The 132,768-nt window shown below is 34.2% G+C and overlaps 3 protein-coding genes across 8 annotated transcripts; all 3 read left to right on the top strand.

Annotated features, from left to right (window-relative positions):
• The first annotated feature begins 7,409 nt into the window (after positions 1 to 7,409).
• On the top strand, positions 7,410 to 30,052 carry LOC141549456 (serpin B10-like). Of its 2 annotated transcripts, none has more exons than XM_074279008.1 (8): positions 7,410 to 7,709; positions 14,763 to 14,939; positions 16,561 to 16,656; positions 17,205 to 17,342; positions 18,574 to 18,691; positions 21,991 to 22,133; positions 24,484 to 24,639; positions 28,493 to 30,052. In XM_074279008.1, exons 2-8 carry the CDS (start codon positions 14,772 to 14,774, stop codon positions 28,895 to 28,897), a joined length of 1,224 nt encoding a protein of 407 aa, XP_074135109.1. In that variant the 5' UTR covers positions 7,410 to 7,709; positions 14,763 to 14,771; the 3' UTR covers positions 28,898 to 30,052. The 2 variants fall into 2 exon arrangements, with proteins under 2 accessions (XP_074135109.1, XP_074135110.1); XM_074279009.1 differs by having other exon boundaries at positions 7,414 to 7,709; positions 16,561 to 16,629.
• Positions 30,053 to 60,150: 30,098 nt separating this feature from the next.
• LOC141549455 (serpin B6-like) lies at positions 60,151 to 83,903 on the top strand. 3 transcript variants are annotated; one of them, XM_074279006.1, is made up of 7 exons: positions 60,151 to 60,331; positions 73,012 to 73,189; positions 73,797 to 73,934; positions 74,943 to 75,060; positions 79,437 to 79,579; positions 81,766 to 81,921; positions 83,359 to 83,903. In XM_074279006.1, the coding sequence occupies exons 2-7, from the start codon at positions 73,019 to 73,021 to the stop codon at positions 83,761 to 83,763; spliced, it is 1,131 nt and encodes a 376-aa protein (XP_074135107.1). In that variant the 5' UTR covers positions 60,151 to 60,331; positions 73,012 to 73,018; the 3' UTR covers positions 83,764 to 83,903. The 3 variants fall into 3 exon arrangements, with proteins under 3 accessions (XP_074135107.1, XP_074135106.1, XP_074135108.1); XM_074279005.1 differs by lacking the exon at positions 60,151 to 60,331 and adding an exon at positions 60,607 to 61,066; XM_074279007.1 differs by lacking the exon at positions 60,151 to 60,331 and adding an exon at positions 60,640 to 60,979.
• An 8,108-nt stretch (positions 83,904 to 92,011) lies between these two features.
• LOC141549454 (serpin B6-like) lies at positions 92,012 to 132,375 on the top strand. 3 transcript variants are annotated; one of them, XM_074279002.1, is made up of 7 exons: positions 92,012 to 92,130; positions 94,138 to 94,315; positions 94,897 to 95,034; positions 95,774 to 95,891; positions 99,087 to 99,229; positions 129,259 to 129,414; positions 131,844 to 132,375. In XM_074279002.1, the coding sequence occupies exons 2-7, from the start codon at positions 94,145 to 94,147 to the stop codon at positions 132,246 to 132,248; spliced, it is 1,131 nt and encodes a 376-aa protein (XP_074135103.1). In that variant the 5' UTR covers positions 92,012 to 92,130; positions 94,138 to 94,144; the 3' UTR covers positions 132,249 to 132,375. The 3 variants fall into 3 exon arrangements, with proteins under 3 accessions (XP_074135103.1, XP_074135105.1, XP_074135104.1); XM_074279003.1 differs by lacking the exons at positions 92,012 to 92,130; positions 94,138 to 94,315; positions 94,897 to 95,034; positions 95,774 to 95,891; positions 99,087 to 99,229 and adding exons at positions 119,011 to 119,120; positions 121,131 to 121,308; positions 121,892 to 122,029; positions 122,736 to 122,853; positions 126,133 to 126,275; XM_074279004.1 differs by lacking the exons at positions 92,012 to 92,130; positions 94,138 to 94,315; positions 129,259 to 129,414; positions 131,844 to 132,375 and adding exons at positions 105,874 to 106,030; positions 108,557 to 109,086.
• Positions 132,376 to 132,768: the final 393 nt, after the last annotated feature.

Raw genomic sequence — 132,768 nt, 5'->3', positions numbered from 1 at the left:
TTACAGGATATGAAACCCCTAAAAATCATCAGCATTTCAATTTATTACCAACAAAACCCACCAGGAATAGATAGAAAAAGAAATTCCACTTAAATTTATAGCAAATAATATAAAAGGTTTAAGAGTCTACTTGCCAAGACACAAACAGGATTTATAACAGCATAATTATAAAAACACTTTACAAACACATACATACACAAAAACAACTGATCTAAACTATTAGAGAAATATTCATAATTTTTGAAAAGGCTGAACCAATACCATAAAAATGACTAAACTATCTAAATTAATTTACTAATTATGTATCATAGAAATCAAACTATCAAAATGTGACTTTGGAGTGCTAAAAATAAATCATCATATGGAGGAATAAAAGATCAAATCTATCAAGGAAATCAATGGGGGAGAGAGGGGAGAAATAAAGTAAGTCTAGCATTATCATAACAAACTATAATTACAAAGTGATAATCATTTCCTATTTGTTAAGAAATAGGCTTAATCAATGGAATTAAGTTCACAATTTATTATTAATGTTCAGTAGTGTCTAAATCTTCATGACTTTTTTTTTTTTTTTTTTTTGGGCAAATATACTAGAATGATTTTCCATTTCCTTCTCTGGCTCATTTCAAAGATAAGGAACTCTGACTAAAAGGGTTAAGTCACTTCCTCAGAGTTACACAGCTAAATATCTGAGGCTGTATTTGAACAGAGAAAGGTAAGCTTTCCTGACTGAAAGTCTGTCACCTTATCTACTGCTCTACTTAGCTACTTTGTATAAAATATAGAATATTATGAAAATAGTTTTGACCTCTAAATATATCATTATATTATTTTACAATTAGCATTTCTAGTGATATGAGGTAACCTTGTTTCAGCTCTGATTTCATTGAAAAGCTTCTAGCTTACCCCCATTATAGATAATACTTGCTCGTGGTTTTAGATAGATTAGTATGTATAATTTTAAGGAAAGCTACATTTATTCCTATCCTTTCTACTATTTTAATAGCAATAGGTGGTATATTTTTTCTAAAGCTTTTTCTGTATTTATTGAAGTAATAATTTATGTAGTTTTGTTAATTTTCCTAATATTGAATCAGCCATGCATTCCTGATATAAATCCCACATAGTTCATAGTGTGATATATTGCTATATTCTCCTTGATAATATTTCATTTCAAATTTTTGCATTAATATTCATTAGAAAATTGGTCTATAATTTTCTTTATCTTTTTCCACTCTTCCTGGGTTAGGCGATCAGCATCATATTTGTGCTATAAAAGGAATTTGTAAGACTCCTCCACTTATTTTTTCCAATAGTTTCTAAAATATTAGAAGTAATTGATCTTTAAATATTTGGTAGAAATCACTTGTAAATCCATTTGGCCCTGGAGTTTTTTTCCCCCCTTAGGGGATGCATTGTTTATTCAATTTCTTTTTCTAAGGTAAGGTTATTTAAATACTCTACTTCCACTTCTGTTAATCTGAGCAATCTAAATTTTTTTGTAAATATACATCCATTCGCTTAGATTACCAGATTTATTGGCATGTAGTTCGGCAAAATTGTTCCTATTTATTACTTTCATTTCCTCTTCACTGATAATGAATTCATTCTTTTCATTTTTAATACTGGCAATTTGGTTTTCTTCTTCCTTTTTAAATCAAATTAACCAAAAGTTTATTTATTTTAAAAACAACTTATAGTTTTATTTATTAATTCAATTTATTAAATTAATCTCTCCTTTGATTTTCAGGATTTCCAATTTGGTGTTTAATTGGGAATTTTTAGTTTGTTGTTTCTATAGCTTTTTAAATTGCATGTGCAATTCACTGATCTGTTCTTTCTTTATTTTATTGAGGTAAACTATTTAGAGATATACATTTTTTCCTAAGTATCACTTTGGCTACATCCCATAAATTTTCCTTATCATTGCTTTTTGATGAAATTATTGATTGTTTCTATGATTTGTTCTTTGACCCACTCATTTTTTGGGATTAGATTATTTAGTTCCCAAATAACTTTCAATCTATATTTCTATGGCTCTTTATTGGGTATAAATTTACTGTATTATTTTCTAAAAAGGATGCATTTTATATAGTTAGGTTTTGTATAAGTACCAGGTACCATGTACCACATACCTTTTGGATCTATTTATTTCTATCCCCATTCAATTTTTTTTCCAGAGACATATTAAATCTAACTTTACTAAAATTCTATTCATCTCCTTAATTTCTTTTTTGATTATTTTGTGATTAGATTTTTCTTATTCTGAGAGAGGACAGCTGAATTCCTTTTCTTGTATAGCTTTACTAATTTTTGGTAACCCATTTAGTCTCCTTTAAAAATCTGGATGCTATACCATTTGATGCAAATATGTTTAGTGTTGATATTATTTCATTGTCTACAGCACCTTTTAGCAAGATGCAGTTTCCTTTATTGTCTCTTTTAATTAGTTATATTTTTGCTTTTGCTTTGTCTGGGATTATGATTGCTACTCCTGATATATATATATATATATATATATATATATATATATATATATATATATATATATATATATATATATATATATATTTACTTTAGCTGAAGTATAATATATTCTGCTCCAGTGTTTTACTTTTATTCTGTGTGTATATCTCTGTTTCAGATGTGGGGGGTTTGGGGTTTTTTGGTTTGTTTGTTTGTTTGTTTGTTTGTTGTTGTTTTTTTGTTGAGGTAATTGGGATTATGTGACTTGCCCAGAGTCACAGCTAAGAAGTGTTATGTGTCTGAGACTAAATGTGAACTCAGGTCCTCCTGACTTCAGGGCTGGTGCTCTATCCACTGCACCATCTAGCTGCCCCTACAGATGTATGTGTTTCTTATAAACAACATATTGTAGAATTCTTATTTTTAATCTACTTTACAATTTGTTTTTGATTTATGGGAGAGTTCATCCCATTCACATTCATAGTTATGATTACTATGTATTTCCTTCTACCCTGTTTTCTCTGTTTATGCTTTTTTTTCCCTCTTTCCTTTTACTCCATCTCTCCTCACCAGTGTTTTGCTTCTGACCATCTCTCCCAATCTATCCTCCATTCTATCAGGCCCCCACCCTTTTCTTTTCCCCACCAACTCTTACTTCCCTATAGGATAAGATAGATTTCTATACCCAAATGATTGCGTGTGCTATTTCTTTTTTGAGCCAAATTCAATGAAAGTAAGGTTCAAACTGTGTTCAACCCTTTTATTTTTTCCCTCTACTGCAATAGGTCTTTCATGCCTCTTCATGTGATATAATTTACCCATACTACCTCCTTCTTCCCTCTCCTACCAGTACAACTCTTTTTTAAATCCTTATTTTTTTTTAATATCATCACATTAAAGTCAATTTATATCCACACCTCTGCTATGCTATGTTTTTTTCCCTTTTACTATTTACCTTTTTATGGTTCCATTGAGTTTTGTACAGCTCTGGTATTCTCATCAGGAAAATTTGAAAGTCCTCTTGTAATGTGCTCTCTTGGCAGTTACAATTACTAGTCTGTCCTAGACCCACCAGAATACCTTTGACCACTGTCCTTTGCAGTGTGAACTCTACCCGGCTCACCTCCTCTGAGGCCTTCAAAGGTCTCTGGCCACAACCTCTTGAATTATAGCTTAATAACCGGTAGTGCACTCAAGAACAGCCACGTGTAATCTTAAAAGCCTTTATTATACCTACTCACATAATGCCCTGACTGATGCCCTGACTTGTTGGTTCCCGAGTGAACACCTGGTCAGAAGACCCACGTGTTCACTACCAAAATCCTTACCTCTTTTGGCTATCCATCTTGGCTTGGCCACCCAGGCTAGGGAGCCAGGGTGAAGAGCTCCAGGTTAAAGAGAGCGCCTGCTGCCTGCAGTGGGCTTACATAGGGCCTGTGAGGTCACACAGCCAATCAGCGAGAGAGTCACCCATTACGAAGCTATCTCAAAGTGGACAGGATCCCACCTACAAGGCAGTCCTAATATCCACAGAAATTACTTCCGGGCCTCAATGATGCGCTGTGGTGCAGCCCATTTAAAGGGCCCTTACATCCTCTTTTCATAGAACATCCATTTTCTGAAAGATTATGCTCATTTAGCTTAGTAGTTGATTTTTGGTTGTAATCCAAATTCTTTTGCCTTCCATAATATCATATTGTAAGCAGTAGAAACTATTAAGTCATGTGTAATCCTGACTGTGGCTCCTTGATAGTTGAATTGTTTGTTTCTGGCTGCTTGCATTATTTTCTACTTGACCTGACAATTCTGGAATTTTGCTGTAATATTTCTTGGAATTTTCATTTTAGGAATTTTTTCAGGAGATGATTGGTGGATTATTTCAATTACTGTTTTACCCTCTGGTTCTAGTATATCAGAGCAGTAGTCCTTAGTGATTTCTTGAAAGATGCTATTCAGGTTTTTTTTTAATCATAGTTTTCAGATAGTGCAATAATTCTTAAATTATCTCTCCTGATTCTATTTTCCACATTAGCTATTTTTCCAGTGAAGTATTTTACTTCTACTTTTTATTTTGTTTCACTCATTCTGGATGTCTCAAAGAGTCATTAACTTCCACATTCCCAATTCTATTTTTAAGGAATTGTATTCTTCAGTTAGCTTTTGTACTTCCTTTTCCATTTGGCCAATTTTATTTTTGGAATGAGATAGACATTTTCTGAAGTCTTTCTAAGTTATATTAGGCTGAAAATTGTTTCACATAGTCTTTTTGTATGTTCTGTTGCTCCAGAATTCACTGAAAGGCTTGATTTAAAATAATGAATTAAACTGTAGTAGTCAGGTAACTTCCTGGCTTTTCTCTACCATCTTGGTTCTGCCTCACTTCCATGACTTTCTTGTTTTATTGTATTTTAAGCATAGTTAATGTGAAAATATGTTTTGTAAGACTTCATATGTATAATGATTATCTTATTTCCTGTCTTTTCAATAGCTGAGGAAGGAGTTGGAGAAATGGAGGGAATTTGAAACTGAAAATAAAAATAAAATTAAAAATCCAAATCATACAAAATAGAATGGAGTGAAAATGAAACAAATAAATTATTTTTAAAACTCTATAAATGCTAGCTGTTATTATTATCATCATCATAACTATTGTTAGGGACCAAGGCAACCATTAATTTTTTAATGTCCCAGGCACCTGATTAAAATCATAAATTGTAAATAAATTGCTGTTCTATCCTAGGTTAAAGAGCGTTTTCATGCTAGGGAGCTCTTTGTGCTGATAAAATTAAAAATTTAGGGGAAAATAATTTTTTTCCTACTTCTTTTTTAGGGAGTTGTTGAAAATATTTGGAACTGAAAAATCAAAAATATAGGTTTATAATTATCTATCAATTTATTTATATTATAGAAAGAAAATATCCATACATATATCTTTTCAATATTTATTTTTATTTCTAAAATATATAAATAGATAATTTTCAACATTCACCCTTACAAAATCTTGTCTTCCAAATTTTTTTCTCCATCTCTTTCCTCCCACCCCCTTCCCTAGATGGCAAATAATCCAATATATATTAAACACATGCAATTCTTCTATGTATATTTCTGCAATTATTATGCTACACAAGAAAAATCAGATAAAAAAGAAAAAAGTGAGAAAGAAAGCAAAATGCAAGCAAATAACAACAAAACAAGTGAAAACACTCAGCCCCACAGTCTTCTCTGGGTGCAGATGGCTCTCTTTATCACAAAACTATTGGGACCGTTCTGGATCACCTCGCTGTTGAAAAGAATCTCATCCATCAGAATTGATCATTATATAATCTTGCTGTGGTTATACAATGTTCTCCCAACTCTACTCACTTCTCTCAGTACCACATTGTGTTAGTGTTAAAAAAAAAAACAGAACAATAATTTACAACCTGTTAAAGTAGAAGTTATTTTTATCTAAGACAGAGCTGTGACCAGAGCATAGTTACAGGGACTTTGCTGAAGGTTGCTAAATTTAGTTGGACATCAATTTTAGAAGGTGACCAAAATTACTTGCAATCCTTCAGCAGTGTAGAAACATAGCATATCATCTAGTTGACAATTAATTTGTTAAAATAGAAAGTTATCACATCATGATTTTCTGTGAACTATCTGATCTGAAATTATTCCTCCCTTCCCCTTTCTCACTATTCCTAAATGAGTACCAGCCTTGCAATGATATCTCAGGGCCTGCCTTCCCCTTCATTTTCCACCAATTTATCCTAGATGTAGTTTGTGATATTTGCTTTAATCACACAAAAAAATTCTTCTTAAAGTTTTGATCCATGAAATCTTACCAATAAAAAAGCATGAGAGTTATTTACCAGGATTCTACCAGAAATATCCTAGGGACAGAAAAGAGCAGAAGTTTATAAAATGGAGAAGGCAAGGAATATGCGAATATGATAATGAATCAAAAAGGAAAATGTAGAAGTGTATGCAATAACTTGTATAATTCAGCCTCATCCCACCCCAAAAGGCAAAGCCTAGTAATAAAAACTAATCCATTTTATTAAATAAGTGTCTCAATTACCTTCTATGATTTCTGAGTTTAGATACAGGTAGCCCAAATGAGTTATCCTCTTATATAGTACTTTTAATGGGAATGAATTACCTTTCTTTATACTGTTACTATATAATTTTTATAGCTGATAATATATAGTTCAGGAAGAATTATATGTTAAAAATATTTGCTAATAGAAATTAGAAGCCACTTTCTGGGGTGGTTTCCCGAAAAGAATTATAGGTATCTGTTGAGAGAAAAATCAGAGACAACAATGAATGAATAAATGGATGAATGAAAAACTATGTATGTGTACACTCTGAAAAAGAATATAATCCCACTTTAAAGTAGTTCATATTCTAGAATTAAGAAGTCTTATAGAAGATTTTTAAACCTCAACCTTCTCCTTATATCCCTATTTTCTTTTCATTTTCTTTTATCTTTTTAAATAATATCTCCTCTTGGGTGGATGGATTGCAAAGGATGCAATCATCAAGAGCTGTGTCTATGAATTGTGGAATTGACTCTCCACTTCCTATGTTCTGGACTTCTGTAGTGAATATCTGTTTCCAAACACCTGATAGCACAATTTAAGTATTAACTATTAGTTCTTTTGAATCCTAGAGAAAACATCCCAGTTTGAGGAGAGTGAAAACATAGGCTATGGTTGCAATCTGAAACAGACCTGACTGATTTTATTTCTTCATGCCAGAAAGCAGTCAGTAGAAGGACATCACTATGCAGTCTCTGCTTACAGGGATCAGTTTCTACTCTCATGTGTTGCAATCAGAGATGCCTAAATAGAGCAACAACTTGGAGACTTTCCATAATAGCACTTTTACAAGCCTGCTCAGAAATAAATTATGACAAATACCCTCCCTTGGCAAATGAGCCAGAAAACCAGGGGCTACCATCAGGCAGAGCTCAGGTCTGCACACGCACCATGAAATGGAAAATCTTGATCATTGCTAAGTCAAGCAAAACCCACAGGTCTCCAGCTCATGGTGTCTTTTTATCTTCCCTTCTTACCACAATGAGCCTGAAAAGAGGAATGAAACTGTGCAAGAATGAATGAAGAGGGCGTAGCCAAAGAGGAAGAGGAGGTCCAAACTGGTGCCTTTTGGCAGTTGCAGGTTACCTAAGGCTACATAGCCACAAGCTCTTACTAAAGAGTGAAACTGCCAATTCTTCTCCATCAAAGAAAAATAAGGTAATGTTGATATTTCTTAAATATTTTAAAGTTTAATATTTTCTTTATTATTAAATCATGCAATTCTAGCAGATTATCAAGGGGAACACTTTTTTGCTGTATGTGGTTTCTTTGCAATCAGAAGCTTTAAACATCATCAAAATGATTACCTTAGTTATTTTAACTTTTCAAATTATCCGCAAGTTAAATAGATTAGAAAGCAGAAAAAAATGAATGGTTGCTATGAAAAAGTGATTAAGAAAGGTAGTTTTTTTTCCTTTCTGAAGATTTAATGACTTGCTTTCAGGACAGAAGGAAAGCGCTATTGAAGCTTTAAGTTGGCTTCTCTTTTTGCTTTCCTTAGCTCAATCAGCATAGGCAAGGTAAAATAGGAAACTGGGACAATTATCAGGATTATCATTGTTTTTTATTGAAATGAAGTGGATCAGATCTGTGATTATATTGGAATAATGAACTACTGGTAAGAAAAGACAAATAATAATTGTAGTTGGCATGTTTACTGCACTTTTAGGTTTGCAAAGTGCTTTAAATATATTATCTCATGGGATCCTCACAACAACTCTTGGAAATAGATATTATTTTCCTCATTTTATATATAAGGAAATTGAGGCATGTAATTGATTTATTGATTTATCCAGGATCACATGGATAGTAAGTATTTCAGGCTGGTTTAAAACACAGGTTCTCCTCTATCAATATATAGCAGCACTTTCTTTATAACTTATGGTCCCAACTTGTTCAGGGATACACAGTGACTTTATGGGGTCAGTTAATTGAGTTCTTTCTATCTTAAGACCACTATTCCATTAGGCTACTTCTCAGGCTAATTCATACAAAAAGAAAATCTCACCAAATTTGTCAGTGAAGAAAAAGATATATATATGCAATTTGAATTCTTAGATTAGTTGATGAAAATATGGTTTTATAAGCTATACTTGATCCTAGTTAGAGCTTGTATGCAACTTCATTTTTTTTAACCCAGGTCATTCTATTTCAAATCATATATTATGAATCATAGAACAAGCAGGAGAGTGTAGAAAATTCAGCCTTAATCCACTGCCACTCTTTCTGCTACTCCAGGGATATAGTTATTAACTTAACACCTCTCCTCCTGGCAATCACAGGAGCTTTAATGAGACAGAAATATCAATTTCAATCCATGAACATGAATTAACTGAGAATGAAAGGGTAGGTCCACTTTCTGATTTCTTTCAACCTATATCAGCCTATATCTGTTTTGATGGAACTGACTCCAGTCTAATCTCCCAATTTAATTTCCCATTTAATTAATTAAGCATCCAAGATTATGTTAATTAATAACTGGTTTCCATTTATACACTGAACATTAGGTGTCCTATGATAGTTTCTACCATATCTAAATTCCTTTTCCCCAAAGACCAAACTTAATTCCATAACAAAATAATATATTATTCTTTTTTTAAAGTTACTTTTGATTTGGACTTAGTGCATAGAAGGAACTTTTGTGGAATTATCCTATGTAATGATAACTCCTAATAAGATATTCTTTCTTTTTCTATTACTATGTGACTTCTTATGGAATAAATGAACCTATAATAGCATTATTTAACTAACTAGTTTCACACATTCCTCTATGACATTTAAATGACAACTTTGACACTAAGATCATGATTTAGTACATCTTTGTAATAGGCACAAAAAATGGAGCTAAAAAATATTCTCTTGTATCATGTGGCCTGGAATCAGAAAAAAGAATGCTTATCTCTCTTCCCCCACAGTATTTTTTTTCTTTACTGACCAGCAGATTGTTGGCAGTTGTTTCTTGGTTGACTTTAACCCTTTCTAACAAAAGTTTCCTACTCTGACTTATACCCATTTATCAACTTCTATATTTAGTTAGCCTTTAGCTTCTATAAGTCATTATATTTTAGTACAGATGAGATTACAACAGACCTTGAAAAAAACTGAACCTTAAGTCCAAAGAATCTTTGTCTGAAAATACTTCTGCACATTGAAGTTCTCTTCCCTCTGAAGAATCCTTTACCTCAAATAATTTTATTACATGAGGTTGTTATCCTATCAGTTTAAAAATTGGGAATGCAAGCTCCTAAAAATCAGGAACAGACTTTTGTTTGTATGGTTTGTGCAGTACTGGATACTAAATAAATGAACAAATGACTTTTTGTAAATTAAGTGGGTGGTGAGGAGTTTTCCACATCCCTGTGGAAGGAGGTCCAAATGGCAGTTAGACCAGCAGATGGTATAGTAGAGAAAACACTGAGCCTGAAGTCAGGAAGACATTAAATTCAGATTAAGACACACTTGTGTAACTTTGGGATAGGCACTTAACTTCTGTCTCATTTTTCCCAAATATTAAAAAAAATGGGGACAATTCTAGCATTTACCCTCTGTTCCCCTGCCTTGGGTGTTGTGAGGATCAAACGAAATAACATTTGTAAAGTACTTAGCACAGTGCCTGAACTGTAATAGGTACTAAATAAATGCTTATTCCTTCCCCTTTCCTTCTTCCCTACTCCCTAGTAATCTTCCTTCACTGATTTATGTAGGCAAATCATCTTATTTATAGTGTAAAATTGTTCCTTGGAACACTGAGGTATGATGTTAACTGCAAATGATTATATAGCTGCTACAGCAGTATTAGAGGTTCCAAGATCTGAAATTCAATATACCTGTACTCTGCCAACTAATTAGTGATTAGTTATATTTATAGTAATAAAGTTGAAGATAAATCATACTGATTTTCATTTTTTAAAAGTAAGTTATAGCAGAGAATCCTTTCTTTCAATAATTTAAGAACAAACATAGAACTTTTTTTACATTATTATTCTTTTTTTTTCTTTTTATTTACAAGATATATGCTTGGGTAATTTTTCAGCATTGGCAATTGCAAAACCTTTTGTTCCAATTTTTCCCCTCCTTCCCCCCACCTCCTCCCCCAGATGGCAGGTTGACCAATACATGTCAAATATGTTAAAGTATAAATTAAATACAATATATGTATACATGTCTATACAGTTATTTTGCTTTACAAAAAGAATCAGACTTTGAAATAGTGTACAATTAACCTGTGAAGGAAATAAAAAATGTAGGCGGACAAAAATAGATGGATTAGGAATTCTATATAGTGGTTCATAGTCATCTCCCAGAGTTCTTTCCTGGGTGTAACTGGTTCAGTTCATTACTGTTCTATTGGAACTGATTTAGTTCATCTCATTGTTGAAGATGGCCACGTCCATCAGAATTGATCATCATATAGTATTGTTGTTGAAGTATATAATGATATCTTGGTCCTGCTCATTTCACTCAGCATCAGTTCATGTAAGTCACTCCAGGTCTTTCTGAAATCATCCTGTTGGTCATTTCTTACAAAACAATAATATTCCATAATATTCATATACAACAATTTATTCAGCCAATATCCAACTGATGGGCATCCACTCAGTTTCCAGTTTCTGGTCAGTACAAAGAGGGCTGCCACAAACATTCTTGCACATACAGGTCCCTTTCCCTTCTTTAAGATCTCTTTGGGATATAAGTCCAGTAGTAACACTGCTGGATCAAAGGGTATGCACAGTTTGATAACTTTTTGAGCATAGTTCCAAATCATTCTCCAGAATGGCTGGATGTATTCACAATTCCACCACTAATGTATCAGTGTCCCTGTTTTCCCACATCCCCTCCAACATTCTGCCAAACATAGAATTTTAAAGCAAACTAGTAGATAGAATTCCAGTGTATCCACTACTGACACGCTGCTAAAGCCACTTCTCTGTGGTCTGTGGGTGGTTTGGCCACAAAATCAGCTTCTGTTTCAAAGAAGCTCAAGGTCTAATGTAAGAGACAAGAATTTATGCCTCATATGCAAGTTAACTAGATAAATAAACCATAAAAGATGGTAGTAAAAACCATTAAAAGTATAAATAATAATAATAAATTATAATCAATATGAATTAGTAATAATGATAGATATAAATAATTTAAAATTAGCCATAAAAGTTGATAGCAAAAAACACAAAAAATGATTGGATGTGATCTTTAAGCAAGACAGAGAAGAGTACAGTGCTTTGATGATAATAAAGAAGCCACCCTCATACAAAGACTATTTTTTTTTCTCACAAAGGGTATATGTCAATAGCTTTGAGTCGATAAGGAGAAGTTGATTAGGTAGGGAAAAAAGTTATCCAGGAAATTCATAAATTTCTTCAGTAAGATAAAACCTCAATCAAGATGTAACTTGCCCACTGAGAGCTGTGTTGCTAATTAAGAATTCTGAAGCAGAAGGAGTTTGGTTTTGTTGTACTTATTCATTTCTAAAAGAAATTTAATTGTACAAATAAAATTATATCAGGAAAGTGCTAGAGGTTTAATTATTTGATTATAAAGGACTCAAGTTCTGTCAAATGATTGGTAGCATGAATGTATGCTATGAGTCCTAATATAAAGCTCACAAAAAAGCCTCTGTTCAGTCCATCATCCAGGGAGAAATCCTCACTAGGTACCCCGGGGATGGGAAGAGGTGGGAGAAGGATAAGTGGCTAGCATAAAATAGTTCATTTAATGGATACCAAAGAATATATAGATACAGATGAGGAACTCATGGCCCTTCAGACTATATACACCCAAAAAACTCCAAGAGTAGCCAGACCAAATGAAATTTTATTGGGAAATATTTACAAAATACATAAAAATAAAATTAAAATATTAAATTTGTGGTTTTCTAACCTCAGAGTCTGTTTCTATTTGATTTTGATAGCACTGCTAAAGGAATTGTCATCATATCTATGAATTTGCTTTTTTCCACTGAATTAATCAAATTAATCAACTATTGTAGCCTCTGGTGGACACAAGCTAAGTTTGTTTGTATGCAAGGCAGCTAGACTCTTATATAAGATCCATTTATAAATGGATTTGGCTATTGCATATCTTATTATTATAAATGCCAATGTTACAAGGACCCATGATTCAATATGATGAACAAAGTTTTAGAAAAACAAAAATGAAAATCCAAATTCTTTGATTATTCAAGAGAGTTATCTCTTGGTGTCTCTTTTCTTTCTAAAGAGTAACAGCATTAGAGTAGAAAGAACCTTGGAGCAAGAATGAGCCCTACAACTTGCTAACTCTGATCTATAATCAGTCAGTTATCCTTTATAGAGGATCTTCACTTTTCACATTTAGAAAAGAAGGCAAATCTTACTTGTACTATCTTCTCCACAGTGTTGTGTAAACTCTGACACTGGAAGACTCATCTTCCTGAATTCAAATGTCTCTGATACTTATATGCTGTGTGACCCTGGGCAAGTCACCTAATCCTGCTTGCTTCAGTTTCCTCATCTGTAAAATGAGTTGTAGAAGGAAATGACAAACCACTCTAATATCTTTGCCAAGAAAACTACAGATGAACTCATAAAGAATTAGACAGCAACAAAGTTTTAAATAAATATGAGTGAAATATCAAGCTCCTTGTAGGCAGGGTTTGCCTTTACCTCTGAATCTTCAGAGCTTAGCCCAGTTACTTGTCATCTACCAGGTGCTTAATAAACATTTATTGATTGATTGATATTTGCTCTCCTATTATTTCTATATGAGATATTTTTATACTCATATATGCTGTAATTCACATTAAAATCAAGAAAGAGACACCATCTAAACCTCTAAGTTAAAAACACAAATTTATTGAATATACTGTTCCTGTGATGAGATATAATAGATGCAGAATGTAAGAAATGGTTCCTGTCTTCTGGGATCTTAATTAGCTAATAAATACTCAAAGGAAACAACATATGATATGTCAGACTAATAACACTGACATATTAGAGGGCTATAAGAACTCAAAAGTGGGAAGACATTCAACTAGATTAGATGGGGGAGAGAAAGAGAAAGAGAGAGGGGGGGGTGACAAGGACAGAGACAGTCCAGTCACAGAGAGACAGAGAGGGAATTTGAGTTGAGTCTTCAAGGAAGTAGTAGGATGTAATTCAAAAGGAGAGGTCATCTTGGGTGGAAGAAAAGTCATAAGCAAAAGCCTAGGGGCAGTAAAGAATATTGAACAAGTCAGAATTCTGAATATTAATGGTTCAGAAGAAAGGAAAGATTTAAGGATCAGAGACCATATCATCTATTTTTCATATATGGTATTAAACTAATAAAATATAGCTGGAATATGAAAGGACTGAAAGTTGAGATCCTAATTTTAGATTTAGTTCCACAATGAACTAGTATGTGATTTAATATGTCTGAGTTCTGGATTTTAATTGTCTAGATGATTTCTATATAGGTCAGCTTGATTTTACAAGTATATAAATTTTTTTAGTCTTTTTGAGTGTTTTTAGTAGATATTTTCATCTCTTGCACATAGGATAAAGGTTTTTATGAAAAGCTTATGTAGAAATATAAAATGAAAAATTGGTCTTTATTTAGGCAAGAGTAATGAGCAATTTGTCCCAGGTGTGTTTTCTCCTCCAGTGATCTTCTAGGTCAAAATTTCTTAAGCTTTTTGTTGAAACTCTATATGGGGTCTTATTACTGAATATGGTGGCCAAGAAATTATGAGTTATTATCAGTAAGTGTTTGATTTGTATGTATATGTATGTGTGTATATTTGTACTATATAACCAGAGTCATGTAAAATGTATTGGGCAAAAAAGGGGTTGCAAATAGAAAAAGTTTCAGAAGGCTTGCTCTAGTTTGCCATTTCCACATTTCATGATCCTCCACTGACTTCACATTGACACTTTCCAAGGGTCTTCTTGCCCTTTTTTTGGAGCTTGTATTTCCCTAATTTCATGTCCTCTACCTGCCACTTCCCCTAACTTTTCCTTCTCCTAAGGATTCAGAGATGAAATATGTTGATTACTATGTAACATACCAGATTTACTATGTCAAATGCCATATTTTCTAGGTAACAACCAAACCATCCCTTCTCATAGTATAATTCTATTTTTGCCCCAGAAAACAGAATTATGGTTTTGGCATGGAGTGAGAAGAAAAACTGGCTAAATATGTGGGGAGGAATATTTACAAATTATTTCATTTATGTGTTATTTTTCTTAGGTTTTCCCAATGGATTCTCTAACAGCATCAAACAATAAATTTGCTCTTGAGTTTAGCAAAAAACTAGCTGAGTCAGTTGGGGATAAAAACATCTTTTTTTCTCCCTGGAGTATTTCTACTGCTTTGGCCATGGTCTATTTGGGTGCCAAAGGTAACACTGCAATTCAAATGGAACAAGTAAGTTGTGACATTCCCTGATGGCTTTCAAAAAATCAAGGATGTAATTTGCTTTGAAGACGAGACGTCTCATAAAATATAAGCTTCTTGAGAGTAGGAATTGTTTTGCTTTTGTCTTTGCTATCCCTTGTGTTATGCACATAGTAAATGCCCTATTATGTTGAATTTTAGGGAAAAAAGAATAACAAAAAATTTCAATAATGCCCCTTAAAGAAAAGATAAACTAGTGCTAACCAGGTATGTGTAACAAAAGGTAAATTGGAAAAACTTCTTTAACTACCCCTATATCAGTAGTGGTACATTGAAGAACTTTGGGACTTGAGAAAATAAAATCTATGACCAGAAAAGTACAATAGAGTCTATGACCAGAAAAGTACTCAATTTAAATGGACATCTAGAATATACCTACTACATTAACATTTACATCTTGGTAACTTATTCACAGTGCTATCATTCAAGTTTATCTTTATGACATTTAAGCTTTATCTGTATACTGAATGTGATTGTCACTAACTCATTATCAATAAGTGAAAACACAAAGGAAAATGGTCAGCTACTGCCTAAAGAAATCAAAATATGATAACAATCTGTGCAATAGATGCAGATTTAGCTGGGAGTGTGATTCTGGCCCACTTGACATAAGGATACAGTAGAAAATTGCACTGATGTTCTATTAAAAGTTTCCATTGTGAATCCTAGCAGGTTCAGCTTGCAAATTGTGTTTTCCCATCATGAATAATGATTTTCCCCCACTGAAAAATACTTTTTAGCCTTTATGTTTTAGGAATGAATATCATTGTTTCTTTTTACATTGGCCTTGGCCCAGGTTATGGAGACAGTGGAGGGGGAATAAATTAACTTCAGTCTTAGAATGGACATTGGTTCCTTTGTATCATTTCCTTTTAGCTCACTTGCATGAGGTCTGGGAACCCTCATCTCATCCACATCCTTCCTGCTGACTTGTAAAGGAAACACAAAGATAGGGACAGAAGACACTAAGGCAATATCAACTAAGCCACATGGAGATGCTGAACTGAGACAATCATGAGAACAAAAAAGAAAAAAAAAACAGCAATTTATCATTAAAATATACATGAGGCAGAGACATTTCCTTTGTATATGTAGACAGAACTTATAGCCAAGACTTAGGTTCATTTTAAAATAGCCATAAGTGAAAGTGAATGATGAAGAATAAAATAACTCCATTTATAAGTAATTTCTACTTAATTCTATTAATCAATGAACAAGGTAGCAGATTGAAATGGTAATTCTTTTGAAAATGGAATCATCTCTTTTCTGACTGATATAAAGCAATAAAAATGATTGAAATCAGGAAAAAATAAATCCAATTAAACACTGATTTTATATATATATATACCTTTTGTATACTTTTATATATATATACTTTTTGTATTCTTATGACTATCATAAAGAATTCTTGACTAAAAAGTCATACTATCTACCTAATATTTCATTTGGATGACATAGCAATCATTTTAACTAATTAATTTTAGGTAATGTCTAGAATTATATGTATTATATAATTCTTTTAAAAGATTTTTTAAAAATACTTATTCTTTTAAAATGTCCCCTCATTTTATTTCTGCAACTGTAATTACAGGTGCTTCAACTTAACAAAATCACAGGAGCTGAAATAACGAGTCCTCACTTTGAGAAGAAGAGGAAGACGGTATTTCCGATTTCCCCCACTGGAATAGTATTATTATCATTATCATTATCATTATTATTATTATTATTATTATTATTATTATTATTATTATTATTATTATTATTATATAGATTTTAGTCAGTTCCTTAAGCAGGTATGCAAAATAGACCAAAAAAAAAAAAAAAGAAAAGAAAAGAAAAGAAAAAAATCACAAACTTGTAGAAGTATGTGTTTCAGAATCTTTTAAAAGTCTGGTTTCCTCATTCTTGTTTCTTTGCCTTTTGTCCTACTCTCCATCAACTTCTCTTTACCTTAAATTCATTTTCATCTAGTTATAAATACTTAAGGGCATTTGTAAATAATCATTCAATGACTTCTAAATTTTTTCCCAAGCTAGCTAGAGGTCATAAGGAAATTCTTGCTCTTTTAGTCAAATATTTTCAGTGTCATTTCTTCTAATAACATTATCAGAAGTATGATAAGCAGAGCTGAAAACACCAAAGGATATCTTAACCCTTGTAGATATGGGATATAAAAATCCCATATTCTAATAGTTTTCATTTAAGAGTTTTTAACATACTCCTTATCTTCTGAAGGAACTTAGCCCAAACAAGGCAGAAGGCATACATTGTGGCTTCCAGGCACTCATTTCAGAAATCAACAAGCCTAGCAATTCCTACTTGCTGAAGACCGCCAACAGATTATATGGGGAAAAAACCTACCCCTTTCATCATGTAAGTATATCAGTTTATTGAGTCTGTGATTTCAGCTATATATAGATTCAAATCCCACCCAGAATTCATAGTCATAGAGGTTTACCTAAGAATCAGATCAGAGAGACTGTGTCCTAGTCTTCCAGCTTGTAAACATCCAAAGCAGCCCATATCCTTCTAACTTCAAATCCAGTGTCCTATATATTTTCCATGGACTAAGTACAATACTCTTATTGAATGGAAGTGAAACAGGTCAATAATAGGAATCAGCAACAAGCTGTAGATATTAAGATCAGTCTCTCAGGGATAGCTGCTTCTGAGATGAATTCCAAGTGGAGGTAAGGTCACTAAGTGAGACTCAATGTTTTGTTTTCAGTGAATTTCTCCTACCTTTCTTCTACTATGTTGTATTTCTGAGAGTACCTGGATAGTGATAACTCCTAATGGCTGGTAATATAGACAAAGAATAGAGTGTTTGGTCTAGAGTCAGGAAAACCTGAGTTCAAATTTGACCTAAGATATGAACTAGCTGTGTGACACTGGACCAGTCACTTAACCTCTGTCCTTCCTAATTTCTTCAATTGTAAAATGGAAATAATAACAGCATCTACTGGCCAGTGTTCTCTTGAGGGTCAGATAAAATAATATTTGTAATGAGCTTATCACAATGCCTAGTAGATAGTAGAATCCTAACAAAATCATGTTCCCTTCCCACTGGCAATGCTCTAGAAGAGCTATCTCTATCTAGGGAACATATGAGAGAATCCCATATTTCAAACTATATCCTAGGATCCAGGCATCAAGAAGTCCCTGGGTACTTGTTGATGCTACAAAATGGAATTTGCAGAGAATCCCAGTTCTCACCTTGGTTTCTATGATAGTTATAAGAACCAAAGGAAAATCTCCTACTTTGTTCTCTTGCATAGGGGGCAACCCAGAAAAATGTTTCCCCTTTTAAATCTATGCATAGTTATTGTCCTAAATAAAAGAGAAAATGACAGTGAAATAGAGGATAGAAACAATGAATAAATTGTCTTCCCTCCTTCCTGCTTAACTGATTACGTGACTTTCTAGACCTGGAGAGGACAATAAAACCCATTGGGGTCAAAAGGTAGAATGTTAATTAATTAATCAAATTTTTGATGATTTGAATATAATGTATAGTCTGACAAAAGACGTTTCTTAATGATGAATTGCCTTAATGAATAAATGATTATAGATGCTGAAAACTAGCTTCATCTCTATTTCCCAGGAATATTTGGAAAACATGAAAAAATATTTTGATGGAGAGCCACAATCAGTTAACTTTTTGGAAACTGCAGACCAAATCAGGACAAAAATCAATTCTTGGGTTGAAAACCAGACTGAAGGTTAGTTGAAAAACTTGATTCACTCACCTTTCACTAAACAATTATTAATTGAACTTTTATTTATTTATCATTTCAAATAGAATGAAAAATTTGGCTTAACATTTGTCTTATTTTAGGTCTTTTATCCAAGGTTCAAACTAACTAAGATCAGAAAGGATCATAATCAGAAAGTTGGGCACCAGATGATACATATTTGGGCCATGGCAACCCAGGAACAGCCTCCTAAGGTGTAGAGATGCTTTCATTTGTTATACATTGGAAACATGTACTCAGAAAAAGTCAAAGGTCATTGAAAATGAAGTATCTCATCTGTACATTCCTGTGTTTCTTTAATTTGTTCCATGGAGACATGATAGAAGCTCACAACCTTTCTCATTCTACCTATGTGCAGATTATAAAAATCAGAAGTCTTCATTAATTTGAAGCTTTAATCCATTAAAAAATTTTAATTTAAATTAACTGCCATTCCACAGAAAAGTATTTAACCTACTTTTCTTTTATTAAAATCAGATTTTAAACATGTAACTAATTTATAATTTATGAATGAATAAGCATCAATTAAATAATTACCATGTGCATAAGAGCTGTCTGAAGGTCTAAGCAGTTAAGTAACTTGTTAGTGATGACCTCTGGTGGCAATTGCGAGCAATAGTATTTGAATCAAGCCTTTTTTGTTCCAGGGCATTTAGATGGCACAATGGACAGAATGTGGGGTGTGTGTGTATGTGTGTGTGTGGGGAGGAGAATCAAGAATATTCATCTTCCAGAGTTCAAACCTAGCCTCACATACTTACTAGCTATGTGATCCTGGACAAGTCACTTTACCCTGTTTGCTTCAGGTTCCTCATCTGTAAAATGAGCTGGAGAAAAAAATGGCAAATCACTCCATTATCTTTGTCCAAAAAAACCCAAATGTAGCCACAAAAAGTCAGTCACCAGTGAAAATGATTAAACAACAAAAAAACAACATTCCTTTCTCCAGGGGTAATGATCTAGTTAGCAATTTCACTATTCTTTCTTTCACAGCAGCTTTATGAAATCCACTTTTTTTTTTAATAACAAATGCATCAGAGAAGGGATGAAAGAAAAATAAATTGGTAGTACAGATAAGAAACAACTTCCTATTTGCAAACAAAAACCTTTCATATTTGTTTTTCAACCTGCAAGTTTCCATTTAAGAGAACAAAGAAATATAGGAAGTATGACTGTTAAAGACCAATTCAGTTGTGGTCTTTTGTTTCACATCTTAGTAAGTTGACCAATTGCTGTTCTGACTTTACAATGCTTCTTCTTGAAGGAGCTGGTATCCCTTACCAATTGGTATAAAGATCTCTTGTTGCCAAGCTAGTTAATTAAAGCCTCATCTTTTAAAAAAGAATGATAGCAATGATGGATACGTTGAGTTAGAAGAATGAAGTGGGTATAAGAACCCACTGAGGGGTTCTTGTGGCTTTTATCCAAGAGCTTCTAGTGATTATTTGGACCCTTCTCACTTACTTAGGAAGGTTGAGAAATATTACCTTTGGAAATTACCTGAGTTACTTGACACTGGGGATTTTCCGAGTTGATTCTATTAGCAGTGGACCTCTGGGAACTCAGAAAAAAGCTAACTTTTGTGCTCATGTATATTAGAAATATGCTGAAAGATAAAAAGGACTCAGGAGTGTATGTTTATTTGTAGTTATTTATGATTCTTGCAAAAAATGGAAGACCCACACAAGGACTGTCCCTGGGCTGATCTACACTTAAAGATGTGGGAATGAGCCTTTTATTTCCTTGTCACTACAATTGGCTGGGGATAAAGAAGTTGACAGGTGTTCTTGTCATCCCATTGAATACTCCTCCTTGACATGTTCCTCCTCCCTCATCACATGACCCATATTAAAAAATGGGGGAAAACTCCTTTAGGAAGTAGTTAATATTAATTAATTCATTAAGATGCACACTCACTGCTTGCAGTAACCTTTCATCTACTTCTTGTTTGGGGGTAATTTTTTTTTATCAGTTTATCAGTTCAGGGGCTCAATATCTTTTTTTCTGAGGCAGTTGGAGTTAAATGGCTTGTCCAAGGTCACACAGCTAGTAAGTGTTAAGTGTCTGAAGCTAGATTTGATCCTCTTGACTTCAGGGCCAGTGTATTGTCCACTGTGCCATCTAGCTGCCTCCAATATCTTTTTTTTTTCTACAATAACATTCAAAGCACCACATTAAGTCCCAAGAAAACAAAGAAGGTAAAAGGCATTCTTCAACTTTGAGGAACTTTGAATCCAGTGATCAAGACAACATTTAAACAACAGCGAACAAAATATATAGGAAATAATGAAAAAAAGGAAGGAATTAGAATTAAGAGGGATTGGAAAAGATTTCTTATAAAAGGCAAGATTTTATCCAGGATTTGAAAGAATCCAGGGAAGCTCAGGAGCTAGAGATGAAGAGGGAGAGATGGAGTATCTTGCTACAGGAATAATAAGGAAATGGAAGAGGGGGTTTCAGGTATAAGATGACTAGAAATATTAGGAGAAGACAAGGTTAGTAAGAGCTTTGGATCACAAAAATAGAATTTTTGGATCCTGGCAGTGATAGGGAACCACTAGTTTCCGAGTAGGGAGGTGAAATGGTGAAACATGCTTAAGGCAGATCATTTTGATAGCTAAGGGATGACCTGAAGTAAGAAGAAACATGTGACTTCTCTCCCTATACTATACTATTTCAAAATACAAATAACTCCTCATTTTCTGCTGCCTTGATGAATCCTCCTCTAATTTCACATGCATTTAGATTCTGTGGTCTAGCATCACTTTCCCTAAATCAAGATCACCCATGGAAGTTTGTTGTCTGATAGAAAATTAGAGGTAACTGGTTGGCAAGCTTCTTCTTTTGGAAGTCAAGTCATCCATTCATGATAATTTTGTTAGAATCCCCAGAACACTAAGGAACTCAGGGTGCTCATGGCATGATCACTTATTATCTGGCTAAGGGGACCATGAGGAAGCCACATGCTAGAAACTTCAGCATGGAGTTTCTAGCACCTTCTGCATGAGCTGTGGTACCCAAGTACTTCCCAAGTACTCTAAGGGTAAGAGTTTATTCCCCTTCCAGTCAAAATGAGAATCAAGAACTGAATCTATTATTTTTTTCAAGAATTTTTTTTCTAGAATTTTTTTAAAGACTAAAAGGCAAAAAAGCAGGATAACCCTAGCCTTACTTTCTCTTCCCTCTAAAAAGCACAGATTACTTTGAATGTAGATAGATTCATGGGTTTTTTTTCAGTCAACAAATCAACTTTCTTACTTTTCCAGGAAAAATTGTGAACCTTCTACCAGATGATTCTATTGATTCCATGACCAGATTAGTTCTAGTGAATGCCATCTATTTCAAAGGAAAATGGAAAGAGCAATTCAAGCCTAAAGATACTGTAGAAAAACCTTTCAGAGTAAACCAGGTGGGTACCTCAGTTTGTTTGTTAATGATCAATAATCCTTATAGAACATGGTGAATGTGATTCAATTTGATATTGAAATCCTTTCCACACTTTATACCTCTGTTTTTCACTTAATGGAGGCATAGGATTACACATTTTCCACACCAATATCCAGTGATACTGTGAATTTTAGAACTTCCTTATGCCACAACAATGTTCACATCTTCCCTCACATCAACGCCAGTCTTGGGAAAACACAGAAATAGACCAGTCTCCAGAACTGTGCTCTCAACAATTAGCCTGGGTATACCTGGCCTCTCCCAGAATGATATAATATTTAGGGATAGGGGATTCAAGACAGGGAACTCCCAAATGAATGAGATTACAGATCCCTTTAAGAGAAGACAAGAGCTAGCTGCTAGAAACCTAGTTTAGAGCTTGGGCTGATGAGAGGTACTCAGTGAGAGTATGTATATATGAATATGTGTGTATACATAATATACATATATGAAAATATACATATAAACACAAATCTATAAATATACACTATTCATATCTTATAAAATAAATAAGTATATTTGCATTCATGTATGTAATTCTATATTATATCATGAATTTTATATTTTCATGTAAAATATTTTTACATGTAAAATTTTAAAGTAAAAATTACCTAAATAAATATATGTTTCCTTACTTTGGAGAGTTATATTGAGGACAGATTAGATTTATTTTGCTTAGTTTAAAAGGTGAAAAATTAGAGAAAGATGTAGAATTTGCAGAAAGGAAAAATACTATACAACATTCTGTGATATTATTTTATTTATTTACAAATTTTATATTTTAAATTTAAAAGTTAACATATATTTGACTCAAGAAATCTCATGAAAATTTATAATTTCTTTCAAAAGTATGGTACAAATAAACAGTTAAGTGAAATGCTGAACACTTGCTGAAATGGGAGATTGCATTTGATTAAATTAATAAAAGGATTTTGACTTTGGAATTAATAATGTGAGCTTGAAATGAAAAATTTTTAAATTCATTCAAAATTTGTTTAAAATTTTAAAAAGTAAAAAAAAAAAAACAAAACATTTTTAGTTCTTTTCTCACTTTATGCCTAGTTCCATAATAAAGTTGGCACTTACATAGTACTTTGTTTGCAATGTGCTTTACATGTGTTATCTTATTTGATGCTCCCAATAACTTTTTGAATAATTTTACATAATATGCAATATTTTACTGAATACATGATATATCATTTTACAGAAGAGGAAACTAAGGCAGAGAGGAGAGATTTGAACTCAGATCTCCCTAAATCGATTCAAGTCCTAGTCCTTTCCTGCACAGGACATGCCTGTCTACAATACTTCCTTCTGCTAAGACTTTGGAGTTTCTTTTTATTAGTCAAAGAGTACTGAAAATCTATCTTTGTGAAGCTTTCCCTGTCTAACTTTAAAAAAGAATTGCCTCTTACTTATTTTGACTTGCAATATGCATGAATATTAAAACTATTTGTACCAACAGGGATTATGAATGAATCAATAATTTCATAAATATAGAGAATTTCTGAAAGGAAATCCCCCTCCCCAACAATGTGGATTGGAATCTCCTATGCCATTTACAATCTTAGAATGTGTCCTATTGAAAGGTCCCAGAACACTGACTTGCTCAGGTTCACAAGTCAGTATTAATAACAAGTAGAACTTGGACATAGACGTAAATAGATCTGAGAACAACTGTCACTTCACTACACTTTCCTGCCCTTGTAAGATAGAAATGATTTCAATTTATTTGTAGGAAAAGCTAAGTGGCATTGTAAATGAAGAGAGCTCCGAGCTTGGAGTTGGAAATTCTCATTGGCCTGAGTTCATATTTAGCCTCAGATACTTACTAATTGTGTGACCCTGCACAAGTCACTTAACCTTGTTTGCCCCCGTTTCCTCATCTGTAAAATGAACTGGAGAAGAAAATGGCAAATCACTCTAATATTTTTTGCCAAGAAAACTCCAAAAGGGATCATGAAGAGAAAAGCATGACAGAAATAACTGAGCAACCAAAATTTATAGCTTGTGTTCAAGATTATGGGCTCTTGATCTTGTAAACGTTTTCAGGAATCTAAATCACAGTGCCACAGGTTGAAGCTGCCATATAGAGCTTGGCAATTACACATTTTTTCCCTATGCTTTTAGCATTTTAAAGCATGAGCTCCAAGAAAAAGTTATGTCTAATTCATTTCTACGCAGCAGATGGCATAGTGAGAAATTGAGAAACAAAAATGATGAAGGATTAAAGAATTTGGGAAAAACCATTTCAATGATCTTAGCATCTGTTTTTAATAGGAGTAAAATTGTTGCATGTGTCTTTTTAACAGACAACAACGAAGCAAGTGAAAATGATGTCAATGAAATGCAATCTTAAAATATTTCACATAGAAAAGCCGGAAGCCAAAGGCATTCAGCTTTATTATGGCAATGGTGACATTAGCATGTTTGTTGTGCTACCAGATGATATCAATGGCCTAAAAGAGGTATGTATTATTCATAATGACACAGTAAAGCAGAAGTCAATATTTCATTTGAACAGAAAAACTGTGACATTTCTGGTCATCTATTCAACTAGTCAGAGATCCCATCTTCAATTGTAGAGTCTCTGGAATGGTATGAGAAACAATCAGGCTGAATCCATGCATATAATGACAGTAAGTTCCAATCTGCCTTGTGACTCATGAAGAAGTTAGCATAAGCAATAGAGATTTGGTCCTTAATGCCATTCTCAGGGCTGTAAAGACCCCACACAACTTTGTCAGTTCAAAGTGCTATGTGACATTTTCTCATTCGATATTTAGAGCAATATTTAGATATTTAGGTGCTCTTATTATCCCCATGTTACACATGAAGTATCTGAGGCACTTAATAGGCTACTAAAATGATCACTTGGTGTCTAAATTTTTTTTTTTTACAAAAACTGTGAACTAAAATTATGTAATTTGCTTTTTAAGATATATATTAAATTTGTTAATACAGCCCAAAGTATAAATTCTCATATATCTTTTTTCTTAACATTCTTCTACTTTTTTCCTCTATATTTTAAATATTTCATGACATTTATAATATTTACATAAATATAAAATATTTAAATATTTCATAACACATGAAGTATCTGAAGTACCTAATAGGCTACTAAATGATCACTTGCTGTCTAATTTCTTTCTTTTTTTTTTTTTTTTACAAAAACTATGCACTGAAATTATGTAATTTGCTTTTAAAGATATATATATATATATTGAATTTAAATTAATATAGCCCAAATTATGAATTCTTTTATATCTTTTTTCTTAACATTCTTCTATTTTTTCCTCTATATTTTAAATATTTCACTGGCACATTTTCTTTTCATTATTATCACTATCCACCCAATTCTCTTTAAAATGTTTATATTTTTCCAATTACATGTAAAAACTATTTTTAACTTTTTTAAAGTGTTGAGCTCCAAATTATTACCTTTTCTTCCCTCTTTCAAGCAATTTGATATAGGTTATACACATGCAGTCATACAAATTATATTTCTATCTTAACCATATTGTGAACTAAAACACAAACAAAAAGAAAAAAAAAATTAAAAGTATGTTTTGACTTGTATTCAGATTCTATCATTTCTTTTTCTGGAAGTGAACAACATTTTTCATCTATAAGTCATTCAGAATTTAGGTAAAACTGTCATTGTGTGTGTGTGTGTGTGTGTGTGTGTGTGTGTGTGTTGTGTTTTGTGTGGTGGTGATGGTGTGTTTGTGTGTGTATGTGTGTGTGTTTCACTTAGCCTATTATGGCCAATGAAAATTTTCCAAATATATAGATCTGATTTTATTTGTGTGAAAAGTGTTTTGTAATTGTGTTCATACAGTTCATGGGTTTGTTTTGGCAGGTAGTATTGAATCATAGTAGTGATAATGGGTATCCTTGCTTTACTCCTGATTTTATTGGGAAGATTTTAGGTTATTCCCCTTCACTTTGCACATTTATCATTCACAATTCTCTATCAGGCAAAATAAGAGGCTGAATATCCACTGTCATCCCTAATCTTTTATATTGTCTAGTTGTTTTAAACGCAATTTATTTTTTTCTTTTGCTGCTAGACTTTGTTAGCAATTTATAGAAATACTGGGATTTATGTAGGTTTATTTTTATCCTGCAAATTTGCGGAAGATATTATTACAACTAGGTTTTATTTTAAGTTTATTCTCTATTCTAAGTATACCATTATATCATCTGCAAAGGGGTAGTGCTGTTTCCCCATTTCTTACTTTTGTTCTTCCAATTTCTTTTTTCTTGTTTTATTAGTATAGTTGGCATTTCTAACACAATATTGAATCATAGTAGTGATAATGGGTATCCTTGCTTTACTCCTGATTTTATTGGGAAGATTTTAGGTTATTCCCCTTCACTTTGCACACTTATCATTCACAATTCTCTATCAGGCAAAATAAGAGGCTGAATATCCAATGTCATCCCTAATACAAGACCAATTTCAAAGGCCAATGGAATCAGAGGATCTAAAAATGTATTTTAGATTTTATTACTTTATTTTAGACTTTATTATCATACTGTTGTCAATTGTATTCCAAAAAAGGAAGGGGAGAAATCATCTTAGTATTAAAAAGAAAAACTGATTTTTAAAAGCATTATGTTCAGGGCAGCTAGATAACACAGTGGACAGAGCCCTGGCTGTAAAGTCAAGAGGACCTGAATTCAGATACACATTTAATACTTACTAGATGTGTGACCTTGGGCAAGTCATTTAACACAACTGCCTCAACAAAAAAGTTGCATTCTATTTATTTGTTTTTTTAGATGATAATAATTTCTAAGGTAAAGAAATGCTTCCCAATCCTCAGACTGAACTCTTCTTTATAACAAAAGCAAACAGTTAAGATAAAGATAAAAAAATAAATAAACTGAAGCACCTGAGACTACAAGACATATTATGCACACTATTATGTTATAATACTCTCTACAATCCTGGGTTTTTCTATTATGAGAAAAAAAAATTTAATATCAGTGCAGGGAGGCTACATTTCATCATTTGTTTCCTGAACCTTCCCTGGATTTTCAATTACTCAGAGCTGAACTCCATTTGAAGGATTTTTGTTTTTACACGGATAGAGTTCTGTACAGTGTTCTGGTACTGCTTGTTTCATTCTGCTTCAGTTTGATCCATTTCTCCATGTTTCTCTTCATTCTTCTTCTTCTGTCTTCACAAAAAAATGTTACTTTATGTTCATATACCAAAGTTTTCAGACATTCCCTAGCTAATGTAAACCCATTTTGTTTCTCCTTCTTTGAAACCTTTTGGTAACAAACTGGATATTTTGGGTCATAAAATGCCTTTCTGTTTTCTACTTTGCTGAGGCTTATGCACAGAAAAATTATTAGAGTGTGGTACAGTCATTTTTCTTGCACAATTTCAAATTCATCTCCAGAAGTATTGAACCAGTGTAGAATTCCATCAACAGGGAATGTCTTTCCACAGTCTCTCCATTAGTGGCTGTTCTTATTTTTAGTCATCACTGTCAATTTACATGGTGTGAAATGAAACCTCAGAGTTGTTTAAATTTGACTTTTCTACTGTGATTGTTTTCAAATAGGCATTCCTTGTTTTCAATTTTGGAAATTGTTTTTATTAGCCACTTGTTATCTATTATGGGAGTGATACTGTTACATATTCCTGTCATTTCTAATATCTTCAATAGTATATTTTTATCAGTGATATATATATGCAAATGTTTTTTCTCACTTAAAATCCCTATTTATTCTATCTTCATTAATTTTAATGAATTTTTAAATTTTAAATTTCTAAATAGTTATATGCTCATTAATTGTGAGAGTTCATAGATTAAATATATTCATTTCTTCTTAAATTTGCAAACATTGATTCTTCTCTCTCTCCTTTCACACTTAATTCCCAAAAATCCCCCCCAAAAAAATAAACCAAAATCCTTGTAACAAATATGCATAGTCATGAAAAAATACAATTCTATATTTGCCATGTCTAAAAGTGTATCTCATTTTATTATAAGTCCATTGCTTCTCTGTTGAGGGGTGGGTATCATACTTTAACATTAGTCCTCTAAAATCACAGTAAATCAAATGTGTCTATCAGAGCTCTAAAGTCTTTCCAACTTGCTAATTGTTACAATATTATTGCTAATAGTATGAATTGTTTTCCATGTTCTGCTCCTTTTTCTTTACATCAGTCCATAAAAGCTTTCTCAGGTATCTCTGCAATTGTCTTTTTAGTCTTTTTTCTTTTTAATATTACTGAGCACATTTTTTCTTTTCCTTCTAAAATTTTGTATGATCTATTATTTTGTTCCATTTCTTTAGCTAGAAAAGACAATCACTTATGGGAAATTGAATGAATGGACTCATGAAGACATGATGGAGAAGTATGATGTGCAGCTCTATCTCCCCAAATTCAAGCTGGAAGAAAGCTATGACCTCAAATCGACCTTGAGCAGCATGGGGATGAGTGATGCTTTCAGCACAAACCATGCTGACTTTTCAGGCATGGCTGAAAGAAAAAATCTATTCTTGTCAGAAGTTTTCCACAAGTCTTTTGTAGAAGTCAATGAGGAAGGTACTGAGGCAGCAGCTAGCACTGCAGATGAGCTTTCATTTAGGATGAAACTCCCCTCCATAACATTTAATGTGGATCATCCTTTCCTATTCTTCATTAAGCACAATAAAACAAATAGTATTCTCTTCTATGGAAGAGTCTACTCCCCTTAAATATTGACTTTCACTCACATAATAAAATTAACTTCCAGCTCTAGAAATGCACCAAAAGATGAGAATATTCCTTTGACCTGGAAAACTCCTTACCCACTTGACTCTCCTTTATGTATCTTAGTTAATAAGGAAATCATGATATAAATAATTTTGAAATGTGGCATGTTGTAAAAGTTGCCACCTTTGAGCACAGTTAATCCTTGCAACTATAATTTTAAATTTTATAATTCTGGTTTTTCTTTCTATACTATTATGGCAAACTGCATTGTCAGACATTATCTTCTTTTAATATTTTGTTTTATGCCATTTGGGTAACTTAGGCATTCTTGATCTATATATCTGACGTCATGGCAATTATTTACTGCATCATTTATCTCTGTTCTGCCTGTTTAAAAACTATTCATCCGTTATTTGGCCAAAGAATTAAGAAAAAAGCAATCACCAAGTCTTTATCTGGTGACACAGCCTCAGGTATATCAATTTATTAAGCAATTCCTCAGAGCTATGCCCCCCAAAAGCAAGATTCTCAAAAATGTAAGTTGATTTTTCATTATATGTTACAGACAAATCTCTTCCCCCCTTTTTTTAGAGATGTAAGCCTTTAAGATAATGTATTGAATAAAATGTATGTTCTGACATGTGATTAATATCAGCCAATTAAGCAAGCATTTGTTGAATGTCTATTATATGTCAGACACTGGCCCCAGATGATGAATCATTTACTCAGAGCACTCCCTGAAGCACATTGCTTAAAGTGTGGAGGTGGTGGAAACTCTGTAATTGCTATCATTAGCAAGATGAACAAAATCACTAACATCTTGAAATACTGATATATAAGTATTATTATTCATATTCTTGATTAGTATTATCCAAATTCTTCTTGGTTTTATGAAAAAATTCTAATTCACAAATGTTTACTAATGGTTTTATCAGGTAATATTCTATTTCTGGAGGCCTACTGAGGTCTACTAAATTGTCTTTTTCCCCCAATTAATTTTAGAAATTTAAAATTGTTAAATATCTTTTATTTGTAAAATGTAAATATTAGTCAAATGTCTACTCTACCATTTGAATATGTGGGCAGCTGTAACAGGAAAATGACTCCTGAAGACAACATGGTGCTGTATTTTAAAATGAAATTTTATTACTATAGTGTCACAGATACAATTTTATGGAGTTTTAAACATGCTTTATTTGTACACCTAGTATGTTCTATTAATGACAGGTACATTTTGGTACAGGAGTAGAGATCGATAATGCAATGACTGCAAGGAAAAGACAATCAGACAACAGTAAAGAGAATATCTAGGAAAAAAGTCATTTAAATGGACTCAACTTCAGAAAAGACCAAGTCTATTTTAAAAGAGGAAAACAAATTCAATTGTGCCTTTATCAAAAATCATATCTTATCTTAGGAAATGACTCCTTTCTAATATAGCTCTACTGTTTACAAGTCTTTTTTAAACCAATCATTTCAGGGAGGGAGTACAAAAATATTATTATCCCCATTTTATAATTGAGGAAACAGGTTGAGAAATGTTAAGGATCATACAAGAAATTACCAGAGTTGAGATTTGAATTTAATTATTTAACTTCAAATCTCAAACTAGGTGATCTATTAAATAGAGTGAAGAACTTAAAGCCTGGAATACTCAAGTTAAAGCCCCACCTCAGATATTTACTTAATTGTAAATTAAACTGGACAATTTATTTAACTTCTCTGAGCCTCAGTTTCCTTATTTTTACAGTAGTACTAATAACAGAACCTAATTCATAAGGTTGTTGTGAGGACCAAATGAGATAATATATATATAAAGAACTTTGTAAAACTCTATAAGTGCTAAACAAATACTTATTTAAGTTTTCCCCATTACAGCCCATTGCCTTTTAAATATTGAATCACTGTTGTATTCTAGAAAGAGTATTGAAGTTGGAATCACATAACCACAGTATTATTTTTTGGAAATCACTTAACTTTATTAGCTTATTGCTCCACTATCAATAAAAGGTTAAATTAGACTATCTATAAGGTCTCTGTGAATTCTAAATCTATGAATATTGAAAATATTTTTATAAAGCATCACAAAATGTAATTGTTAACACTTTAGAAAGTAGAATATGACCTACCTAGCGAAACTCAAAATAAAATTTCAAAAAGGGAAAAGGAAATTTAATGAAATAGATGACTTTCAAGCATTCATGATGAAGACACCTGAAACTTAATAAAAAATTTCATTTTCAAATATAGGACTTAAGAAAAGCATTAAAAGGAAAAATATCAAAGAAAAATCATGAAAGACTCAATATAAACTGTTTCTTTCTGGGCAGATGATACATAGAAACTTCTATGAACTTTATTTTTATTATTATTATTATTATTATTATTATTATTATTATTATTATGGCAGTTAGGATTCTGCATAGAGAAAAGCCACATGAGCAATTTGATTATGTAAAAACAACAACAAACAGATGGGCAAGAAAGAAGGACACACTAAGAGAAAGAGAAAGGGAGAGAAAGAATGAGAAAATACATCGCCCATAAAAGGCATTCTATAGTGGAAAAGAAATAGTTGGTTGAAGGAACATGAAACACTTGAACTTTATTCTCTTGTAAGTATATGTATATTGTGTGTGTTTAGAAATGTATCTTACCCAACAAGGAAATAGGAGGGTAAAAGGATAAAAGAAAAAGGACAGTTCTTTTTTTATCATAGCTTTTTATTTACAAGATATATGCATAGGTAATTTTACAGCATTGACAACTGCAAAACCTTTTGTTCCAACTTTTCCCCTCCTTCCCCCCACCTCTTCCCCCAGATGGCAGGTTGACCAATACATGTTAAATATGTTAAAGTATAAATTAAATACAATATATGTATACATGAAGGACAGTTCTTAAAGGAAAGCTAGATAAAGGAAAGAAGTGGTCAGAAGCAAAACAGATTTTAGAGGAGAGAAAGGAAAAAGAGAAAAAAAGATAAACAAAAAAAATTAAGATGGAAGTAAATGCAGTTAACAATCATAACTATGAATGTTAATGTGATGAACTCACCAAGAAAATGGAAGCAGACAAGTAGAATAAACTAGAACCCAGAATTCAACAATGTATTGTTTATAAGGAAGACACTTGAATCAAAGAGACACATATCAACTAAAAATAAGGGGCTTGGGGAAAAAAAAAAAGACCTAAATAATCTAAAGAATGAGTAGGTCAAAGAAAAATATAAAAATAATCAGTAATTTCATCAAAGAGAATGACAACAATAAGGGAGCATGAAGTACAATCAAAGCAAAGTACTGAGGGGAAATTTTATGTCACTAAATGTATAAATCAATAAAAGAAAGAGTAGATCAAAGAATTGAGAATGTAACAAATTAAAAAATTAAAAATCCTTAATTAAACTCCAAAATAGGAATCCTAAAACTCAGAAGAAAGATAATAAAAGTGAAAATAAAAGAACCACTGAACTAATAAATAAAACTAGAATATGATTATATGAAAAACAATAAAATAGACAAATAATTGATTAATTTCATTTTCAAAAGAAGAAAAACAATTTCATTGAAAATGAAAAAAGTGAATACACAACCATGAAAATGAAATTAAATCAATTATTAAGAATTATTATGTCCAATTATATGCCAGTCAAACTAGATAATCTAAATAAAAAGATGAATATCTATGAAAATATAAATTAGAATCTATAAAAACATAATATAAACAACAAAACAATAAAAATTATATTAATATATTGATAGATACAGAAAGGGCTTTTGATAAAATACAACCAGTCCTATTAAAAAAAACCTAGAAAGTATAAGAATTAATGGAATATTTCTTAAATTAACAAGTAATATATATCTAAAATGAAGAGCAATCATTATTTGGAGAGAGAATAAACTTAAAGCCTTCCCAATAAAATTAGGAGTGAACAATATTGTCCATCATCACCAGTATCATTAGTGTTGTACTAGAGATGTTAATCATAGTAATAAACCTAGAAAAAAAAATTGGAGAAACATATAATAAATAAATACATATATCATTAGCATTTTTTCTGTTACCAACAAACTTCAGAAAAAGAAATAAAAAGAGAAATTCATTTTTAATAACTTTAGGCAATATAGACGAGTTTGCCATGGCAAACCCAGGGACTATGTAAAAAAGAATTATAAAAAAAATTTTATACAAATAAATTCAGTTCTTAAACTGGAAAAACTATTAATTAATCATAGGTAGACTGAGTCAATATAACAAAAAATGATTATTCTACCTAAGTTAATTTACTTATCCAGTGCCATAGCTACCAAATTACCAAAGAATTCATTCATAGAATTTTCTATTTTATAGAACAATTCTATTTATAGAATTCTGCTTATAGAATAGAATTATATCTATAGAATTATAAAAAAATTAATAATGAAATTGATCTATAAGAACAAAAAGTTAAGAATATCAAAGAAATGGGAAAATGTGAAGGAATGGGGCCTAACAGTACCTTATTGCAAAATAGTAATTGTGAAAACAATCTTGTACTGACTAAGAAATACAATGGTAGGTCAGTATACAATATACAGTAGTAAATGACCATAGTTATCTATTGCTTGATGAATCCAAACATCCACCTTCTAGAGAAACATCATTTGACAAAAAATTTTGGGAAAACTGGAAAGCAGTGTGGAAGAAACTAGGCATAGACCAATGTCTTATATCATGTATCAAGAAAAAGTCAAATTGGATAAATGATTTAGGCCCAAGGAATATTATAAGTAAAGTAGGAGATCAAAAAAAAAAAAAAAAAAAAAACTGTCACTTCTATGGATAATGGAAGTGTTTATAACGAAGTAAGAGATAGAGAGGATCACAGGAAGCAAAATGAATGAGTTTGAGTATATGAAACTAATAATATTTTGCACAACTAAAACTAAGGCAATTAAATTGGAAGGAAAACAGCAAACTGGTTTTACAAATTTCTCTGATCAAGGTTATATTTCTCAAATATAAATGGAACTGAGCCAAATTTATAAAAATTTAAGCCACTCCCCAATTGATAAATGGTCAAATGATATGAATTTTCAGTTTTCAGAAGAAGAAATCAAAGCTATAGTCACATTAAAATGTTTTAAATCACTATTGATTAGAGAAATGCAAATTAATACACTCCCAACAATCAGATAGCTGTTGACTGAAGAGGAAAATGACAAATGCAGGAGGGAATGTGGAAAAACTGGGACACTAATTAAAGCATTTCTGGTGGAGTTGTAAACTAGTTATTCCATTCTGGAGAACAATTTGGAACTATGCCCAAAGAGCCATAATGCTGTAAATACTTTTTGAATTTTCAGCACCACTACTGGATCTTTATCCCAAAGAGATTTAAAAAAAAAAGGGGGGGAAGAACCTCTTTATGCAAAAATATTTATATCTTCTCTTTTATGGCAGCAAAGAATTGAAAATTAAGGGATGTCCTTCGATTGGCTAAACAAGTTGTGATATATTATTGAGATGGAATATTATTGTGCTGTAAGAAATGGCAGACTTCAAATGGGAAAATTTATATGAACTGATACAAAGTGAAGTGAGAAGAACCAGGAAACAATTGCAGATAGTAACAGCAATATTGTAAAGATGATCAGCTGAGAAAGACTTTGATCATGATAATGGTCTGAGGAAACGGAGCCAAGATGGCAGACAAAAGGCAGGAACTTGCCCAACCTCTTCCTAAACTGCTCTAAATTACTTTAAATAAAGACTCTAAACAAAATTTAGAGCATCAGAATACCCAAAAAGATGGAGTATGGGAAGGCAACTTGGCTCACCAGAAAAGGTCTGTAACAACAGGATGGGAGTGCCAGTGAAGTGCTGTGAATCAGCAACAGTCCTGGTGGCTTCCAAACCTCTCAACCAAAAGACATCAAGGAAAACCTAAAAGATCAACAGAAAGGATCTGTGGAACCAGAGTGGGACCCTAGTGCAGGCCCAGCTCAGCCCCAGCTCTGTTCCAGACGCATTAGCAAGTGGGGGAACCTCTGAAGCAGTAGCAATACAAGAAGCTTCTGGTCCTCTCAGCCTAGGGACACCAGAGAAGATTCAGAAGGTTAGTGGAAAGGGTCTGTGGTAACAAGGTGAGAGTCTGGTGTGCAGTCCTAGTGCAACTTTGTCAGATAAGACCCACCTCTGGATAGCACACTAGATCTTACAAGCTACAGTGGGGCAGGGACACACCAATAGCTCCAGGGCAGAAAAGAGTATCTGTGGTCAGATTCCTAGAAGGATTTCTGAAAACAGCTGCACAAAATCCCTAAAGCTTGGGACAATGCACTCTCCACCCTGGAAAAGGAGCCCTACTTTCACAAAGAGTTAAAAGCTGTATAATAGATTAGGAAAACGAAAAGAAAACAAAAAAAGTGTCTGACCATTGAATGTTATTATGGTGACAAGAAAGATCAAAACATACTCAAAGGATGATAACAAAGTCAAAGCTCCTACATCCAAAGCCTCTAAGAAAAATAAGAATTGGACTCAGGCCATGGTAGAGCTCAAAAGGGACTGTGAAAATCAAGTTAGAGAGATAGAGGAAAAATTAGAGAAATAATTGAGAAAGATGCAAAAGAAAATGCAAAAAACTAATGAAGAGAAGAATTCCTTAAAAAAGCAAAATTGGCCAATTGGGAAAGGAGATACAAAAGATCACTAAGGAAAATAATTTCTTAAAAAAAATGATAATTATTTGATACAATTCTACATACATCTCCAGAGACAGAATTTATGAATGTTGAGTGCATATTAAATATATATTTTCAAGCTTTATTTTTGTGTATGTATGTGTCTTAGTTTACAACTTGTCGATATGGAGCCAAGATGGCAGAGAGGACACACGTTTCTTTCTGACCTTCTCCTACAACCCTCAGACTAATTAGAAAATCCAGCCTCTGAATTAGTTCTGGACTGGCAGAATCCATGAATATTGGGAGTGCAATAAATTACCAGCAGAAGATAATTCTGAAGATTGCCAGAAAGGGTCTGTTTCAATCACAAAGAGGAGGGAGGCAGTTAAGAACAAACAGCTGAGCAGACACCAGCACAAACAGCCCAGAGTCCTGGGGTGGTGCAGACTCCATGTGGCAGAGAATCTACTGGGAGGAAACAAACCAGAAAAGGTTAGTTTCAATTGGAAACAGTAGGGAGGCAACCAAGCACAAGCAGCTGAGCACAGACGCTAGTGCAGACAGTGCAAAGTCCCGGAGTGGCCTGGACTCCATGGAGTTATACAGATTCTGAGTGGTGGAGAATCTACAGGAAGTAATCTACAGCATTGTTGGTTCCTCTGCCCTGGTTGTAAGCCAATAGATCAGCAGAGAAGTTATAAAACATCCAATACAAACACAAAAGGTAAATAGTGCACCTTGAAGCGCCAGAATCTTACAAGACCTGGCCATGCCCACCCAGCACTAGGAGTAAGTCAGCACTGACCCAATGCAGCCATGGCCACTTATAGAGTTAGCTGCTGCTTGTAGAGGAAGCTTGGAAAATCTCCCCTGCCCTAAAAGCAAACCTTAAATTTTTTTTTAATAAAATATGAGTAAAAAAGTAAAGAGAACTCTGACCATAGACTGTTTTTATGGTAAAAGATAACAGATTTCAAGCCCTGAGGAGACTAAAAGCAGATCATCTCCAGATGAAACCCCAACCTGGTCCCCATCAAACAAGGCTCTCCTAGAAGAAATTAAAAAGGATCTTTAAAGAGAACTAGAAGAAAAATGGAGAAAGGAAATTAAAATTTTGCAAGTTTTGGAAAAGGCATATAACTCATTAAAAGATAGATTTGATAAAATGGGAAAAGAAAAAATAACTCCCAGAAAAACAGAATTTGTGAAACAAAAAAGAAAATTACTCCTTGAAAAACAGAATTTATGAGGTGAAAAAAGAAAATAACTCCTTAAAAAACAGAATTTGTGAAATGGAGAAAAAAAATAATGACAAAATAACTCATTTAAAAATTCAAGTGGACAAATACAAAAAGAAGTAACAAAAATAAATGAAGAAAATAATTCACTAAAATGCAGAACTGAACAAATGGAAATGAATGACTCAATGAGACAACAAAAATCAGTCAAGCAAAACCAAAAAAATAAAAAAATAGAAAAAAAATTAAAATACCTAATTGGGAAACTGACCTGGAAAATAAATCTAGGAGAGACAATATAAGGATTATTGGACTCCCTAAAAACCATGATGAATAAAAGAGCCTAAACACTATTTTTCAGGAAATCATCAAAGAGAAATGTCCAGATGTCATAGAATCAGAAGGTAAAATAACCATTGAAAGAATTCACCAAATTCTCCTGCAAGAGACCCCAAAATTGAAACTCCAAGGAATAGTGTGACTAAATTTCAGAACTATCAGACCAAGGCAAAAATATTATAAGCAGCCAGAAAGAAACAATTCAAATACCAAGGAGCTACAGTAAGGATTATTCAGGATCTAGGAGCTTCCACTTTAAAGAATCAAAGGGAATCGATCTTCCCTAAAGGTGAAAGGTCTTAGAATGTAGCCAAGAATAAATTATCCTGCTATACTGAGCATTTTCTTTCAGGGAGGAAGACAGACATTAAATTAAACTAGTGAATTCCATTTATTTCTGATGAAAAGACCAGAGCTAAACAAAAATTTTGATGTACAAATATAGAATTCGAGAGAAGCATAAAAAGGTAAAAAGAAAAAAAAAAAACTCTTGAGAACTATATGTATGGGTATACATAGAGAGTGCATGCATAATATGATTTTACTATTACAATATAAAAAAAGAAACTAGAGGTGGAAAAGGAATTATAATAGAAAAAAGGGGAAAGTGAAGGTAAAATGAGGGAAATTACATCTCAGGAAGAGGCAAAGTAAACCTATTATAATTGAAGGAAAGAAGGGAGGGTAGTGAACATTGTGTAGATCTTAATCTCATAAGATTTGGCTCAAAGAAAGAATATTAGATATATTTGGTTTCACCGAGAAATTTCTGTTATCTTATAAAAAAAAGTGGGAGAGGAAAGGGGAAAAGGAAAGGGGTAAGCTAAATAGAAGAAAAAACAGAAATAATAGGAGAAAAGTAAAAGAAAGGGGGAGGGTCTCTAAAGGGGGAGGGCTGTTTGAGGCAAGTAGTGCTCAAAAGTAAAACATTGGGGAGGGGAGAAAGGGGAAAAGGAAAGAGAAAAGTATACTTTAGGAATAATAAGGTGGCAGGAAATACAGAATTAGTAATTTTAACCATAAATGTGAATGGGGTAAACTCCCCCATAAAGCAGAGGTGTATAGCAGACTGGATTAAAAGTCAGAATCCTAAAATATGTTGTTTACAGGAAATATACTTGAAGCAGGACAATATATACAGAGTAAAGGTAAAAGGCTGGAGCAGAATCTACTATGCTTCAGGTGAAAAAAACAGGGGTAGCCATCCTTATCTCAGATCAAGCAAAAGCAAAAATTGATCTAATTAAAAGATATAAGGAAGGAAACTATATCTTGCTAAAGGGTACCATAGATAATGAAGCAATATCAATATTAAACATATATGCATCAAGTAGTGTAGCATCTAAATTCCTAAAGGATAAGTTAAGAGAGTTGCAAGAAGAAACATACAACAAAACTATAATAGTAGAAGATCTCAACCTTGCTCTCTCAGAACTAGTTAAATAAAACCACAAAATAAATAAGAAAAAGTTAGATATGATAGATCTTGGGAGAAAATTGAATGGAGACAGAAAGGAGTACACTTTCTTCTTGGCAGTTCATGGAACTTATACAAAAATTGACCATATATTAGGACATAAAAACCTCAAAATCAAATGCAGAAAGCAGAACTAGTAAATGCATTCGTTCCAGATCAAGATGCAATAAAAATGACATTCAATAAAAAGCCAGGGGAAAATTGACCAAAAAATAAATTGTAAACTAAATTATCTCATCCTAAAGAATGAATGGGTGATCGGCAAATTATAAACATAATCAATAATTTCACCCAAGAGAATGATAATAATGAGACAACATAACAAAATTTGTGGGATAAAGCCAAAACACTAATAAGGGGAAATTTTATATTTCTAGATGATTACTTTTATAAAATAGAGAAAGAAGATATCAATGAATTCTTGCAACTAAAAAAAAAAAAAAAAAACTAAAAAAAAAGATAGAAAAGGAACAAATTAAAAACTTCTAATCAAATACCAAACTTGAAATTCTAAAAATAAAAGGAGAGATCAATAAAATTGAAAGTAAAAAAAATTGAAGTAATAAATAAAACTGAGGTAGTTTTATTAAAAAAAAAAAGATAAACTTTTAGTTAATTTGATTAGAAAAAGGAAAGAGGAAAATCAAATTGTTAGTCTCAAAAATGAAAAGGGAGAACTTTCCATCAATGAAGAGGAAATTAGAGCAATAATTAGGAGTTACTTTGCCCAACTTTATGCCAATTAATTTGACAACCTAAATGAAATGGAGAAATACCTACAAAACTATAGATTGCCCAGATTAACAGAAGAAGAAATAAATTACTTATATAGTCCCATTTTTAGAAAAAGAAATAGAAAAACCTATTAATCAACTCCTTAAGAAAAAATCCCCAGAACCAGATAGATTTACATGTGAATTCTACCAAACATTTAAACAACAATTAACTCCAATGCTATATAAACTATTTGAAAAAATAGGGAATGAAGGACTCCTACCAAATTCTTTTTATCACACAGACATGGTACTGATAACTAAACCAGGTAGGACGAAAACAGAAAACAGAAAATTATACACCATCTCCCTAATAAATACTGATGCAAAAATCTTAAATAAAATATTAGCAAAGAGATTACAGAAAATCATCCCCAGGATAATACACCATGACTAAGTAGGATTTATACCAAGAATGCAGGGCTGGTTCAATATTAGGAAAACTATTAGCATAATTGACTATATCAATAACCAAATTAAGAAAAACCATATGATTATCTCAATAGAGGAGAAAAGGCATTTGATAAAACCCAATACCCATTTCTATTAAAAACAATAAAGAGTATAGGAATAAATGGACTTTTACTTAAAACAATCAGTAGTATCTATTTAAAACCATCAGCAAGCATCATATGTAATGGGGATAAACTGAAATCATTCCTGATCTTATGATCAGGGGTGAAAAAAGGTTGCCTACTATCACCATTACTATTCAATATTATATTAGAAATGCTAGCTTTGGCAATAAGAAAGGAAAAAGAGATTAAAGGAATTAGAGTAGGTAATGAGGAAACCAAATTATCACTCTTTGCAAATGATATGATGGTATAGGTAGAGAACCCCAAAGAATCTACTAAAACTATTAAAATTAATACACAACTTTAGCAAAGTTGCAGGATACAAACTAAATCCACATAAATCATCAATATTATTATAGATCACTAACAAAATCCAACAGCAAGAGATACAAAGAGAAATTCCATTTAAAATAATTGTTGATGGTATGAAATATTTGGGAATCTATTTGCCAAGGGAGGGTCAGGAACTATATGAGCAAAACTACAAAACACTTTCCACCCAAATTAAGTCACATCTAAACAACTGGAAAAATATCAAGTGCTCTTGGATAGGTCAAGAAACTATAATAAAGATGACAATACTATCTAAAAGTAATTTATTTATTTTAGTGTTATACCAATTAGACTCCCAAGAAACTATTTTACTGACTTAGAAAAAATAACAACAAAATTCATCTGGAAAAACAAAAGGAACTAATAAAAAGCAAAGCAAATGAAGGTGGCCTAGCTGTACCAGAGTTCTCTGTTGTTATTTGCTTGCATTTTGTTTTCTTTCTCAGTTTTTCCTTTTCTTCCTTCTTGATCTGATTTTTCTTGTGCAACAAGATAACTGTATAAATATGTGTACATACATTGGATTTAACACGTATTTTAACATATTTAATATGTATTGGACTACCTGCCAGTTAGGGGAGGGGATGGGAGTAAGGAGGGAAAAATTTGGAAGAAAAGGTTTTACAAGGGTCAATGTTGAAAAATTACCCATGCATATGTTTTGTAAATAAAAAGCTTTAATAATAATTTTAAAATGTCAATATGGAAATGTTTTACATAACTTAATATATATAATTGATATCATCTGACTTGCCTTCTCAAGGAGTAGATAGGACAGAATTTAGAACTGAAATTTTTTTAAGATTAATTCTTTAAAATTGCATGTAATTGGAAAATATTCAACTAAATATGGTAGAATTAATTATATTACACATGATTCCATAGAGTGTAAGCCTTATTTGGACAAAAGGTTTTATTCCAATTAGAACAACAGACCTACTAGAGAGAAAAACCAATGAATATTTTGACTTTACCACTTTTTTTTTTGGATTCTATCCCTTATAACACGTTCTTTCATTAATGAACTAGAAAAATATAGTATAGGAACTTATCTTTGGAGTTCTCAAATGCCAGTTTCTCTCTCACCTAGTTCAATTAATAGCTGAAATAGATTAATCAGTGACAGAAAAACATAAATCAATGATTTCTACTCTGCATATGTTGTTCAATACTAAAATGACTCCATCATCTCTTTTAGGATCACCTTCCAATGATGCAGAATGCCATACATCCATACCTTTACAGCCTTTATGATTCTTTTCGATTTCCTCTCATTGAATCTACTTAGTAGATCTAACCAATAAACTTCAGGACTCCCACTACACTTCACCCTTCCTCATTAACCAGTGCAGCTCTCAAAGATTGTCAAAGAACCTCATTAATTCATTTACATGAGTTTTTCTCCTTTTCCAATTTTATAATTCCTGCAGGATGTTATCTTATATTCTTTTAGAATCTTTAGAGAGGTTTCATAAACACTGAAATTTGATGAAACATCATTTAAAAACAAGAGACCAAACTATAATACTATTGAGGGTATGAATGATGGAAACATAAACCTGATTTTATGATTTTAATGGTAGAGCACTCTCTACCTGAATGAGAAAAGTACTCTACCAATGCAGTAGGTACCCACTTTGCAACTTATGGTCTTAGTTATCAGAAGGTACAAAGTGCTTAAGTGATTTGCCCAGGGTCATACAGCTAATAAGTGGAAAAGAGAAGACTCTAACTTAGTCTTTCTGTGACTCTAGGACCTGATCTTGATCCATTATGCCAAGTTGCCTCTCACAATGTTAAGAATGGTTTAATATATGGTGTGCTTTCGTATTCCTTATTTCATTTGAGCCTTACAACAGCCTAATGAAGTAATGAATCATTCTTGCCTTTTCACAAGTATGGATGGAAAACCTCTCAAAAATTTTTACTTAATTGAATACATAATGCATTCCATCTATTGATATGTGCAAAAACATGTTAACATTTGCAAATTTTCCATTCATTTTGAGGGTGGTTTATGGAAGCATGTGCTAAAATTGTACCTTGTTGGCTCCTCTGACTAGCTCCTTTATATTTAATATAGTAATTTTATGAATAGCCAGTGCAAAAGGAAATTTTATTGCAAAAGATAAACTAGAAGTCACTTACAGGTTGTCAGATAGATCAAGAATATAACTTGCCAAATATATATTACTAATTAACTAAAAAGCATGGGCAACAACATGATAAATATGGAAATATGTTTGCAAAGATTGCACATATTTCACTGATAGTCTATTGCTTGCTATCTTGAGGAGGGAGGAGGTAAGGAAAAAAGGTAGAAAAATTTGGAACACAAAGTCTTTTAAAAATGAATGTTGAAAACATTAAATGAGGGACTCTTTGCTCTTATATTATTCAATCTATTCCCTGTGTTGCCTTCCTTACTCCACCACAGATATTCTTACTCCCCACCTGCCTCTGCTGCATCCACTCCTGTGCCATTTGTTTCTTTGTTTTCCATGTCTTTTGTCCTTGTCCCCTCTATGCCTCTGTTGTAACAGTTGAAATAGTAGATGAACATCCTTTTAAATCCAAATCTGTAACCCCAAGTATAAAACACTAATGATTTGGAAGAACAAAGCATTGCCAAGTACTTGGGCAAAATATAATTCCCTCTTGTTTACCATGGCTATATCGTTAAGCCTCAATTTTTATGTTTAGTTGGAAGAATTTGGTAAGATTGATGATGTGCCAATGACTTTCTAGGAAAAAGATGGTAGCAATGAGAAAAGAAGGATGGACTGCATAGGGATGACCCTAAAGGAATTAATGAATATAATATATTGAATATAATGAATATAAAGAATAAATGTAAAATCTTATATTTTGCCTTGAAAAAAATAACTGTATTATGACATACAGAGTTATGATAAATAGTAGTCCTTGCAAAAAAAAAAAACAACAAAAACAAAAAAACAAACATTTTAATGGTTATGAGCAATAGTGTCATATGGTAACCAGAATAGTTATTAGTTAGGCTTCATGAAATCTGCAATGGAAGAAGGAATCTAACTGTCTTCTTCCTAGTCAAACTACACTCGGAATACTGTCTACAGCTTCGGACTCCATATATCAAGAAGAACATTAATAAGCTGGAGAGCCTTTAGAACAGGGGAACGAGGAAAACAAAGGACCTTGAATTCATTCCATATGAAGATCAATTGAAGGAATTGGCAATACTTAGCCCAAAGAGAAGTCTCATGGGGGGGGGGGGGGGAAACATGTTAACCGTGTTCAGATATCTGAAGGACAACCATGAAGGAAAGAAATTCACCTTGGTTTTTTTTTTTTGGATCTAGAAGCTAACACTAATAACAGTGGATGTAAGAAGCAGAGACCAATTTAAGAATGCCATTAGGAGCAACTTCTTTATCATTTGACTTTGCCAAAAGCAGAGTGCTTTCTTTTGGTTGGTAGTAGGCTCCTGTCATTGGAGGTTTTGCAGTAAAATTAGAAGAGCTTTTGTTGGGTATGATGTAGAAAGAATTCTTGGGGGAACGAAGGGTGAGTTGGACTAGATGGCATACAAAGCTTCCTCTCAAATCTGAAATTCTGTGATTTTGTGATACACCGGAGCCACCCACTGGCATATTACGAATAATATAGTTTCAGAAGAAAGTTAAAAGTCTGGGGGGAGATTATGACTTGTCACAAATCACACAACTAGTAAGAAGCAGAACTGAAACTTGAAACCAAGCTTTCTGATTTCAGGTTAGGGCTCTTTCTTCTGTGTGATCTGTTCCTTCAATTAGACAAGGAATGCCCACAAGGACTTCACCTTTATCCAAGTCATATGATGGCACTTAGTTTAAACAAAGGGAAGTTTTGAAATATGAACCCAACATTATTCTCTAGTCACTTATTTATTTATGAATGGATCCAAATGCCATGACCAAATCATTTCAATCAATGAAGACTAAGTTTTGATGGGGATGTTTTCCAGTCTTTCTTTTCTAGCTTCACAATGCCAGAAAGAAGATTGTATTTATAAACTGTAATGTCTTCTCACAAATAATCTTCTCACTAATAATCTTACATTTCATCATCTACACAAATGATATCATATTGGAAAAGTTCAGTATCTGAAACTAGAAGTTTCACTATTTTTAGGAGAAGGCTGTACCTGTATTAACCATCAGCTTTGTTAAAGCAAGAAATTATTTTGGAAAAAATTCTAGCAGTATGACAGCAATCATTTCCTAGCTAGTAACTACTGATTAAAAAAAAATTAGTGTTGATGGTTAACTTGATTTACTTTTAGTTTAGTTATAGGATTAGACTCCTTTCTTTAGGAAAAGGTAGCTCTAACAGCTAAGCCATATTAACATATTAAGTCTCTTAAATTTAGGTTACCTATAGATTTAATGAATATATTAAGACTTTATTATTTAGTAACACAATTTAGTAGAAAAATAAAATTATAAAGTTTAAAAAAATAGAAATGAAATTTCCCTTTCTAGCATTAAGGAGGGGCTGACAAAGACTAAGTTCTCCTATTTAATAGAAAATGAGGCTGATCAGAGGATAAGTCCCCTTTGTGGCAGCTGCAGAAAGCTTAGCTACAGGTCAAGCCCCTTTTTTTCTTGAGTTAGTCTAAAGTTGAACAATGGATTATTTATTCTAAGGAAAATGAGGAATAACTGCTTACCACTGACCAGTACACTTTCTAGTTATAAAAAGTAAGGTAGTATCTTGAGGAAAGTCTAAGAGACGCTGACTAAAAAGATGACCTGATTTCTCCAGTAAAATTATGTTCAAAATAGCTCTGTAATTTTTCCAATTTTTTTTTGTTATAAAAATGACCTCTGTAAATCACTTCTTATCTTTGACCTCTGAGGACTCAGGTAAGTTGGTTTAATATGCTAATATTGGATTTGGAAATTAAATCACAGGTATCTGGGTAACTTTATTCTTATTTTATTTTTATTTTTATAATCAATTTTATTGAGTACATGGATTTTTAAATACTGCTTGGCTGGTGGAATTGTGCTGGATAAACATTTAGTTTTGCTTGAGAAAGGCAAACAAAATGATTTAAAGAGGAATAGCAAACACATAAACTATTAGGGATGTTTCTAATTCAGCATAAACATAAAAATTCATCATTCTAGCCAAAGTAATCTTTAAGTTGCTTTCTGGTAACAACTTGTAGAGAATGTCCCAGAGATCTATCCTTAATCTTATGCTACTGAATATTTTTTTAAATAAATGACTTCAGGAGAAAGGCATATGGTACACGTGCCATTTTAATACAACACCCATCTAGAAGAGCTTGTTAACATATTGGATTACAGAGGCAATGTCAACAAGACTTTATTTGGTATTTACTACATTTCACAATTCATATTTGTGATTAAAAATCACTGAACAGTGGATTTCTTCATAACAATAACATTAAACAATGACTACATGCAGGGAACTTTGTTATAAAGGACACAAAGCCAAAACAGAAAATAATTCCTTCTCTCATGCAGTATGTTTTTTTTTTGGAAGCTGGGAGGAGGATGGGGATAAAAAGGTAGGGAAGACGGGGAAGATGATGATAATGGTGGTGGTGATGATGCAGGCAAATGCAAAGTATGAAAAAAGTAAAACCAATTGATTTTAAGGAGAAATTGAGTTGTTGAATGTCAAAGACATTGTAGAGGTAGAAAAGACATGAGCTTGCCACTGATCGTATATAGAGGCAAAAGAGCAAGTCAGGTCTAAATTTTGGGGAAATCATACACTGATTTTAAGGAGAAATTGAGTTGTTGAATGTCAAAGACATTGTAAAGGTAGAAAAGACATGAGCTTGCCACTGATTGTATATAGAGGCAAAAGAGCAAGTCAGGTCTAAATTTTGGGGAAATCATACACAGGAGAGGTTTAGAAAAGGTTAGTATTTTTAGCTTATATGAATTCCATTTTGGACATGTCTGTTTTAAGAAATTTTTAATTTAACTACAAGGTACTAAATGTAAAATACTTATCAAATAATAAATAAATGCATTTCTAAAGAATAAGTATCATGTCAGTTTTGATATTAATGCTATAAATGAACTAAAAGGAAGAAGGAAGTAGCTGCTAAATGGAAGGATGCTCACAGATATTCTTTGTGGAGGCAAAGAAAAGCATTGACAGAGTGGGTTTTATCACTCCAAAGGTAACAAGATTATTTCATGAGATACTATATTTTATAGCACAGTTACTATTAGATGACATTTATATGGCACTTTAATGATTGAAAAAAGCTTTATGTATATTATCTAATTGGATTATCATTAATTATAAATATTTGAAAAATGCCACATTCGAAAAATAATTGTAGTTCATTCATCAGTATAGCTTCCTGAGGATGAAGTGGTACAGAATTTTTATGAAACAACTGATAAGTGTCTTATGATTATTTCAAAATATAATGATATTTGTTGACTTATATGTAAAGGTAAAAAAGATGAGAATAGGAAAATATATTAAGAAAACATAATTCTGAAATGATCAAGGTACAAGGCCAAAAGCTAATAGATTGTGTAGAAGTCTCATAACTTTATACCATGAAGAAAAAATTAGTTAGACTCTAGACATGGTGACCACCAAATAATATTACAAAGAATAAAATAGATTACATTCTTTCAGACAGGAAAAGACGTGTTATTGATATGGAGTTACTCCTGAGTCAGTTATATGTGCCTATTCATCAAGGCTCAGATCAGAATTATTAAAAAATAAGAATGAGAGAAAATTGTGATATACAATTGAAAGAACTCTGAATTATTTAATAAATAATTAGAAATAAAACATGAGAAAGAGACAATATATATGATATTAATGTGACTATAGCAATTTTATCCAAAAGATTAACCTATGTAAAAAAAAAAAAAAAAAAAAAAAAAAAAGGCAAAATGCAGGAAGTACTTCAATCAGCAAAAATCTGACTTCATTGTCAATCAGTGAATGATGATTCCCCAAAGGCAATATTATTAGAACATAAACTTTGCAATATAGAATAAATAGAAAATCAATTCTGAAAAAGGATGATAGACAACTAAGAGCAGTCATCTTCTAAAGCAGAAAGGAATAGTAAAGGATAAAATCAATTTAAGTAAAACTTAGCAAGATATAAACTTAAACAATGTCATCCTAAAGACACTTAAGGATGTAAATGAAAGTAGAAGAAATTAGAAGCAAATAGAAGAACTGGAGAAGTATCTAGCAAAAATATTTAAATAAACTTTTTTAAATCAAAGACAGTAGACCATGAATATGAAGGTGATAGCCTTCATAATGGAGATATTAACCTCTAAACAGAACAAACACAAGACCAGTATTGGACAAATGTATATAGAAAAGATCCATGTGGGAGAAAGCATTTTTCAAAATACTAAGAATTTAGCCAAGAGAACATTTATAACTTATGGATTCTAAGCCAATTTTCCCAAATATATAAAGTGTTTCTGAGAGTCATCTATACATTACTAGAGGACATCAATGAGAATATTTGTAAGGAATAATAGTCATCTAACATTTATAACCCTCAACTTTTCAGACATCACCAAAATTAAATCCCTCAGTGGCCTGTGAAACACATCAAAACCAACAATCATTTCCTTAGGAGGCCTGCCACAACTCACTGGTTTTATACTCAAATGACTCATCCTACAAGAACTTTTCAAAACAAATAGCATTCAAAAATGAACTACATTTTTACCATTTCTCAATTTAAAAATGTGAACAACATAAAACCTAATTTTACTTATTGTTTATGAACTACAAAAAAATCTTTTGATTGGGTAGAACTAAATGTGTTGCAACATTGCCTACCATACATCAAAATCATTCAAGATTCCTTGGAAAGGTATAAAAACAAAAATTACCTTATTAAATGATACTCTGATAATAACATCAAGCCAGACATGGTACAAAAAGATGTATGCTGAACAAAGATGCTTATCACTATTATGAAAGTTATACACTGTAGAGCATAGAGCATTTACAGGGGTAATCGAGTCAGATCATGTAGTTGTCAATAATGAAATCCTTCAAATGCTTATTTGCAAAGGATATTATGCTTAATAAATCAAAATTTAAAGCATTGCAAATCTTCTGGAAGACACATGTAATGACCCATTCATATCGGAAAGAACAGGTGAATAAAAAATGATTATTATTCAGATTTCAACATGAGGATGGAAAATCTACATATATCTGAACATACAAGACTAATGAACAATAAATTGTCTTCAGAACATTTCAAAGCTCCTTTCCCAATCCTGATATTCTCAAGGAAACAAAGGTCCATTAAAAATAGCAATATTCTCATTCTTCTTGATTTACCATGTATCAGCAAGACATTGAATGTAATTGTTTCTAAAAAGTTTAAACTATATCAATAGAGAACAACCAAGAGGCTCAAGATTAATGAAACAAACTGCAACATATAAAATGAGAAATGCTAAAGTAAAATCGGAGCAAAAAAAAGTTATAAAAGAATGGTATCATAAGAAAGAGAGGTGAGCTGATCACCTGACAAGAGAAAGGAATAACGAGAACAGATACACTGTTGTTACAAGGGAACTCTCATAATATCAGAATTGCTTCCAGCATGTGGATAGAATCTCCTTCAGACAAAGTTATGGGAAAACAAGAGTCCCATGAGAGGAGCTGGCATTGATGGAGTGGCAATCTTTATCACTGAATAGAATTTGATTAAGTATTAGATCACAGTTCATTTGAGATTTTGAGATACATACAGAATATCCAAGTAGAGATGGGCATGTCTTTTAAAAATGTTTATGTTTCTGATATTTAGATCTGTAGGTCATATCTAGGGAGATAATCATTTAGATAATATGAACTCTTCTGAAAATCCCAAAGAAGAATTTATAAACAAAGAAAAGAACAGTTTTCAAGACATAGATTATTCTGTTCTATACTGCTCAGTATAAAGAAAATCTTCCTAGGAACACAAATCTCACAAAAGTGGAACTGACTGTCTTAAAAGATATTTGAGTGATCATTTAAGGCATATGTAATTGCTACGTGTCAGTTGCTAGTCAACGAAGAGTTCATTATTTGCTGTATGACAAGTCTCAGAGAATTATTAGAATAAAGAGAAGGTGAAAAATGTTAAGGAGGAATATTCACTAGAAAGTAGATGATGGGATGACCTGGACAGGCATATGGATGGCTAAATGTAGAAACTAATGTGTACTCTTTTGTCTTCTGCCAATCAGTATTTTGGACTAAGTTGGACTAAGACTAAGATGTTGTTTATGCATACTTATTCATGATAAATAGTATAGAAATGAAGCTCTATAAATGAGTATATTAACTTCCCCAGGAACTTTAGAAGCATAGATTGTGAAAGTCCCACTTGTGGATGCCCAAAACATAAATCTGGGCTAGGAGGTATTCCTCAGGATGGGATAAAGAGGACAGGAAGAGTGGACAGTTCTAAATGTCAAGGTTCCTCCATCATTGAAATGGTTTTCTTCCTTTCCCTCTTTGATATCAAGACAATAGTACCCAAAGCAACAGAATATTTTATCACAGGACAATAAAATTTGTCTCATTGATTTTTTTAGGACTCATCTATTGGTAATGGGAAAATAAAAATGAATTCTTCCATTTTGTAATTGATTCTATTCTGTATCACTCCTGATATGTTGTCTAAGGCACATTTCTTTGCTCCTGAAATTAATTCAAAAGGTCATATTTCCTCTCTGAGATGTTACCTTATAAATCTCCATAACTGAAAGGCATTGTTGTCTCTATGCATCTTACTGCCCATGCACAATTTTCAAAATTCTATTTAATATTTTATTTCCCCTAATTACATATATAAATAATTTTAAACATTCTTTTTAAAACTTTGAGTTCCAAATTTCCTCCCTTCCTCCCTCTTACACCCCTCTCATTAAGAAGGCAAGCAATTAGATACAGCTTATATACGTGTAATCATGCAAAACATTTCTATAATAGTCATGTTGTGAATGAAAATTAAAACCAAAAAAATCCTCAAGAAAAATGAAGTTTAAAAAAAAATATGCTTCAATCTTTATTCAGACACTATTGTTCTTTCTCTGGGTATGAATAGCATGTATGTGGGGGGTGTATGTGTGTGTGAATATATACATATATGTAAAGGTATATGTATATATAAATATATCTGTGTTTAACTGTTACCTATTTAGAGGAGGTGGGATGAAAGAGGGAAAAGAGAATAAAACAAAAATGCACAACAGAGAACAAAAGAATATAAAGAAGCAAAGAAAAGATAGATTCTTAGGAATATAATTTTTCCATTATTATATATGCTTTCTTAAAATGGATATGAATTGTTATATATTTTGAATCCTCCCTGATGTTCTGCTGGGCATATGACAATTTCTTTTTCCTTTTCTGTCTTTCTTTTTCTATTCTGTGTCTAATCTGAAAAAACCATCCACATCCCAAGAAAATTATGGAGACTAAATCAAAAGATAATATCTTCATCTTTTTTGTTGCTGTTGTCACCTAAAGTAAAAAAAAAAATCTCTTTCTCACACTAGGCATTTTGTTTCTCTCACTGAGATTTGAGCTAAATCAATTGTGTTGTTGAAAGAACTGAACTTTGTTCCACAAAAAGGAACCTTGGACAGTCAAGATGGTATCTACTAGATTATTTAAAACCTCCTCAGTACTGCACTTGAGAAATTGTCAAGGACCAGAAATTATGTCTGAAGAACAAAGACTGAGTATTGATGGAATTACTCCTTCCAGCAAGCAGGAAAGGATATTCATGGGAATCAATTTAACCTCACAGTCCCATCTTCTGTGGTGGTCATGGACAGCCTTGCCTTGCTATATCCAATCAGAAATCTGAGTTATTTCAGACCCCTGAGGCTGAATTTTTCCTATAAAATCTATCCATGACTCATATCATCTTTGTTGAACTCCTTTTGGGTTAGTCCAACATAACGGTGTCTGTCCTCTCATCTCACACCATGCCTCTAGTCTTTCCTCTTCTTATAGCTAATCAACTCTTTTGGGGTGCTAACCTTCTCTATAAATTTAGCCTTCCAGCTAATGACATATTCCAACCTCATGGGGTGCTCCCTTTCTCATGGCTAATTGTAAGTTCTACTAGGGAACTTATCTTTTCCATCATTAATTGTTAAAATTCCTTTCCTTGCTAACTATATGGTCTCCCAACTCAATTTCATATTTACCACTCCTGCTCTCTATTGCATTTCTTCATTTTATCTATAATCTTTTCTCCTAAATAAACCTACTTTTTTCCACAGAGAAGAACCATTGTAAGTTCTTCATATGACCAAATCCCAACATTTGTATCTACAATTTAAACATTTGGGGCTGAACCCCAAACACATCATTTGTCTCCTAAGCCACATCAGTTCTGACAATATATTTGTACTTTCTTTCTGAAGCAATGTTCATTATAAGTATTTGTCAAATGCCTATTAAAATCCTAAGTTTAGCATTGGAGGTTGTAAAGTAGCATAAAAAAAAACTGTTATCCTTTGGAAGAGTTCTCATATGTTTATGAAGTTTCTTCTACCCAGAAAACCTGAGAATGTCACTACATTATAGAATACAATTATATAACCCATTGTATCATTACTAACTTTTCATGTAAATTAATTCATAACTCACAGAGCTTAAAGAGGAAAAAAGAAAAGTATTTACAGATCAAAGGGAACAAACAGAATTCTTATTAGAATTCATAATAAAAAGCCAGCACCTGCCAACGACTAACCCTTCCCCAGAAACTGGTATTAGTATTTGTTTTTCACAGTCTTGCATGTTATAAGCTTCTCACAGTATTATTTCCTTTCCATATTTTACATAAATTACTTCCTGAAGCTCTCCATAACTCCCAGAAGGTGGCATCTGTAATCTTTTATTCTGCAGAACTCACAGCTTAGAAAGCAGATTGTTGGGAAGAATTAGGAAATCTTTGGCTCTTAGAAGAGATACTAGAGACCAACAAGGATCTCTCTTAGAACATCTTTGACTTATGGCCATTCAAGTTGATCAAAAGCCCAGAGTTTCATGAATGCTAGGTTATGGCTCAACTATATTTTGTCTCACTCTGCTATTGATAGCTATGTGCTACTTAGCAAAAGAATTCCACTTCCAAAGCCTCAATATGCTCATATGCGATGAAACTAATAATACTAACAAATATCATTAGTTTGTTAAATTTTAGAGGGGGTATGGGAAAACTGGGACACTAATATATTGTTGGAGTTGTGAACTGATCCAACTATTCTGGAGAGCAATTTGGAACTATGCCCAAAGGGCTACCAAACTGTGAATATTCTTTGATCCAAGAGTGTCTCTTTTGGATCTGTATCCCAAAGAGATCATAAAAAAGGGAAAAGGGCCCACATGTGCAAAAATGTTTGCACTGAGTGGATGGCCATCAGTTGGGCAATGGCTGAATAAATTATGGTATATGAATGTAATGAAATATTATTGTTCTATAAAAAATGATTAGCAGAATGATTTCAGAGAAGACTAGAGAGACTTACATGAACTGATAATGAAGTGAGTAGAACCAAGAGAACCTTGTATACATCAACAAGATTATGTCATGATCAACTGTGATAAAATTGGTTCTTTTCAATAATGAGGTGATTCAGGTGGCCAATTTCAATAGACTTATGATGGAGAGAGACTATGAGGACTGAATGTGGATCACAACATATTATTTTCACCTTTTTTTGTCATTTGCTTGCTCTTTTTTTCTTTCTCATTTTTTTCTTTTTGATCTGATTTTTCTTGTGCAGAATAAATGTAGAAATATGTTTGAAATACTTGCTTTTTAGGGAAGATGGAGAAGGGGAAAGAAGGGAGAAAAATTTGGAATATAAGGTTTTGCAAGAGTGAATGTTGACTGCCATCTTGGGTAAGGGGTGGGGGAAAAGTTGGAACAAAAGGTTTTGCAATTGTCAATGCTGAAAAATTACCCTTGCATATATCTTGTAAATAAAAAGCTATAATTAAAAAAAATCACAACAACAAAAAAAAAGAGTGAATGTTGAAAACTATCTTTGCAAGTATTTTGAAAATAAAAAGCTATTATTAAGAATTCCAACATTTAAATAAGAAAAAGATATATCATTAGTTTGTCATGAGGATAAAAAGATATAAAATGACTTACAAATCACAAATATAAGTAATAAATAAATGTAAACCTTTGTGTTGTTATTAAGTATAATTGGTTGGGTTACCATAGCAGAAAGAAATTGGTACTTGGATCACCAACTTCTGTGGAAGGTCTATCTCTATTTCATCCTTCCTGCCTCTTTTACCTAATGCCAATAAATATAGGAAGACTTACAGGAGTTAGAAAAGAAAGAAACTAAAAGCAAAAAGTAAAAATTAAGAAAGAAGAAAAGCAGATAAAAGAGTTGATAGAGATTAGAAAAAGTAACAATGGAATCAGTGGCAACAACAATAAATAAATATATATATGGTACTTTAAAGTTTGCAAAGCACTTGACAAAAATATCTTCTCATGTTATCATCACAGCAACTTTGTGATTTAACTGCTATTATTATCTCTGTTTTGCATATGAGGAAAATGAGGACAACAGAGGTTAAATGACTTGCTTTGAGTCACCCATCTAGTAAGTATCTAAAGCAGGATTTGAACTTTAATTTTAGAGATGCAGGTCCAGAGTATTTTCCACTGTTATAGTTATCCACTATGCCATTGAAATGCAAAAGGAATGCCACTATAAAGCAATCACAGACACTCTTACATTAGATATCAGAGAACTAGCAAATAAGAGGAGACTAAGCTATTCTAGGAAGCCACCTTCATCCAAATACTGTGATTATTTAGGTCCTAAGTAGAGTGAGGCACTAGCCCTTTAAAAAAGAACATGATACCCCTCCATTCTGACCATCTGGAGGAGGATGAGCTCCCCCTCTCTCATCTGAGGACTATTAACTTTCATCCATGCTACCATTTTTTCCAGCCCATTTGTACTTTGTCATTGTCTTTGGAAACTCTACAAGACCAAATCAACTCTAAAATTCACTTCTTCGGTATTGAAGTATTTGGTATTGAATACCCTCCGCCCTTTGGTTTTGAGACAATTAAGTGGTACAATGCATAGATTGCTGAAGCACAGGTCCAGCCATGTCACCTCCCTGCTCAAAAAACTCTAGGGGTTTCCTGTCACCTCTGATACCACCTATCAAATACAAAATCCTCTGGTGTTTACAGTCTTTAATAATCCAGTCTCTTCCTACTTTTCCAGTCTTCTTATTCCCCATTTTGTTCCAATTATGTAGCCATGCTTTCTGCCCCATAAACAAGACACTCATTCTTTTTGACTTAAAATATTTTCTCTAGCTGTCTCTGTTCTTGGATTGTCCTCCTTCCTCAATCTTCTACAAACTTCTAGTTTCCTTTAGTAGCCAAACAAAATCCCATCTTCTATAGGAAATCTTTCCCAGTCCCACTTGTTTTAAAAATAAAATAAAATAAAAACAACCCTAAATATTAACACAGAAATATGTTTCAACTATAGATTGTATTTCTCTTACTTAATATGGTGAATTAGAGTTGGGAACAATAAACAAATTGAAGCCAATTACATTGTTAAAAGAGTTATCAGTTTCTTTCCCTTCCTTGCTTCCTTCCTTCCTTGCTTCCTTCCTTCCTTCCTTCCTTCCTTCCTTCCTTCCTTCTTTCCTTCCTTTCTTTCTTTCTTCCTTTCTTTTCCTTCCTTCCTTTCCCTCCCTCCCTTCTTCCTTCCTTCTTTTCTCTCTCTCTTTTTCCCCTTTCTTTCTTATCTTATTCTCATGGATTTATAGTACCAGAAAAGAGTTAACTTTAATCATGGGATAAAATTTAGAAAACTAAATATAGACTATTATGTTAAAACACACAATAATAAAACCATGGGCAACAACACAAAATGCCTCTGCATTAAATTAATATTGCAAAAACATAAAATTTCAATGCTATTCACAACATAATACAGTATTTTTTTTCTTACAGAGGACACTCATACATACTGTTGGACAAGCAAGAATGCTGCATTGTGATAAAAGGCCTTTACTACTGCTAGGGTACTTATACATAAACTTATGTTAAGAGGAATTTTCAGTTTTCCCTTTTTGCAGGTTATTGAAAATTGTATTTCCTAAAGAAAATTTGTTATAACCAACCATTCTCAAACATGAGAATTCAGTTCAATGAACTATTTAGAAAATCATTATCAATTTTTTTATTAAACAAAGTAAAATTCTAACTGCATGATAAAAGAGTTCTTTATCACTCTAAATTAGAATGTTATTGGTGTAGCAAATCACTTTATGGAGCTGCTTCCAAGTGCTCACCATGCTGAGTATCAATTGCATGTTGACTCTTGATTAGCTTGGCTCACAGGTAACTTGAAATTCTCAATCTAAAGAGATCTACCAGCTTGATCCAACTAATGGAGTTTAAAGGTTTATGCCTCTTTTGGGAAAACTGGTCTAACATTTGGCTATTTCCAATCTGAAGTCATTTCTGCTTTCTATCACAATTTTAAAATATCATGGATAATGCTTTGCAAACCCATATGCCAGTTCTTTTAGCACCCAAGGATATAGTTCATCTGGACTGAGGAATAGAGCTTCATCAAAGGCAGCTGGCTGCTCTTTTTTGTTATCTCCACAGTTATTTGAGTCATCATCTTCCTACTGATAATTTTTGCTGTGTCATTTACCATTAGTCCAAGAAATCAAATTCACCAGTACAAGCAAAAGTCATAAAATTAATCACTGCTTCCTATGAAAAAAAAAATCTTGGGGTTTTTGTAGATAGAAAGTTCAGTATGAGTCACCAATAGAACAAAAGAGAAAAACTAATACACACCTAGGCTGCTTTAGGAAAAGAACATGAGAGCAGTACAGCTATACCTTGGAGATAATCTTGTCCAAGCCCCTAATTTTATGGGTGAGGAAATTGAGGACCAGGGAAAATAAACATTTTGTCTAAGGCCACACTGATAGCAAGGAGCAGAGTTGGGATCTGAATCCTCTTCTCATGACTCTGGGTCTATCCCACTAGGGTTCTGCTGCGTTTCGGCTCTGGCCAGGCCACATCTACAGGACTGTCACTGGTTCTAAGGATGACATATGTATGTCCTTTCCTTACAAAAGAAAGGAAGAAAGTACTTTTCAGGAAGCAACTGGATATTTACCTTGGAAGAGAGAAGTTAGTAGGCACAGAATAACTATCTTCAAGTGTTTGAATGATTGGTGTGGGAAAATGATTAGACTTATTCTGCTCAATCTTGCAGGGCAGAACTCAGAACAAAAGGTAGAGGCAGCACAGGGTAGGTTTAGGCTTGATGTAGCAAAAGCATTCCAACAACTGCAATGACCTAAAATTGTAATATGTACCCTGAGAGGTATTCATTCCCTCTTGTGAGATAACTACTTTTTAGATATAAGTTTGAATGGACAGCTTTTGAAGTTTCTTCCAAATGTTATTTTCTGTCATTCTTTGATTGGAAACCATAACTTTGTGCTGAGTGTAAATTCTGTAGAAAGCATGATAAATCTCAGTAATTACTCTGGTTCTGAAGAGAGGAAAGATTCCTTCCTGACTTTGGCTTCTTTATCTGTATCTAATTTAGACCAGGGATACACATGCCCAGTCTTCAGTATATAACAATACAGGAAGCAACAAACTTATTTGCTAGGATCAGAATTCACTGATCCTATTAACTAGCAAGACTCCTGTAGACTGTCTGACATTCAAGATCATGCCTACTGTAGACTGACACTCAAGATCATGCCTACTGACCTTAATCTTATTTCTCTCTGCTTTTGACTTTCCTGGTTTCTACTTTATGCCAGCATCATGTCAGGAAACTGAATTGCTTTCGTTTGAAATATCTTAGAAAGATTCTGAAGATCATCTGGCTAGATGATAGGATAAGATAAGATACTAGACTCTGAGGTTCTTTCTTGTACTAAACTACCAATCATTCAAACTCTACTGCAGAGTTCAACTCCACTGGGCTGGCCACATTGAATATCAAATGTACACTTGCCAAAAAAGACTATTTTATGGAGAAGTCACAAAGGGCATTTGAGCTCACTTAGTAGTCAGAAATAGCAAAGCAACAACATTCTCAAAGACTCTCTTAAGAACTTCAGAATTGATTGTATTACAGGAGAAACACTGCCATAAGACCACCCAACATTGTGTGCCTTTATTAGAGAAGGTGCTGTGTTCTATGAGCAAAATAGAATTGAAGTAGCTCAGAAGAAAAGATGTGCAAAAATCAGGAGTCCACCCCAGAAATTCATATGGATTATCAGTGCCTAAACTATAGCAGTGCATTCCAAGCTTATATTGGGCTGATCAGTCATAGCTGGACACACTGTAACTTGACTTACATAGTGTGTTATTTTGGTCCTCTTCAAGAATGAATGACAACAAATGACTAGACAAAGAATTCTGAGATAAGGGTGGCTCAGTGAATAGAACACCAGCCCTGAGTTCAAATCGTAACTCAGATATTTAACACTGCCTAGCCGTGTGACCCTGGGCAAGTCACTTAACCCCAATTCCCACCCCCCACCCCCCCAAAAAAAAAGGAATTCTGAGATAAATGCTAGATGGCTGATCCAGCTAATTGTAGCAGTAGGAGTTCAAGCAAAGAACAGACTGTTATTGAATAAGGTAATCAAGGAAGCTTCAAGGTGGAGTTCACTGTACTACCTAGCTACCTCCCTAAATGAACAAAATTATAAACAAACAAATAAAAATCTATGGCACTGAAGAAAATCAGATAAACTCAGCTTTACTGATAATTATTATCATTGTAACTCCTCAGAAGAAGTGATCACAAAAAAGAGAGCTTTGTCAATAGTGTAGCCATAGAGACTGGACCCATTATACTATCATTTATGAAGCTGACTCACTTTTAATGAGTCATACTTTTTCTACGTATGAGGAACTTTAAGGATTTGAAAATTGAAACCTAATATATCTGCATTTCTCTTTATACTTCGATAAACAAATTATTTTCAAGTTATCCAGCTTGTGCCAAATGGGGATTATGTAAAGATCACCTTCAATGAATTTTTTCCCATCAAATATAATTTATAAATAGGTACATTTACATGGCAACAATTTAAAAGATAGATAATAAAGAGATTAATGAAGTATCACATTATGAAAATCAAAACATACATACATACACTTTTAATTGTTCAACACGGAAATGTGAAGTTGAATTAGTTTCCAAGTTGACAAAACAAGGCTATAGAAAAGATAATCCCCCCCCCAAAAAAAAAGTGACTATTTGTGAATACCAGACAAAATGTGAACAGAAAGCTGTGGTCAATATTTTAAAATCTACATTACATTTTGAAGTTTTTCTATAAGCCAGTTTTCTAACTATTCTAATGGCAAAGTATAATTTACATGGTTTTCACTATTCATATACATTCCTGTAGCTTTTTGTATTGGCTTTAAAGGTGGGGTTAATTTCCTTGTGAGAATTAGTTCTGAACTCAAACTTCAAGTTGAAATTTTTCTTTTAACACTAAAGCACTAAAGATCCCTCATTTTTCAGGAGCAGGTGAAAGACAAATGTGGGTAGCTTCTCCCCATTGGCTCCTCAGCCAAGCACATACACCAATGTCTGAACCTGCAGTTCCCCTCGTACTGAGCAGGATTACTATGGCGACGACCCCTCATCAGTAGGGTAAAACTAACCTGTCTCACGACGGTCATAAAGTATCTACTTTTAACTATCCTAAAAGAGTTGTTAGACCCACAGAAATATTTCATAATTTGGGGAATTTGCCAATAAAAGATTATACCCGATTCAAAGTCTTTCTTCAATTTCCAATGCTATAAATCATTGTAGAGGGGAAAAGGAAAAATACTCTCCCTCTCCCTCCCCCTCTCACTTTGTTCCCCTCTCCTTCTCTCTTCCGTCTCTTCTTCTCCTCTCTCTCCTCCTCTCTCCTCTTTCTCTCCCTCTCGCTCTCCTTCTCCCCTGACCCCCCCCTCTCGTTTTCCTTTTTCCGTCTCTCTCACTCTCCTCCTTTTCCCTCCCCCTCCTTTCCTACCAATCTCCATTTTCAATTGACCACAATTATAATTCGAAGATCACTATATCATCTTTGAAAGCTTTAAGCTCTCAGTCTTTTCACTTTTTTTCTATGAGCCAGCTACATTACAAGGGAAGAAAAGGTATTCTGTCATATGAACAGAACCCAGAAATACTAGGCACCGGAAGATAAACTTGCTGTATAATAGTTTGAGATTTCCTGAAGAGTGAAGGAATCAAATGCGTGTTTCAGAGGGTTAGGCAAATCGTTTAGTATGGTTTACAGTTCCCTTTCCCCACCCTCAATCCATTTCTTCTTTTCTTTCTTCCTTCTTTCCCTGAGAATTGTTCTTTCTAAACCACGTTACCAGAATAAGCTTTAGAAGTACATGGGTTAACTAGAAAAAGAGATTGGAACTGAACTTGTTATTTCAGCGATGTAGAAAATGTCCAGTGAGGAAATTTCCTATTCCAATGAACTGGAGCCTCCTCTGAAATTTACAGTCTAAGAGAGTTGCCTAAAACACCAGAAATACTAAGTGACTTCCCTAGCGTCACACTGGCAGTATGGATCACAAGAAAACTTGAATCCAGGTCTTCAGAGATGAGGCAGGTGGGCTCTAAAAGATCCTAAAGCCATAGTAGTTTCCTTGGCACCAGATTTTCAATATTCCCCAAGTCAGGAAATAGTTTGAGGCGTAAAAGGGAGTAGCTTCTGTAAGACTCCTCCCCCAGTCCAATCGAGCCTATTCCCAGGCCCTGGGGGTGGCTCTAGTTTTTCTGACTCATCTCCTAGAGCTTTGAACAGGTCCTAACTTGGTTTTAAAAGCAGGATTTCTCCCCAGGGAGGCAAGACAGAGGTGCGGAAGAAAGCCGCACTCGCAGTACTCACTACCTCCAATACAGCCAACACAGGTAGGCGGAGGCAGACTGCAGTGCTTCCAGATATGCTCTATGTCCTTCCTCCAATGGCAGAACCCTGAATGGGGCAGACTATTAAAATGGGATTGCTCCGCTTTGCCGGGGTCGCAGACTGCCGGATTGGGAAAGGGTCTTGGCTCTGGAGTGCCTATCTTCCCATTGGTCCTTCTGGTCGGGGTGGGTCCAGCTCGGGATTTGTAGAACCAATCTCCCTGCGGTTTTGATCATGGCGCCTGGGTCTGTGTTTTGAAACTGGAGAGGAAGTCGCTGGGCCAGAGCATGCAGGGGGGCCAAGAGTGCGAGAGGCAGTTTATAGCTTCTGATTTCGAAGACTTGTAGGGAAACCCAGCAGAAGCGCTTGGCTTCTGAGCGCTTGCTAAGGATTCTCTCAGTTGGGAATGAGGATAGTATTTTTCTATTTTTCCCTACGTCTCACTGCACGCTGGGGCGCGACTGGGCAACCTGGCCTGCTGCTTATGAATTATGCATAGGGCTGTTGGAGAGCAGCCCGCCGTGAGCACTTGATATTCCCAGAAACTGGGGCTCCTTTGAGCTCTCGGAAATCTACTGGCCTGACCTGCGAAAATCATAAAACTGCGAAAAAGGAACAGCGCTGTCCAGCAACCCTGCTTCCTTCTCATGGTCAGTTCCGGGGGGAGTAAGAGAAAGGAGGCTTCAGAAGGACGACATGGGGGCAGAACTGAGTCGCTCCCAGTTGCTGAGTTCCAGGTGATGCTTGCCCTAGATATAGGATATTTACCTGTGCAGAAAGAGGAGGTGAACGGACTGGAGACTCCATAAGTCTTCCACCTTACAGCATTTTTGCCAGGAAGGAAAAGAATGGGTTTCATATGGGAATATTCATACAGTTTTAAAGTTGTCACTAATCACAGAGGGTTTCGAAATGAAGAAACCAAAGAGTAGTGGAGTCAAAGTAGTTAGTAGAAGAACTTGGATTAGAACACAGGTTCTGATTCCCAAACCTGGGCTTTTTACAATGTCAACTCTATGAGAAAGAAAGAAATTGAAGGCTTTGTGATTAAGGTGATCAAGTTTGGCCCCTGGAAAGAAATGATGAAATGTACTGTGGAATGTTGTGAGGTCTGATAAATAAATACGTTGGTTTTGCTTAAACAGTGTTGTTATTATGAGGGAGGACTTACTCAAAGAGGAGAGGGAAAGAGGTGCATTTGTGAAAGTGTGCTGTAAAATCAAAAAGTGTCTTTTAAAAAGCAAAGTGAATCCTAGATAGGACTTTATCTTTGTGTATCCTTTAGTGAAAGAGCTTGAGGCTCTTATAATATTAATTAAGGATCAAGGCCATTGGCCTACCCTAAGTCTCCAATTTGACAGGGATTCCTAGGTCAATATCATCCAGACATAATTGGGGAACAGTAGCCAGTTTTTGTTTCAAAGCCAATTTGACCTTCCTGGAGTTAAAAATTTGAAATCCATGGGAAAATGCCACTGCATTTTAAAATCTGTGAAAAGCAGTATGGTTTTACTAAAGCCACATCAGATAGAAAAAAAAAAATGCAAAACTCTAGTTTCTTCAAGACTTCAATGGACACTATGCACTTTATTGTCATCATCATTACATATATTTATTAGAATGTAGTGAGTGTTTCAAATTTAGATTTCACTTTGGAAATTCATTTTTGTGAAGTTTGTTGCTTCAAGGGCAACAAGGAAGTAGTAAAAGCCTAATGCTCTCTTAAAACATGGCCTTACAAGACAGAACTGGAATAAATGTTTAACTTTTATTGCCTAATTTAGTAATGAATCCTGTTGAGTATGAACTAAGACTAAAGATTATTCCAGCAAAATTTTGGGTGGTATCAACTTGAATAAGCAAGTTAGATAAGATATCATAAAGTAATCTTTGGATTACGTTGCTAGGTATTACCTGTCTTTTGAATGAAGCAGTAGTGTTTCTGTCATATATATATGATTCATCTAGACTAAATTATATTATTTCAACTCATTAGTTAATAATTTTGAAAATGGACAGATATGCATATGGATTTATATTTCACTACCAGATAAATAGTATTGTTTTATTAAGATATGGTCATATTACAGAACTTGAAATGGCACATTGGTAAATACCTATCTAATTCATTTTTGTTTCAAAGCAAACTTTGACTAGTTTGACAAATTTTATTATAAATGTACCTGGAGGCAAATTTTTTTTTAAAGAGAATTTAGATTTTGGGAAGATATACAGAGAATGCAAAGCCCAGTTTTCTTCTCAAGGTTTAAATGTATTTAAATTCCTCTTTTCCCCAAAAGAAAAACAAACAAAGGAAGAGGCTATGCTTGTGAAATTTTTTTAAAAAGTTTTTATTAAGTTGGGAAATAAAATTTGTGCATGGGGAAAGCCAATCTACACTGATAGCCTACCAAATAAGTAATGGATGGGGAGAGTTTATGTATCTTTTGAAAAAAAGGAAGGTAAGGAATTTTGAGGGGGAAGGTAGGCTTAGAAAAGAATGAGTTATTGATGCTTATCTCCAAGAGTGGTGAATTCCAGTTGTAAGGCTGTGGCCTCTTGATACACAAATCAGATAAACAGTTCATAATAAGGAGATGTCATTAAAAGCAGCATAATTTGGAGAGCCCCATAATCAAAGTTAGGGAAATCTCTGGAGATAAGGGTATTTACTATAGATGCAGAAATCACCAAATATTTAAGGTTTGTTTCACTTGCAGGTATGTGCTTAATTGACTTTAGAGCTGCTAATTTTCTGCATGTCTAGCTGGGTTTATTTACTCTTGGTCACCACAAAGGATTATTGGTATGTCAAGCCAAGACAGCCATTCCTTATACAAAAAACCTGGACATAATTGAGGGTAGAGGGTAAAGCAAATCAAGATATCCATTTTTGCATTAATTTCTAGCCCTTTCTTACTATGAGAGTACAGTCATAGTAAAAATGAATGAAAGAAATCTCTTTTTACTGCATAACCTGCACCCTGCTCCTATCAAGGTATAGGACTGTATCATATTTCCTAAAGTTATTGTAACTAGAGTCAGCTAACTGGAATCAGTCTCCGACCTCTGGATAACTAGAACCAAACAAAGCAGGCTAAAGATAGGAGAGCAAGAATCAAATGGAAGTTTAATTTCAGTCAGGGAAATGGCTTGCAAACAAGGAATACGTACCAGAGCCCCTGCTCTAATGAGCAGGATCCAAGGTAGTATGTGGAGATTTTAATACTTTTACCTATCACTGAGCAGTGAGCTGTATCCCTGACAATGAGGATTATTCCTCAGTGACAACATGACAAGTTTGATTCATAGCACAGGTTCATGACCAGAAACAATTCCTGGATTTTATTATGACTAAGGTTATCCAGAGGATGAGTGCAAAGGATCATTACTACAGTAACTCAGGGCACAGCTTGTTTTACTTGTTGGGCCTTAGCTTTGGAAAATAGGATGTCTCTTAAAATCTTGACAGAATCAAAAAAAAAGAAAGAAAAAATCATTACTATGAAAGCTTATGAGATAAAGTTACCTTTAATCCCACTATAGTGTTATTACCACATTACATTCTTTTTCTTTTTTTTTTCTTTTTTTTTTCCCCTGAGGCTGGGGTTAAGTGACTCGACCAGGGTCACACAGCTAGGACGTGTTAAGTGTCTGAGATCACATTTGAACTCGGGTCCTCCTGAATTCAAGGCTGGTGCTCTATCCACTGCAGCATCTAGCTGCCCCCACCACATTATATTATTACCAATAACTTAATCCACTTAATAAAACTTTACCAATCACTTGGGTAAATTAAGCATCCCAGAATTATTTTTTGTATTCCTGACAGAAACCAGTGAATAGTGGTTATATTGTTTTATTTTAAGGGCAAGGAAAGAACAGAAAGAACCAGAATTGATTTAAATCTAATATACTTAAATTCTTACTCAGACTTAATTATTTTCCCCTTAAAAGTATTTATTTGTTGATTAATTTATAGTCTTTATGACAATGGAGTTTTAGTTTTAGATATGTGATATATATTTTTAAACTATTTAATTTTTAAATCAATGTCATAGCTATATCAGAAAATTAAAGGATGAATTGGTTGTTTTACTTGCCAAAACGAATTGATGAACTATTTAAAGTCTTTGGTTGGCTATTATTTAGAGTTTATAAAGAAAACAATCCAATAGAGCACAAAATCTTAGCTGTACTTTCAATTCAGAAAAAAAAAAAGTTCTGCGCATTAGTATTAAAATCCCAAGGGATCTGTGATACTATCTTTCAATAATTAGCTGTTTGAAATATGAATTTTTATTTTGTATTGACTTTGTTAGGTTTAGAAATACTTTAACTTATATGGGACTCTTAAGAATTTAAATATTATTTTGCAGTAGTGATCAATTAATTTGTTATCTTATTTTTAAGTTAGATGATTTTCTGATGTATTGATGTATTGTATAGTTATAAATTACATTATACTATATCTTATAGTATAGAACAGTTGGCTAGGCAATTTGTTGTTTCTTTTGTAATTTTGTCTAGGAGGGTCTTCAGTGATTATTGGCAACTGATTGGATCTGATTTCACCCTTTTATATTTGCTTAGAATTGCAGCATTCAAAAGCTGGAAGGTACATTAGACATTCATTGTATAGGACAATTTGGGACTTGCCAGAGTTAGAGAAATAGCAAGTTGTTGGCAGAAATGAGTCTGGACATCAGTTCCAATTTTTTGGACTTCAGTGACTTTATTTTTGAGTAACTGAGAATCACTAATACATCAACAATTTATGGTTACAGCTCTGGAATAGTCTCCTCATATGGAGATTATTCTTGACACTTTTATAACTACATTTTTTTGTATTTATTTCTAAGAGGAATTGTCCTTGTATTGTAAGATACTTTATACAAATAAGGATGTCAAGATCCTATGAATTCTGAGAAGCCAAAGAGAAGAAAGAATATTTTGACACAAAATATTGTCTAAGTTGCAGCTGATAACAGCCTGTCTTCTCTTCCATTTTCTAATGTAATTATTTTTATCATTATATTATAGCCTTTCCAGTTGCTACCCAAAAGAAGCTGCTTGAGGGAATGTATTGCTTATCACTTGATCTTTGTGTTTTTAGTACTTAGCACAGTGCCTGTGATTAATAAATGTTTTGTAACTTGAGACATAATTTATTAAGCATTTATTGCTTACTAAGTTCCAAGTTACAAAGATACAAAGATGAAATCAATGAATAAGTATATGTTACATAATTAAATGAATTGCAAGATACAAACTTTCAAAATGAAGTGAAAACCAATGAGTAACTATCACATGACTTACAATATCAAATCTGTCTCCCTCAATTAGCCTGTCAACCTAGTTGCTAGCCCAGAACAGGCATAGGTACCACAATGCACCATAAGGAAAGATATACAAGAAAAAATAAGACCAGCAGAAAAGATCCTCAGGGCTCTTCTTAGCTGTTGCTTAACTGCACCAGAACTCAGCTACTCTATTTTTCTTACCCTGGTTATACTGTCACACTGCTGCATCCATATTTGTCCTTTGAAAATTATTGTTATGGTAAACAACTACTACACAAAGTCCTTTTATGCCTCTGCTGTCAGAAGTCAAAAACTGGGCTCTATTGGGTGGATTACTGATCTGACCCCATTGTCTTATAGGATAATGCATATTTCAAAGATGCTTATAATTCAGTTACAATTCCTCTTAAAATATTTAGAAGAATCCGAGGAAAGAATGTGTAGGGTTGGGGAGGAATCCTATTGGCTAAAACATTACTGGACCAGCCCAGTGGGGGACAAAAATCATTATTGTATTTCCCTTAGCTCTTAGAGCTTGATTGATTTCACATGCTGCCCTTTGTCAGTCAAAATAAGAGTTAAAAATGTCTCTTTTTCTTACTGAAGGCATTTTGTTTTTCTCACTGAGACTTAGGCTAAATCAACTGTGTTGCTGAGAGAAGTGATATTGTTCCAGTAAATTAAAAGGAACCTTGAGAATCAAGATGGTGTTCACTAAGGCTATTTAGCTTTTCCTATATTCTTCAAAGTGGGGGAGGGAGGGAGGAGTAGTTAGTAAGTGCATTTCACTTTAACTTTTTAAAAATCAAATGAAACTTTCAAGATTTATCCAGTTTTTATCTATTATTTTTCCTGTTGTTATGAGTAAAGATGGCATTCCAGACTAAAAATTAGCTTGTAATAGGTTAGTAAAACCAACTTGCCCTGAATCCAACCAATCAAACCCTATATCTGTGTTTTCTTCATTTCTGCATAATGATAATTGATATTAATAGTATCCCTGAAGCACCTTCTGAATCATCAGGGAGAAACTGAATCAATTATGTCCAATGATTTTAAAATTTTTGTCTATGGTATGCTTTTGAAAATTTTTAATCTAAGTACTTTTTTTTTCCCTCTCTCTTCCTTTCTTTTCCTTCCTTTTTTTGGCGAGACAATTGGGGTTAAGGGACTTATCTAGACTCACATAGCTATTTTGTGTCTGAGTGTTTGATTCAAAATGTCAAGTGCCTGAAGCTAAATTTGAACTCAGGTCTTCATGACTCCAGAGCTAGTGCTCTATCCATTATGCCTAGCTGCCCCTCTTTGCTTTATTTTGTAATTTTTTTTTAATTTTATATTTAAATGCAAAATGAGAAAAGAAATTTTTAAAAAGAGCAACTATTGCTATGTTTACAACAAAGATAAGAGAATTTATTAAAAGTAATAATTTCCATTTCAAGAAAACCTATACAATAAATATTACACATTGTTTTCAAAGCTGCCCAGTTTTTCTTTGTTTCATTTGTTGGGTTTTTTTTGTTCCCTGCTTTGTATTTTTTACTTTACTTTTTTTCTTCTCTCCTCCACATCTTAAAGAAAATTACAATTGTGTGTGTATAAGTATAAATGTATATTATATATATACACAGATATATACATAGATATCTATAAGTACAGGCATATATATACAGATATGTAGATAATATTATTCTTATTTCCTCCTATTATCAATTTCTTTGAAGATAAATAGTGTCTTCTTTCATAAATCCAAGTCTTCCCATATTTTTTTTTTAATCAATCAGCTTACCATTTCCTAAATCACTGGATTCAAATGAGTTGGTTGCTCAGAGTTGTTCTTAAAACAATACTATTATGCTTATATACAATGTTCTCTTGGTTTTGCTCATTTTATTCATTATTTTGTGGAGGTTTCTCTATGCTTTTCTAAAATCATTGAGCTCATTTCTAATAGTAAATCAATATTCCATCATGAACATATGCCACAATTTGTTTAGCTATTCCTCAATTGATAGACATCCCTGCAATTTCTAGTTTTTTACTACCACAAAGAAAGATGCTATAAATATTTAAGAACATGTAGGTTCTTCTCCATTTTCCCTCTTGGGTGACAGACTTAATAGAGGTATGGCTGAGTCAGAGTTATATCTTTTTCAGCATAATTCCAAATCTCTCCCCAAATTGATTTGATCAGCTCACAGATCCACCAACAATGAGTTAAGGTTTCAATTTTTCCACATCCCCTCCAACATTTGTTTCTTTATCCTTCTATCATTTTAACAAGTCTAATAGATGTAATATGCTACCTCACAGTTGTTTTAATTTGCATTTCTCTAATCACAAATTATTTAAATCATTTTTTGTGACTATAAATTGTTTTGATTTCTTCATCAGAGAATTGCCCATTCTTATCCTTTAATAATCCATGTTGGTTTTTTTTAACATACAGTGATGGAAAGCATCACTTCCTACTGTTTGTAGATTAAAAATTAATTTACTCTGCAAGATATTTTGATACTGTTATGACTAATAAGAAAAGAGATTTAAGGCTCAGAATTGACTTGAGTTTTAATCAATATTTGAGCAGGTACAAGAAGATGGGTAAGAGAAATTTTATTGAGAAAGTGTTTTAACATCTCTTGAATGGCAGGATTGGTGAATTGAAGCAATAACCTATATTATATAAATGTGTCTTAATGATTACGAAATGGAGAAGTACAAGTGTCCCATTTCCACATTCTGTTTATTGTTTTTTTCCATCATGAACTCATTTATTTTTGTCCTTTCTTCTTCAGGGTAATCTATGATCCCTGCCAACTTCTCAAATGTGCTGGCAATGTGTTTGTACTTTCTGAAGCACTGATCATTTGATAACTATTTGCCAAGTGCCTACTAAAACCCTAAGCTTTGTGTCAGAGCTCATCGCGTGTCATAAAAAACCCTATTATCCTTTGGAAGGTTTTTCATGTAACTATGCAGTTTTTCTCTATTGCAAAATCCTGGGAATTTCACTACGTGATAGGACACAAATATACAAAGCCCTGTGTGTCATTATATAATACTTCTTACAAGAACACAGCTTGTAGAGCTCATGGGGAAAAGGGAAGAGAAAAAATTAATTACAGATCAAAGGAAACAAACAGAACTCTTACCAGAATTCATATTTGAAAAATCAATTCCTGCCAATGACCAACCCTTCCTCAAAGATGGGTGCAATTACTTGCTGTCCACACTTTGCACTTTAAAAGCCTAATAAATTATTTCCTGCAGCTCTCTATGATGTCCAGCAGGTGGCATTTGTAATCTCTCCTTTGTAGATCTCCTATCCTGAAGAATGGATTGTTTGTTAGGAAGAATTAGAGAATCCCAGGCTTTCAAAAGACACCAGAGGCCAAATAAAGATCCCTCTTTGAATATCACGATCATCCAAGTCCCTACTAGTCAAGAGCCCAGAGATTCTAAATTTCTTGAACTCTGGCTTGTGGCTCAGCTGTATTTTGTCTCATTCTACTATTATAGTACTGGACATGGAGAAATCTAAGCAACCCTGCTTAGGAGTGATACTTGTAAAGGAATTACACTCTCCAAGATTCGGTAACTTGATCTCTAAAGTGAAGCTAATAACACTAACAATTATCATTAATGTGTTATAAGGATAAATAAGATCATATAAAGGGTTTTTGAAATCACAGGGCACTATCTAAATGTAAGCTTTTGTGTTGTTATTAAATATAATTGGTTGGATTGCTATGATGGAAAGAAAGTGGTACTTGGACCATCTGACTGCTGTGAAAGGCCTGTCTCTGTTGTCCTTCTTCCTCCCTCCAAGTGATAGGAGAAGAGCTACAAGTTAGAAGAGAGAGAAAAAATAAAATCCAAAAGTAAAAATTAAGAGACAAGCAGAAAAAAGAATTGTTTTGGATTAGAAAAAAATGGTAGTGGTAGCAATAACAATAATAATAATAACTAGTATATACATAGCACTTTAAGCTTTGCAAAGCACTTGACAAATATATGTAATCTTTCTAGCAACACTGGGGAACTGCTATTATCTATATCTTATAGATGTAATTTCCAGGTCCAGTGTTCCCTCCACTGTGCTATCTAGTTGCTAGTGGGGGACAATACTGTTTAACCAGAAACAGACTCTGGCAATCGACTATCAAAGAGTCAGTAATTAAGTCAAAAGATTCAGCCATTCTGGGAAGCCATGCTCACCATTCACTTCAATGTTGTAGCTCTCTGGATCCTGAGTTGAGGAAAGCATTGGACCTTTAAAAGGACTGGGGTACCATTTCAACCTTTATTCTGACTTGTCTGAAAGTCACTGAGTTCACCAAACTTCTCTTTTCTCATTTGAGGGCTATTGATCTTCATCCATGCTATTATTTTTCCACTTGCTGCTCACCTGCACCTCATCATTCTTTTCAGAAACTTACCTTTCTAAAACGGAGGGAGGGGGGACTTCCAGATGGGAAGCCACATAAACCCCACAAAATCATTTGCCCAAGGCAGCCACAGATGATGATGAGTTGGAAGCTTAGATAGAACAATTCCACACTGCTTGAATTCTATAAGTTGATAATTTTGTATGGCCAACAAATGATGTTACAAATATTCAAATATCCCTTAACAGAAAAAAAGTTCTCCATCCCATTTGTACAAGATCAAATCAACTCTGAAATTCACTCTGTTTCACCCTCTTCCCCTTTGATCCCCTCCCTTCCTCTGGTTGAAGTTCGAAGCAGTTAGGTGGTACAGTGGATAGAATGGGGTAAAAAAAAACCTTGAATTCAAATATGATTTTAGATACTGTGATCCTAAGCAAAATCACTTTACATCAGTTTCCTCAACTGGAAACTGACAGCTCATAGCTGTCAGAGTAGTTGTAAGGATAAAATGAGAAAATATTTGCAAAGCTTTTAACATAGTCTGGCACATAGTAAATGCTGTATAAATGTTTATTCCTTACTGTTCCTTAATTTTATGTTGGAAGATGGATATTTCAAGACAATTTCAGGTGGACATAGAAGAGCACCTCTCTTCCCAGGTCCTCAGAGGGCTCAGAGAAAAGAAATTATGAATTTCTCATTTTACTGCAGGAGTTCATCATTCTCCTTCACCAGATATCATCCCTTACCTCTATCTCTAGTCTATAGTGTATAATAAGTATTTATTGACTGATCCTCTATTTGTGTTAACCTAATTCCATCTTGGCCTTGATTCTACCCTCTCTCTCTACTTAATGATCCTATTTTTCCCACTTTGATTCTATAAACTGATTGCATGATTTTATCTCACTTCCCAGTTTATAACTTTGCTCCATTTCAGCCCTCCTTGGTTGGTTGGGGGAAAACCTAAGAAAAAAATTGGACAATATGACTATCTTTTTGATCTGTAGATTTTCATCTCTGGTTTCCCATCAGCTGTTCTGCTAGAACTTTGATTCCTTCTGCTGGGCCCTGTGAAAAGTAGATTCACATGGGCTTTGTATCATCTTTATAAAGGTGAGGGTTGAAGCCTCACCTTTATATTGATATTGCTGAGAGACAAAGAGCATGAAATAGACTTTTGAAAATACAGATAGAGAAGGAATGATTGACAGAGCAAACCCTTAGAAGAAATTGGAAAGGATGAATGAAGGTCATAGTTGGAATGATTAACTTAAGTTGAACTATAATATTAGTGTCACTAGGACAGGTGTGAATATATACATAAAAGGTCTTTGAAAATCATGTAAGGAAAAGTAAGCCAGATGCTAAAGTTACCTAGCAGGTCCTAGAAAAATAACCTGGTGGTCCACAAATGAGAGTGGGAGGGAGAGATCCAAGTGTATTTCACAACATCAAAGAAGAAAGGCTAATAATTTTTGCTGTTTTGAAAGACTCAGAAGCTGCAGTAGAGACCAATTTCTAATCCTTGGAAAGTCAGATTTTAGTTTATCAAGGAAGTGTGAAAAGGCGTCATAGAATCACTGATTTAGATCTAGATAGATCTGAAGTCATCTCCTCTAACCCTCTTATTTTGTAAATGAGGGAACAATGCCCAGAAAAGTTACATCACTTTCCCAAAAAGACATAGATAGGGAGTGACAGAGCCAGAATGTGGACTTGAATGACTGACTCCAAAGCCATTGCCTTTCACACTGAACAGAAATGTAGGGAAATGTGTATAGAGATTAAGAAAACAGCAAAGTAGGGGAGAATGGGCCTAGGGAAGAGTAGAATTGGTACAAATAGATATAAGGGTACAGGAAGAGAAATAGAAGCATAGCTGTCTATAGCAAAACACTGTGAAAGAGTTGTAGGGGGGAGAAGGAGGGTTAGAGTGCAGGGGGGAAATGATTAAATTTCCTACCAATTAAGCATAGTTTCTGGTTCAGCAAGAACTAATTGGACCAAAAATTCTAATTGGATTGTTTGTAAGACACAGTGTTTGCATGGTAGTTAACTGTCTTCAAAGAAACTGATTCATAAGTAACATATGTGGCTATCTAATGGTGATTGTGGAGGCCCATGTGAGGACAGGAAGGGATGGAGGTGATTTGGATGCTCCATTTCTGGTAGTGCTTAAAAGTGGGTGACTGGGAAGAAGTCAAGAAAGACAAACTGGCTAATGATATATCCAGGTAATTTCAAGCCTTCTATGTGGGATTAGATAGAAAGGTTAAGACATCCCAGAATTTAGGAGCTAGTGGTCATCTAGTTCAACCTATATATGAAAGGCATTTCCACTTTAACCTACCCAGCAGTGTTCATGAAACAATGTTCATCCAGCCTGTACATGAAAATCTACCAGAAGGGAAAACCCACCACCTCTCAAGGCAGCAGATTGCATCTCTGGAGAATTCTTGTTACTTGTTCCTGACCTCAAGCCTAAATTGACCTCTTTGAAATTCCCACTATTAACCAGTCTTCCCTGGAGGGCCAAAATCTAATCCCTCTTCCAAATACTTGAAGAATTCTTCTGAGACCCTCTGGATTTTCTCTTCTACAGATTACATGTCCCCTGTTTCTAGTCTCTCCTCATATAACATGACATGTGCCTTGATTAACTGATTGTCTCACTTTGTTTATTCTCCAGTTTATCAATGTTATTTTTCAACCTTGGTGTGTAGAATGGAACCCTCCAGAGGAGGTCTGACAAAGGCTGACTTATAGGCAATTTCAAATATAGAGGAACTATATCATCTCCCTATTTCTGGAAGCTTTTGAGGGTAAAATGTTTTAATTTGTGAAGTGCTTTATAAACATTAAAGCACTTTGTAAATGCACTTCATTATTTTTATTGAAGAAGTTTCATTGGAGATGATATAGATTCAAAATGGCAGAGAAAATCCTTATTTTCATTTAACATGTTTCTTTGTCTTCTTATTCTAGGCGTGACATGATGGATTCTCTCTATGAAGCAAACAACACCTTTACCTTGAATGTTTTTAAGGAAATCAGTGAAGAAGATAGCTCACAGAATGTGTTTTATTCTCCTCTGAGCCTGTACTGTACCCTGGCTATGGTCTTAGATGGGGCCAAGGGAAATACTGCTGCACAGATACAACAGGTACTTAGGACATAGAGAAAAAATAAACAAAAAAAAAAAAAAAAAAAAAAACAACCAAACCAAACCTTATGGAACTTTTTATAGGACCCTGAAGCCACACCTTAGAGGAGCTGATCATAAAAAGAGGGCTTTGTCAATACTGCAGCCACAGAGAGTGAGGGCAATAAAGTGGTGGATGATGCAACTAATCTGTGGTATTCACAGTGGGCATTCTGGGTAAAAATGTCCCTATGGTTAACAAAGCAGAATACTCTTACCTTCTTACCTTGCTATGAGGAATAACAAAAAGTTGAGTGTTTCTTTTTCTTTTGGGGTGGAGTTTAGAGGAGTGAAGTGGGGAAGTTAAGAAATGCAGTAATGTCTAATACGTTTGGAAAGGTAGATTAGAAACAGGTTTTGAAGGGCTTTAGATGCTGAACAGAAAAGATATGTGTTTCTTCCTAAAGGCTGCAGAGTGCTATTGAAGATAATAGAATAGGTTAATGATATCCTCAAATCTTATTTTTAAATGCTTCAGTCACTGTAGAACTTTCAGTTTATTTTTCTTTGATCATTTGTTTTTAAAGGAGACAGTTATGAAACTGTAATTTTTTTTCTTCCTAAACAGGTTCTTTCTTTAAACAAAGATACAGATATCCACCAAAGTTTCCAGTCTTTTCTTGCAGAAGCTAAGAAATCTGATGGTCCATGTCTGCTAAGAATTGCCAACCGGCTCTTTGGAGAAAAGACTTATGACTTTATCTCAGTAAGGCTTTCTTATCTATTATTTCTTCCTGCATTAACTTAAGAAAATAAATGACATTTTCAAGTTAAAGAAACATAATAGGAGTATTTTATCTCATTAAAAATTGAGTTTAAACTCATTGAAAAAAGTTAGTCACCCCAGCCTCCCAGACACAATGTTATTTTCCATATTTTTTAAGAATTAATGGTGTGAAGATAATTGTATAAATATGTATATATATTTTGGATTACATATATGTGTATATATATATGTATATATATACATATATATATATATATACACACATACATATTTAACATGTATTGGACTATCTGCCATCTAGGGGAAGAGGTAGGGGGAAAAGGGGATAATTTGGAATAGAAAGCTTTGCTCTTGCTTTCTCTTTTTTTTTCAATATTGAAAAATTACCCATGCATATGTTTTGTAAATAAAAAGCTTTAATTAAAAAAAAAAAGAATTTATAGCATGTTTTAGTAGATATGGCATTCCAGAATTCAAATCTTACCTCTGCTATTTGCTCTCCAGACAAATCATCTCAAAGGACCTCAGTTTTCACCTCTGTAAAAACGGAAGTGTTGGATAGATGCCTTCTAAAAAGTCCTCTGGTTTTAAATCTGTGATGCTATTAAAAAAAAAAATTAATCCTCTCATTCTGATTGTTGACTTTCAAACAACAAAATTTATTGATTTATTAGAAAATATTGACACATCATTAATTTTTCTTTGGGCTTCCTGACCATCATTATTACTTTTTAAGTGATCTTTTGGAGCTAATAAAACATAAAGGAATTTAACAAATCCTGATGTTTAATTTTAAATCATTAGCTTCATTGATTTAAAGAAGTTCATCCAAGTCAAACACCAAACACAAATATTTGAGATCAATTTGTGATAATCTAATATTATTTTGACTGTTATGAAGAAGAGTTCCAAAATTTTCTGGCATTGCATTTAGGCATTTAGTTTGGGATATTAACATTTGATTATATTGTTTATCCTATTGTTTAGTCTTTTAAGGAATCCTGTCAGAAATTCTACCATTCAAATATGGGAGAACTTGACTTTGTTAATGCTCCAGAGGAAGCAAGAGAGCATATAAATAAGTGGGTAGAAGAAAAGACAGAAGGTAAGAAACCATGGGATTTCTTTTTGGCTATTTGAGAGATAATGGCTAATTATTTTGATAAGTCTTTTTTTTGAAAAGTATAAAAAAGAACTGATTTACTAAACAGTAAAAACATGCAAAAATCTGTGTAACAAATATTAAATTTTCTTTATCTTCCCCTTGATTTTCAATGTCCATAGTATCAATAATGCTTCTGAATGTAGTAATCAGCCTGAAGAATGAATCATTCCCTATGACAATATATTTCTCCTTTAGTTGAATAACTCAAATAAACATTCCTATCTTAGGAGTCTAAGCTTCTTATTTAATGATGCTGCTTACAGTTTCCAATAATGTTACTATATCCTCATTCAAGCTCATGTAGAATATTATTTTCATTTCTTTCTTTTTCTCTTAAATATCTGTCTTTATGCATTTATAAATACTATACCTATTTTATTCTGATGACCATATTCAAATTGACTCATTTTACCTGCCTCTATTGCAAGTAAAATGTTTTATAAATAGGATTCTATATCGTGTATTTTGTGGAACCTCAAAGAATTTTTTTTGTAATAATAAAATATTTCTTTCAACATATAATATAGTAGAAAGAAGACTTGGGAACTTCTAGCAAGAAGATGGCAGAGTAGAGAAAGCCCTCAGCTTGGTCCTTCTAATATTTCCTCTAAATATTTTTTTTAAATAATGCCTTAAATCAACCTGTGAAGTGGCAGAACCAATAAAAGATATGAGTGAGATAGTCTTCCAGCAAAGGTTAATTTATGAGTTTAGAAAGAGATTGCGACATGGAATTAGAAGCTGACTCAGAACCCACAGCTTAATGATAGAAGTAGCTCTTGGTGGTGACAGAAGCATCAACAATTTCAGGAGCTCTCAAGTCCAAACCCCCAAAGCTTGCTCTGAAAACATCAGGACAAAAAAGCTTGAAGCTTGAAACAGTGCCTCATTCCATCATACTGGCAACAGAGCCCAGCTTAAACATAAAATTTTAAAATCAAGAACTAGGGTGGAAAATAAGTAAAAAATTACAAGGAAACTGATCAAAAAGGCTACTGTGGTGACAAAGAAAATAAGGATATAAATTCAGAAGACAACAAAATCAAAACAATTATGAGTAAAGTTTTCAAGAAAATTGCATTTTTGCATCCCAACAAAATTCCTGGAATAACTAAAGAGTGATTCTTAAAACCAAATAAGAGTGATAGGAGGGGGATAGGTAAAGAAATGGAAAGGGGGGAAATATGAAAAAACAAAGTTGTAAAATAAGGTACCTCAATTTTTTTTTACCAATTTCTCTAATGGATATTGATGCAAAAATTATAAACAAAATAGTGGCAAGGAGATAGGATTTATGCCAGGACAGTAGGGCTGCTTCAATATTAGGAAAACTATGTAATTGACCATATCAATAACAAAACCAACAAAAATCATATGATTATCTTGATAGATGCAGAAAAGGTTTTAGAAAAAAAAATGTAATGTTCATTCCTACTAATACTGGAAAGCATAGAGATTCATGACCCCTTTCTAAAAATGACAAATAATATCTACCTAAAACCAAGAGCAAGAATTATAATAGGATAAACTTAAAACCTTTCCCATTTGATTGGAGTAAAGCAAGGGCAGATGATATGACAGTATAACTTAGAGAACCTTAGAAAATCAGCTAAAAAAACTAATTGTAACAATAAACATCTTTAGCAAAATTATAGGATTAAAAAAAAATCCCAAATACTTCAACAGCATTTCTTAATTCTTTCAACAAAACCCATCTAAAGGAGATTGAAAGAGAAATTCCATTTAAAATAATTGCAAGCAAAATAAAATACTTGGGAGTCTGTCTGTCAAGATAAACCACGAAACTACATGAATAGAGTTACAAAACACTCCACTCAAAGGCAGTTCTAAATAGTTGCAGAAATATTAATTGTTCATAGGTAGGCTAAATCAATAAAATAAAAATAAAACTTCTGTCCCCAGTTAATTTATTAATTTGGTGTCATATCAAAGAAACTACCAAAGATTTATTTTATAGAGCTAAATAAGGAACAAATTCATATGGATGAACAAAAGATCAAGAATGTTAAGGTTATGTAAAGAAAGGTCAAAAATGTTAAGATTATATGAAGAAAGGAGATCTAGTAGTACCTAATTCCAAACTATAAAGCAATGATCATGAAAACAATCTGGTACTGGGGTAAGAATTCACCACTTCCTCCTGGAAAGGAGTTTGAAGGAAATTAGATATAGACAATACTATATATAGGTTTAGACTCTGTGTGTGTGTGTGTGTGTGTGTGTGTGTGTGTGTATGTGTGTATCTCAAAATAAGGTCTCAAGACAAATGATTTAGACCTTTAAGGGTGATAGCATAAGCAAATTAGTAGAACATGGGAAAATATATCTGTCAGATATATGCATAAGAGGAAAATTGATTACCCAACAAGAGATTAAAAGTATTATGGCAAGTAAAATGGATGACTTTGATTCTATAAAATTAAGAGCTTTTGCACAAAAAAACGAAACACCAAACACCTAATGTAGCAAAGAATTAGAAATTGATGGATTACTCATTAATTGGGGGATAATTAAGCAAGTTGTAGTATGTGATTGTGATGGAATACTTTTGTCTGTCATTAAGGATTAGCAACATGATTTCAGAAAAAAAAAAATAGAAAAACTTATTTGAACTCTTACCAGGCAAAGTTAACAGAAGTAGGAGACCATTGTATATAATAACAACAATATTGTAATAGTGATCAATTCCAAAACACTTAGGTACTCTGATCAAAACAGTGATCCAAGAGAATTCCAAAGGGCCCATGATGAAAAATGCTATCCATCTGTAGAAGTGGATAGGAACTTAGGAACTTTTAATCCTATAAGTTCATCCTTTTAAAAAGTTATTTTTCTTGGTTTTTGTTTGTATTTTCTTTTGCAACATGGCTAATATGGAAATATATTTTGTATTATCCCCCATGTATAAGCAACATCAAATTGCTTTTCTTTTCAAGGAGGGGTCAGGTAGAAAAGGATGAGAGGGAGATTATTTGGAATTCTAAATTTGGAATTTTAAAAAAATGAATATAAAATTGTATTTGCATGTAATTGTGAAGCATTTAATGAAATGAAACGTATCAAGAAAAAAAAATCACCAAAAAAAAAGTCTTAAAGGGACAGCAAGGTAGCATAACAGATCTAGCAGCCCTGGAGTCAGGAGGATCTAAGTTCAAATCCTTCCTTAAACACTTTGATACTTACTAGCTGTGTAGTACTGAACAAGTCATTTAATTCTACTGCCAAGAAAGAAAGAAAGAAAGAAAAGAGAAGTCTTGAGTCAGAAAACCCAAATCCAAGATAGCTCTGTGACTTTGAACAAGTCTCACTTTTCTAAGCCTCAGGTTCTCTATTTAAGCCTTTGGGTTTATCATAATATATCAAAAACTTTATAGGGGTTTTGGAAATGTACGTGATATCTTAGATATTAACATATCTTGGAGCTGTAAAGAGAATTTTCTTTAAGAAATGCAGTAAAAAGAAGTTTGCTGTATATTTGGAAATTATTCTTGCAAAATGATCAGGGTATTCAGAAATATTTTTGTCATTACGCCAAAACACAGAAAAGATTTCAGAATATATTTATTTTTTCTTGGCAACATTTTTTTTCTTTTTTTAATCTATTTTTCCAAACAGTTTATTTATTTTCTATTAAAGCTTTTTATTTACAAAGCATATGCATGGGTAATTTTTCCAACATTAACCCTTGCAAAACCTTTTGTTCCATATTTTCCCCTTCTTCCTCCCACCCCTTCCCCTAGCTGGCAGGTAATGCAAGTTAAATATGTTAGCATACATGTTAGATCCAATATATTTATACAGTTATCTTGTTGCACAAGAAAAACCAGATCAAGAAGGAAGAAAAAGAAAAACTGAGAAAGAAAAGCATAATGCAAGCAAATAACAGAGAGAGTGAGAATGCTATGTTGTGTTCCACACTTAGTTCCCACAGTCCTCTCTCTGGGTGTAGATGGCTCTCTTCATCACTGAACAAGTGGAACTGGTTTGAATCATCTCATGGTTGAAGAGAGCCACATCCATTTGATAACATTTAATGGACATTTTTTGCAGATTGTATCACTGCTACACAGTGCTATGTGAAGGTAAATGACTATATTTGATTAATTTGTAAAGATTGAAAGACTGCTTAATATATTTTCTGAAATATAATCACATGATAAAGAGAAGGAACAGAAAAGGGAGGCTAACTGGACCTATTTGTAGTTTGTAAAATGCTTTATATATGTTATCTCATTTCCTTTAACTATAATTGGGTTACATCTATGCTTAATTTAATTTCTAATTTTCTATTATAGGTAAAATTGTGGAACTGCTATCTAGTGATTCCATTAATCCAGCCACCTCTCTGGTACTTGTGAATGCCATCTATTTCAAAGGAAAATGGGAAAAACAATTTGCCAAATGCAACACAACAGAAACGATGTTCAAAATCAGCAAAGTAAGTGGAAATATTTCACTGTCCTGGGATCTCATGGACAACTGGGACAATGAGAAAGAATCAGTATATTTCCTTTATTTCTTAAGATATGTATGAAGGCATAACAACACAAAGCTAAACTCTTCCTTTGCTTTACTTAATCCTCCACCTTGTCTTTTTCTCCTGGGAAAGTTTTCTTTCAATCTTTTCTCTCTTTAATTCTGATTTAATAAAGAATTCAATCTTACAAGTCAAGTTTTCCTGCATTTCATCTGTTATCCCCACCAGTTTCCTACCTCCAGACCTTAGGATTTCTCTTAGTAAGCCTCTGGTAGACAATTTTTCACCCTTTCTATATATTTATTGTCTTATTAACTTTGCCAAGGTAAATCAAGAAAAAGGGAGGCATGCTCTTAGTGCTTTTGAGTTTGGTAATAACTTTTTTTCCCCCTGGTCCTTGAAAACATAGGGGGGAAATTATTTCTAAGCAAAGCAAACCCAAGAGAAATGCAAAGACTCTGTGGAGAGAGTTGTCATTTTACTCAGCTAGGAAGTCTCTGTCTGATCCCCCATTGTCCAGGTTATTCTTTCTTCAGGAGCCTTTTGCCAGATTCCTGAAAAAGATGACATATTCTTCTTCAGTTTTTTAGTATAAGCTTAACATAGCTTATCTGTGCCTAAGAAGTCTGATTTCTTTTCTGACAGACTTTGAACTTAACTTATTTCCTTTTCTTTAAGTCTCCCTCTAGTTGGATTGTCCCTCAGTCTCTTCTCTGTATATTCTGATATAATAAAGAATTAGGTTATTGCGCTCAGAGGCTAGAAAAGTATTTAATCTTCTTATTTTATAAGAGAGACTATAAATGCAAGAGGACTTAGAGGAAAAAGATCAATATAAGTTAAGATCAGGTTATAAAAATAAAGAAAAACTTTTCTATCAATCTACTTATGTCAGAAATATCATTGTTAATTATAAAAAGTTATATAGGGGCTAGTGAGTTATAAGAGATCAAAGACAAAATATGACACTTCACTATCATTAAGTAATTAGAATTGTGGAGATACATTTGAGATTAATATGTCTGTTTTCTATGGCATATTAATTTCCTTACCAGGTAGGTACACTGGATATGGATTACCTCAAAGACAAGAAACATATTAATCTCAGGGGTACTTCCACAAGACCTATATCAGATTGCTTCCTTTTTTAGGGATAAGGGAGGGAAGAGAGAGAAGGAAAAAAAATGGAATTCAAAATTTTATTTTTTAAAGAATACTAAAAATTTTTTACCTAAAATTAGAAAAAATACTATTAAAAAACATATTCTACAATCAAATAAAACAAAACAAAATAAAACCCAGTGACACTAATTAGAATACTGTGAAATGTTCCAGAAAATAATACAGTGAAAATATAAAATATGGGACTTGGGCACAGAGAAAGGTAAGGACTAGTCTTTTTTTTTTTTTTGTAGGACTGCACTTCTCCTAATAGTTGTTACGTTTAAAAAAATGTATTGGCCACCTCAATCATATGAGTAGAAATAATGTGTTTTGAGTGAGATAAAAGATTCCAGAGTTTGTTTTTGTTTGTTTTTTTTGTTTTGTTTTTAATTATGGCTCACACCAATTGGTGTAACAAGATATTTCTTTAATTGGGGGTAAAATTTTTCATTACACAATCAGATGAGATTTGAAGTTTAAATGCAATTTGAATGAAACCCAGTTACAATGTAAGCTAACTGAATATTTAATTATGGATTAACTCAATTTTGAGCCTTCCTTGCTCTTCTAGGAAGAAGGGGAAGAAAAATACCAGAGAGCACTAGTACCTTAATAAAGAGAAATCCTAAAAAAAGGAAAAGGACACTTACAGACTTATGGAAATTTAGGGAAACACTGTGCTTTGTTATTAGAGATAATTGTATTAATATATACCAGATAAGAGCAGCTCTATGCCTCATGAAGGGCTAAGATGTGTATTTTTTTTTATAGATAAATGTAACACATTTTATTTTGACAAAACAATCCCCAGGGCATGAAGGCATCACTCTGTAACTACAAATCTTATACCCTCAGAGGGCTTACAGTCTAAAGACATGAGATAGGGCTATATAAATGGCTTCTTTTTAAGAAAATTATATTGATTCAATCTACCTCCTTCAGTTGCTCTGGATGTAGTTTCATGTGCATTTATTTCCTTTTAGGAGAAGCAGAAACCAGTACAAATGATGTTTCTGAAATCTACATTTAACATGACCTACATAGGAGAAGTGTTTACCAGGATCCTAGCTCTGCCTTATGTTGGAGGACAAATGGAAATGGTCATTTTGCTTCCAGATGAAAACACAGATCTGAAAACGGTGAGAAGAGGAAGTAATATGGTGTGATACCTACTTCTGGAAAATTAAAAAATTAAAAATTGATTCAGAGCTGTAGGCATGACATGAGATTTTAATAATCTAGTCCTTTAAAATGAATCATCTTGGCCTAAATGTCTAGATCAATGACTGGAGTTGACATGGATTTCTTTGTATGAATTAATCACAAGAAGATGGAAGATTATAGGGATGGTATAGGAAGGGAGGAAGCCTTGATATTCAACAATAGGGCCTAAAACTGGAAGATTGTAGTAGCAGGACCCACCTGAGCAAGAGGTAACCAGAGAGCTTCAAGGTCTGGAATTGCTATAGGGAAAGGAGAATTGGTTTCCAGATCCTGCTGTTGTGGGAATGGGAACAAGATAAGCAAAGCTGGAAATGTTATTGGGACTCACTGTGACTTAGAGACTTGTGAAGAAGGAAGTCTGGCTATATAAATAGGTAAGCAGCAAGCACAGAACAGGTTGGCTTTGATTGCTTCATTGGAGGAAAAGTCCCATATTAGAATCCCAGAGTCCAATGACTGATTCTCACTATGATCAAGATGAATTCATTTCACGAACAGGAACCACCCCAGTTTTGAAATCCATAGTACAAGTAAAGCCCAGCATTAAGTCATGTTGAGTACAGCCTTGACAATTGAAAAGTCCATATTTTGCCTACCCAGGAAATCTTTGAGCCAGTTTCCCCATATGTAAAATAGGGATTATCTCTGCCTGAAATAATTCAGTGAGTAGTGGTGAAGGGTGAAGAATGAATAAGATAATGTGTGAAAGTGCTTTGAAGATTAAAAAATACAAGACAAGTTTAAGATTAGAAGGAAGTAATGAAAGGGGGAGTAAGAGAGTGAAAACTGTTTTCTGAGCTGAACTAAGATGATAGGGATTCTTTTAGGTGAAAGGGTTGTAGGATAGGGAAAGTAGAAGAAAGAAAGATTATATTTGGAATCATGGTCCAAAACCTTGGTTGGAATTCTGGCTTTGCTTCTTGCAACTGTGGTACCAGAAGCAATCTCAGTTTTCTCAATCTGAAAAATGATTGGATATTAACTGGTTTCTGAGGTCCCTTTCAGCTCTGAATCTGAGATCTCTAAAGGAAAATACAGAAAAAGATGTATCAATCTTTATTGAATGTAGTGTGTGTGTGAGTGAGTATATGTGTGTATGAAAGAGAGAGACAGAAGAAAACTAGATTCAGAGAGAGAGAGACAGAGAGAATGAATACATGTATTTGACTTGGTTGTGCATTTACCACTTTCCTAACTTTTCAACTTGAACAGAAGTTGCTTGGGAGCCTTTTCTTTTCTGGGATTCTTCATATCCAGCAGAGTAACTGTAAATAGAATAGGTAGAGAAGGCATATTCATCCAATCAAATTATATCCTTTGGGATTTACAATATACAACTCTTTTATTTTTAGGTGGGAAAAAGTCTTACTCCTGAGAAATTAACAGATTGGTTAAATCCAGAGATGATGGATAAAACTGAGGTGGAAGTTTTCCTTCCCAGATTTAAAATGGAGCAGAATTTAGACCTGGAAAACATTCTTCAAAAAATGGGCATGTCAGATGCCTTTGATGGATCCAAGGCTGACTTCTCTGGGATGTCAGCCAGGAATGATCTGTTTCTATCCAAGGTTGTCCACAAGGCTTATGTGGAAGTCAATGAAGAAGGCACAGAAGCAGCTTGTGCCACCGCAGCAGTCATGACGAAGCGATGTGCAAGAATTACTCCTCGTTTTGTGGTTGATCGTCCTTTCATGTTTCTTATTCGAGATAACAGCTCAAAAAACATTTTGTTTTGGGGCAAAGTGACCTCTCCATAAAGAGATCATTTGCTCTTGATGGGGTCTTTAATCTAATGTTGTTTACCTCTGTTTTACCCAAATTCTGATACTCCTATAATCCAAAGGGTTATTATCAACATGGTAATAGCAAATCCAAAAATAAAATTCTTTATGAGAAATTCTCTACGTAGGATTGCCTGTGTATATTGTATATTTTTGTCCTTTGAAAGGTGTAATTTTAAAAGTGTGTAGCTGGTACTCTCATTTGGGGGCATGAAGAGCAAAAGTAGGATTAGAAGCCAACATTCCCTAGTGCATTTCATAATAAGTTTTTGTTTTTGTTTTTTAAATGAAAGAACTAACTACTAATAGAGTCCCTGACTTGTCCCATAACCATGCCTCAATATTCTGGCCACACCCCAAGAAAAATGCTTACCTCCTGACATGAATATTCTACCTTCAATATTTATAAAACTTATGGAAAAGAGGGTGTAACTATGGGTAAAAATCAACTCTAGATAACAAATAATAAGAAGAATGAATATTATAAGGAGAGAATGACTTATTCCAATGAGGAGTTGGGAAAATATCATTACTCAGTTTTATTCAAAGAGAATTATCTGTATCCATATCACTGGTCTGACAAAATTCTGGGAAAATTCATTTTCCCAAACTTGTATGTCTAGAATCCACTAATTCATCTAAACTAAAATTTCTCTACCTTTTGAGAGTTGTGAGTTTTCTCTCTCAGTATCAAACCTGTACTTCAAAGGTTACCTGAATAACCTATGACATTTGATTTCTGAATGAAGAAGTAGAAATGGAAAAAACCTTGGTCCTAATTCAAAAATTAGTCATTAATACATTATTATTTCTCTCATTACCAACTCCAATACCATCCTATTATTTCTAAAATTAAATACTAGCTCCTCTGCTTAGCTTTTAAAAATCCTTAATAACTTGTCCCCAATCTATCTTTTTAGCACATTATTCTGCACAGAAGTCTCATTCAGATTCTGTTTCCTACATACAACACTCCCTCTCCAATCGCCATATCTTTGTATATGTCTAGATTGTAATTTCTCTTTTTCTCTGCTTCATAAGTTCCCACTCTTCCTTTAAGGCACAGCTTACACATCAACTTCTATGAACCATTTCTTGATTCCCCCCAATTGAGAGTGTTTTCCCTCCCAAACTATCCTATATTAGCCATTTTATTATTTTTTTAACCTCCATCCACAATAACATTATTAATGTAATTGTATTCTTTATGTAACTTATAATCAGCACAGTAGGATTTTTCCAAGTTTTTCAATGGAATGACTTGAGACAGTTTGGAATAAAAATGTAAAGCAATTATATTGGAGTAATATAAATAATCTTTGGTATACAGTATGAGTATGCTGTAGGTTAATAATGCATTTACAAATATTTCATAGGACACCAGTTTTTAACATGAATAGTATTTTTTGGCCAAGTGAATTGTGTTAAGTGAACAAATTCTTTCCCAAATGCATCTTCTTGGGTTCTGAGGATCAAATAGAAGGTCATTGATGAAGGATGGCATCTATTTGGGCCTATCACTTAAATTTTATCTGCAGGTATCTGCCTTTGCCTTTTTCAAAACACTTTTCCTCTTCTTCCAACAACAGATGTACAGAAAATGTCTTTTCCTCTTTGTCCGAGGACACATAGGTGATGAAAGCATTGGGAGCATGGTATCTCTCTTGGGGATATGATGTGACAGCATCAATATTCCCCAAGACTTCAGTTTCCATGTACTTATTGCTAATGACGCTTATCAATAAGGAGATAAACAGAATTTTAGAAAAGTTAGATATGATTTACCTGTAGAGAAAATTAAATGACAATAGAAAGGAATTTACCTTTTTATCAGGCCTTTCTTTTATAGAAATTGTCCATGTTCTAGGGCATTAAAAACTAAATGCATAGAAGCATAAATTCAGATAATACTACAATAAAAATTATATACAATATATCCATGGAAGTATATATTTAAAAATAATTGAAACTAGTCGAATCCTAAAGAATGAGTGGGTCAAAATCAAATCATAGAAAATCAATTTCATTAAAGAGAATTACAAGAATGAGAGAGCACACCAAAACTTATGGAATGCAGCCAAAGCAATACTTAGGTGAAAATTTAATTCTAAACATATACATCAATAAAAAGGAGAAAGAACATATCAATGAATTTGGCATTCAAATAAAAACAAAAACACTAGAGAAAAACATAGTTAAAATCCCCAATTAAACAGGAAAATTAAAATCCTGAAAAGTAAAAGAAAGAATAATAAAATTGAAATTAAAAAAAACTACATTGAACTAATAAATGAAACTTAAATTTTTGGTGCCTCAGTAAATGGGATTAATCATACTTACAGAACATCTGTCTCACAGAGGTTTTTGTGTCGATCAAATGATCTTTTGCTTGCCAATTGCTATCTACATTTCAATTATGTCTATTAAAGTCCATCTTATTAAATTTGACCCATCATTCTGCTCTACCATTGAAGGAGTAATATCTCCCAGTATTATGCCTTCTAAAAATTTAGCAAGTGTCCCAATATCATTGATTAAAATGTTAGGCAACATATAGCTAAGGACCTCTAGGGAACTTCTTCCATGTTGACATTTATGTAAATGAATATTTTGTGATCAACCAAATAGTCCTGAATGCAATTAATCATTGTCATAATCATTCTTTTGGGTGATCCTCAAGTTCAAATTTTTGGAAATTATATTGTTTTATAATTTGTAACTACCAAATATCACTGAAAAAATGAGCTCATTAAGAAAACTGGAAATATCTCCAAAGGCAAGATAGTCTTTCCACTCCCTTGTTCAATTTTGGGGGCAACTCATTGTGTAATTTTTTCTGAACTTTAAGATCATTTTTTATTAAAGTTTTTTTATTTACAAAATATATGCATAGGTAATTTTTCAACATTGACCCTTGCAAAACCTTCTGTTCCAAATTTTCCCCTCCCCCTTCCCTCCCTCCCCTAGATGGCAGGTAGTTTACAACTTCACAACCAAATGCAATGAATGCAAATATTTAATGCATCTTTTTAAGACAATAATACAGTGAAAATTTTATCCTTGAAAAGGACATGGAAAATAGATTAAAAATTAATTGAAAACTAACTCCAAAAATTGAATGTGTCAAAGAATAGAAAGATAGGAAGAAAGAAAAGAAGGAAGGAAGGAAGGAAGGAAGGAAGGAAGGAAGGAAGGAAGGAAGGAAGGAAGGAAGGAAGGAAGGAAGGAAGGAAGGAAGGAAGGAAGGAAGGAAGAAAGGAAGGAATGCTTAGATGGGTACACAACTCCACTAATAATTTATTTAAGAATTTAAAAGTCACTTTAAGTCCCACCTTACATTTTAAACATCAATTAACAAGGATTTATAAAGCACCTACAATATATTAGGAATTTTATCAAGTACTAAAGAGACTGAAGACCATAGACTTTTCAAATGTTCACTCTATCAGTTATATAAAGAATTTAAATTAAGAATTTGCAGTTGTCTTCATGAAGTAGGAATAAAAAAGAGTGAAGTCATGTGGGGTCTTATGTCTTACTAACCCTTAATTTTTATCAAAGTATCTAGAAATATTTAAATAAAACAAAAAAGGGCCACCAGTTGGAAGCAGGTCAAGACCGTTAGGAAAATCACCACATGATCAAAATGGAAAAGTTTGCTATCATATAGTCCAACCTCTTATTTTGACAAATAAGGAAATTGAAGGTAAAGAAGGGACATAATTTTTCCATGTTTACACAGTTGTTAGAGATATAGCTAGAAGAAGAACTCAAGCTTCCTGCTTCCCAGGAAGGTTTTTATCTCCACCAACCTACTGCTACTGCAAGAAAAGAAAAAGTTTTAAGACAAATAGGGGAGGAGTATCCATGTCTCCAGGAGCAGAACCTATCCTTATAAACAAACAAAGATTACAATTTACTCTTTTATCTACTGTCTTTTCTACTTCCCTCTTCATTCCTAATGTCCTAGGACAGAACTCAAAGCCATGTATCGCTAATCCCAAATGCAGCGGGAACCAGATGGCAATGTAATTGGGAAATGTTGTTTTTTTTTAATTAGCAAAAATATAATGCAATATCCATAATGTTTATGTTTTTCTAAGTCAATATGGTACCGACCTCAGGGATAGATTTTCAGTAGCATTAGATACCAGTGCTGGAGCGTGGTTTCTTAACTTTGAGTCATGGATTCCTCTAGCACTGAGGAAATGTTTTCAAATTAATAAAAAGAAATACATAAAATCAAAGAGGAATTCAAAGGTGTTAAAATATAATTATCAAAACATTATTTAAAAGTTTACAAGAAACAGCTTAGGAGCTCATTTCCTAGAACTTATCACTACTAGCTCCAACTGTTTCCTCTTCCTTCACATTGAATTTTACCCCCTCTTTTATCTCACTCAGGGCCTAAATTCTAAACTTCATAATCTGATTTACAAGTCTCCCATACCAAGTGAAGAAAATTGCTAGCCTTATGTGATACACAAACACACACACATGCACATATATATGTATATATGTATATATATATATATATATATATATATATATATATATATATATATATATATATATATATGTATGTAAGTATGTGTGTATGGATGAATGGATGCAAATACACACACAATTGCCTATCTGCTGTTCTTAGATCTGTCAGCTAGAAATTTCTTGGTCACTGACTGGCAGGTAAATTTTTAAGAGATTTCTTAAACTCCATAACAAAAGCTTCCCTCTAGACATGGTACCTTCTGAAGCTCAGGGATGGATGTTGTGTTTGCTGCTGGCCAGCCCCAGCCAATCTCTGGGCAGGCCAGATGCTCTGTAACTGAGCTCCACCATTCTATGTTTGGTCTAACTGTTCTAGAATGTCTGGATATGTGGCCCTACAGAAATATGTAAAAAATAATAAAAAATATAAAAACATCTCATATTGTGAGGAAGATCTGAGGTCCAGTTCATTAGAGTAGAGTGAATGTTGGATCCTTTAATCAAGTGCCATTAGCCCTGAACTCTGCCTTATATTGGAAAGTAAAAAGGAGAGGAAGGAAGTATATATAGGGTGTTTTGAGAAACATGGATAGCCTAGTTTAGTCAGATCAGGAACTAACTAGACAAACCTGCTGAACCCCACTTGTAAGGCCTCCAAAATCTCTCACCTCATTAGTGGTTCAGTTCTCCTGAAGGACCAGACCCTGATCCTTCAATCTGTACACTTAACTATGGTCTTGCATAAGTAATTAATTTGCAAAGAGGAATGGGTGATTTAAAAAATGCACAATTCCACTTTGTAGCAAGTATAGCTTTATGGAACGATAAGAAAAATGGAAATTCAACATCAGGATTTTTAAGTGTTTCATATTTACTCAAGTAGGTATTATAGCAAATGGGGGTAATGTGCCTCTTTTATTTTGTCAGAGGGGAAAATCTCTGACTTCCTGGCATGAGAAGTAAATGAGATTTCATGTAATTTGATTAAATAAAGAAATCCTTCCCATGTAGCATTAACTTAGTTTTCTAAAAGTTCAGGTAGTGGTTTTCTCTCTTGTCCCCCACCCCACTCACTTTTTTCCTGTTTTTAACTGAAGGCTCTTTTAAGCAGCTATTAGTTGAGGACATTTTTGCATTCATTGACAAAGGCACAGAAATGATGATTCCTTTGTATGCATCATGAAAATTTCTTTATGTCAAGTGCATCTTTTCAGGAAGTTTTATTAGTGCCTTCAATAATCTGATGTTAATGCCATGTTCATCTTTTCCCCACCAGAATGAGAAAAAGCTACTGCAGATGGTATTTAAGTAGGCAACATTTAATATGGGATATACATTAAAAAAATGTCCAACAAAATCCTAGAGTTCCCAGATGAGTCTGAGGAGCTGAGCTTGGTCATAAAGTTTTCTGATGAACACATTGATCCTAAAAATATAAGTTAATGATCCCCAAATCAAGTGACATAAACCTTAATGTTATTATGTTACATTGCTACTTAAGGCTCATCAGGAAAAATTAATTTCAGAATTCATTATAGAAATATATTCTCATGTAATAGATGGAGTATTGTTCCAGTAGGAATCAAGAAACCTAAATTCTAATAGTAGAACTACTTCTTTTCTCAATGAAGACATTTAATATCTCTAAATCTCATTTTCCTCACCTGGATGCAGAAAGTCTGTGTTTAAATTCTGGCTCTATCACTTACTAATGTGAACCTGGTGACTTGGCATTTCTAGGCTTCCATTTCCTCACTTATGAAATGAAAGGAGTGAGCTAGATGACATATAAATCTCGTAGTTCTATTCCTATAGTCTGTGACTGTATTTGGTTTGTTGTACTCCATGAAAAGTGTTTCTTTATGCATTGACAAGCATCACTTTGGAACATCAATCTGGGAGAAAAGAAAACATTTTAGTTTTTACTCTCTGGATTTCATTACAAATAGTATTTGGATTTGGTGGCTATAATTTATTTTCACAATTGCCAATTTCATTCTAAGTAGCCAAGTTCAGAGTGTGGCCAAATAAGACAACATTTTGATCCATTTTATCCTTTAGGCTGGTGACCCACATGTGCTGCTGAAAAAAGCCAATGAATATCTGTTGAATTAATATCTCTGGCCCTCACTTTCCTCTTTTGTATAAAAAAAGTTAGAATCTGGTAATATTGTAGATCAGTGATTCTAACTCTTTTGTACTCTTCCTTAAAGTAGCCACTCTCATCTTAATTCTGTATTTTTAATTTCTCAATCCCTCTTTCTAGTATGATCTTCCAAACCTTGAAACCAAGTAACTCAGTCTACAGGAATGAAAACACCTTTCAAAATTAAATGCCATTTTCTCTATAATGTCTCACTTTATTTTTCTCAGGTGAAAATTAGCTCTCATTACTATCAATTATTAGCAAGTTATTTACATGTTCCTTGGGCTTTTACTATATTCTTTGTATTATATTTAAAATATATGTGTATGTATACACATATATTTTTTCTCCTCCTCCTCCTCCTCCTCCTCCTCCTCCTCCTCCTCCTCCTCCTCCTCCTCCTCCTCCTCTTTCTTCTTTCTTCTTCTTCTTCTTCTTCTTCTTCTTCTTCTTCTTCTTCTTCTTCTTCTTCTTCTTCTTCTTCTTCTTCTTCTTCTTCTTCTTCTTCTTCTTCTTCTTCTTCTTCTTCTTCTTCTTCTTCTTCTTCTTCTTCTTCTTCTTCCTCCTCCCTCCCTCTCTCTCTCTCTCTCTCTCTCTCTCTCTCTCTCTCTCTCTCTCTCTCTCTCTCTCTCTCTCTCTCTCTCTCTGTCTCTCTTTCTCTCTCTCTGTCTCTCTGTGTGTGTCTATCTCTCTCTCTCAATCTCTGTCTCTCTCTCTCTTCTCTCTTTCTCTCTCTGTCTCTCTCTGTCTCTCTCTCTCTTTCTCTCTCTCAATCTCTATTTCTCTCTCTCTCTCTTTCTCTCTCTCAATCTCTATTTCTCTCTCTCTCTGTGTCTGTCTCTCTCTCTGTGTCTCTCTGTCTCTCTCTCTCTCTCTCTCTCTCTCTCTCTCTCTCTCTCTCTCTCTCTCTCTCTCTCTCTCTCTCTCTCTCTCCACCCACCCACCCTTCTCTCTCGGAACAGACTATATTATCTTTGAAAGCTTTAAGCTCTCACTCTTTTCACTTTTTTCCTGTGGACCACTTAGACTGGCAAAGAAGAGGTTTTAGGCAAATTGTTTAGCTTGCCTTCCAGCCTGTTTTCCGCTCACTTCTATTTGTTCTTTCCTTTCTTCTTTCCTTCCCTGGAGTATTATTCTTTGTAAATCCCATGTTACCAGGAGAAGGTTTAGAAGTGCACGGACTGACTGAAGACAGGGTTTGGGACGGGACTTCCTATTTTAGCGGTGTAAAAAATTTCCTATTTCAATGAGGACTGGGACCTTCTCTGGAATGTACGGTCTAAGAGACTTTCCTAACACACTTGAGAAATTAAATGATTTTCCTAGCATCACACAGGCAGTTTAGATCATAGCCACACTGGAACTGGGTCTTCAGAGATGAGGCAAGCGGGTTCCAACGGATCTTAATGGCGTCTTCTTCCTTATTACTACTAGAAAACTTTTCTTGGCACCAGATTTCCAGTATGCCCCAAAACAGGAAGTAATTTAAGGAGTAGAAGTAATTTCTGCCGGACTCCTCCCCCAGATCAAAAGTACTTATTCTCAAATCTAGGAGGTGTGTCTCAGCCTTCTCGGAATCTCCCCCCCCCCCCCCCCCCCCGAGTAAACAGCTGGGCTTAAAAGCAGGACTTCTCTCTGGGCTTGTAAACCAGAGGGGTGGAAGGAAGCTATAGCTGCTGCTCTTAAGGTCCGCTGTACAGCCAGCACAGGTAGGAAGTGGAAGACTAAGCTACTCACGGATCTGCTCTGCTCTTATGGCTGAATACTTCGAAAGCCCGAGTCTTAGCGCAGGATCGCCCCACTTTGCTGGAGGCGGTGTACAGAGGGCGTAAGGGGTCCTTGGTCTACCAAACCCACTTTCCTACTTGGCCCTGAGATCGTGGCTGTCCAACTCGGGATTTGTGGAGTCTAGCTCCCTGACTTTGATCTTGTGTGTCAGGGTCTTGAAACTAGAAAGTCCTTGGGCCAGAGCGCGAGAGGCAGCTTGTAGCTTCTGACTGCGAGAACTTGTAGCTCGAACCTGGCATGCAAGCCTTGGCAGAGGCGAGTAGGTTCTGAGCGCTCTCTTGGGAATGAGGATAGTTCTTTTTTCCACTTCCCGGCTTCTCCCGGCACTCTGGGATACGTCTGGGCTTCCTAGTCTGTGTCTTAAGAATTATGCATAGGGTTGTTGGAAAGCGGCTGGCGTAGATGCTTGATAGTCCCCGAAGTTGGAACTCAGTTTGAGGTCTCTAGATCTAACGGTCAGACCCGCGAGCATCCCGAAACTGAATTGTGGCATCAGCCCTGCTAATAGTGAGATTCAGGGCTGTTGGACCCTCAAAGTATATTCGGGTTATGGGATATGTCTTAAAAGAATTTGTAGGCATAGAATCAAGAGCAAGGATTTTATTTATTTAACTGCTAAGAAAAAAATATATCCATATTCTTAGCGCTTAAAAGAGCGGAAGAAAAGTTTTCTAGTAGGAATAAGGAAGAAGACGCCATTAAGGGGAAGACTCTTTAAATCGGAATTACGTCTTCTGGTGAGATAACCCTAGGAGGGAGTTAGCAAGTTAGTGAGGTACAGTTAAGTTCTTTTATAGAAAAAATATAACCTGGAGCTTTGACATCGTAACTTGACAGGATGATTAGATACTGTAATGGTGGATTTATGATGGTGTTGTCAATGCAAATGATTCAGCTAAAAATTTTCCGAGGCTTCAAACTGGGGTGTCATACCGATACACTTAAAGCCACTCAATTAAGATCAACATATCTAAATAATCCTTGCTTCTCCCTGCCTGCCTCTGGGAGCAATTTAGGCTGTAAAGTTCAGACTTTATCTTGCTGAGCTAGGGAAGACATAAATGATCCACACTCAGCACTTCCTTATTCCCTTGTACTGAGATGGGAGGAGGAAAAAAAAAAGGGGGGGGACTTTCTCAAGACTTTGATGAGAGCAGAAGCAAATCTCTCCCAGCTATTTGGTTCCAGGTGATACTTGCCCTGGAAATGTGCAGAAAGAGTAAAGAAATGGGCAGGAGTCTCATTACACCATCTTTACTTGGGGGAGAGAAGGATCGCTTTCATTTGGAAACATTCATACAATTTTAAAATTGTCAGTAATCACAGAGGCATTGGAGATGAAGAGCACAGAGGGACTGAATAATCTAGTCAAAATAACAAAGCTAGTTATTGGCAGATCCTGGATGGGGCAATATTATTAGTTATATTTCCACTTGGGAAGCAAGAAATTGATAACAAAGTCTCTTGTTTTTTCCTATTTTCTAGCTATGAGTCATAATGATAATAATAATCAGCAAAGATGAATTTATTTGCTTTTTTCTGGTGTCCTATTTATATTTTTATTATTTTGTTCATTTAGGGAAGCAACTAATTAGGACAGTGAATATAATACTGGATTTAGAGTCAGGAAGACCTCCATTCAAATCTTAGACCCTTACTAGCTGTATGAGTAAGGACAATTTAGTTCACCTCTGTTTGCCTCAGTTTCCTTATCTTTTAAATGAGCAAAATAATAGCACCTATGCTTTGAAAATAAAATGAATTAATATATCAAGTGCTTTTAAACATTAAACCACTATATAAATGCACTTTACTATTGTTATTTATGATGTATCATTGGAGATTATGTAGATTCAAAAAGTAGTAGATGCATATACACAGAAATGCTTCATTTTCATGTAATATGTTTCTTTGTCTTCTCATTCTAGGAGTGGCATGATGGATGTGCTCTCTGATGCAATCAACACTTTTACTTTGAATGTTTTTAAAGAAATTACTGAAAAAGATAACTCACAGAATGTGTTTTATTCTCCCTTAAGTCTTTATTGTGCCCTGGCTATGGTCTTAGAGGGGGCCAAGGGAAATACTGCTGCACAGATACAACAGGTACTTGAGACTAAGAGAAAACAAATAAACAAAAAACAAAATAAAAACCAACTGATCAAACTATATGAAATTTTTTATACTTCTCTAAGGCCACATCTCAAAGGAGCTGAATTTTTTTCAATAGTGCAGCCATAGAGAGTGAGGAAAAGGAAACACAATATGTGGGTGATCTGTTTAGTCTCTGTGGTATGGACACTAGGCATTCAGGGTAGAAATGTCCCCAAGGTTATTAATGCGGAATAATCTTACCTTTTTCCCATGCTTGGAGGAATAACTAATAAGGTCACTATTTGGGAAGGTACATGAGGAAGAGAGGAAGATAAAAATATGAAGTGCAGTAATGTATAATAACTGGAAAGGATACTAAAGGACTTTAAATGCTGAACAAAAAAGATTTGTATTTCTTCCTAAATGCATAAGGGGCTAATGGACCTTACAAAATTGGGTGATGTCTTCCAATTTTTATTTTTAAATATTTTCAATCTCTGTGGATCTTTCAGTTGATTTTCCTTTGAGGATTTATTTTAGTTTTAAAAGAAAGGAAAATAGTACTGAAGTTGTACTTTTGTTTTTCTATATAGGTTCTTTCTTTAAACAAAGGTACAGATGTCCGTCAAAGTTTCCAGTTTTTTCTTGAAGAAGCTAATAAATCTGGTGATCAGTGCCTGCTAAGAATTGCCAACAGACTTTTTGGAGAAAAGACTCATGATTTTATTTCAGTAAGTCTTGTCTATTATTTCTTCCTATATTAACTAAAGCAAATCATTGGCATTTTCAAGTTAAAGAAAGATGACAAGAGTACCTCTTCTGTCATGCTATTAAAGATTCGGTTGGAAGTATTTGAAAAAGTCAGCGCTGGGAACATAGTGTTATTATCTATAATTTTAAAGAATTAACAGCAAGGTTCAGTGGACAAAGCATTACCAGAATTCAAATCTCATCTCTGCTACTTGTTATCTGGACAAATCTTTTCTCTGGGTCTCAGTTTCACCTGTTTAAAAATGGAAGTGGTGGACTGATGTTTTCTAAACTCTTTTAATTCAAGATTTATAATCCTTTGAACCTATAGACAATGAATGTCTGGATTAAACATTCTTTTCTGACAGTTTATTTTTAAATAGCAATTTGTTGATTTATTGGAGAACATTGCCACATCATTAGTCTTCCTTTGGATTCCCAACCATAACCTTTGCTTTTTAAGTGACCTATTTGTGCTAATAAAATATAAAAGTATTTAACAAGCCTTGATTTATAATATCTAAGTCATTAGATTCATTAGTTAAAGATGTAAAAGTTCATCCAAGTCAAAAACAAAGATTTGGGATCAATTTATGGTGATCTGTAATATGTTTGTGATTGTTAAGAAGAGTTCAAAATTTGCATTGCAATGCGATTGCATTGGTGAAATTTAATTTTGGACTTCTGACACTTGATTGTATTGTTTATCCTACTGTTTAGTCTTTTAAGGAATCCTGTCAAAAATTCTACCATTCAAAAATGGAAGAACTTGACTTTGCTAATGCATCAGAGGAAGCAAGAAAACATATAAATAAGTGGGTAGAAGAAAAGACTCAAGGTAAGAAATCATGGGATTTCTTTTTTTAGTTATTTTAGAGATGGCAATTTGGGATTTTGATAACTCTTTTCCAAAATATAAAAAGGAGTCATTTCTAAGCATTAAAAAGTAGACAAAAATCTGTCCACTAAAAATTATTTAATTTTCTTTTTCTTTCCCCTGTGTTTCAATGTCCTCAGTATCAATAATGTTTCTGAATACTGCAATCAGCTTCTAGGATGAATCATTTCCAATCACAATGCATTTCTTCATTTATTGAATGATTAAAATAACTATTCTACTGTTAGGCATCTAAGACAGATTCTCTTTTTATGTTGCTTTCTAAAGTTTTCCATCTACCTCAAACAATGTTACTATATTCTTATATAGTATAGTAAACCCCTATTCCCCTGTCTTTCTGTGCCTTTTATATATGTATTTACATGTATTCAAGCTGTACACATTTTATTCTGATGACCTTATTTAAATTGACTTTTCAAGGCCATGTACTTTGTGGAATCCCCAGAATTATTTTTGTAATAAGTATTTATTTCAACATATGGTATAGTAGTAAGGAGGTTTAGAAACTTCTGGGGGCGGGGTGGAGCTAAGATATCAGAATAGAGAAAACCCTCAGTTTGTCATTTGCAACATATTTCTCTAAACAACTTTTAAAAAATAAATTTTCATATCCTTTGACTACTTATCAATTAGGAATGACTTGCATTCTTATAAATTTGACTCTGTTCTCTACATATTTAAGAAATGAGACCTTCAGCTAAAATAGTGGCTGTAAAAATTGTTTCCCAGTTTTCTTCTTCATATCTAACCTTGGGTGCATTGGTTTTGTTTGTGCAAAACTTTCCTTTAATGCAATCAAAATTATCTATTTTGCATTTTATAATGTTCTCTATTTGTTGGATCAGAAATTCTTTTCTTCTCCATAGAGGTGACAACTGAACTACCTCTTGCTCTCTTAATTTGCTTTCAGTATATCACTTTCTATGTGGAAATCTTGTATCCATTTTGACCTTCTCTTGTTATAAATTGTAAGATGTTGGTTTATACCTATTTTCCCAGTATTCCCAGCAATTTTCCAAATAATGAGTTCCTATTCCAAAAGCTAGAGCCTTTGAATTTATCAAACAATAGATTACTCTAGTCATCAATTATTGTGTCTTGTGTCCCTAACTTTCTCTACTGATTCACCACTCTATTTCTTGGCCAGTACCAAATGGTTTTGATCACTGCTGTTTTTTAATGTAGTTTTGGGAATGATACTGCTAGTTCACCATCCTCTGATATTTTTTTCCATTAATTTCCTTAATATTCTTGACTTTTTCTTTTTCCAAATGAATTGTTATTGTTTTTTCTAGCTCTAGAAACTAATTTTTGGCAGTTTGATTAGTATGGCATTTTATAAGTAGACTAATTTAGGTAGAATAGTCAATGTGATTATACTAGCTCAGCCTAACCATGAGCAATTTATATTTTTCTAATTATTTGGATGTGACTTTACTTACGTGAAAAATAGTTTGTAATTGTGTTCCTATATTTCCTGGGTTTGTCTTGGCATAAAGACTCCCAAAGATTTTATATTTTCTACAGTTATTTTAAGTGGAATTGATCTGTCTCCTGCTGCTGGGCTCTATTGGTAACATATTAAAAAGCTGATTATTTATGTGGGTTTGTTTTATGTCCTGCTATAATTTTCTAAGTATAGTTTCTTAATATCTGCAAAGAGTTACAGTCATATCCTTATTTCTTATTCCAATTATTTCTATTTCTATTTCTTCTCTTACTCTCATGCTAACATTTCTAGAACAGTATTGAACAATTGCGGTAATAATAGGCATCCTTTTTTCACCCCTGATATAACTGGGAATGCTTCTAGTATCTCCCCATTACCAATAATGCTAGCTGATGGTTTTAGATAGATGCTACTTATCATTTTAAGCAAAACTAAATTTATTCCTTTGTTCCCTAATGTTTTTAATAGGAATAAGTACTTTATTTTTTTTTCAAAAACTATTTCTACATTGATTGAAATAATCATATGGATTCTGTTTGTTGTTATTGATATGATCAATTATGCTAATAGTTTTCCTGATATTGAACCAGTCCTGTATTTCTGATATAAATCCCACTTGGTCAGATTTTATTATTCTGGTGATAGCTTATTATGATCTCTTTGCTAATATTTTATTTTAAATTTTTGCATGCATATTTACTAGGAAAAGTGGTCCATAATGTTCTTTCCCCATTTTAGCTTTTCCAGATTCAGGTATGAATACCATATTTTTGCCATAAAAAGAATTTGGCAGGAATCCTTCTTTGCCTATTTTTCCAAATAGTGCATATAATATTGCAATTAATTGTTCATTAAATATAATTGATAGAATTCACTTGTGACTCCATCCGACCCTGGAGATTTTTCTTACTCAGTGGAATTCAAATTTTTTTTTAAATGAATAAAAATATGTATTTGTATGTAGTCATGAAATATTTAGTGGAATAAACTTGGAAATTTAGTTTTAAAATATGCAATAAATCAGAATATGAATAAATATGGAAATTTAGTGAAATAAATATATGTAAAGAAAAACCAGCTACAACAACAAAAAAAGAAAAGGGCTGGAGTCAGAAAACCAGAATCCAAGATATGCCACTTATTAGCTGTGTGAAATTGGAGTCTCCTCCTTTTTCTAAGACTCATTTTCTTTATTTATGCATGGGGGCTTATCCTAACATCAAAAACCTCATGGGATTTTTATGAATCTACATGAGATGCTAGATGTTAACACATTTTGGAGCTGTAAAGAGAATTTTTCTTTAACACAGTGAAAGAAGGGATGATATATATTTTTAAATGATTTTTTCTTACAAACTAACCATGGTATTCAGGGATACTTTTATTATTACACTATTAAAGATTTTGGTTTAGAAATTGTGGACTATATAACTAATAGCAGTGCTATGTAGAGATTAATGATTGTACTTGAATAAATTGTTACAATTGAAACTCTGATTAGTGTATGTTTTGATCGATCATATAATCAATGTTATGATAATGAGAAGGAGGAGGAAGAGCACAAGGAGGAGGCTAACTAGACTTGTATAAAGTTTATAAAATGCTGTATATGTATTATCTCATTTATTTTAATTGTGATTATAGCTACATCTCCACTAAATTTAATCTCTAATGTTTTAATACAGGTAAGATTGTAGAACTGCTAACTAATGGTTCTATTGATCAATTGACCTCTCTGGTACTTGTGAATGCTATCTATTTCAAAGGAAAATGGCAAAATCAATTTGACAAACATGCAACAACAGAACAAATGTTCAAAATCAACAAGGTAAGTGGCAATTTCGCAATGTCCTAGAATTCAGTGGACAACTGGGACAATAGGAAAGAACCAGCATGTTCCCTTTTTTTCTTAAGATATAGAGGAAGTACTAACAACACACAAACTCTTCTTTTTCTTTACTTAACTTTTCTTCATCTCTCTATCTTTTTCTTTCTCCCTTGGAAGGACTTTCCCTTCTATTTTCTGATATAATAATGAAATCAAAGTTTCCAAAGCAATCCTGATAGACTTTTACAGAAAATGCTATCTGTGTCCAGAAAAAGAACTATGGAGACTGAATGTAATTCACTGTATACTATGTTGACTTTTTTTTTCTGGTTGTTTTTTTTTAATCTCTCCCATGGTTTTTCTCTTTTGTTCTCATTTTTTTCTCCCAACATGATTCATAAAGCAATGTGTATTTAAAATAAAATTATTAAAAATGAAAAAAAAGGAATAGCTTGTTTATACAGTGTTAATAACTGGATATTTGTTTTTATTTTTCAAGTCTGTGATTGTTTTTAAGACAAAGTTATTTGTGATGCTATAGTTTGTTAGAACTGCAAATTCTCTGAAAATTTGATTTCTTTTATCAAAGTAAAAAAACAAAGAGAATTCAATCCCACAGTTCAGTTTTTCTTCATTTCACTTGTTATGCCAGTTATTTTCCTTACCTCAATACCTTACAATCTGGAAGACAGTTTCCTTGCTGTTTCTGTATGTTTACTTTCTTATAAAGTTGTTGTGGTAAATCATGAAAGAAGAGAACATGCTCTCTTCTGTTTTTCAATTTGGTAATAATTTTTACCTTGGTCACTGAGGATACATTGTGGGAAATTATTTATTAGAAAGGCAAACCTAAGAGAAGTATTAAGAATTTTTTTGGAGAGAGTTGTTATTTTCCTCATTGAAGCTATCTCTGTGTGATTTCTGATTTCCAAGTTACCCTTTCCTCTTTTGATACTTCCTTAAAAAGAAGTCTTTTGATCTAAGCTTAACATAGTTAATCAGTGGCCTGAGAAGTCTGGTTTTTTTCTACCAGACTCTGAATTTAATTATTTCCATCTTCTTTCCTTGACTATACTTCCTCTCTGCATCCTCTTTATCCCCTTCTAGAGCTATCTCTAGAAGGGATTTTTTTTCTTTATATATTCAGACATAATAAAGAATTACATCATTGAGCTTAGAGACTAGAAAAGAATTTAACCTTCCCATTTTATAAGAGAGGCTGACTATAAGTGCAGAGGTTCTTAGGGGAGAGAGATTAATGTGAGTTAATATCATCAAGTAATAAAACATGTAATACAGTAGACTTTGTAGAAGGTTGATGTATATGAATATGTATATACCTATATATCTATCGGTATCTTTCTCTACATATGTATATGTATCTGCATGCACATGTGCACACACATATGCATAAACACATATACAATAGACCTAGCGAAGGCATTATTGATCTGAAAGCTTTTTTGTTAATTGTCAAGCAGCTGTTAAATACCTCATATTCCAAAGAATAAACAAAGTTCTCTATCAATGTACTCTTACATCAGAAATTTCATTGGTAATGGCAAAAAGAGTTTTTAGACATTAGTTGATGATGAAATATGATCCACAGTACCATTAAACCTTATTTAGGACATGTGGATATACCCCTAAGATTCATGTCTGTTTTTTTTAAATTACATAATCCTGGATATAGATTAACTCACAGAAAAAAGACATGTTAATCTCAGGGTTATTTCCACAGATTCTATATCAAATATTTTATTGTCTTAGGGATAAGGGAGGAAAGAGCCAGAGGGAGAAATTTTGGAATTTAAGTAGCATTTAAAAAAGAATATTTAAAATTGTCTTATGTGTAATTGCAAAACATAAAAGCTTATTAGAAAATATATTATATAATACAAAACATAACAAAAAACAATTCACCTGCTAATTGGAATAATGTAAAATGTTCTAGAAACATACAGAACATAGAAGAGGTTTTGGGGAAAGATAAGAACTAGTTCCTTTTTTCTTCTTCCCCTAATAGTATTACCTTAAAAAGGAATACTTAATGTGTAGGTAAGTCTTATGTGTAGAAATAGTGTTTTTTGAGTGGGATAAAAGATTCCAGAGTTTGTTTTATATTTTTTAAAATTATAGTTCACCCATTTCTTGGTGACATATGAAATTCCTTTAAATTTATATATATATATATGGTTTTAACTAGTTTCATATCATCATCAGATAAGAAATAAATTTTTGAAGCAATTTGAGTGAAACTTATTTGTTAGGATTACTAAGTGAGAACTCGGGTTGTCTGGATAGTGACGAGGTGAGAATTCAGGTTGGACAATTACAAGGTGAGAACTCAGGTTGACTTGATAGAGGGGGCAAGCTCATTGGCTGGGGTGGTTCTTCCCAGAAGCCCTTGCATTATCCCACGCCCATTCTCTGGGAGGATAAAAAGAGACAGCACTGGGCGCAGAGAGCAGATCGGCCTGGAGAAGGATAAGAGCTGGAGGAGATTCAGAGCCAGGATTCAAGAGAAAGACTCTGCATTGCATCAGGCTTGACGGGGCTCCATGCAGGAAGGGAAATCACTTCTAAGGACAAGAGTTAACAGCAACTGCCTGGAGACAACGGTTCGTTACAGGAAGAAGAATCTGTCGGAGAGATTTGAGTAGAAGACACAGCAGATCTCTTCCCAGAGAGTGATCCGGCAGCTTCTGGAGACGACAGCTCGCTACAATTGGCGCCCAACGTGGGGCAAGGACTTTTGCTTATCCTGACAAGAAGAGCTAGACCAGACCTTCGCAATTTGGCGCCCGAACAGGGACAGACACAGTCCTGATTCCAGTAGAAAAGCCTCCCATCCAGATCTCAGTCTCTCTGACCCAGAACCGTGAGTAAAGAGGAAACTTTGTTAAAGATTAAGTGAGTGTGCTAATAGATAAATAAGGAACTTAACTTGTTAAGGGCTAAACCAGGAATCTCTTATAGTGAAATGGGGCAAACACCTTCTGTTCAAGGAAAATGTTTAGAGAGCATCATCAAGATTATGAAAAGCCAAGGATTGATTATAATTTTAGAGTAGATTACTGAACTTTTAAGAACTGTGAAGGTCATATGTCCTTCTTTTTCTCTGGAAGAAGAATTGGATCCAGATGAATGGGAATTAGTAGGAAAGCAATTAGGTGAACACTACAATTCCAGGCCAAACTCAATTTCCAAAGATACAATTCATACCTACAATTTAATCCAAATGGCTTTAAAAAATGTTATTCTAAAGGAAGAGATGAAGGAGCAAAATGGGGAGGTGTCAACTAAACTAGGTGAAAAGGATGAATCAGATAACAATGAAGTTAAGTACAATTCTGAGCAACAGCAACAGGAGCACCTCCCATCTCCTCCCTCAATTAACCCTTCATGGGTGGAGCAAGAAGGAGGAGAGGAAGAGGCAGAAACACAAACAGAATTGCCTGTGAAGCAGCCTAAGCCTATGACAAGATTAGAAAAAGCATTGGTTAAAGCTAAGAGAGAAGGACAGGATATAAGTGATTTTATACATGCATATCCTGTGATTGAAAATATTGATTCTGTAGGTCATAAAATGAGAAGATATGCACCTTTAGATTTGAATAAAATTAAGGATTTGAAAAAAGGTTGTACCCTTTATGGGACTACATCAGCTTATGTCAAAATGTTACTAGATGGTTTGTCTTATGAAGTCCTAACCCCGAATGATTGGAAATCCATAGCAAGGATATGCCTGGAACCTGGAGAAAATTTATTATGGCTTTCGAAATTTCATGAATTATGTAAAATTCAAGTCAGATGCAATTTGGAAATAGGAGTTAACACACAATTCACTTTTGAGCACTTAGCTGGTGAAGGTCAGTATGGAGAGAATTCGGAACAGATTAATTATACCATGACAATATATGAACAAATTGCTAAGGCTGCAATAAAAGCTTGGGGTGTCCTTCCTGGACAGAAAGATCGTGGAGAGGCTTTCACTAAAATAGAGCAAGGTCCCAATGAACCTTTTGCAGATTTTGTGGGACGTTTGCAAACTGCTGTCAAAAGAACTATTGGAGAAAATTCAGCTACAGAAATAATGACCAGACATCTGGCTAAGGAAAATGCCAATGAGATTTGCAAAAGAATTATATGGGGATTAGACAAAGATGCTCCTTTAGAGGAGATCATAAGACGCTGTGCTACAGTGGGAACAAATGCTTTTTACACCCGGACAATGATGAATGTGGAAAGACAGGGTCCCTCCTGGCAAGGGCCTTCTAGAGAAACTCGGCGATGTTTTCAATGTGGAAAAATTGGACATCTAAGAGCTCAGTGTAGGTATGGAGATACAGTGAGAAGACAGGGTGAAAGAAGACCTAAAACCCCATGTCCAAAATGCAACAGAGGACTCCATTGGGCATCAGAGTGTAGAATAATTCAGGGAAATGGGATGAGGGGCCCAGGTCCAGGGCCCCAGGCAAAAAAGACTTGGGGCATGATGACAGCTGATGTTACACCCAAAGAACCTTTAGAAGACCAGGACTCTGATTTAATCAACCAGCAGAAAAGCAATCACATGGCAGAAAGGGATTACCTGATAAGTGAGCCAAAAGGCAATCAGATTGCAAAAATGGATTACACTTGGGGAGAACACAGGCCTTTTAAACCAACAGGGCTATGTCCAGTGCAAACAATTCCAATGTAATTGCCAGATGATGAGAAGAGATTTAGAAAGTGGTAAATAGAAGGTAATTAGATAGGTTAACTGCCTGGGGGAGAGGGTTTGCTTGTATTTCTTCAGCAGGAGAAGGAATCAGATGGGTGCCAACGAGTCATATTCGCCTTATCCATCAGAGAGAGACAGAAAAAGAGAAAGACCTCAAAATAAAGGAGAAGATCTAAGAAACATCTGACACTGAAAGAGCATGGATAATAAGAAGACTGTTAAAGAACTTTAAAACCAGCAGGAATCATTGGACTTCCTCACACAAGATGAGACTAATGGACAATGGACTTATGGACATTTATAAATTTTCAATTTATGATTATGTTATATACTTCTAGCATGTGTTACGTTACTATGTTACTATGTGCTCATGTAATTTATGTAATTATCTGTAATACTTCCCATATTGATGGATTTATGTTTCAAGGTCATTTATGTAATTATCTGTAATACTTCCCATATTGATGGATTTATGTTTCAAGGTCATAACTGTCCTATGTTCTAAATCAAAAGAAAGGGGGAGATGTTAGGATTACTAAGTGAGAACTCGGGTTGTCTGGATAGTGACGAGGTGAGAATTCAGGTTGGACAATTACAAGGTGAGAACTCAGGTTGACTTGATAGAGGGGGCAAGCTCATTGGCTGGGGTGGTTCTTCCCAGAAGCCCTTGCATTATCCCACGCCCATTCTCTGGGAGAATAAAAGAGAGGACTCCCAGAGATAAAATGAAGACTCTGCATTGCATCAGGCTTGATGGGGCTCTCTGCAGGAAGGGAAGTCACTTCTAAGGACAAGAGTTAACAGCAACTGCCTGGAGACAATCGTTCACTACAGGAAGAAGAATCTGTCTTAAAGATTTGAGTAGACACAGCAGATCTCTTCCCAGAGAGCGATCCAGCAGCTTCTGGAGACGACAGCACGCTACACTTATTCACATTGAGGATTAACTAAATATTTAGTTGTGGACTTAGCTCAATTTTGAACCTTCCTTGTTCTTATAGGATGGAGGGGGAAGAAGGGAACAGGAGAACACTAATTGCTCTAATTATGAAAAAACCCCAAGAAAGAAAAGGGAAACTTAGGGACTCTAGTCTTTTTTTTTTCCTCAGGCAATTGCCCAGGGTCACACAACTAGGCAGTATTAAGTTTCTGAGGCCAAATTTGAACTCTGGTCCTCCTGACTTCTGGGGTGGTGCTCTATCCACTGTGCCACTTAGCTGCCCCAGGGACTCTAGTCTTAGAGATATTTTTATTTATATATGCCTGCCAAGAGCAGCACTATGTCACAGGAAAGAAAAAAAGTTATATTTTTTCAATAGATGAATTTAGCCCATTTCCTTTTAAAGAAACAAACCCCAGGGCATGAAGGTATTTCTCTGTGAACAATTTATACCTTCAGAGGATTTATAATCTAAAGACATGAGATTGGGGCATGCAAATATGTCTTTTTTTTTTTTTTTTTTTTTTTGTTGTTGTTGTTGTTGTTGTTGTTGTTGTTGTTGAGGCAATTGGGGTTAAGTTACTTGCCCAGGCTCACACAGCTAAGGAAGGGTTAAGTGTCTGAGGCCAGATTTGAACTCAGGTCCTCTTGACTTCAGAGCTGGTGCTCTATCCACTGCACCACCTAGCCGTCCCAAATGTGTCATTTTTTTTTTCCGAAGGTGTAACTTTGGCTGAAATTTTTTTTTTAATTCATTTTTCCAAATTATCCCCTGCCTCCCTCCACTCCCTCCCCACGATGGCAGGTAATCCCATACATTTTACATGTGTTACAATATAACCTAGATACAATATATGTGTATAAATACCATTTTCTTGTTGCACCAAATGTGTCATTTTTTAAAAGAATGTTGTATTGATTTTATGTACACCTTCAATTTCCCTGAATTCACTTTCATGTACATTTATTTCTTTTTAGGACAAGCAGAAAACCAGTACAAATGATGTATCAGGAATCTACATTTTCCATGACCTACTTAAGAGAAGTATTTACCAATGTACTAATTCTACCCTATGTTGGAGGACAAATGGACATGGTCATTTTGCTTCCAGATGAGAACACAGATCTAAAAACGGTGAGACTGGTAATTGAACAATTGGGAAAAAAAAAAAAAAAAAAAAAAAAAAAAAAAAACATTGATTCAGAGCTATAGGCATTACATCTAAATTTTGGTTTTAATTACAAGTCCTTTAAAATGAATCTTCTTGTCCTAGGTGTCTAGATCAATAGAAGGTTAAACCTATTTCTTTGTATGTCTTGTATCACAAATAGATAGAGTATGGTAGAGGCAGTGAGGAAAAAGAATGGTATTTAGCTATAGGGTCTGACAGTGGAAGGTTATAGCAGCAGGGCCCATCTGAAGCTAAAGGTAATGAGAGAACCTCTTTTAACATTTCAGGGACTGGAATTACTACAGGAAAAAGGGAGTTGGGTGTTTTTTATTTTTGTTTTTGGTTTTGGTTTTGGTTTTGGTTTTGGTTTTTCCCAGATCCTTCTAGGGCCCAGTGGTCAGGTACAGTAGAATGGAAACGGTTAAACTAGAGATATGATTGGAAATCACTGTGACAGCAAGCACAGAACATCTTGCCTTTCTTTGATTGTTTCATTGGAGGAGAACTCCTGTGTTAGTAACCCAGGGAGACTCATAACTGATTCTTAATCTGGTCAAGATGAGTTTGTCTCATAACTAGGATCTAACCCAGTTTTGTAAATCCATAGTAAAAGTAAAACCCAGCATTAAGTCTTGTTGATTGCAGAATTGTGCAATGAAAAGTCAGTATTTTGCCTACCCAGGAGATCTCTGAGGCAATTTCCTCATCTGTAAAATGGGGGTAATCTCTGCCTGAAATAATTAAGTGGGTAGTTCTGAAAGGGTGAAGAGTTAAATGAAATTATGTGATAGTACTTTGAAGGCTACAAAATGCTAGAGAAATTTAAGATTAGAAGTGAATAATGAAAGGGGGAGTAGGAAGTGGAATTTCCAAGGTAAACTAAGATAGTGTGGAATCATTTAAGTGAGTAGGTTGTGGGATGGGGATGACAGAGGAAAGTAAGGCTATATTTACAAGCCATTCTCCAATAGATAAATGGTCAAAGGATATGAATAGACAATTTTCAGATGAAGAAATTCTATTCATATGAAAAGATGCTCTAAGGCATTATTAATTAGAGAAATGCAAATTAAGACAATTCTGAGATACCACTACACACTTGTCAGGTTGACTAGGATAACGAAAAAAAAAAATAATGCTCAATGTTGGAAAGGATGTAGGAAACTGGGACACTGATACATTGTTGGTGAAATTGTGAATACATCCAGTCATTCCGGAAAGTGATTTGGAACTATGCTCAAAAAGTTATCAAACTGTGCATACCCTTTGATCCAGCAGTGCTACTACTGGGCTTATATCCCAAAGAGATCTTAAAGAAGGGAAAAGGACCTGTATGTGCAAGAATGTTTGTGGCAGCCCTCTTTGTGGTGACCAGAAACTAGAAACTGAGTGGATGCCCATCAATTGGAGAATGGCTGAATAAATTGTGGTATATGAATATTATGGAATATTACTGTTCTGTAAGAAATGATCAGCAGGGTGATTTCAGAAAGACCTGGAGAGACTTACATGAACTGATGGTAAATTGTATACTTCAACAACAATACTATATAATGATCAATTCTGATGGATGTGGCCATTTTCAACAATGAGATGAACCAAATCAATTCCAATAGAGCAGAACTGAACCAGCTATACCCAGCAAAAGAACTCTGGGAGACGACTATGAACCACTACATAGAATTCCCAATCCCTCTATTTTTGTCTGCCTGCATTTTGGATTGCCTTCACAGGCTATTTGAAAGTCCAATTTTTTTTTGTATAGCAAAATAACTGTTTGGACATGTATATATATATATATACATACATATATATATATATACATATATATATATGTATGTATATATATATATATATATATATATATATATATAGTATTTAATTTATACTCCAACATATTTAACATGTATTGGTCAACTTGCCATTTGGAGGGGGAAGAAGGGGAAAAATTGGAACAAAAGGTTTTGCAATTGTCAATGCTGAAAAATTACCCATGCATATATCTTGGAAATAAAAAGCTATAATAATAATAATAATAAAAGCTATATTTGGAGTCAGAGTCCAATACTTCCATTGGAATTCTGGCTCAGCCTCTTATAACCTGTAGGACCTGAAGCAACCTCTGTTTTCTCAATCTGTAAGATGGAGCATTATTCTGGATGGTCTCTAAGGTCCCTTTCAGCTCTGAATCAAAGGTTCTCTGAAGGAACATACAGAAAAGACAGTTATCAATCTCTAGAAGAATGGTGTTTGTGTGTGTGTGTGTGTGTGTGTGTGTCTGTCTGTCTGTCTGTCTGTCTGTGTGTGTGTGTTTGTGTGTGTGTGACAAAGAGAATGAATATATGTTTAGCTTCATTCTGCATTTGTCAATTTCCTAACTTTCAAGAAGAATAAAAGCTCCATAGAGATATAGAGTAATATTTATCTAATTAAGTTAAACCCTTGGGAATTTACAACATGCAACTCTTTTTTTTTTTTTTCATTTCTAGTTGGAAAAGAGTCTTACTTCTGAGAAATTGACAGACTGGTTAAAACCAGAGAGGATGAATAAAACTGAGGTGGAAGTTTTCCTTCCCAGATTTAAGTTGGAGGAGAATTTAGACATGGAAAACATTCTTCGAAAATTGGGCATGTCAGATGCCTTTGATGGATCCAAGGCTGACTTCTCTGGGATATCAGCTGGGAAAAACCTGTTACTATCCAAGGTCATGCACAAGGCTTATGTGGAAGTTAATGAAGAAGGCACAGAAGCAGCTGCTGCCACTGCAGTAGTTATAATACCCCTATGTGCAAAAATGAATCCTCGATTTGTGGTTGACCGTCCTTTCCTTTTTCTTATTCGAGATAATAGCTCCAAAAACATTTTGTTTTATGGAAAAGTGATCTCTCCATAAAGAGATAATTTATTCTTCATGGGGTCCTTAGCTTCATTCTGTTTATCTGTGTTTTACCAGATTCTGATTTGCATAGTATAATTGCCACTACAATGCAAAAATAAAATTCTTTCTGAGAAATTCTCTACTGGGATTGCCTGTTTCCATTTGTGAATTTTAATTTTCTGAAAGGTGTGATTTGCAAAGTGTGCACCTGGTCCCTCATTTGAGGGCATGAAAAGCAAAGGTAAGACTTGAAATCAACATTCCCTAGTGTATTTCATGATTAGTTTTTGTTAATGACAGCATAGAGTCCCTTGCCTGCCCCTATAACAGTACCTCATCCCTCTGCCCACAGCCCAATTGCAGAAGACATTATCTATTAATTTATTTTTCCCCCAGCACAGTGCTTGTATTCTGACTCCATCTTCCCTCTGACACTGCATCCTCAATCTTTCCCTTCCATTGGGTACAAAAGGAAAACTAAATATTGCTATTTTCTATTCCTTTGTCAATAAGGCAGACACCCAGCTGTCCCCCCCTCCCACATACAAGCACACACCTACCCACTTTATTTTTAAGAGAAAGATGTAGAAATTAACGTGGAGTGGTAGATCTGGGGAACAGGTTTCATGAAACCACGAGGGAGGTCTCTGGGAATGAAACATTTTTGTGCTTCACCACAAAGTTAACAAATCATACAATTAGCATCTTAGTCCAGTCTTCTTCAGCTGTTGTAAACATAATTGTAACATACTCTTCTTTGTATCAAGTATCTTCCTACTCCATTTCATCTCACATCCTGTTGCCAAAATACAGTCCTGAAAAAGTAGACCTAACCAAGTGACTCTCATTTACCACAAATCCAATTAATGCTATATCCCCTGCACCATCTACTGCCCTGAAGGTAGAGAAAACTAATCAAATTGTTTTCGGGTCAATTGCTTTTTCTCACATGTTTTGATTGCCCTTTTACCAAAACACAACCCAAAGATGAAGGCTCTACTTTTAAGTGCTTTCTCTCTCTCTCTGTCTCTCTCTCTCTTTCCCTCACTCTCTGTCTCTGTCTCTATCTCTGTCTCTCTGTCTCTGTCTCTGTCTCTCTCTCTCTCTCTCTCTCTCTCTCTCTCTCTCTCTCTCTCTCTCTCTCTCTCTCTCTCTCTCTCTCTTTCTGTCTCACCTTCAGCAGTGGGCATGATCCTGTAAGGACTTTTGTAAAGATTCATGGTTCAGACACATCTTTTATTTAGCCTTCTGAGGCTTTTTCAGGCTTTTCCTAGGCCCTGAGTTGGAAGCAAATGCTTCAAGGAACTAATCTCCAATTCAATAAAGGGTGGTGTTTATGTCTCTGGCCAAGATCTCCAGTTGTATGAGACCACTTAACTTAAGGGTGTTTTTTGGGAAAAATATGTTTTTCCCAGGGGAGAGCTTGAGACCCCAAATCACCCTTCCCCCACAGATTAAAGGGTCACTGCTTCAGGGCCACAGGTTACTTCGTATGGGAATGTTTTTTTGTTTCATATTTAGTAAGTTTCAAATTTTAAAAATAAGTAATTAATTAATGATTAGCTATTTATAAACACCAAGTGGTGCTAGATAGACCCAGAGGTATCATTAGGAAGATTTTCCTTATATCACCCATACATCTCTGAATCATCTATTTTAGTTTTATCTTTTATGACCAAATAAAAGAAGAATAATTCTTTCATGCATGTTACCAATTCAAACATGGAAGAAAATTGTCTTATCCACCTAAATCTTCTCTTCTGCAGGGCAGCATTCAACTAATTTAGTTTCTTTAATAAATCATAATTGGGAATATCCTTTAGGCCTCAGAATCTTGTATACTTTTGTCACAACTTACTTTAGTCTGTCAGTGTATTTCCTACAATGGTGGTCCCCAGAATTTAATCCAATCTCCAAATGTGCTCAGGCCAAATATAGTACACACATATGTATTAAGGAAAAATAAACAATTAAATATACAATCTAGAATAAATGAAAGGGACCCTAGTTCTGTCATTGTCATTTCCCAGAATTGGTCTCATTTCTTTTGAAATCTGTGATGCATTTGGTTTATTGCATTCCACTAAAAGTATTTCTTTATGCTTTGGCAAGCATCACTTTAGACATTAGACTAGGGGGGGAAAGTTTTATTTTTACTCTCCAGATTTCATTAGAAAGTTTAAGAATCTCAGTGGATAGCATTTATTTTCACTATTACCCATTTCATTCTAAGCAGTCAAATTCAGTGGGTCCAGATAAGACATTTTGTTCATTTTATCTTTGAGCTATTGACTCCCTTGTGCTACTGATTAATACCTCTGGTCTTCACTTTCCTGCTCTGTACAAAGAAATGTTGGAATCTAATAATGTTTAGATCAATGAGTCGATGTCCTTATTTATCATTCCTTGAAATAGTCACTGGCATCTCATCATTATATATTTTTAATTTCTCTGTTCCTGATCCACAGATACTTATTCTCAAGCCCCAGGGGTGGCTCAGGCTTCTAGAAATCATCTCCTAAGGATAAACAAGACCCACCCAGGGTTTAACCACAGGAAGGAAGCTGCAGCAGCTTCACTTACTGTCTAGCCTACCCCCTACACCAATAGGCCAGTATTACTGAGCTGCTCATTGTATATTTGTACAATATTGACTACATTACATTGTATCAATATTAATACAATGATTCCTTCCTCCTACAGCAGAGTATTGGGAGAGACTGGAAGTTAGAGTAGGATTGCCAGCAGGGCACAGAGGGCCCAAGGTGAGAGGGTCCCTGATCTGCCTGGTATGCCTTACTAATTGACCCTCAGGTTGGGGGCCTGCTGCTCCGGATTTGTGGAGTCAACCTCCCCATGATTTTGAGCACTGCCCTTGTGTCTGGGTTTGGAAACTCCATAGAAACTCAGTGGACCAGCATACTTCCCAGGTGCCAGGCAAGAGGCTGCTTGTAGTTCTGTTTGTGAGGACTTAGTAGCCCTAAGCTGGCATGGAAACTTGGCACAGAAGAGTGTGTTCTGAACACTTTCTTGAGATGTCCTTGGTTGAACTCCTTTTATGACACAGACATGGTACTGATACCTAAACCAGGTAGATCGAAAACTGAGAAAGAAAATTATAGACCAATCTCCTTAATGAATATTGATGCTAAAATCTTAAATAAGATATTAGCAAAAAGACTTCAGAAAATCATCTCCAAGATAATACACTATGATCAAGTAGGATTTATTCCAGGAATGCAGGGCTGGTTTAATATTAGGAAAACTATTAATATAATTGACCATATTAATAATCAAATTAACAAGAACCATATGATCATCTCAATAGATGCAGAAAAAGCATTTGACAAAATCCAACATCCATTCCTACTAAAAACTCTTGAGAGTATAGGAATAAATGGACTATTCCTTAGAATAATCAGGAGTATATATTTAAGACCTTCAGTAAGCATAATATGCAATAGAAATAAACTGCAACCTTTCCCAGTAAGATCAGGAGTGAAACAAGGTTGCCCACTATCACCATTACTATTCAATATAGTACTAGAAACGCTAGCCTCGGCAATAAGAGCCAAGAAAGAGATTCAAGGAATTAGAGTAGGAAATGAGGAAATTAAACTATCACTTTTTGCAGATGACATGATGGTATACTTAGAGAATTCCAAAGACTCTGCTAAAAAGCTACTAGAAATAATTCAAAATTTCAGCAAAGTGGCAGGATACAAAATAAATCCACATAAATCCTTGGCATTTTTATATATCACTAACAAAATGCAACAGCAAGAGATACAAAGAGAAATTCCATTCCAAACAAATGTTGAGAGTATAAAATACTTGGGAATCCATCTACCAAAGAAAAGTCAGGAATTATATGAGAAAAATTACAAAACACTTGCCACAAAAATAAAATCAGAGATGTCCTTGGTTGGAAATAAGGAAATAGTACTTTTCTTCACTTCCCTGCTTTTCCCACCTCAATGGGGCACATCTTGGCAGTCTGGTCTGATGCTTATGAATTAGGGCTGTTGGGGAGCAGCAGAGGGGCAGGTGATATTCCTAGAAGCTCTGGGTCGGGCTCCATTAGAGTGTCTGGATCCCGAGCTTGTGAGGATCCAGAAACTGCAAAAATTGAATTGAGGTGTCCTCCAACCCTGCTAATGGTGGGATTCAGGGGTTTTAGACCCCCACAAAATATATTTGAGTTACTTATCAGTGTTCATAAGTGTCTCAAAAGAATTAGTAGGCATACACCTCCAAATGAAAGACAAGGATTTTATTTAGCTGCTAAAAGGAATATATGCAAAAGGGTTTCAGCAATTAACTGGGGGAAGGCAAGTTCCCTGGTAATAACAAGGAAGAAGACTCATTAAGCTATGATTATACCAGCTAAAGGGTAAACCCTAAAAGGGAGTTAGCAAGTTAGGGAGGTACAGTTATGTTCTTTTGTTCAAGAAATAAAACCTAGGGCTTTGACATTATAATTTGGGTGTCTGATTAGAAACGGTAAAGATAGAGTTGTGGGTTTGTCAAATCTAATCATTTCACCAGGGGAATTCATCCTAGACTGTGGAATTGTCATAATGTTGCACTTAAAGATCAAAATGCTTAGATAATTAGTGCTCTTCCCTGTCTGCTTCTGGAATCAATTTAGAGAGCAAAATTCAGACTTTCACTAGATCTTGCTTCTCTTTGCTATCTTGTTGAACTGTCAAAAGATCTAGGGCTTCACCCTCATCATTACGGCAGGATTCTCCTTACAGCATCTCTGCATGGGGGGATAAGAATCGGTTTCATTTTCAAATATTCAGACAATTTTAAGATTGTCTGTAACCATAGAGAGCCTGGAGATGAAAAGCCCAGAGGGGCTGAGTAGTCTAGTTAAGTTTACAAGGCTAGTTAGTGGCAGAGTCTGCCCAGAACTCAGCTTCTGAATCCTGACAGAACTCTTTATGACATTGATGAGGTTCGGCTCCCCTCCATTCTCAGTCAGGAAGCCAAAATCATGAGGTTTGGCGCAAGGCAGGGAGTTGTGGGAACCCCCTCATGGCCGGCGCAGTTCCTTTGTAAATGAATTTACAAACCTGAAAAGTTAAACTGGCAAAAGAAGTTTATTATTAGAACTTAGAACTCAGCTTCTGCAGCCTGACTTCCTTAGTGGCAGGTCCAGATAGAGAAGTAAAGATGTAGCAGAGAGATCCCCTTAGAGGTAAATAGGGTCCTGTTAGGGGAATAGGTGAGAAAGATAAAGAGGGAGTACTGCTGAAAAGAGAATGTCTTTTCGAGGGGCAGAAGGTCCCAGCTATGGAGAAAGAAAGAGGTTCCTTGGCATAATTCCTGCTTTTATAGGTCCTCGGCAAGGAGTTGGGCTGAAGGAAGCTTGTTTTATGGGTAGTTCTTGGTGGGGGCTCGGAGCAGTTTGTGTTGAAATCAAAATAGAGAGTCTTAGAATTGAATGAATGTCCCTGGACCAATCTCCAATTCAATAAAATTGATAGAAATCTGGATCTCCACCTGGGGCTAAGTAAGAGTGGTTCTGGAATCAACTAGTCCTACCCAGATAACAGAATGAAACACTTTTTTTTGATTCCCTGGGGAGGGTCTCTCAGGGGAGGGCTTCTCTGAGGGAGTTTCCCAAGCTTTTCCTCAAAGTGAGAGAGAGAGAGTTTCCAGGCTCCCTTTATCAACATCATCTCCATGGATCCAGCCCAAATGTGCTGTATCCTAAGTAGAAGCTGTAAATCCTAGAAGTGAATTGAATTTTTTTAAAAAAAGAGAATGAAGGCTTTGTGATTATGGTGATCAGGCTTGGCAGCTGGGAAGAAATTGTGAAATGTACTTACCTCCTTTCTTAGGAAAGATTCTCATCATGGGCATGGAATGTTGTGGGGATCTGACATACCTGCTGGTTTTACAGAAGTGTTTCTTGTTCTTCCAAGGGAGGGACTTACTGGACTGGGGAGAGGACAGAGTGTTGCGCCAGAAAATCAGAAAAACTTGAGTTTAAATATGAACAAAATCATTTTACTTCATTTTCCTCAACAGTAAAATGGGGATAATAGCTCATAGTGTTTAAGATGGTTGTGAGGATCAAATGAGAAAATATTTGTAAAGCACTTAGCATAGTGGTTGGCACATAGTAGATGCTTTATAAGTGCTTCTTCCATTCCTTTATTTACTGTTGGAAAAATTGGATGTATCAGGACAATGTCAGGTGGACATAGGATTTTCCCAGATCCTATATTTAATAAGGGCCCAGATGAAATAATTCAGAATTTCCTACCTGACTATAGGAGTTCACCATACCCCTAAAACCACGTACCTTCCGTCTCATTCATTTCTAATCTACAACAGGCACTTAATCAATATTTATTGTCTAACTCTTGACTTCTACTAGCCTATTTGCATCTTGGTTTTGATGATAACTTTTCTAGTTAATGATCCAATTTCCCCCATTTTTCTTCTATAAATTGGTTACATGGACGTCCACTGTGGTCTCATAAATTCCTGCTTGTGGCCCAGACACATTTTGTTTCACCTTCTTGTGTGGAACTTTGCTCCATTTTAGCCCTCCTTAGTTGCCTGGGGCTAAGGAAGAACTGGACTATGTGACTATTTTGAAAGTTTATAGCAGGGGTTCTCAAACTATGGCCTGCGGGCCTCCAGGGTTATGGCAAATGGGCTGAGGGGCTGAGATAGAGCTTTTGTTTTTACTATAGTCCGGCCCTCCAACAGTCTGAGGGACAGTGAACTGGCCCCCTATTTAAAAAGTTTGAAGACCCTATAGCCTTTCGGCTCTGCTCTTCCATCATTCCATTAGCTGTTCTGATAGACATTTGATTTCTTTTGATAGTTTCTATGAAAAGTAAAGTAACAGGGGCTTTGAGTCATCTTTATAGATGTGGGGTTTGAAACCCTGAAATTGGTTGATATTACTGTCAGAGGAAGATGGAGAGACAGAGACAGAGAGAGTAGACACACATACACCTAGAGACAGACAGAGAGACAGAGACAGAGACATACAGAGACAGACAGAGAGACAGAGACAGAGACAGAGAGAAAGAATAGGAAAGAATCTTGAGGAAATCCCTACACCAGCAGGTAAGGAAGAGGATAGAGAAGGAATAGAGATGAGATTTCTTAAACTCCACAACAAAATCTTCCCTCTAGACATGGTACCTTCTGAAGCTCAGGGATGGATGTTGTGTTTGCTGCTGGCCAGCCCCAGCCAATCTCTGGGTAGGCCAGATGCTCTGTAACTGAGCTCCACCATTCTATGTTTGGTCTAACTGTTCTAGAATGTCTAGATATGTATGTAGTCCTACAGAAATATATAAAAACAACAAAAAATATAAAAACATCTTAGATTGTGAGGAAGATCTGAGGTCCAGTTCATTAGAGGAGTAGAGGGAATGATGGACCCTTTAATCAAGTGCCAATGGCTCCAAGCTCTGCCTCAGCCTCTTTTATTGTAAGTGGGAAGTTTTAATCTGCATTATACTTTGCCACTCTTAAAATAATCTAAGAGTTCTTTGGTGGACATGTCATGTTCTTGACTCAAATGGAGTTCATAGTCAATTACAGTGCTAGATCATTTTCCGATGGTCTTTTCCAGAACCATGTAATAATTGTGAATGTGGTTTCAGAAAATCTAATTGGACCTTTTTTTAAAATTATTCCTCATAGCATTAGCAGGCAACATGGATCAAATGCTGATCTAGATTCAAATCCCTACTCAAGCATTTAATAATTGTTTGATCATGGTCAATTCATTGATGAACATTTATTGTGTACCTCCTATGTACCAGGAACTGTGCCAAGCACTGGGAATACAAAAAGATAAAAAAGACAAGTATCAGGGAGAGCTCATAATGGGGGAAACAAAAAGAAATAGTAAGTATTAATATGTAACCCCCAAAAATCTATGAAATAAGAGAGGAAAGATCCTAGAATTAAGAAGTGTTGGGTAAGACTTCCTGTAGAAAATGAGATTTTAGTTGGGACTTAAAGAAAGCCAGAGAAATAATATAATTTAGCTGAGAAACATAACTATTTACACATCTGTAAATGGGATTATTGATATTTGTAGAATATCTAACTCACAGAGTTGTGTGTGAGGATCAAATGATCGTTTATCTACCAACTGCTATCTGAATTTAAGTTATATCTATTAAATTCCCTCTTATTAAATTTAATCTATTATTTTGGTATTCTACTGAAGGTGTGAGTAATATCTCTCACTTTATGCATTCTAAAAATTTGACAATTATTCCAATGTTATTGATTAAAATGTTAGACAACATAGAGTTAAAAACACATTTCAGAGGAGTTAAGGGAGCTTCCTCTATATCAACATTAAATTATAAATGAATATTCTTAGATCAACAAAATAGTTCTGAATGCAACTAATCATTGTCATCTAATCCATATGTTGACATTTTGTCCACAAAGAAAGCATGTAAAGATGATTTTGTTAAATATTCTCCTGAAGTCTAAGTAAACTATATAAAATTTTCCTGATCTATCAGTCTAGTCATGCCATCAAAAAAAGGACATGAGGTTAGTCTGCCATTGTCTGTTATAGTCTACCATGCCTAAGTGCTTGAAGAAACCATGCTGGTGCTTATTGAGCAGTATTTCTTTTCGTAGATATTTAAAAACCATCTTGAGGCAGTTAGGTGATAGAACACCAGTCCTGGAGTCAGGAGGACATGAATTCAAATCCAACCTCCAACAGTTACTGTATGCTCCTGGGCAAGTCAGTTAATTTTTATAGCTTCTAGTCCCCTCAACCCAAATCCTTTTAATTAGTGCTAGAGTAAAGATAGAGAAAATAAATCAATAAGAATGCAGAACAATGGAGGGATTACTTAGGGATAGAATAATCACTGAAGATATTGTGGAGTTGAAGTGACATCTGGACTTTAAAAGATGAAAACATTTTTTGAGGTAGAGATGAATGTGGAGTGTGGCTTTCAAAGTTAAGAGGATTACCTACTGAAAAGTAGAAAGGAGAGGAAGTGCATGGGGTGCTTTGAGAGACCAGAATAGCCTAGTTTAGTCAGATCAGGAACTAAGTAGAGAAACCTGCTGAATCCCACTTGTAAGGCCTCTAAAATCTCACATCTCATTAGTGGTTCAGTTTTCTTAAAAGACCAGGTCCTGGTCCTGCAACCTGTACACTTAACTATGGTCTTGCTTAACTAGTTAATTTGCAAAGAGGAATGGGTGATTTCAAAAAATGCACAGTTCCACTTTGTAGCAAGTATAGCTTTATGGAATGATAAGAAAAATGGAAATTCAATGCCAGGATTTTTAAGTGTTTCATATTTACTCAAGTAGGTATTATGGCAAACAGGGGTAATATGGCTCTCTCTCTCTCTTTCTCTCTCTCTCTCTCTCTCTCTCTCTCTCTCTCTCTCTCTCTCTCTCTCTCTCTCTCTCTCTCTCTCTCTCTCTCTCTGTCTCTCTCTCTCTCTGTCTCTCTCTCAACAGACTATAATCATCTTTGAAAGCTTTAAGCTCTCACTCTTTTCACTTTTTTCCTGTGGACCACTAAGACTACAGGAAAAAAGAGGTTTTACGCAAATTGTTTAGCTTGGCTTTCAGTCCGTTTTCCCCTCACAGAGCTCTGTTCTTTCCTTTCTTCTTTCCTTCCCTGGAAAATTATTCTTTGTAAATCCCATGTTGCCAGGAGGTTTAGAAGTGCACGGACTGACTGAAGACAGGGTTTGGGACCGGACTTCTTATTTTAGCGGTGTAAAAAATTTACTATTTCAATGAGGACTGGGACCTTCTCTGAAATGTACAGCCTCAGAGAGTTTCCTAACACACTTGAGAAATTAAATGATTTTCCTAGCGTCACACAGGAACCCGGGTCTTCAGAGATGAGGCATTGGAGATCCAATGGATCTTAATGCCAATTTAGTTCTCTTGGCACCAGATTTCCAGTATGCCCCAAGCCAAGAAATAGTTTAAAGAGTAGGAGTAATTTCTGCCGGACTCCTCCCCAAGATCAAAAATGCTTATTCTCAAATCTAGGAGGCGTGTCTCAGCCTTCTCGGAATCCCCCCCGAGGGTAAGCTTAAAAGCTGGACTTCTCTCCGGGCTTGTAAACCAGAGGGGTGGAAGGAAGCTATAGCTGCTGCTCTTAAGGTCCGCTGTACAGCCAACACAGGTAGGAAGTGGAAGACTAAGCTACTCACGGATCTGCTCTGCTCTTATGGCTGAATACTTCGAAAGCCCGAGTCTTAGCGCAGGATCGCCCCACTTTGCTGGAGGCGGTGTACAGAGGGCGTAAGGGGTCCTTGGTCTACCAAACCCACTTTCCTACTTGGCCCTGAGATCGTGGCTGTCCAACTCGGGATTTGTGGAGTCTGGCTCCCTGACTTTGATCTTGTGTTTCAGGGTCTTGAAACTAGAAAGTCCTTGGGCCAGAGCGCGAGAGGCAGCTTGTAGCTTCTGACTGCGAGAACTTGTAGCTCGAACCTGGCATGCAAGCCTTGGCAGAGGCGAGTAGGTTCTGAGCGCTCGCCTGGGAATGAGGATAGTTCTTTTTTCCACTTCCCGGCTTCTCCCGGCACTCTGGGATACGTCTGGGCTTCCTAGTCTGTGTCTTAAGAATTATGCATAGGGTTGTTGGAAAGTGGTTGGCGTAGATGCTTGATAGTCCCCGGAGTTGGAACTCCGTTTCAGGTCTCTAGATCTAACGGTCAGACCCCCGAGCATCCCGAAACTGAATTGCGGCATCAACCCTGCTAATAGTGAGATTCAGGGCTGTTGGACCCTCAAAGTATATTCGGGTTATGGGGTATGTCTTAAAAGAATTTGTAGGCATAGAATCAAGAGCAAGGATTTTATTTATTTAACTGCTAAGAAAAAAATATATCCATATTCTTAGCGCTTAAAAGAGCGGAAGAAAAGTTTTCTAGTAGTAATAAGGAAGAAGACGCCATTAAGGGGAAGACTCTTTAAATCGGAATTACGTCTTCTGGTGAGATAACCCTAGGAGGGAGTTAGCAAGTTAGTGAGGTACAGTTAAGTTCTTTTATAGAAAAAAATATAACCTGGAGCTTTGACATCATAACTTGACAGGCTGATTAGATACTGTAATGGTGGATTTATTATGGTTTTGTCAATGTAAATAATTCAGCTAAAAATTTCTCCCAAGGCTTCAACCTAGAGTGTCATACCGATACACTTAAAGCCACCCAATTAAGATCAAAATATCTAAATAATCCTTGCTTCTCCCTGCCTGCCTCTGGGAGCAATTTAGGCTGTAAAGTTCAGACTTTATCTTGCTGAGCTAGGGAAGATATAAATGATCCACACTCAGCACTTCCTTATTCCCTTGTACTGAGATGGGAGTCGGAAAAAAAAAAAGGGGGGGACTTTCTGAAGGCCTTGATGAGAGCAGAAGCAAGTCTCTCCCAGCTCTTTGGTTCCAGGTGATACTTGCCCTGGAAATGTGCAGAAAGAGTAAAGAAATGGGCAGGAGTCTCATTACACCATCTTTACTTGGGGGAGAGAAGGATAGCTTTCATTTGGAAACATTCATACAATTTTAAAATTGTCAGTAACCACAGAGGCATTGGAGATGAAGAGCACAGAGGGACTGAATAATCTAGTCAAAATAACAAAGCTAGTTATTGGCAGATCCTGGATGGGGCAATATTATTAGTTATATTTCCACTTGGGAAGCAAGAAATTGATAACAAAGTCTCTTGTTTTTTCCTATTTTCTAGCTATGAGTCATAATGATAATAATAATCAGCAAAGATGAATTTATTTGCTTTTTTCTGGTGTCCTATTTATATTTTTATTATTTTGTTCATTTAGGGAAGCAACTAATTAGGACAGTGAATATAATACTGGATTTAGAGTCAGGAAGACCTCCATTCAAATCTTAGACCCTTACTAGCTGTATGAGTAAGGACAATTTAGTTCACCTCTGTTTGCCTCAGTTTCCCTATCTTTTAAATGAGCAAAATAATAGCACCTATGCTTTGAAAATAAAATGAATTAATATATCAAGTGCTTTTAAACATTAAACCATTATATAAATGCACTTTACTATTGTTATTAATGATGTATCATTGGAGATTATGTAGATTCAAAAAGTAGTATATGCATATACACAGAAATGCTTCATTTTCATGTAACATGTTTCTTTGTCTTCTCATTCTAGGAGTGGCATGATGGATGTGCTCTCTGATGCAATCAACACTTTTACTTTGAATGTTTTTAAAGAAATTACTGAAAAAGATAACTCACAGAATGTGTTTTATTCTCCCTTAAGTCTCTATTGTGCCCTGGCTATGGTCTTAGAGGGGGCCAAGGGAAATACTGCTGCACAGATACAACAGGTACTTGAGACTAAGAGAAAACAAACAAAAAACAAAATAAAAACCAACTGACCAAACTATATGAAATTGTTTGTACTTCTCCAAAGCCACATCTCAAAGGAGCTGAACTTTTTCAATAGTGTAGCCATAGAGAGGGAGGGAAAGGAAACACAATATGTGGGTGAATCTGTCTAATCTGTGTTCAATTCTAGTCTCATTCAGGGTAGAAATGTCCCTAAGGTTACTAATGCAAAATAATCTTACCTTTTTTTTTTTTACCATGCTTGGAAGAATAACTATAAGATCGCTATTTGGGAAGGTACATAAGGAAGTGAGGAAGATAAAAATATGAAGTGCAGAAATGTATAATAACTCTGGAAAGGATACTAAAGGACTTTAAATGCTGAACAAAAAAGATTTGTATTTCTTCCTAAATGCATAAGGGGCTAATGGACCTTATAGAATTGGGTGATGTCCTCAACTTTTATTTTTAAATACTTTCAGTCTCTATGGATTTTTCAGTTGATTTTCCTTTGAGGATTTATTTTTTGTTTTAAAAGAAAGGAAAATAGTATTGAAGTTGTACTTTTGTTTTTCTATATAGGTTCTTTCTTTAAACAAAGATACAGATGTCCGTCAAAGTTTCCAGTTTTTTCTTGAAGAAGCTAATAAATCTGGTGATCGTTGCCTGCTAAGAATTGCCAACAGACTTTTTGGAGAAAAGACTCATGATTTTATGTCAGTAAGTCTTGTCTATTATTTCTCCCTAAATCAACTTAAGGATATCAGTGACATTTTCAAGATGACAAGAGTACCTCATCTCTTATGCTATTAAAGATTCAGAGGGAAGTATTTGAAAAAGTCAGCCCTGGGAACATAGTGTTATTATCTATAATTTTAAAGAATTAACAGCAAGGTTCAGTGGACAAAGTATTACCAGAATTCAAATCTCATCTCTGCTACTTGTTGTCTGGACAAATCTCTCTGAGCCTCAGTTTTACCTGTCTAAAATTATTTTAATTTAAGTTCTATGATCCTTTGTACCTATAGACAATGAATGTCTCCATTAAACATTTTTTTTCCTGACAGTTTATTTTTAAATAGCAATTTGTTGATTTGAGAACATTGTCACATTATTAGTCTTCCTTTGGATTCCCAACCATAACCTTTGCTTTTTAAGTGACCCATTTGTGCTAATAAAATGTAAAAGTATTTAACAAGCCTTGATTTCTAATACCTAAGGCTTTAGATTCATTAAGTTAAAGACATAAAAGTTCATCCAAGTCAAACACAAAGATTTGGGATCAATTTATAGTGATCCATAATATGTTTGTGATTGTTAAGAAGAGTTCAAAATTTGCATTGCATTGCATTGCAATGCAGTTGCATTGGTGAAATTTAATTTTGGACTTCTGACACTTGATTGTATTGTTTATCCTACTGTTTAGTCTTTTAAGGAATCCTGTCAAAAATTCTACCATTCAAAAATGGAAGAACTTGACTTTGCTAATGCATCAGAGGAAGCAAGAAAACATATAAATAAGTGGGTAGAAGAAAAGACTCAAGGTAAGAAATCATGGGATTTCTTTTTTTAGTTATTTTAGAGATGGCAATTTGGGATTTTGATAACTCTTTTCCAAAATATAAAAAGGAGTCATTTCTAAGCATTAAAAAGTAGACAAAAATCTGTCCACTAAAAATTATTTAATTTTCTTTTTCTTTCCCCTGTGTTTCAATGTCCTCAATATCAATAATGTTTCTGAATACTGCAATCAGCTTCTAGGATGAATCATTTCCAATCACAATGCATTTCTTCATTTATTGAATGATTAAAATAACTATTCTACTGTTTGGCATCTAAGACAGATTCTCTTTTTATGTTGCTTTCTAAAGTTTTCCATCTACCTCAAACAATGTTACTATATTCTTATATAGTATAATAAACCCCTATTCCCCTGTCTTTCTGTGCCTTTTATATATGTATTTACATGTATTCGTGCTGTACACATTTTATTCTGAGGACCATATTTAAATTGACTCAAATTCTAAGTAAATTGGTTACTATTTCAAGACCATGTACTTTGTGGAATCTCAGAGAATTATTTTTGTGATTGCCAAGTATTTATTTTAACATGTTATAGTAGTAAGGAGGTTTAGGAACTTCTGGAGGGGTGGAGCCAAGATGTCAGAATAGAGAAAACCCTCAGTTTGTCATTTGCAACATATTCCTCTAAACAACTTTTAAAAAATAAGTTTTCATATCCTTTGACCACTTATCAATTAGGAATGACTTGCATTCTTATAAATTTGACTCTGTTCTCTACATATTTAAGAAATGAAACCTTCAGCTAAAATAGTGGCTGTAAAAATTGTTTCCCAGCTTTCTGCTTCATGTCTAATCTTGGATGCATTGGTTTTGTTTATGCAAAAACTTTCCTTTAATGCAATCAGAATTATCTATTTTGCATTTTATAATGTTCTCTATTTTTTGTTGGATCAGAAATTCTTTCCTTCTCCATAGAGGTGACAGCTAAACTACCTCTTGCTCTCTTAATTTGCTTTCAGTATATCACTTTCTGTGTGGAAATCTTGTACCCATTTTGACCTTCTCTTGGTGTAAGTTGTAAGATGTTGGTTTATGCCTAGTTTTTGCCATACTATTTCCCAGTGTTCCCCCCAGTTTTTCAAATAATTAGTTCTTATCCCAGAAGCTAGAGCCTTTGAATTTATCAAACAATAGATTACTCTAGTCATCAATTATTGTGTCTTGTGTCCCTAACTTTCTCTACTGATTCACCACTCTATTTCTTGGCCAGTACCAAATGGTTTTGATCACTGCTGTTTTTTAATGTAGTTTTGGGAATGATACTGCTAGTTCACCATCCTCTGATATTTTTTTCCATTAATTTCCTTAATATTCTTGACTTTTTCTTTTTCCAGATGAATTTTGCTATTGTTTTTTCTACTCTATAAACTAATTTTTGGCAGTTTGATTAGTATGGCATTCTATAAGTAGACTAATTCAGGTAGAATAGTCAATATTATAATATTAGCTCAGCCTAACCATGAGCAATTTACATTTTCTAATTGTTTGGATGTGACTTTACTTATGTGAAAAATAGTTTGTAATTGTGTTCCTATATTTCCTGGGTTTGTCTTTGCATGAAGACTCCCAAAGATTTTATATTTTCTACAGTTAAGTGGAATTGATCTGTCTCCTGCTGCTGGGCTCTATTGGTAACATATTAAAAACCCGATTATTTATGTGGGTTTGTCTTATGTCCTGCAACTTGACTAAAATTATTAATTTTTTCAAGTACTTTTTAGGTGATTATCTAGAATTTTCTAAGTATATCTTATTAACATCTGCAAAGAGTTATAGTCATTCTTTTATTTCCTATTCCAATTATTTCTATTTCTTTTTCTTCTCTTACTGCTCATGCTAACATTTCTAGTTCAGTATTGAACAATTGCGGTAATAATAGGCATCCTTTTCTCACCCCTGATGTAATTGGGAATGCTTCTAGTTTCTCCCCATTACATATAATACTTGCTGATGGTTTTAGATAAATGCTGCAAAACTAAATTTGTTCATTTTTTCCCTGGTGTTCTTAAGAGCAATGGGTACTGTATTTTTTTCAAAAGCTATTTCTACATCGATTGAAATAATCATATAGATTCTGTTTGTTCTGTTATTAATATGATCAATTATGCCAATAGTTTTCCTGACATTGAACCAGCCCTATATTTCTGGTATAAATAAATCCCACTTGGTCAGATTTTATTATTCTGGTGATAGCTTATTATGATCTCTTTGCTAATATTTTATTTAAATTTTTTGCATGCATATTTACTAGGAAAAGTGGTCCATAATTTGCTTTCTCGGTTTTGGCTTTTCCGGGTTCAGGTATGAGCACCATATTTGTGCTATAAAAAGAATTTGGCAGGAATCCTTCTTTGCCTATTTTTTCAAATACTTCATATAATATTGGAATTAATTGTTCATTAAATATAATTGATAGAATTCACTTGTGATTTCATCCGACCCTGGAGATTTTTCTTACTCAGTGGAATTCAAATTTTTTTTAAAAAAATGAATATAAATATGTATTTGTATGTAGTCATGAAATATTTAGTGGAATATACTTGGAAATTTAGTTTTAAAATATGCAATAAATCAGAATATGAATAAATATGGAAATTTAGTGAAATAAATATATGTAAAGAAAAACCAGCTACAACAACAAAAAAAAGAAAAGGGCTGGAGTCAGAAAACCAGAATCCAAGATATGCCACTTATTAGCTGTGTGAAATTGGAGTCTCCTCCTTTTTCTAAGACTCATTTTCTTTATTTATGCATGGGGGCTTATCCTAACATCAAAAACCTCATGGGATTTTTATGAATCTACATGAGATGCTAGATGTTAGCACATTTTGGAGCTGTAAAGAGAATTTTTCTTTAACACAGTGAAAGAAGGGATGATATATATTTTTAAATGATTTTTTCTTACAAACTAACCATGGTATTCAGAGATACTTTTATTATTACACTGTTAAAGATTTTGGTTTATAAATTGTAGACTATATAACTATTAGCAGTGCTATGTAAAGGTTAATGATTGTACTTGAATAAATTGTTACAATTGAAACTCTGATTAGTGTATGTTTTGATCGATCATATAATCAATGTTATGATAATGAGAAGGAGGAGGAAGAGCACAAGGAGGAGGCTACCTAGACTTTTGTATAAAGTTTATAAAATGCTGTATATGTATTATCTCATTTATTTTAATTGTGATTATAGCTACATCTCCACTAAATTTAATCTCTAATGTTTTAATACAGGTAAGATTGTAGAACTGCTAACTAATGGTTCTATTGATCAACTGACCTCTCTGGTACTTGTGAATGCTATCTATTTCAAAGGAAAATGGCAAAATCAATTTGACAAACATGAAACAACAGAACAAATGTTCAAAATCAACAAGGTAAGTGGCAATTTTGCAATGTCCTAGAATTCAATGGGCAACTGGGACAATGGGAAAGAACCAGCATGTTCCCTTTTTTTCTTAAGATATAGAGGAAGGACTAACACACACTTAAACTCTTCTTTTTCTTTACTTAACTCTTCTTCATCTCTCTATCTTTTTCTTTCTCCCTTGGAAGGACTTTCCCTTCTATTTTCTGATATAATAAAGAAATCAAACTTTCCAAAGCAATCCGAATAGACTATGGAGACTGAATGTAATTCAATATATACTATGTTGACTTTTTTTTTTTTTAATCTCTCCCATGGTTTTTCTTTTTTGTTCTGATTTTTCTCTCCCAACATGATTCATAAACAATGTTTATTTAAAATAAATAAATTATTAAAAATGGAAAAAAAAGGAATAGCTTGTTTACACAGTGTTAATAACTGCTTATTTGTTTTTATATTTCAAGTCTGTGGTTGTTTTAAGGCAAAGTCATTTGTGATGCTATAGTTTGTTAGAACTGCAAGTTCTCTGAAAATTTGATTTCTTTTATCAAGGTCAAAAAAAAAAAAAGAATTCAATCAAACAGTTCAGTTTTTCTTCATTTCACTTGTTATGACAGTTATTTTCCTTACCTCAAGACCTTACAATCTGAAAGACAGTTTCCTTGCTGTTTCTGTATGTTTACTTTCTTATAAAATGAAAGAAGAAAACCTGCTCTCTTCTGTTTTTCAATTTGGCAATAATTTTTACCTTGGTCACTAAGGATACATTGTAGGAAATTATTTATTAGAAAGGCAAACCTAAAAGAAGTATTAAGATCTTTTTTGGAGAGAGTTATTTTTCTCATCGAAGCTATCTCTATGTGATCTCTGATTTCCAAGTTACTCTTTCCTCAAGAATCTTTTGATACTTCCTTAACAAGAAGTCTTTTGATGTAAGCTTAGCATAGTTAATCAGTGGCCTGAGAAGTCTGGTTCTTTTCTGAATTTAATTCTTTTCCTTTTCTTTCCTTAACTATACTTCCTCTCTGCATCCTTTTTATCTCCTTCTAGAGCTATTTCTAGAAGGGATTTTTTTCTATATATATTCAGACATAATAAAGAATTACATCATTGAGCTCAAAGACTAGAAAAGAATTTAACCTTCCCATTTTATAGGAGAGGCTGACTTGCAGAGGGTCTTAGGGGAGAGAGATTAATGTGAGTTAATATCATCAAGTAATAAAATATGTAATATAGTAGACTTTGTAAAAGGTTGATGTATATGAATATATGTATACCTATATATCTATCTGTATTTCTCTCTACATATGTATATGTGTTTGCATGCACTTGTGCACACACATATGCATAAACGCATATACAATAAACCTAGCAAAGGCATTATTGATCTGAAAGCTTTTCTGTTAACTGTCAAGCAGCTGTTAAATACCTCATATTCCAAAGAATAAACAAAGTTCTCTATCAATGTATTCTTATTTCAGAAACTTGGTAATGGCAAAAAGAGTTTTTAGACATTAGTTAATGATGAAATATGGCCCATAATACCATTAAACCTTATTTAGACATGTGGATGTACCCCTAAGATTAATGTCTGTTTTTTTTTAATTACATTATCAAAGTGATGCCCTGGATATAGATTAACTCACAGAAAAAAAGACATGTTAGTCTCAGTGGTATTTCTACAGATTCTATATCAAATGCTTCACTTTATTAGGGATAAGGGAGGAAACAGACAGAGGGAGAAATTTTGGAATTCAATGTAGTATTTAAAAAAGAATATTTAAAATTGTCTTATGTATAATTGCAAAATAAAACATTATTAGAAAAAATATTCTACAATACAAAACATAACAAAAAATAATCCACCTACTAATTGGAACAATGTAAAATGTTCTAGAAACATAGAACATGGAAGAGGTTTTGGGGAAAGATAAGAACTAGTTCCTTTTTTCTTCTTCCCCTAAAAGTTATTACCTTAAAAGGAATACTTATGTGTAGGTGAGTTTTATGTGTAGAAATAGTGTTTTTTGAGTGGGATAAAAGATTCCAGAGTCTGTTTTATATTTTTAAAAATTATAGTTCACCCATTTCTTGGTGACATATGAAATTCCTTTAACTAGTTTCATACATATATATACATATATATATATATATATATATATATATATATATATATATATATATATATTTTAAACTAGTTGCATATCACCATCAGATCAGAAATAAAATTTTGATGCAATTTGAGTGAAACTTATTCACATTGAGGATTAACTAAATATTTAGTTGTGGACTTAGCTCAATTTTGAACCTTCCTTGTTCTTATAGGATGAAGGGGGAAGAAGGGAACAGGAGAGCACTAATTGCTCTAATAATGAGAAAACCCTAAGAAAGAAAAAGGAAACTTAGGGACTCTAGTCTTTTTTTTTTTCCTGAGGCAATTAGGTTAAGTGACTTGCCCAGCGTCACACAACTAGGCAGTATTAAGTGTCTGAGACCAGATTTGAATTCAGGTCTCCCTAACTTCTGGGCTGGTGCTCTATTCACTGTGCCACTTAGCTGCCCCAGGGACTCTAGTCTTAAGAGATATTTTTATTTATATATGCCTACCAAGAGCAACACTATGTCACAGCAAAGAAAAAAAGTTATATTTTTTCAATAGATGAATTTAACCCATTTCCTTTCAAGGAAACAAACCTCAAGGCATGAAGGTATCTCTGTGAACAATTATCTTCAGAGGATTTATAATCTAAAGACATGAGATAGGGGCATGCAAATATGTCATTTTTTTAGAATGTTATAAGCACCAGCCCTGAATTCAGGAGGACCTGACTTCAAATCTGGTCTCAGACACTTAACACTTCCTAGCTGTGTGACCCTGGGCAAGTCACTTAACCCCAGCCTCCAAAAAAAAAAAAAAAAGAATGTTGTATTGATTTTATGTACACCCTTCAATTGCCCCGAATTCACTTTCATGTGCATTTATTTCTTTTTAGGACAAGCAGAAACCAGTACAAATGATGTATCAGGAATCCACATTTTCCATGACCTACTTAAGAGAAGTATTTACCAATGTCCTAGTTCTACCCTATGTTGGAGGACAAATGGACATGGTCATTTTGCTTCCAGATGAGAACACAGATCTAAAAACGGTGAGACTGGTAATTGAACAATTGGGAAAAAAAACATTGATTCAGAGCTATAGGCATTACATCTAAATTTTGGTTTTAATTACAAGTCCTTTAAAATTAATCTTCTTGTCCTAGGTGTCTAGATCAACAGAAGGTTAAACCTATTTCTTTGTATGTCTTGTATCACAAATAGATAGAGTATGGTAGAGGCAGTGAGGAAAAAGAATGGTATTTAGCTATAGGGTCTGACAGAGGAAGGTTATAGCAGCAGGGCCCATCTGAAGCTAAAGGTAACCAGAGAACCTCTTTTAACATTTCAGGGAATGGAATTACTACAGTGAAAGGGGAGTTGGGTGTTTTTTGTTTTTGTTTTTTTTTGTTTTGTTTTTTTCCCAGATCCTTCTAGGGCCCAGTGGGCAGGCACAGTAGAATGGATCAAGTTAAACTAGAGATATGATTGGAAATCACTGTGACAGCAAGCACAGAACATCTTGCCTTTCTTTGATTGTTTCATTGGAGGAGAACTCCTGTGTTAGTAACCCAGGGAGACTCATAACTGATTCTTAATCTGGTCAAGATGAGTTTGTCTCATAACTAGGATCTAACCCAGTTTTGTAAATCCATAGTAAAAGTAAAACCCAGCATTAAGTCTTGTTGATTGCAGAATTGTGCAATGAAAAGTCAGTATTTTGCCTACCCAGGAGATCTCTGAGGCAATTTCCTCATCTGTAAAATGGGGGTAATCTCTGCCTGAAATAATTAAGTGGGTAGTTCTGAAAGGGTGAAGGGTTAAATGAGATTATGTGATAGTACTTTGAAGGCTACAAAGTGCTAGAGAAATTTAAGATTAGAAGTGAATAATGAAAGGGGAGTAGGAAGTGGAATTTCCAAGATAAACTAAGATAGTGTGGAATCATTTAAGTGAGTAAGTTGTGGAATGGGGATGGCAGAGGAAAGAAACCCTATATTTGAAAGCCATTCTCCAATTGATAAATGGTCAAAGGATATGAACAATTTTCAGATGAAGAAATTGAAACTATTTCTAGCCATATGAAAAGATGCTCCAAGTCATTATTAAGCAGAGAAATTCAACTTAAAACAACTCTGAGATACCACTACACACCTGTCAGATTGACTAGGAGGACAGGAAAAAAAATAATGCTCAATGTTGGAGGGGATGTGGGAAACTGGGACACACATACATTGTTGGTAGAATTGAAATACATCCAGCCAATCTGGAAAGTGATTTGGAACTATGCTCTAAAAAGTTATCAAACTGTGCATACCCTTTGATCCAGCAGTGTTACTACTGGGCTTATATCTATCCCAAAGAGATCTTAAAGAGGGAAAAAGGGCCTGTATGTGCAAGAATGTTTGTGGCAGCCCTCTTTGTCGTGGCCAGAAACTGGAAACTGAGTGGATGCCCATCAATTGGAGAATGGCTGAATAAATTGTGGTATATGAATATTATGGAATATTAGTTCTGTAAGAAATGACCAACAGGATGATTTCAGAAAGGCCTGGAAAGACTTACATTAACTGTTGATGAGTGAAATAAGCAGGACCAGGAGATCATTGTATACTTCAACAACAATACTATATGATGATCAATTCTGATGGATGTGGCCCTCTTCAACAATGAGATGAACCAAATCAGTTCCATTTGTTCAATAATTAATAGAACCAGCTACGCTCCGCGAAGAACTCTTGGAAATGAGTGTGAACCACTACATCGCATTTCCAATCTCTCTGTTTTTGTCCACTTGCATTTTTTATTTCCTTCACAGGTTAATTGTATACTATTTCAAAGTCTGATTCTTCTTGTGCAGCAAAATAACTGTTTGGATGTGTATACATATATTGTATTTAACTTATACTTTAACATATTTAACATGTATTGGTCAACTGGGGGAGGGGGATGGGGGAAGGAGGGGAAAAATTGGAATAAAAGGTTTTGCAATTGTCAATGCTAAAAAATTACCCATGCATATATCTTGGAAATAAAAAGCTATAATAATAATAATAATAATAATAATAATAATAATAATAATAAAAGCTATATTTGGAGTCAGAGTCCAATACTTCCATTGGAATTCTGGCTCAGCCTCTTATAACCTGTAGGACCTGAAGCAACCTCTGTTTTCTCAATCTGTAAGATGGAACATTATTCTGGATGGTCTCTAAGGTCCCTTTCAGCTCTGAATCTAAGGTTCTCTGAAGGAAAATATAGAAAACATAGGTATCAATCTCTAGAAGAATGGTGTTTGTGTGTGTGTATATGACAAAAACAGAGAGAATGAATATATGTTTAGCTTCATTCTGCATTTGTCAATTTCCTAACTTTCAAGAAGAATAAAAGCTCCATAGAGGTATAGAGTAATATTTATCTAATTAAGTTAAACCCTTGGGAATTTACCACATGCAACTCTTTTTTTTTTTTTCATTTCTAGTTGGAAAAGAGTCTTACTTCTGAGAAATTGACAGACTGGTTAAAACCAGAGAGGATGAATAAAACTGAGGTGGAAGTTTTCCTTCCCAGATTTAAGTTGGAGGAGAATTTAGACATGGAAAACATTCTTCGAAAATTGGGCATGTCAGATGCCTTTGATGGATCCAAGGCTGACTTCTCTGGGATATCAACTGGGAAAAACTTGTTACTATCCAAGATCATGCACAAGGCTTATGTGGAAGTTAATGAAGAAGGCACAGAAGCAGCTGCTGCCACTGCAGTAGTTATAATACCCCTATGTGCAAAAATGAATCCTCGATTTGTGGTTGACCGTCCTTTCCTTTTTCTTATTCGAGATAATAGCTCCAAAAACATTTTGTTTTATGGCAAAGTGATCTCTCCATAAAGAGATAATTTATTCTTCATGGGGTCCTTACCCTCATTCTGTTTATCTGTGTTTTACCAGATTCTGATTTGCATAGTATAATTGCCACTACAATGCAAAAATAAAATTCTTTCTGAGAAATTCTCTACTGGGATTGCCTGTTTCCATCTGTGAATTTTAGTCTTCTGAAAGGTGTGATTTGCAAAGTGTGCGCCTGGTCCCTCATTTGAGGGCATGAAAAGCAAAGGTAGGACTTGAAATCAATATTCCCTAGTGTATTTCATGATTAGTTTTTGTTAATGACAGCATAGAGTCCCTTGCCTGCCCCCATAACGGTACCTCATCCCTCTGCCCACAGCCCAATTGCAGAAGACATTATCTATTATATATATTATCTATATTATATATATATATATATATATTATATATATATATATATATTATATATAGTATCTATTATTATATATTATCTATATTTTTCCTCAAGCACAGTGCTTGTATTCTGACTCCATCTTCCCTCTGACACTGCATCCTCAATCTT

This window comes from Sminthopsis crassicaudata, chromosome 1, assembly GCF_048593235.1.
Source record: "Sminthopsis crassicaudata isolate SCR6 chromosome 1, ASM4859323v1, whole genome shotgun sequence".
NCBI classification, from domain to species: domain Eukaryota; kingdom Metazoa; phylum Chordata; class Mammalia; order Dasyuromorphia; family Dasyuridae; genus Sminthopsis; species Sminthopsis crassicaudata.
Note: the sequence above shows the minus strand (reverse complement) of the source record. Positions and strands in the feature narration are given on the sequence as shown.

Bases quoted from the DNA above. Each gene is read 5' to 3' on its own strand.
- LOC141549455 (XM_074279005.1), top strand. From the start codon at position 61,026: ATGGGGGCAGAACTGAGTCGCTCCCAGTTGCTGAGTTCCAG. The intron at 73,935-74,942 runs GTAAGGCTTTCT...CCTATTGTTTAG, and splicing joins AGACTTATGACTTTATCTCA to TCTTTTAAGGAATCCTGTCA. The intron at 79,580-81,765 runs GTAAGTGGAAAT...ATTTCCTTTTAG, and splicing joins CGATGTTCAAAATCAGCAAA to GAGAAGCAGAAACCAGTACA.
- LOC141549456 (XM_074279008.1), top strand. From the start codon at position 14,772: ATGGATTCTCTAACAGCATCAAACAATAAATTTGCTCTTGAGTTTAGC. The intron at 14,940-16,560 runs GTAAGTTGTGAC...CTGTAATTACAG, and splicing joins CTGCAATTCAAATGGAACAA to GTGCTTCAACTTAACAAAAT. The intron at 18,692-21,990 runs GTTAGTTGAAAA...TTACTTTTCCAG, and splicing joins GGTTGAAAACCAGACTGAAG to GAAAAATTGTGAACCTTCTA.
- LOC141549454 (XM_074279002.1), top strand. From the start codon at position 94,145: ATGATGGATGTGCTCTCTGATGCAATCAACACTTTTACTTTGAATGTT. The intron at 94,316-94,896 runs GTACTTGAGACT...TTTTCTATATAG, and splicing joins CTGCTGCACAGATACAACAG to GTTCTTTCTTTAAACAAAGG. The intron at 99,230-129,258 runs GTAAGTGGCAAT...ATTTCTTTTTAG, and splicing joins AAATGTTCAAAATCAACAAG to GACAAGCAGAAACCAGTACA.